The sequence below is a fragment of the Xenopus laevis genome, chromosome 7S, assembly GCF_017654675.1.
Source record: "Xenopus laevis strain J_2021 chromosome 7S, Xenopus_laevis_v10.1, whole genome shotgun sequence".
Taxonomy (NCBI): Eukaryota; Metazoa; Chordata; class Amphibia; order Anura; family Pipidae; genus Xenopus; species Xenopus laevis.
The window spans coordinates 101,870,944-101,990,481 of NC_054384.1; the positions used below are offsets into that span (position 1 = coordinate 101,870,944).

At 40.8% G+C, this 119,538-nt stretch overlaps 1 protein-coding gene across 1 annotated transcript; it reads left to right on the forward strand.

Moving 5' to 3' along the window:
- Positions 1-2,639: 2,639 nt before the first annotated feature.
- On the forward strand, positions 2,640-59,641 carry cacng7.S (calcium channel, voltage-dependent, gamma subunit 7 S homeolog). Its single transcript, XM_018228259.2, has 6 exons — positions 2,640-3,386; positions 36,412-36,651; positions 45,533-45,619; positions 53,189-53,329; positions 53,964-54,109; positions 56,618-59,641. Exons 2-6 carry the CDS (start codon positions 36,456-36,458, stop codon positions 56,873-56,875), a joined length of 828 nt encoding a protein of 275 aa, XP_018083748.1. The 5' UTR covers positions 2,640-3,386; positions 36,412-36,455; the 3' UTR covers positions 56,876-59,641.
- Positions 59,642-119,538: the final 59,897 nt, after the last annotated feature.

Sequence of the window (119,538 nt, forward strand, 5' to 3'; positions counted from 1 at the left end):
GGCCCCGGCCCTCATGGCCTCTTGCCGGCCCAGACCTGGTCCCTGATCTGCTGGCCCGGCTGCGTCTGGATGGATCAGGCAAATGCGAGCGGCACATCTTATGCGTGTTTGCACAATCACGCGACGTCTTGTGTGTGTGAGCATGCACGCTGCGTGTCTATCCTACGTTTGCGTTTCGGGGGAGGGAGTTCGGAGATCAATAGGGGGCCCCTGGTGATTGTTAGGAGGCAGTCCTAGTGGGCCCCCAATGCACCAGTCTAACCCTGACAGAGGGAGCACTTTACTTTAGTTATTTGGTCAGAAGATAATTATCCCAAGACATGCTACAATGCAAGGAGGTGCCAGCCAATGAAAAATGGCCAGAGGTAAATCATTAGGACAACCATATGGGGTTTATCTTGATGGGGTATGGTGGCTTGTCAAGTTTATAATCATAACAGGAGACCAGGGAATGAGCAAATTCCCTTATGCCTAGTCAATGACAACTACTGGGATCCCTAATGCCTGTGTGTTCTGCACATAGTCGCTGATACTTCATCATTCATTAATATTCATAATCAGTGAAACCAATGGAAAGCAATCCTGGTCCAACCACTATGCATATTAGAATGTTTCTGTGCACAAACATACCAAATAAGACAAATACAATTTATAAAATCCATGTGCACCTAAAATAAATGTCCAGAAAATTCATATACTTCCTATATACACCCATCATTGCCAGGGTTCCTCTGTGTAGCCTATGCCTCAATGATGGAGTTGCTATTTATGGCCTGGGGGGAGCTAGTCAGCTAACTCGGTTTTTCATCGGGGTAAAAAAAGTTCAACAATAGACAACTTAAATGCAAGAACCATCAAAAATTTCAATCAGGCAGTAGTGAAAATCATTTATTAGGAAAAAAGGCAACCTTACGCATTTTGTGCACTCATAGTTCAAGACTATTTTCAAGAAATGCATTTCACAACTATGAAGTGATATCCATTTCCTTTTCTGTAGGAGAAAAGTAAAAACAGAGCGGGAAGAATAACTCTTCAGACATTTTACCTTGTCTCCATATATAGGAAGCCAGCTAGAGCAAACTCAAAGGGCTTCTATCCTCATAGCATGCATGTTTTACAGCATATTCCTTTAATTCTACTAACCAAGTAGGAGGCCAAGAATGCTGATCCAACTGTTTGGACTCAGGGTCAATAATTGGTTCAATACTGATTGGAAGAGGATCACGTCCATGGCCTGGGAAGGGATTTTGCAACCTTACCTATAAATATCTGATCAACCCCAATCAGGCATCCATTGTAGAGTCCTGTGCAGAACCAATTTATAAGACCTGGACCCAACCCGAACCCGCAGCCTGCGACCCGAGCGCAACCCGCATATTTACCTAATTTGATCCGCTACCGGACCCACAACTGCCTTATCCGCAACCCGCCGACCACCATCAAACAGGAAGTGATGTTGCTGCAAACCGGAAGTGACATCATCAAAAGTGGGAGGGGCAGAAACTAGTTTTGTAAAACTTTAAAAGGAGTAAAATATAGACAAAATAACATAAGATAAGAAATTTAGATGAGACCCGCAAAAGGGAACGGCGTGTTCTTCATTTGTCTTTATCATATTGCGCATGAAAGCAATTGTGTATTTAAATGTGTATTTAATTTTATTAAATAAAAAAAATAAAAAAAATGTAATTATTTTTCTGAACTGCTTTAGAAAAAGGGTGGGTTAGCCAGTACATTAATAGGAATGACTAATAGCGGAATGTCGATTAGTTATTGTAATACCTTTGACTGGCAAGGGGTGTTGGTTAACATATTTTTTTATTCCAATTAGATTGCAAGCTCTACAGGGCAGGAACCTCCCTCCTACTGTGTCTCTTATCACATGGCAATTAATCCTTTGTATAATTGTACTTATCCAGGTATGGGATCCGTTATCCAGAAACGCGTTATCCAGAAAGTTCAGAATTTCAGAAAGGCTGTGTCCCATAGACTCCATTCTAAAAATGATTTCGTTTTTCTCTGTAATAATAAAACAGTACTTTATACTTGATCTCGGCTAAGACATAATTAATCCTTATTGGAAGCAGAACCAGTCCACTGGGTTTATTTAATATTTACATGATTTTCTAGTAGGTTTAAGGTATGAAGATCCAAATTATGGAAAGATTCATTATCTGGAAAATCCCAAGTCCCAAGCTTTCTGGATAACAGGTCCCACACCTATACTTATATTTATTATAATACTTGTGTGTGCTTTTCTATAATATACAATTGAACAGCGCTGTTTATCCTAGTTGTACTTTATAATTACATTTATCCCTACATACATACAGTACACTCTAAAAAATATTCTGGAAATCACGCTAAAAAAAAATATTCTGGAAATCACCCAGAGCATCAAAATGTGTATTTCTGATCCTTCAGCGAGGGAAATCCCCAATCAGTTTACTGCTCTACACTGCTGTTGTCATGGGTAGCAGGTAGCAGCCAAGAAAACCCTAATGTCGATGCACTGAATGTTTGAAGGAATAAAGAATGCATCTGTCTCTTTAAGAGAGCTCCCTCTGACATCATACTGATAAAGAAAAAAGAGGGAGGTGGGGGGAGAGGAGAATTGTGAATTCTTGGCCATTCAGAGGAGAGAGTGTTCTCCTGAAAAGCTATGTAGAGGAAAGACAATGGGAATCTCAGGATAGACTAAGAATAGGAGCCCAACTGAGCTTTTCATGGCCGTGGCTGATTTTCCCACCACTGCGGTCTGCATTTATCATTTTTAATTGGTAAAGAAACTCTCTGAAATAGAAGATTTAGGGGTTTTATTTTCAATTGCTGAAAAACTGATATTGATATTTACCCAGAAATTCTATAGATGATATATTTTTGACCACCTCCCCTTCTTCTTCTTCTTCTTCTTCTTGTATTTTGATTGCCTACAAAATGAGGAGTTCCCTCCCCTTGCCAGAGACAGGTTTCCTTCAGTCCAATTCTGGCACCAATGACTTTACAGGACCAGGACTCTAGCAAGCAGCATTATCCAGACCCCCGTCCCCTCCCCCCTCCCCACCATCCTGGATACAGATCTATACCTACAGTAATAGGAGCACATGTATTTGTGATGGGAGTACCACTCAGATCTAATATAGATTTATTCTAACCCGGGAACGAGACTGCAGATAAAACAGACTTTTCTCTCCTGCGGGCAGCTCCTTGTCGGAAGGAAAACTCATCTGGAAATATCTGTCTGCAGAAAAAAAAAAAGGAGACATAGAAGCTTATTTTTTTAAATAATTTTTCAAAAAATTAATTTCTAGAAGAAAATGAATTCCTTGAAGCATGCGGACTCTTAGCCAAGGCTGCAGAATCAGATCGCAAGCCCACGGCAGAAGGTAAGCATTCTGATTTGACGATGTCCTATATAATAATAATATTGCACCTTGTCGTGTTCAGCTGTTTAACTCTGCGGGTGCTGGAGCGCATCCAGTAAAAGCACGGCAGCGCATAATGCTTCATCTTTTTCCTTTCTGATTTTATTCTCCTAGTTTTTGCATTTTGAGTCTGCATAATACTGCACCGCATCCCCTGCATAATGTGTGTTTATTCCACCAAGACATGGGAATGTGTGGTTGCAGCGATGAAAGCATGCCTCTTGTACCAAAGCACAGTATGGGGTGGCGTGTAGAGTAGTGTAAATGCCGGGTAACCCAACAGTGATTTATTGGGGGATGGATCTATGCGTAACATGTAATTAAACTCTAGCAGCCAATGTTTGCCTCTGTTTAATATCTGTTTTACATCTCTTCATAGGTCCCATGTTTATTTATATTTGACTAATTTGATATATTTAACCCAGCAAAGTCAACATAAAGAAAGTTGCTCATGTGCAGACCTCACTGGACATAGTAGTCTGTCTGTGTGTTGCCTATAAATGCAATCCCATTTATACATGTCTCTTACTGCATGCTGCAAAATCCTATGACAAATTAGTCTGCCTCCTGCACAGAGAAAGTTGTGGCAGTTGGACTGTGGAATTCTATAGACCAAGACCCTTAAGATTTATACATATACATATGTATACATATCTATCTATCTATCTATCTATCTATCTATCTATCTATCTATCTATCTATCTATCTATCTATATATATATATTACCATTAACATTAAACACCCATTCTTCAATATTAATATATTTGGAATAGGGCTTTAGTAGGTGTGTTTTGAGACGGTATTCATGACTTGGTGGCAACCCTGGGGTATAGAAAAATGCTAATTACAGAGGAACACTTGAGTGTTTCACTTCACATTTTAGTGTTGATTATTGTGATGATGGTTTGTGTATATGGGGGGTGGCATATACAGTTCGGCTTTGCCAATGAATGTTTTTTTAGGGGAGGAGCACATATAAAAAAGTGTGGGAACTAACAGGGAATTTATATGGCAGCTGTATTATTTGGCCAGAAATTTGGCTGAGGATAAATCACCCCAGGAAAATGAGAGCCGCTGTTTTAAGATGAGAATACCAATAAGGGGCAAATGAGTGGAGACTAAAGAGCTTGTTATTTGGGGGGAGAAGTAGGTGCAACACCCTCTTGGCAATAAATAAATAAATATATATATATATATATATATATATATATATATATATTGGCGACCCCCCTGGGGCCAAGGTTGTACCATCTTACCAATTACCAATGCAGGTCCTGAGCCCCCTTTGCAAGGTGAAAGGGTACTGGGAAGTTCTTCTCTTGGCAGTGCCTCAAACCTAATGGGATCTGGGAATACACCTGCGGGTGGTCCCATTAGGAAAACAGTAATACACATACAGTGCTGTATAACGATATCAACTTTATTCAAAATTAAAGGCAAAGTAAACATTCAGTTTAATCATATGCATTCACATAGCATGACCACTGCCCTGGTGAACCTTGACAGTCCCATCCTGGCACCTCCCTGCCAGGCAAAGTCCTGCACTACTCCTTTGGCTGACAAAGAGTCTCAGTGCCTTTTCCCCAAAGAGCACAATTGGTCCCAGGTGGCGTTACCTGCCCAAACACCTTTCCCACTGGACAAGTTATTTGCTCCCACAAGGCAGGCACACACAAAGCCTGTATCACAACAGGAGACACGCTGGATTCTTTCCTTTTCTCTACCCTCCCACAGGCAGACTCACCGGGGGCTTACACAGAGCTGGCAGGTAGTGATGGGCGAATAAATTCACCAGGCACGAATTCTTGGCGAATTTCCAAGTTTTGGTTGTGGCGAATAAACCCGTGAAAAATCCACTGCGTCAAAAAAAATTGGGCACGCGTCAGAATAGTCATGCACATAAAAATTGTCGCTGGTCAAAATTATTCAGAGGCCAAGTGACTTTAATGCATTTGGATAAAATAGGCGTGCGTATAAAAAATTCACAGGTGTCGAAGTTGACGTACGTCAAAATAATTCTTACGTCCATTGACTTCACTGCGATTCACCCATCACTACTGTCAGGCTCACATAGAGCGGGAACAGGCATCCACGTGATCCTCAAAGGCCTCAAAGCTCTCCTAGCCAAGCACATAACTTGCTTTATCCTCTGCAGCTGAACTATAGCTCCCAGCACTGTCCATAGTGCAAGCACACAAAGTCCAGGTTTTGTATTTAGGAGCTTTAGACCCTCCTGGTCTAGCTCCCAGGCTCGAGGCTGCCACATCCCAGTCATCCAGGGGCTCCTGCCTCTACATCTTTGCAGTAGTCTCTGTCTACCCTCTCACAGTGAAAGTGAAAGCAGGAATGGCTGTGAGCACATGGCTCTCCTATATATCCAAGGTGGTACAGCAGCGACACCTTGTAGTATCTGCCAGACATGCTGCACATGGACAAGGGCTCCAGCCCCTCCCAAGACTCTAGGAGACCCTGTAGTTGCACAGGCAGGAAATTTCTACCATGTGGTCCAGACTGTAGGGGAATTAACCATACGGGTTCCTACATAGGTACAAGGAGAGGAACTGCAGCAAAGGAATCAGGGGGAAAAAAGCTGATTAAATTTGGAGTCAAGGATGTTGGTTTCAAGGTACTATATGTTCTGACATGGGCTGAGTTTGTGCTGTTGGGTATTAGACAGAACCAGGATATATTGATGATGTGTAAGAAGAACATCAGAAGTCTTTCCTCTGACTCCTCTTTCTGTATGATGCCTCCAAGGGTTGCATAGGACAATGGTGCAGTGATGCATGGCCCTGCATGGCGTACAGATCATTAATAATGAATTGTCCCATCATTATTCAATTCTAGTGAACAATAATGCTGGTCTATGCCTTGTGCCATTCTCAGCTGATTTATGCCCCCCTCTTATACTGGTGGCAAGGCTGAAAACACACCGTCCTTTGGGCACATGAAATAAAGAACAGCTGATGCAGAGAAATAAGAAGACGATTTGCTTCCTTGGTTCATGAAGTGCTTGCTCTTATCAAGTAAGTAGGACAGACTCTGTCCCATTCTGCAGCAGATCAGCCTTTACTGCTCTGGTCTCTGCGATGGACATGGGCTTACCAGTGACTGTATAGCTTTGTGAAATGATAAACCTGTCATTTAGGAAAGCCAAGTGTGGATCATGACCTCATTTTGGTTGGCCTGACTAGATTATATCATCTTTCATATCGTACTGACACGTTTATGCAGCTCTTTAAAGACATTATGGACATTAGCCCCTGACTCAATGAAGCTTACATTATTTTGTCGAAGTGAAAATTAGAATTTTTAGGTTTTTTTATGGCCAAAACGGTCAGATTCGACTAGGACTAGAGTTATTAAAATTAGAGATTTTTTAAAGATTCTAATTTCGAGATGTATCATACACTGGCCCTTTAAGAACTAAAATTCAACTATTCGCCACCTTAAACCTTCCGAATAGCTGTTTTAGCCTATGGAAGACATCCTGGGATCAATTTGGAGTTGTTTGCAGCCTTCTTGACATTTAAGTTTTGAAAATTCATATCGAATTTGATTCCAGTTTGTGGATCCTATTCACTCGACTTTCAAAAAAATCTATTTTTTTTAATAAATTTTGATTGGTCGAATTTCGAGTTCATGGGAGTTTATGGGAGTTTTATATAACTCCCATGAACTCGAAATTCGACCCTTGATAAATTTGCCCCTTAAAGTCAGTTTACCTGCCTGTATATTTTTAAAGTTTTGGACAAAACCAGAGTCAACTAAGAAAACCTCTAGAGATATGGAAAGGTCATACAAACCCCATGCAGATAATGCCCTAGTAGGACCCAAACCCCACTGCTGAAAGTCAAAAGCGCAAACCCCAGAGCCATTGGGCCACCGTTGGTACTTCGATTTAAACTATTTCAGGTCAAAACTAGAGGGATACCCAACCTTATGACCTCAAGTGCACTACAACTCCCATAACTCCAGTTGAGAGTTATATTTCAGCAGCCACTGAAAGCTTCAAACTGGTCACCTCTGATCTGTGGAGCTGATACCTTTGATCTGCATCCCTTTAATAAAGGGCTGAATTACCCATAGTAAATGTATTGCCGGCAGGCACTCATGAAAAGCAGCATGTTGCTTTGTGTGCAATTATGGCCATGCTAGCGGAATTACACTGCTCCAATAAACTGCTCTATAAACAGCACTTTGCATTAAGGCAGCCATGGATTTCACATTATTTGACCTCAGATAAGCGATGTATGTTGCACTGAATGTTATGTGTGAGTTCCACCTGCTTGCCATAATGTCTGCATCTTTATTCAAAACTATACAGAAAATACCCCCAAACACTGCACTTTTAAACAGAAACTTGTACTCTAAAAAATGTTGTAAGCATAAATAAATGACCCAGCCTTGCAACTGGAAATATTACACACAATCCCAGGAGTTCAAGCAACCACTTCCCCTATAATGTCAGTGAGAAATACTGTATGGCAGTCCATCCATTCTGTTCCAATATGTTTCTAAACCAATGTAGATATCATACCATGGGTGCACGTTCTGCACTGGAAAAAGTTTAATTTGCATGAGCTGAACCCTTCTCCATAGATTTTTAAAACATTTTTTTTTTTTGTATAGGTTATATCTCCAAAACCCTATCATTGTTTCACCTTGACTCAGGGCTTGTTGTAGGCAAAATGCTGAATAAAAGTTGGACTGTAAAGTAACCTCTACCACTTCTCTCCATACCAGCAGTGCCCAGTTATTTGCTTTATACAAGAACAGGGCATTGTGTTAGAGATTCCCCAAAAGGAGACACTTTTCTGGCCACTTTAGCATTATTACTAAGATACTAAAATTGCCTATTGACTATACTTCCCGCTCCAAAGACATCAATGACTCCCACACTCAAGCCAAGTATTTGCAGTTACAGTCTGCTGCCACTAACTATAGACAAGGGATTCAATTGGGCAGTTTAATCTAGTTGAAGAAAATGCATAGTGAGAAATTTTGCCTCAAATAGTAAGTACTTTGGGTTTTCTGGTTTTGGGGTAGAGAAGTAGGGGGTATATATGATTGCTAACTTCAGCAGGGCTTAAAAGCACATGCCCATTGAGATTAATATTTATCTCAAATAATTCCTACCTCAATGTAATGACTCTAGAGGTTCAGTTGCTGCAGAAGGAAAAATAAAAATGATTCCTGATTCAGAAAAATGTCAGTGTTCTCTCTTCATTGGTTGCACAGCAATGTGCCTGGGGTCTAGCATTTGAGACAGCTGACAGTTAGGATGGGACTCCCATAGACTGGGTGCCACAATACCTAATAGTCATGGGCAGCACCATTGACCACTTTATTATGGGCGAGTTACAGTACTTTCCTGTATGTTTTTGGAGCGTGGAGGAAACTAGAATGCCTGGAGCAAACCCACACCGACACTGGGAAAATATTAGAGTGGTCAATTAAGAATTACTCAACTCTCCATGTTTTCCTTATAATGCATTTTTTTCTTTTAAATAAGCTCAGGATAAACCTGTAGAAAAATAAGGTAGGCCAAGGTCAGAGGCAGCATGCAGAGATCTTGAAGTACTATGTTTGGAGATAAAAAATTAGATATATGAAAAGGTCTTTATGTCTGAAATCTGAAATGCAGAATAAAAAATTTCCAATTTCATTTGAGAATAAATTATCTGAGGAATGTGCATCCATAGGGCTGCTTAAGTGCAGTTGCCCATACAGCCATCTACATCCCTACATGCCTTTTCTGACCTGAAGTAGACTGATCAAAACAAACTGCTGACTGTTTTTTTTTTTTTATTGACATTGTCATGGGGCAATTTGGCAGTTAATGAACCTCATGGAACACTGGGATGGAGGGTCCATGTTGGTGATGTGACACCTCACCCTGGTGGTCTAGTGGTGTGGCGGAGACGCCCGCCGCACCACTCCTCTTCTTCCACTCTGCTGGTAACTTAGGGCACGCACAGTGCGCATTCTGCTTATTTATAGGCGCATGTACGCTGGCGTAATAACTCCAGCGCGCAATGGCGTGGTATTTAAATTGACAATATGTAATTTCTCATTGCCCATAATAGGATCATTATTAGTGAGTTCTTGGTGCTTCTGTGCTGTATCCTGTCTGATATCTGATACCTGTTGTGACCCCTGCCTGTTTTGATGATTCTGACTTCTGTATCCTGACCCCTGCTTGGTAACCGACTCTTCTGTATCCGTATCCCTTCTGATTGATCTCCTGGTTTGACCCTTGCCTGTCTGACTCCGCTTGTACCCTGCCTGCCCCGACCTGGCCTGATTTGACTATGCCTTCTGTTTACTCTTTGTACTGTGACCTTCTGCTCAAAAGACTTTGCTTTACCGTCGTGCCCCTTTGCTCGTCCAGAACCTCTCTAAGACCTGATGGCATCCGATTAGCCAAGGGCTCCCTCCCGATGTGAAATGCGGCTGTTTTAGGCAGAAGCAAGAGCCGTGAACAGGGTGCTTAGCATTGTTTCTGGATTTAGGGTGCCAACCGTGACAGGTGAAAGGTCTTTAGGAGAAAGAGTTGGCTGAAGAAGAATGGATATATAGTAAGCAAAGACTGAGCGTAGATCTAAGAGGTTTTCCACTTACGCCTGTGGACTAATATGCTTTTTGCCAACCCATTGTTGGGTTCATGTTGTCAGGCTTTTTTCTGTACTTCTTGTGTTCTGGTCACAGCATAGTCCTGGCAAAGAGAAACCACATCTTAGCTCTACAATAATACTCAGAGGTTTAATCACCACTTTGCCACAGGGGGTCTATCTGAGTACTTGTGTAGTACACCTGTCTCAGTACTTGGACAAGTCTATTAATCTCCCCGTACCCTAGGCAAATTTTTTTTTATTCTGTACAGGGTAGGACTTACTATGCTTGAAAAAAAAGTACTTATACAGACCTTAATATAATTAGTTGTGCTAAATAACCGAAGTTAATAATAAAACGTTTCTATATTTTTTTTTCCGTGTTTGTAAGAACTGGTTATGGAAAAGAGCCACTGCTTGTACTATACTGAGGTTTCAGGGAAGTTTGAAAATAGAAGAATAATATGCTATTTGAAATGCACTTTAATCCCTAAAGATTGTCGGCACTGAAAATAAATCAGTGAATAAGGTTTATGTACATTAATGTAGACCTAAACAATAAGCGTTTGAAAGTGCCTTGGTTGTAGCAACACTTACTCCACTGTAATTATCCCAAATCCTAACTAGAGAAGGTCACAGATGAAACTGAATGAAAAGGTATAACCTCAATCTAATTCCCGGAAACTGTGATGCAGTTGAAATGAATTCTGCATTAACCGCTGACCTACAAGAAAATACCATCCCCTGGTCATGAACGAGTGCAGATTATCTTAAACCAAAGAGGATTTGTTGAGGGACTCTTGATCAACCGTTCAATAGATTGCAGTATTTTGGTCCCCCTATAGAAAATATTGAGATAATAATGAGGTGTTAGAGCCAGAAGGAGCAATCGAGACAGTAATAACATGCTGTATCAGTTCATTAAAGAAACATTTCACCTTGGAGCCCTGCACATTGGGATGTGTGACATATCCCTGCCCAAAATATCAAGGTGATGCACATTCACAAGTCCATAATGTTTGTTCTGAAATTATGTTCCTGAAATAATACGAGCGGATCTGCCTCATTTGAGACTGTAAAGGTGACCATAGACTTTACAATTACAGTCTTTCCAAGAAAGATTATTTGTTTCAATAAACAAGTTTAAAGCTGAATCAATAGAAACAATATGATTCTACCTGTATCTTATAATTCAGCACTAACAATGTCTAAGGTTCGGGTGGTTTCAATTAAAATTTTTCGGGCATTTTCCTGATCAACGAGCCGACCGATATCCAAGTCTACTGCCGAAATCGGTCATCTCATTTCCCACCATACACACACTGAATATCGTATGAAAATTTGTTTCGTACGATATTATTGGTGCGTCTATGGCCACTTGTGGGGGCAAATTTACTAAGTGGTGAAAATTTGCCAGTGACAGCTTTGCAGGCAGCGCAACACTTCGCCAGGCGAAAATTCGCTCAGACAACGCTAATTCATTAACATGCAAAGTAGCCTCCAGGGCGCTGAACGTTGGCAAAGTCGCGCTAGTGTTAATTCGGCAAGCAGAGCGAAGTTGCGCTAGCATTTCTGCGGCCAGCAAAGCAAGGTTGCGCTAGCGTTGGCTAATTTGCATATGGTGGGAAGTTAAACTTGAATGAACGTATATGTTGCAGCAAATACATTACATTACACAAGCCCAGGGAAGCTTAAAGGGCATGTAAAGTCTAAAATAGAATAAGGCTAGAAATGCTGTATTTTGTATACTAAATATAAACATGAACTTACTGCACCACAAGCCTAATCAAACAAATAATTTATGCTTTCAAAGTTGGCTAAAGGGGGTCATCGTCTTGTAACGTTGTTAAACATCTTTGCAAGACTAAGACTGTGCACATGCTCAGTGTGGTCTGGGCTGCTTAGGGATCATCATAAACAAAGCTGCTTGAGTTCTGCATGGCTGGGAAGTAAGGCGGGGGCTCCCCCTGCTGTTCATAAATATGATTGTTTCCCTGCTCAGCAGTTAGGGACCGTCTGACAATTCCTATCCACAGCAGTAAATGAAGGGAGAATTTCACTGCATACAGTCAGGTTTCTTATAAAAGTGGTACACATTTTTTAATTAAAGTATATTGGAGATAGGCTTCTTTTCCATTAAAGAAAGTAAAAATAGGATTTAATTTTTTTGCCTTTACATACCCTTTAATAAAATAAAATAGAGATGTTATATTGCCCTACATATGGTCCCAGTGTATAGTTTATGTGCCATATGTTAGGAAATGTAGGGGGGGAAGCCGGTTACCCCAAAAAAAGTTTACCCTCTTTTGCAGCCTATCACCCTGAAAAAAGGAAAAGAAGCTAGCGTTTTTTGGGACTTAGAAAAATTTTCAGTTAATTTTGAAGAAGTCCTATCTACTCTATTGCACTTTGCCTGGTCTGAGGGGGGGCGAAGGCAAGTCTGGCACAAGAGGTAACGTTCATTAAAATCCGCATCTTAGTGAATTTGCGCAGTTACGTCCCTTCGCCAGAGTGCAACTTCGCCTGTTGATTGAGTGCGAATGAGCGCCAGCGTCAGTCTCTTTCCCTAGTGAAGTTTCGCCTGCACCAGTTAGTCAATCGCCAAAGTACTGAAATTACATCATGTGGTGAATTTTGACCAGCGTTAGCCACTTCGCCCTTTAGTAAATTTGCCCCTAAGACTTCAAAAGTTGCATTGGGCTCAGAACGAGCAGTTTTGCTCTTGAAAATTTAGCAAATGTTTTGAACAGTGCCATATAGCAATTATGCTTCTAAAATCATTACAATTGGCATTTTATATCAGTAAAATGCAGGGTTTTTTCCCTCCAGAATTTGATGTCCAATAAATACATTACTAGTGCAAAATATTTGTTCTTTGTAGAATTTGTTTAAATTGCACTGGTGCCATTATGGGCACTATGTGAGTGTGGCGTAGGCATTTCTCTTGCACACAGTTCATTTGGGATTCAAAACGGAATCAACTTATTCTTACTTGGCACCAGGGTCGGACTGGAGCCTTGGGGGACCACGGGGCTGCAAAATGTAGGGCCCTTCAGGCAGTCCCCGGGGGCCACCTCCAGACCTCCAAACTCCCGGGTCCATCGCACATACATATAAGACGTGCAGATTGCGTGTGCAATAGACACTCCTCACGCATGCACGAAGGCCGCCGCCCACCATGGCGCAACAACACGTCTTTATGGGGCAACAGGGGGAGCAGGTCTGGGCCTGCGGGGGTCCATTCGCTTTTACTGCAGTCTTGGACTCTTTGGACACTTGGAGCAGTTTTATTAACATTCGAATTTCAATTTTAAAGCATATTATTAATGCAGTGAAAATTACAAATTCAAATTTGAGATTCTATAATAAGTTCATCTAGAAGAGAGCGGGAGTCATATTTTCAAATGCCAAGCTAATTTTGAATTTGATTCATTTAAAATTTGGCAAACTTAAAATGGAAAATGAAGGATAGGATGTGATTTCACTGTGTTGCAGTTGTTTTTTCATGTTTTAAGTGCCAGCAGAATTTCACATTTTGGTTACGCGAAATGCCAGCCATTTTTTAAGCATTTTGTGCTCTCTCACTTTAGGGGCATTTTCTGAAGGGGAAACCTATAGTTTACCTAGGAAAACTATACATTGTTTTTTTCGGGAGAAACTAAGCTTTCTAAATCTATTTTTCATAGTATATGAATTTATACCCGAAAAAGATTTCATTTTACGCATGAAAATCCAACTGATTTGTCAAGCCTTATGTCTCTCGAATGTGCCAATACCAGATATGTATAGTTTTAGGGAGATTTAGGACTTCTGTACAGCAAAAACTCCCTGCAGTATATTACCGAATATACCGCACTAAGTCAGAAAACAGCATACTTTAGAATCCAAGGCGAAAAATCCTGAAACAATAGGTTTACCCCAGAAAACCATATATTTTTGAAAAGTACACATTCTGCTGATTCCAAAATGGGTAAATATGTCTCTCTACTCCCAACTACCAAACATCACTTCAAAGGTTTTATTTTGCTGCTCCGCATATCCCACACTTAGTGATGGGCGAATTTGCGCAGTTTCGCTTCGCCGAAAAATTCGCGAATTTCGCGAAACGGCGAAAAATTCATGGAAATCGCGCCGGCGTCTCGTTTTTGACGCCGGCGCCCGTTTTTCTACGCCGGCACCCGTTTTTGACGCCAGCGCCCGTTTTTTGTGCCTGCGTCTGTTTTTTCGGAAAAAACATTTTTGACCCCGGCAAATTTTTGCCGCGAATTTTCTCGGGCGTTTCGCGAATTTATTCGCTGGCGGCGAATCGCGCAAATTCGCCGCGAATTCGCGCCTGGCGAATAAATTCGCCCATCACTACCCACACTGTATTAGGTACCAAGAAAAAGCACCTGAAATATGATTGCCAGGGGTCCACTGAACAGTTTGATGCCCATTGTGCAGAGGTTTACCAAAGTATCTGGCATTTAGAGACACCAATATGAAGTAAGCGCATCCAAATTGTTCAGGACTTTACTTCAGCTACTGAAAAATCAACACATTTACTACCGAATCTAAAATGGGTAACCATGCCTTGCTGCTACACACTACAGAGAAGCAAAGCTTTCTCAAAATTGTCAGTTTTGGTGAAATATCTAAAAATTGCCTCAAAGCTTCAACTTTCCAGCATCATATTGCCCATGTATCATTAAGTACCAAGAAAAAGCATTACCAGCTTAAAGCATCCTAAATATGAACACGGGGGTCTACTAAACAGTTTGATGCCCAATATGCATAGATTTACCAATATAGGTGGCGCACAGAGAACCCCAAGTCCAAATAGTGCATATGAATTTTAACGTATGAGCTCCTGGTATGTGTATTATGCACCATAAGACCTCCTAAAAGCATGGAGACCCTAGTAAACCATATATTTTCAAAAAGTACACATTCTGGCGAATCCAATATGGGTAAATATGTGTTTCTACTGCAAACTGCCAAACTGTAAAGCAATGCTGAACGTAACGGTTTTTATCACATTTATGAAAATCGTCACAAAGCTTGAATTTTACCCCATTATATGCCCCAGATTTCGCAGCGTATCAGCATAAAATATCCTAAATATGAACAACAGTGGTCTACTGAACACTTTGATGCCCAATATGCATAGATATACCAAACTATGTGGCGCACAGAGACCCCCAAATGACAAGAGTGTAAATAAATTTTCACGGCTGACGCGCTGGCTGCTGCAATATAAACACCCGGTATGTGTATTATATGACATAAGACCCCCTAACAGTACAGAGACCCTAGAAAACCATATATTTTCAGAAAGTACACATTCAATGAATCCAATATGGGTAAATATGTGTTGCTACTGCAAACTGTAAAGCAATGCTGAATGTAACGGTTTTTAGCAAATTTCTGAAAATCTTCTCAAAGCTTGAATTTTACCCCATTATATGCCCCACATTTCGTAATGTATCAGCATAAAACATCCTAAATATGAACGACAGGGGTCTACACACTTCATAGATTTATCAAACTATGTGGTGCACAGAGACGCCCAATTGGATATATAGTGGATAAAATGTACAAGGCATAACAAAATAATACTGAAAAGTGCGAAATTCAAATAAATTACTAAAATCCAATAAAACCACAAAAATCTATGCTTTTTTTTCCAGACTAGTATAATCAGACATCAGAATTACAGTTTGAATGTTTTAGCTTGGCAAAATGGGTTTTACGGACAGAATAAAGCAAGCAACACTTATAAAGAGCTGAAAATGCAATAAAATGGCTAACAATACACCAAAATTCCCAAAATTTCAAAATAATCACCGAAATAACATACAAAAGGTATTGCACAGTACGGTTAGAGAATACGCTATACGCAAAAGCAATACAAAAAAATTTCAGCCAAAAACACAACAATGCAATAATAAAAAAAAAAAAAGCCACATAACAGCGTATGTGTGTATGCATGTGTGTGTGAGTGTGTGTGACCCCCCCAAGTGTGTGTGACCCCCCTGATCCCCCAAAAATGTATGAGAGTGTGTGTAAGTATAGATCTAAGCATGTATTAGTGTAAAAAGTGTATGTAAGTGTATTTTGTGTGTGTGTTACACTAACCTGGGGTTTGTAGCTGCAGGAGGAGTGGAGAAGCAGGAGGGAGTCGCTAGATCCGTTGGGTGTGGGCGTCGCTGGAGGAATTCGGAAGTAAGTGTAGCAGCAGCAGCGCACAGACACTTGTGTCTGTTGCGCCCCATGGGGGCCCCTTTCTCACCCGCTCCGCTTGTTGCCTAGGGGCTTCTGATCGAGCGGGGAAGGAGCGAGCAGCGTTTAAAGCTAGAATCTACGTTCTGCGGCATTTCAAGATACTTTTCCACAGAACGTAGATTCTACGTTCTGTAGGGTTAAAGGGGTTGTTTGCCTTGAAATTAACTGTTAGTATGACGTAGAGAGTGATATTCTGAGACAATTTGCAATTGGTTTTCGTTTTTTATTATTTGTGGTTTTTGAATTATTTAGCTTTCGATTCAGCAGTTCTCCGGTTTGTGATTTCAGCTGTCTGGTTGCTAGGGTCGAAACTACCCTAGCAACCATGCATTGATCTGAATAAGAGACTGGAATATGAATAGGAGAGGCCTGATTAGAAAGATGAGTAATAAAAAGTAGAGATAAGAATAAATGTGTAGCCTTACAGAGCATTTGTTTTTTAGATGGGGTCAGAAAAAGAAGGCATATAATTCAAAAACTAAAATAAATAAATAATGAAGACCAATTGAAAAGTTGCTTAGCTTTGTCCATTCTATTACATACTAAAAATTAACTGAAAGGTGAACCACCCCTTTAAAGGGGTGGTTCAGCTTTACATTAACTTTTAGTATGTTATAGAATGGCTGATTCTAAGCAACTTTATAATTGGAATTTATTTGTTTTTTATAGTTTTTGATCTATTTGCCTTTTCCTTTTGACTTTTCCAACTTACAATTGAGGGTCACCTACCCCATCAAAAAAACAAATGCTCTCTAAGGCTACACATTTCTTCTTATCTCTACTTTTTATTACTCATCTTTCTAATCAGGCCTCTCCTATTCATATTCCAGTCTCTTATTCAGATCAATGCATGGTTGCTAGGGTAGTTTGGACCCTAGCAACCAGACAGCTGAACTCACAAACAGGTAGAACTTCCGAATAAACAGCTAATTAACTCAAAAACAATAAATAATAAAAAATGAAGTCACTTTCACCAATGCCGCGTTACTATAAGTACTTGTGTTACCGTACAGCTCTACCTCCAGATTTAGAAAGCAAGTTCCAGCGGTAGATGGGGAGGTTTTTTTCTTGAATTTTTTTTTATTATATAGGCACAGAGGGCTGCCCCCTAAAACTGTTGCCCTAGGCAAGGGACCTTGGGTGCTTATATATAATAAATACAGCCCTTACAATATGTGATGAGGAGTAGAGCGGCAGTGCTGATGCCAGTACAGGTATGGGATACGTTATCCGGAAACCCGTTATCCAGAATGCTCTGAATTATGGAAAGGCTGTCTCCCATAGACTCCATTATAATTAAATAATCCAAATTTTAAAGAATGATTTCCTTTTTCTGTGTAATAATAAAACAGTAGCTTGTACTTGATCCCAACTAAGATATAATTAATCCTTATTGGAGGCAAAACCAGCCTATTGGGTTTATTTAATGTTTACATGATTTTCTAGTAGACTTAAGGTATGAAGATCCAAATTACGGAAAGATTCATTATCCGGAAGACCCCAGGTCCCGAGCATTCTGGATAACAGGTCCCATACATGTATATTAATATTACAGAAACATCCACATTGGTTATATGAATTCAGTAAATCCCACTGATTTTAACTGAATAATGTAACGAAAGCCAAAACACATTCAGTTCTTCAGTGGGGATTTAATATATAGGAAGGATGAACCCCGTTTTGACTGTAGAATCAAATGTCTAAAGTAGAAAATCAGTCAGGTTCACACTGTGCTTCGCTGCACTGCTGTAAAGTTTTACTAGAAATTCTTACAACTGTATCTCAGTAGCTTTCCGGATTGTCTTTTGTAATGGAAAATAAACGTTTCTTAAAGTAGATGTGATCTATGAAAAGAAATAAAAAAGAAATATCCGTCAGTACAGTAAATCGTCTTCATTAGGTTGTTTACTTTAACATCTGTATAGAAGTGAATTATGCTGCGCCCTACGTAAGATACAACAGCCAATACCGGCAGTTTATGGAATGGTAAATTATATATAATCAGAGCTGATCCATGGAGAAATATTGAAATATTGCTTTAACAGCCCGTGGAGAGAACGATTAATGGCGCTTTATACGGTTTCATCGCCTTTTATACTTTTTATACAGAAGTAGAAATGTGATACTGTATTTTAATTAGGCACAAGTGCTGAATGTAGAAGCAAAAAGGAAATCTCGAAATAAAAGCTGAACAGAAGCAGAACTGCTCACCGGTAAACACAGATTCACTAACCTCTGAAAATTCGCCAGCGACGGCTTCGCTCACATCACAACACTTCGCCAGGCTTAGATTCGCCAGGAAAACGCTTCACGCAACTTCACTAAAATCCGAAGTTGCGTCCAGGGAGCCGAACGCTGGTGAGCTTGCGCTAGCGTTACTGCGGCAAGTGAAGCAAAGTTGCGCTAGCGTTGGCTAATTTGCATAAGGTGGTTAAAGTTGAATGGACGTTTATGTTGCAGCAAATACATTACACTACACAAGGTCATGGAAACCTTAATAAAATTAAATAGAGGTGTTATATTGCCCTACACATGAGCCCAGTGAATAGTTTATGTGCCATATGTTAGGAAATGTAGGGGGGAAGCCGGTTACCCCAATAAAAATTTACGCTCTTTTTCAGCCTATCACCCTGAAAAAGGAAAAGATGCCAGCCTTTTTTGGGACTTAGAAAAATTTTCAACTATTTTTTTTGGAACTCCGATCTACTCTCGCCTGGTCTGAGGTGGCGAAGGCAAGTCTGGCGCAAGAGGTAACGTTCAGTAAAATCCGCATCTTAGTGAATTTGCGTAGTTACGTCCATTCGCCAGAACGAAAATTCGCCAGGCATTAGGGAGCGAAGTACTGCTAGAGTCTATCTCCTTCGCTAGCGAAGTTACGCCAGCGACCTTTAGCGAAGTACCAAAATGACGCCCGCGTTTAGTCACTTCGCCCTTTAGTAAATTTGCCCCATGGGGTCTGGCCATCCCAAACTTCCAGCCAGGGAACAGGTTCCTGTATACAGCTACAGTATGTGTTGAAAGAGGCAGCAATCTATATACAGGTGCAAATGAGACTATATAATGCACATACTGCTAAATAATACAGAAGAAATAAGGTTCAACATAAAATAAAGGAAATTTGTTTTTACTTGGGGTGCCAAGAGTTAGGCACCCCCAAGTGATTGAATCTACTTACCTGACACCCCGAGCTGGTGCATGGTTTGTACTGGAATGTCCCGATTTTCTCTGCAAAAAACAGCAAAAAAAAAAAAAGATACAATGTTTCTAACTTAATTGGCTTTTGGCAGAGAGTCCAAAACAGCCACAGCAGCAGATAAGATACTTTTGTAACAATTTAAGATAAGCAAATAAGTAATTGTAACAATATAAGATAACAGGTCTCTTGGCAGATGTTAGACTCACAGGTTAAAGGGCAATTCACCTTCATTAGCAAAACTGTAATAACTGGAAAAAAAAACCCCACAGAACTATGTTCAAACTTTCCTAACCTGCCAAACTTTGTAAAATGAACATGGTAATTAGGGGGTGTGACCAAAAAAAATGGTCGTGGTCAAAAATCTTGCGGCAATTTTTTTGTCCCTCTATTTATTTCCGAAATGTTGGGAGGTATGCTGGTGCTCCTATCTCGAAAAAACTGCACCAGCCCGGGGTTATTCCAGCAAACACTACGGAGTGATCGCCTACAATGAAATATCTGGCATTTTAATTAAAGTTTGGCTTTTTGCTCTACTGCTTATGCGCAGCCACGAGAAGAAAGAAGAAACCGGAAGACAATCGATCCATGGTGCTCACTGAAAAAAACACTGGCTCGGTTCAGTTTTCTGCTGATAGGAGCCCAGGGTATCAAGTAATTCCCATACTTTTGGCACCCCCAAGTAAAATTGCCTTTCCTTCTCCTTTAGGGGCAAATTCACTAAGCGCCGAAGCGCCTAACGCTAGCGTCAATTCACTAGTGTTGGGCATTTTCGTTACTTCGCAAATTCACTAACGAACGCTGGCATAGATTCGCTAGTGTTACTTCGCACCCTTACGCCTGGCGAATTTTCGCTACGGACGTAACTACGCAAATTCACTAATGCGCGCATTGTACTGAACGCTACCTTTTACGCTAGACTTCCTTCGCCACCTCAGACCAGGCGAAGCGCAATAGAGTAGATAGGGATTGCTTCAAAAAAAGTTGAAATTTTTTCTAAGTCCCAAAAAACGCTGGCGTTTTTTCTATATTATGGGTGATAGGCTGAAAAAGATCGAAAACATTTTTGGGGCTCCCCTCCTTCCCCCCTACATTTCCTAACTCATGGCAACTTAACTATACAGTGGGCACATGTGTAGGGCAAAATAAAATTTTATTTGATGTTTTGAAGGTTTCCCAGGCATTTGTAGGGATTCTACGTATTCCTCCATTGAAATTTGAATTTGGCGCCGTATGCAAATTAACCATCGCTAGCGTAACTTTGCTTCGCTTAGCGAATCAATGCTAGCGCAACTTCGCAACCTTACGATACCCCTGTTGCAACTTCGCAACTTCGGATTTTAGTGAATTTGCGGAGCGCTGGCGAAACTACGCCTGGCGAAGTGTGGCGAAGTGCAGTGAAGTGCGGCGAAGTTACGCCTGGCGCAACTACGAATCTTAGTGAATTTGCCCCTTAGCCTCAAGTATATTATATGCAAAAGTAGCAAAAAAGCACTGCCAAAGCCAGAACCTCGTTCTTTAATTTGGGTAGAATGCAACTTACACCTCCCCTGGGTATAGGGGAAAGTGCTCAATGTATGGACCCAAAAGGATCCATGTTTTTCTCCCTGTATTGCTCCAGAACTTGCTAGTGTAGCCATTATAAATAAAAAGGACATTAAAAATGTAGAGGAGTTCAGCTGCAAAACAGACGCTTCTTAACTTACTCATTTTGACAATACAGGTATGGGAGCCATTATCTGGAAACCCGTTATCCAGAAAGCTCCGAAGGCTGTCTCTAATTTTATCCGAATCAATCCAAAGGTTTAAAAATGATTTTCCTTTTTCTCTGTAATAATACAACAATCCAAACTAAGTTATAATTGATCATTATTGGAGGCAAAAACTAACCTATTTAATGTTTTCATGATTTTCTAGTAGACTTAGGGGCACATTTAATAAGGGTCGAAGTGAATTTTCGCATTAAAAACCTTGAATTTCGAAGTATTTTTTGGGTACTTCGACTATCGAATTGGCCAAATTCGACTTCGATTCGAATTGAAAATACTGCAAATATTCGACCATTCGAAAATCGAAGTAATGTCTCTTTAAAAAACTTCGACTTCGCCACTTCGCCACTTTAAACCTGCCGAATTGCTATGTTAGCCTATGGGGACCTCCTAGAACCTAGAGCCAGGTGTTAAAATTGACGCTGGCGTCAAAATTCGTGAATTTTCTTCGAAACAAAACGGGACAAATTCGCCCATCACTAATACAGAACACAGCTATGCCTCAGATGCAAGTGCTCTATTGCTTTGCATTAAGGGGTATGAATTTGGGGGGATTTTCACCCCCAGCATACCAGAAATGAAGGGAGGTTATTTATTAAAGTCCGAATGCTCAAAGCTCGAAAAATTTCAGTTTTTTTACTATAAAATCCAAATTTTTAGTGGAAAAAAACCTAGAATTTTTTAGATTTATTACACCCCAAGGATGGAAAAAGTCTGAATATGAAAATCTGCCATCTCAGACCTGCCCAGGTTGCATATAAATCAATGGGAGATGTCTCTACCCTATTTAGTAGTTTCTGTGTTATAATAATCCAACTATTTTGGATTTATCAGACAAAAATTCGAAAAAATCTAGCGATTCACGAAAAAAATTTACGATTAAATCGTGCTTTTTTAAAAATAAGGTCAAATCGTAGATTTTAGTTTGGTCAGATTAATTTTGATTTTGATAAATAAAAAAAGTGTTGCCTCAAAGAGATTTCATACATTACCCTGTGTCCTAATCCTCAGTGTCCATATAGTAATAGCCTTGGGAACAACCTCATTTTAGAATCTCTTCAGTGGAGCACACAACTGCTCTTACTAGCTCACACTGTCCATCTCACACTTCTAGAGTAAGCGCTATAATAGGAACCACCCCTGCAAGAAATTCTTATTCATGGGGGTCCCTTTCCCCCGAATTTAGCTAAGGGTTCTGGTTTCTCCTTCACTGAAGCCTCTGAGGCGTCTGTAGAGTGGAGTCCCAAGAGGAAGAACATGGCAGTTCCTCCCTTTTTATACCAAGGATTATTCATATCACCTTAGGGCCAATTAGAATATCCGTTCCCACAGGGCATAGGTTGAACTTAATACTGTAGGAAAAATTAACTCTTTCACATTTCACAATGGGGGCCTACAAGGGCCAGGGCCCAGTGTGGTTTCTCCTGGTTCCCTGCTGGCCAAGTCTGGTTCTGTTATTTTTCATGGTGGAATTTCTAGCTCTCAAGCTGCTAGATCTCAAGCTCTTAAGTTTTTTCCGGTTTGACCTGGTTCTGTTATTTTGCATGCTGCAAATTCAAGCTCTCACGCTGCATTCAGGCCATTGCGGCCCCATTGGAAACCATACTTTTCATTGCTGTTTTATTTTGAGCTGGTAACAGGTTTTATTAGAATGATTTGAGAATTTGAGATCCTGAAGTCAAAGGAAAGAACTTTATTTTGGGCCGCTGGTAGATTACAGAACAAACATGTTGCACTATTCATTTTATAATTTGTTTGTGAAGAGTCTCATTCATCCAGGTCATGGTACATCTGTAGAAGCAAGTCAAATCAATTGGACTTGCTGTGTTTTACTTCAAGACGTTTCACCAGTCATCCGACTGGCTTTCTCAATTCAGAATTTTTATACATTTTTGTAGCCAAATTATAAATCTATTATCCAGAATTCTTACCCATCACTGAGACACCCAAAGCAACATTTTATCCATGCCTCTATGTGTAAATGTTGCACCTTGCGTTGTTTTGTTCTACACAGTCACCAGGCAAATCTCCAAGCATGCAAAGGAAGAATTTCCTAGAATAATGAATTATTTATGTACAATTTATGCAGTGCTCTAGAAAACATCAACTGCTACGGTAACGCCACTATCCAATGAGCTACTGATATCTCAATAAACCATGCTAATGTCAGCTTGTATCTTTTCCCCAAAGCACACTCCTGAATATGATCTCTCAACAATATAGAGATGTTTTGCTGTCTCCATTTATACTAGGGGTCTATTTTAGCAGGTAATTTCTTTTATTGTAGGGCAAGGAAAAAGTGGAAATTCCTAGATTTCATAATAATCTTGTAGACTTTTATAGTAATCTTGTAGACTTTCATAGTAGTTTTGTAGACTTGAATATTGGTAAGATTACTCATTTCTCTTGTAGGTTGGAGTCTACAGGTGATTTTAGAGATTTGGGGGGGTCTTTGCAAATCAGTACAGTTTTATGAATAGTTGAATACAATGTGTCTCAAGAGCTAGAAAATACATCAAACAACAGAGCTTGAAGAAATGGCTTGATCTCTCAGCTTTGTCACTGCAATCCAGAGAGAGCGCCTGAGGGACTCGGAATCACACCGAGTGGCCAGATTTCAGCAATAAAGTGCGCAGTCCATGCAAGGCTAGCAGAAATAATACAGAATTGTGCAGGGATTGTAAAAAAATGAATTGCAAGCAGTCACGCTTTTGACTCGAAAGGGAAGAAATACTGTATGAGTCACAAAACTGCTAGACCCGTACAAGAGTTCATCTAATTAGCTGTCATATATAACCCTGCAATACTAGTTATGCCGCCTAATGCTCGTTCTGAAAGTGTAAAAATAATAGATAAAATATAGTTTTTTATTTAACAAAACATCATTTTTTCACTTGCCAATTCAGTTTCTGGGTTTTAATTAGAAGTCTGTAATGTATATATAAATGACCTATGATGGCATCTCTTAACATGTATGTTCCTCTGGCACATCCTTTCAGTGTCATGCTGCCGACTGTTGGATGTGGCACTGTAGGCCAATAGCCCATGTAGCCAACACATAGTCATGCCATAAGCAGGGGATGGAAGAATGAAACTGTGGACTCATTCTCAGGTGCACTTGTATTGGCAGATACAATAAATTTAAGAAAGGGATAGATACTTGCCTGGTGCAACATTAAGCCCCCCTGTAAAACTCTACACCCTGATTATTCTTACCCCTTCCCTTTTGCAACCCCTTAAATAAATGTAGCGCTATAGTAAATCGTGTGTTATTTACACCACTATTGAGCTCCACTCCCAATAAATGTGCTCCGGATGAGACCTGTAATCTTAGGGAGTGAGCCCTTGCAACGGTGTGGAGGCAGGGTATAGAGCAACTGTAACTGGATTCAGGGTATAATAATTGGGCGCCAGCGGTTCTTATAACTTAAACATGAACTGGTTTATTGAACATACACAATCCTCAGTGGAGTATACAAAAAAGCATGACAGGATTTGGCATCACATTGAATAGGCAATACTCACAGCACCATATGGTCAGTATTAGTCCCCACAGGTAAGAGGACGTGCTCAGCAGCAATAGAGGTACACCCAGCTTTCAGCCTTTTCCCTAAGTGGAACCTGAGGGGAATCTATCTACCCTGTTCCTATACACTTAGTCCCTACTTCTGGGCTATTAGTACCCGGGATCTTAATCCCTCTGACTCTCCTCATCGGAGCCTTGAGCTGCTCAGCTAAATAACCTGTCTGTCTGTTACTCCTAGAGTAACCTATAATGGTGAGTAGCCTATTCTTATTAGACCTGACCTTTCTAGGTTCCACAGAGCTCTACCTGCCTGTTCAGGTCAGAGCCAGCACAAAATGGACACTGAAAGCATGGCTTCATAACTTTTTATATCCTAGCACAGTGCCACCTGCTGGTCACTGTCAGAAGTAGCAAGGGGCATAGCTTAGAGCAGAAAGAGCAAACAGTACCCCTGAGGTGTCCATAACATTGAGGGACTGCCTGCACATAATACTAGGGGTGGCTATTTTACACATCCCTACATAAACATTCAGGCTTTGTTGGGATTAGTGATGGGCGAAATGGGAAAAATTCACGAAACTCGTTGAACTCAATGGGTGTCAAAATAATTTTGACGCTCAACAATTTTGTCACGAGCGATAAATTTTATACTTTTTTTATATTATTTTGTCCAAATGCATTAAAGTCAATGGGCGTCCAAATAAATTTGATGCGTGACAATTTTTATTCATGTGCCAATTTTGACGTGCAACAAAATTTTTTTGGCCCGTTGAATTTTCACCGCAGCTTCGCAAATTTATTCGTGGGCAGTGAAACGCAGAAATTCGCCACAAATTCATGCCTGCTGAATTTATTCGCCCATCACTAGTTGGGATGGAAAGGCCACATCTTTATTACAAATAAAGTAATGTTAACACAAATGAGCCATTTATATTGGATATAACTCACCATTATAACTAACATAACTAAAACCCTCATGAATGCTTGCCACAATAACATCATGAATAGATGAACCTACAGTGCCAGCCATCTTCAGCCCCCTTCTCAGAGGGGCACTTGTTAGCGGACACCTTAACTCCACTCATCCCCTGGGATCTCCCCCTGGAAAGTTCCAATGACCATCACCACTGGCTTGCAGACACCTTATCACTGGGCCCTGGGCCGTCCTTTAGAATCATTCCTCCACCAAGCTGTGACACAAAAGCAGTATCTAAAATAGAAACAAATTAAATAAACCAATGAAAATTGGGGAGGGTGAGGGGGTGCTTCCTCACACGCAAAGGCTTCTCCCACAAGTGCCCAGGTAAGGAGTGTCCTTTTTAGCAAATAATTTAATTCACAGCTTCTGGTCTCCATACTCATAAGGGCAGGGGCGATCCATAGGCTACTACCAACTGTTTCAGGGCTTCCTTTGCACCAAGATAGACGACACACCATACTTGTGCCTGAAGAATTCTGCGAGGACATCACTCTCACTACGAACACCAGAAATGACGCCAGATGGACATCCATGCAATTGTGTTCAATTTGTGATGAAATGTGGGTGCAGTTGTGGTGCTTCAGTTCATTGAGTCAGGTACAACCGTGCCCTTTTGCGACTGCAACAACACTGAAATTCTGCAAAAATAAAACACTGTATTATGGGAAATAAAAACATGATGATTGTGCACAAAATTGCACTTTGCTCATTGCACTTGCAGACACTTGCAGTGCCCTAGACAATCGATATCATTTTTTGTTATCTCATAAAAGGGGACCTAGAAAACATGTAGTGATGGACGAATTTCTCCCGTTTTGCTTCGCCGTAAAATACGTGAATTTCCAGCAAAATTCGGGAAACAGTAAAAAATTAGTGGAAAAATCGTGAAACCTGAAAGTTTCACGAAAAAAATTTGAAAATCAGAAATTTTCATGAAAAATTGTGAAAATTAGTAATTGACGCATGCGTCCAAGCGGACGCTGGCGTTAAAGTCAATGGGCGTCCAAATAATGTTGACACGCGCCGATTTTGAGGCAAGCGACTTTTCAGATGCCCAACCAACAAATTTTGACGCCGGTGAAATGCGGAAATTCACTGCAAATTTGTGCCGGGCGAATTCATTTTCCCATCACTCATCCTGACCAACTGTTTGCAAAAAAATTTCCCTCTTTCTTTTTTCCATATAAGGTACATAAAATAAATAGGAAACCTTCAAACCTCTGCTCTGCATTTCTGTTTGCATTGCCCTTTATATAAACCTAAGATACAGTATGGTGCATGGAAGCCAAGTCAAACGGTGCAGCTCATCATTTTTCATTTGTTACATTTTTATTTTCACTTATTATAATGAATAATATTTCTAGAGTGAAAGGACATGGAGCCGTGCATAGTTGGGATGCTATCATGCTAAACGTATCGCAAGCTCTTAGCTGAGTGTTGCAAAGGGAATAAGTGTCCTTCACTTTCACATTGTCCTTCTCTTCTCCTTTGCAAAGCATTAGCTCATTTCTTGTAACTTATTTGGCTTGTGCACGTAATGGACTCGTGATCTGAGAAACCCCTCTGCAATTTGTGCACATTTTTTTTACATTCATCCGCTCTAGACTTGAAATTAGAAATCCTGATTCAGGATTCATAGGCCCGGGCCTAGGGTGGCATATTTTTCGGGGGGGGCCTGCCACCCAGCCGCTCTATGGGGAACACTGGGGACTCTCTACTCCCCAGTGCTCCGGCTCTTGCACGCCAGCTCTCTTGCGCCTGCTTGAGGTAGTGTGGACAGGCCTAGGGGCTCTCGCTCAGCAAATTTGTATGTATCTCCTTCGGAACATTGTCAATGACTGTGTTTAAAATATAGGACAGGAGCAAGAAGAGTAATAAATGTACCTTCTTGGCATATTATTTTCCAGAGATCTACTGTATTTTCTGTAGCAGTTTTGTACTGCTATATAATGTTCTCAGATGTTCTCAAATTGCCCCTGGCCTGGTCCAAAGAATTAGACTGTCAGCTTATGGCCAGACCAGGGATGACATATTTGGCAGGCTTGAATATATTGCAATATATGAACAGACAATTTCTGTTTAAAGGAGAGGGCAATTTCAAGAAGCTGAATGCATAACATATTTTAATGTCCTACAGTATATATATATATTGATATTGGGTGAGTGCAGAAGGCCTCTTGTCATTGCCTGTATGAATTAAGGTGTCAAATGTGAATAGATACTAAGGAATTCTCCTTTTCATTGGTGAAATTTCATCTGCACTAAATTCGCCCCCCTAGGTATCTGCAGAGCCGCTCCTTTGCAATATTAATGGCCCCATTTGGCGTAATTCTCCTTAGTTTTCTTCAAAAGGTTGTAATTTAAATTAGACATGAACTGATGGTTCAGAAATCTGTGAATTTCTTTATTTCTTCCCTTAATTAAATCTCATGGAGATCTGCCGAGTAAAGCAAATTCGGATTCTGGGCATATTATTTACATTTTCTCTCGTTCACTTTCATGTTGGGAAGTGCATTTAGTTAGTGGTCCCCAACCTTTTCTTACCTATGAGCCACATTCATATGAAAAAAGAGTTGGGGAGCAACACCAGTATGAAAAAAGTCCTGTGGTGTCAAATAAGGGATATGATTGACTGTTAAAGGGATAGTGTCATGGGAAAAATTCAAAATGAATTAATTAATAGTGCTGCTCCAGCAGAATTCTGCATTGAAATCCATTTCTCAAAAGAGCAAACAGATTTTTTTATATTCAATTTTGAAATTTGACATGAGGCTAGACATATTGTCAATTTCCCAGCTGCCCCAAGTCATGTGACTTGTACTCTGATAAACTTCAATCACTCTTTACTGCTGTACTGCAAGTTAGAGTGATATCACCCACCTCCCTTTCCTCCCCAGCAGCCAAACAAAAGAACAATGGGAATGTAACCAGATAACAGCTCCCTAACACAAGATAACAGCTGCCTGGTAGATCTAAGAACAACACTCAATAGTAAAAACCCATGTCCCACTGAGACACATTCAGTTACATTGAGAAGGAAAAACAGCAGCCTGCCAGAAAGCATTTCTCTCCTAAAGTTCAGGCACAAGTCACATGACTGGGGGCAGCTGGGAAATTGACAAAATGTCTAGCCCCATGTCAGATTTCAAAATTGAATATAAAAAAATCTGTTTGCTCTTTTGAGAAATGGATTTCAGTGCAGAATTCTGCTGGAGTAGCACTATTAACTGCGTTTTGAAATAAACATGTTTTCCGATGACAGGATCCCTTTAAGTAGTCTCTACATCCATGGTCATAACTACACCAAGCAAATCAGACACTAATTCTATTACATGCATTGGCACAGGGTGGAGTGGGACCGCAGGGCCCAGACCCGATCTACACAGCCAGAAGTTCTTTTTTTAAAGAACTCTAGCGTCTCACCTATGATGTTCTCCTTGTTCCCAGCACCCTGATGGGGGATTCAAAAACATCTAATGATATGTACATATCCTACTGTAAGTGTATATCATATGTGCATTTTGTTTGAAGAATCATTTTAGATTTGGAATTCTTGCATCCTTAGTGACTATACCAATTAAAGCATAATGACCTCTTCTTTGTGCCTACCCTGAGTAAAACCTAGAGATGTGGGGCACCCATGAGCTCTTGGTCATCCTGCTTGCGTGATTGCCAGCGCATTTGTACTTACAGCCCTATTTGGAAGTTGAAGGTATAGATAAATATCCCTATACTGAAAACTTTTATTTAGACAAGGCACTATTTGTAGGGTGTTATTGATAAATGCTTAAATCTAATTTGTTTTTCATGTTATACCCAATACAATTTGGAGGGTAAATATAAGAGCTTGTGATGAATTAGCAATAAGAGACAACTGACCAGTTTGTCAGAATGTCATGCAAGTAAAGTTTGATGATTCAGCCAAAAAGGCAAAGGTTTGTCTGTTTATTAAGCTTGTCAAACAAGCAGATCTTTACAGTATGTGTATGGACAGTTTAGCATGAACTACCCATGTGATGGTTTGAACCTAATAAAGTGTCAGGACCTAAAGGTTCTATTTGGTTGGAGTTGGGATCAAGGAGAAAGCTGCTGTACAGAATGACAGGTAAAAGTTCAGTTCTCAGTACACAAGGGGTTAAGCAGATCAAGGTTGATATTCAGGTAAGAACAGGCAGTGATCAGCGTAGTCAATGTAGTCAAAGCAAGAAGATCAGGATCCAGGAATCGGTCAATAAAGAATTATAGTGCACCAAGGAGTAGAACTTATATTCGGGCATTGAACCCAGGTCCTTGGCGCAGTTTCGGTGAGATGACATCACATGTCACCTCAGTACGGAGCAGCTTGATGGTATCACAGAGCGGCCATGGGCCCTGGCATCTTGGATGCGGAGCGATCATCAATGGAGCACTCCTGACACACAGTTGCATTATGGCTCTATCAGTACCTTTAAGCTGGCCATAAAGATGCACTCAATTCAGTGCCGGGCCTAGCCAGAGGTTGCCTAGGCAACAACGCTGGTCCCCTTGCACTCCTAACTCAGGGCAAGAGTAGGGATAGTAATGTGCCTAACACTACCCTGCACCCTAGGCAAATGCCTCCTCTGCCTACCCTTAGTTCTGACCCTGGCTCTTTTGGCCAATAATCAGATCATAACAGAGGCCTATAAAGCCCTATCGGGAAAGGAATCAACCTCCCAATGAAGGATTTACAAACCTGCCTGATAAATATTTGGTTGATTTTCAGGCCAGATATCTGTTGAGGAACCAGTCAGGAAGGACCCATACACAGGCAAATGAGCCAACTGAGTCTGAAGGGGCTGAATCGGCACCTTAAGTCTCCCCATGTATGTAGCTTTAGAGTAGGGTAGAATGGCAATACTCTGGTTCCTTATTTTACATGGCTATAATTATCACACAGGTCTGTCTGCTCTTGGGTCATTAGGTACCACATGGAGCTTGTCTGACCACATTGACTACTTCCTTGTTTGTTAAAGTGGACCTGTCACCCAGACACAAAAATCTGTATAATAAAAGTCCTTTTCAAATTAAAAATCAAATCCAATTTCTTTTTTTTATTAATGCATTCATAGCTGTTGTAAGCTCATTTAAAAAATTTCAGCTGTCAATCAAATATTGTCTGCCCCTCCTCTATGCCATGGGCATAGAGGCGGGGCAGACAATTACTTTCACTTTCCATTTAGCACTTCCTAGATGTCACTGCTCTCCCTACATTCCCCCATTCTCTTCATCATTTAATTGTATAACCAGGACATGGGGATGGACATTGTGTCCCCCATTCTCGTGCACAAACAAGATTCTGAGATGATACAAGACTTGTCTTAATAACAGTGTCCACAAAATGGCTCCTGCCTGCTTGCTATCATTATGAATTCCCAGACTGAAGGAAACAAGATTCAAATAATTTATATAGTGTAATTAAAGTTCATTTTGCTTGACCAATGTGATAATAGGAAATAGATAATAGGATTTTGAATAAATTTTTTGGGTGACGGGTCCCCTTTAATGGTTTTCATTTATTGAAACTGTTGGGTGTAATATCTTGCTGTTTTTGATATAAGTTTAGCTTGAGTTTATGTCAGTCTGTCTCTGGTTATTCCTTGGTTGACTGACTATCATGTTCCCAAATATACCCACACTTGGCACTCGGTTCATGCCTTAGTGGGCAGTGACCTGTTCCAATCTTGGATCCTCTCTACCAGTTTTGAGATGGATTTGAGTCTCAGTGGTTTATTGCCTTTTGTCTGCCCTTGTTCTTGCCCTCAAAACTATGCAGTATGGCAGTAGATAAGAATTGTAAAGTCACTAGTCAAAGTCAGATAACTATAAGTAGTAAATAACACTTGAAAATGAGGCTCATTGAGGTCTATGTTCTGGACTGTATTTAGTTCTGATGCTGCTCTATGCATCGGACTAAACATGCCCATACATTGTGCGCATGATATCAGCTCGTCATGCACATGATGTCAGCGCGTCGTGTGCATGACATCAGCAAGTCGTGCGTGTGACATCACAAGATGTATTCAGCGGAAGTGACATAAGCAAGCCGTGCATGTGGCATCACTTCCACATGCTTCCTCTGCCCCCTACCCCTCACCCTCTCAGCTATATCACAGGGGGCCACCTCCAAATCTGTGCCGCCCGAGGCTCTCGGGACCTTGATAAAAATCCAGCCCTGTATATGTTCATTGAATGTTCTTCATATCTATAGCAGAGCGATCTCTATCTTGAAGTGTCAACAAAATCTTTCATTTTATGATGAAAGACAAGCCCGTAAGTCATAAAATATTCCGAATAATCCTCTACTAGATCAATACAATATCAAGGTTAAGTCTCCATAACACTTTGACATTGTTTCATGCCTTAGAATGTTCTGGTCCATTTATGTCCACACACACAATCATATAGTTTGACTGGAATTGGGTGAATTGCATAAAGTGTGACACCATAATCCGTATCATGTAGTGATAAATGTATTACACTACAACATCAGTATAAATCTTCAGCATATGAACGGCCTTTCTAAAGTGTAACCTTTAGCTGTTAAGAGTACTTGAGGAGATGCAGATAGTGTTGAGTAGCAACAGTGAACTAACGAAAGCCTTTCATTAATGTTGACTGAATGGGGACATGCCAGTGAGTATCAAATTTACAAGCAGGTTAATTGGCCCCTAATGAAACTGATCATATGTCAATTAACCCCAACTATTTACAATGTACCTTGTATGGCAGGATCATAACCCTACTCTTTAAATACTACTCTCCTAACGAATTAAGTGTCTCCTATTAAAGTAGAAGAACAATCAATTTAGTCTATTCATTTCCGTACCAGACAATAAGGCAGGGCAATTATCAAATCCTGGTCTGTTCATGTCTAGGCCCTGGTTTGGTTTAGGTTTTCCTATTTAGGCATCAAAGATCAGAACATGTTAGGTTCTATGTACAGTATTTCATGCTATATTATATAGGTGGCTATATCCTTTATTTACTGGAAGATGGACATGATAATAATGATATTTTTATTAAAGGCTAAGAGGAGATCTGTCCTCAGTAACGAACAAATATGATCAAAGGCAGGCAAGCCATAATAACATAGAGAATCGACTTGCACCGTGACAAATGTATATGCATACCCACAAATTCACTTTTCTTCCCACTCTATTAGCCCAAGTAGAAAACGTTTCATCCCACGCATATGCACATTAGGTTATTGTAATATATCTATTACTGGGGAGTTAGAACTTGGCAGATACCAAGGCTTTAATATCTTTTTAATAGGAAGAAATATCAAGCAGCCACATTTGTTTGCTACATACAGTAGTTAGTTATAGCAGACTTAATATGCTCCAGTTTTGAATATTCATATTAATGGTGATAGTGCACCCCAAAATCAAATGATTGGTGTTCACGGCAGGGATATCCCATCGTTCATTTGTGAAAAAAGTTTGTCATATTAAGACATAACCTTATATCCATATGCCTCCCTGTGAGTAGCATGGCAACCCCCAGTACATGATTAAATACCTTGGGGACCCCCTAATAAGTATTTCCAAATGCTAATAAACCCATCAGGTTCAACTCCCACAGGCAGAGTAGGGAAGACAGAGTATGGCACACAGGCGGCATAGGGCAGGCAGCGTATGGCACACACAGGTAGGATAGGGCTGGAAGAGTATGGTACACTCAGGCAGAGTAGGGCAGGCAGAGAATGGCACACACCGGCAGAGTAGGGCAGGCACAGGATGGCACACACAGGGAGCATAGGGCAGGCAGAGTATGGCACACACAGGGAACATAGGGACAAATTCACTAACCTCCGAAAATTCGGCAGTGACGGCTTCACTCACAGCACAACATTTACCAGGCGTAGATTCGCCAGGACAACGCTAATTCACTATAATCCGAAGTTGCGCCCAGGGCGCCGAATGCTGGCAAAATTGTGCTAGCTTTACTGTGCCAAACGTTGCAAAATTGTGCTATCGTTGTCTAATTTACATAGGGCAGGAAGGTAAAGTTGAGTGGACGTAGATGTTGCAGCAAATACATTACACTACACAAGCCCGGGAAACCTTAATAAAATAAAATAAATTTGTTATATTGCCCTATACATGAGCCCAGTGTATAGTTTATGTGCCATATGTTAGGAAATGTAGGGGGGAAGCCAGTTACCCCCAAAAAAATGTACGCACTTTTTCAGCCTATCACCATGAAAAAGGAAAAGACGCCAGCGAGACTTTTGTGAAAAATGTTCAACTATTTTTTGAGATAGTCCTATCTTCTCTATTGCACTTCGCCTGGTCTGAGATGGCGAAGGCAAGTCTGGCGCAAGAGGTAACGTTCTGTAAAATCCCCATCTTAGTGAATTTGTATAGTTACGCCCATTCGCCAAAGCGAAAAATCACCAGGCGTTAGGGAGCGAAGTAACGTTAGAGTCTACCTCCTTTGCTAGTGAAGTTACGCCAGCATCCGTTAGTAAATCGGCAAAGTACCGAAATTGTGTCATGCTGGTGAATTTTCGCCCGTGTTAGTCACTTCACTCCCTTTAGTAAATTTGCCCCTAAGGGTAGGCAGGGTATGGCACACACAGCCAGCGTAGGGTAGGCAGAGTATGGCACACATAGGGAACATAGAACAGACAAAGTATGGAACACATTGGGAACATAGAGCAGACAAAGTATGGAACACATAGGGAACATAGAGCAGACAAAGTATGGAACACATAGGGAACATAGAGCAGACAAAGTATGGAACACATAGGGAACATAGAGCAGACAGAGTATAGCACATATGGCCTGACTTTTATAGAGAAACACACAAGGTGTTGCCAGTTGAAAGCACTGTTCTAGAATATCATTTTGGACTCCCCCACTGGTTCCAGTCTCCTCTCCCTTTTATCTGTCTGCCTTCTTGGAATCTTGTGGAGAAAAAACCATAGTGTGTAGAGAATGCTACTTTAGTTTTATACTGGAATCTTCCAATTTTAAATGGAAGCTCAGAAATTAACATATGCGACAGAATGTAACAGTCTCTGAATCTGGACTGTGCGCATTTTATGAGGTCGTTTATCACCCTGTTTGTTTGTGGGTGCAGTTAGAACAGATTAATAGAGGTGTAATAACTGTGAGTTGCTTTTGTTTGTGGTGGAAGATTTAGAAACATCGGTTGTATTTTGGTTACGCATGAAACACTGTGTTAAGAACAAAATGTTCTCTTAAATAGTCTTGTGCAGACATTTTTTTTTTTTACAACAAAATGACTGTTGCATCAAAAGCCTTATAAGGGTCTCACAAGGAAACTTCGGGTGACTTCAGAAAGCCGAAGTGATCGATCCCGCCGGCGATTCACATTCTATCCGGCGGGAAGGCATTTCGGGAAGATTATCCACCCCAAGAAAAAGAGATTTGTCGGTGGGCGACTAATCTCCCAGAATGGCAGTGTGTGCCACTGCCCTTAGAATAGTCAAGCCATTTAACCCAGTAAATCAACATTTTTCTCCCCTCCCTGACAAATGTTTAAAGGAATATTGGAAACGTATTTGCAATTGTTATGATGCTTGTAAGAAATCAAAACATGCTCTGTCCTGGAGGGAATATAGTCTATATTTGTTTTACTGCAGTAAAGCTTTCATGTTGGCCCTGACTTTGAGTGTTTTTTTGCCAGGGTCTGTGGCCTCACCCTCTCTGGGCCCCCCATCCCAGCCTCAATCCCCCTCTGTACCCACCTTATTACATCTTGTTGCACCCACGGTTGGGGCCGCAAGGGAGATAAGTGTGCAGCGCTATTGGGTGAATAAATTCGGCAAAATTTCCACGTTTCGCCATCGGCGAATACATTCATGAAACTCCTTCGAAAATTCGCCACCATCAAAAATTTTTGGATGCAAGTCAGATAAGTTGCTCATGTCAAAGCCATTGCGCATCAACACTATTCTGACACCCATTGACTTTAACGCAGGCGACAATTTTCGAGTTTTGCAAATTTTTCACCATTTTGCGGATTTCGCCGAATCGAAATGGGAGAAATTCGCCCATCACTATGCAGCACCTATGGTGGGGAGCAGCTCTGGCTTGGAGGGGCCCACCAGGTTTTTTTCCAGGGTCAGGCCATCCCACTCCAAACCCTGGGGGTATTAAGTAAGCATCATAAATGAAAAGGTCTTGAATTGAATATCTAATGAAAAAAAAATGTTTTCATTGCTTTATCAGTCTTTTATCTTTAAAAAAGAGAGGACGGTGGTTAATTTTATGAGCCTTCAGGCAAAGCACACTCCAGGAATCCTGGATCTATTGCCAGATCTAAGGTAACGGTATTTCCAGAGTTCTCCAGCATCAGTCAGTGCACTGTTCATTAGAAGAAGAATGATGGAGACATTGGCAGCCATGTTTGGATGCAAGTACATTTAATGAATATTTGGCCTTCAGATGTGGTTCTCTGCAGCCACTAGATGTTTCAGTATCTTAATTTTGAGGTGATAGAGGTTGGTGGCTGAGTTTCAGGCTTTATGTCATTTCCTTGTGCTTCTTCCTCCCCAGTATTTAAGGATATAGTAAGAAATGTTTGAATACTTTCATTACGTATTGCCGCATATAAAGTCAAGCCCTTTCTCTTCTCTTTCCCTGTAGGTAACTGTGCAGCATTATCGAGTGGGCTCTCCCTGCTTCTTAGAATGAGTAATTGCAGCAGCCGGGCATTGACCCTACTCAGTAGTGTCTTTGGGGCATGTGGTCTCCTTCTAGTAGGGATAGCTGTAAGCACTGATTACTGGCTCTACATGGAAGAGGGGATCGTTCTGCAGCAGAACCAGACAACAGAAGTGAAGATGGCTCTTCACGCAGGACTTTGGAGGGTGTGCTTTGTAGCTGGTAAGATTACATTATTTTGATTTTCCTCTTTAGACAATATAAATTCATAGGCAAAATCTAAGGTTCGGTTCGTGATCATGAAGATCTTTATTGCTTGTCAAATCTGGAATGCCCACCTGTTTTATGTCTTAAAAACCAGTTTAAACAATATTGAGGTTTTGCTATATCTGCAATATTCTATAGATAGATTGAGTGAGAGTTAGGGGACAGGTAGGGAGTGGGAGGGGATATGCCCTTTAGCCTCCCCCTCCAAAAACTCATGAATACAGCACAGCCAAAAGCAGGCAACTCTGTGTTCATGGGGTGGACATGGATCCCTGTGCTTTAAAAGAAAGCCTACAGCAATTAAAAAAAGGCAATGTGCACAGTATATATTTTTTTTTGCATATTACACATTGTCTTCTACTGTGTCAATGACCCCTACTGTCTACATTTGATTTGCAGGAATCTATAAAGTAAAAAAAACAAATTCAATGGCAGCAATACTCAAGTCACTGATCATTGCATAGATTTTATGATTTATGGCAGTTTTATAATGTAGGGCTCATTTTAAATTATCACTAATAGGTACAAGAGCAAGAACTTCCCCCTATCTGGCTGTGGTTTGCACCTTATGGAGAATGAAACAAATTTATGGTGAGAGACGCAGACTACATCAGGTGGAACAACACAGCTCTGTCCTTATGGGCTGCCTCAGGGCACCAAATGGAATGGCAATTTGCAAAGTGCAAAAGAAAAACTAAAATTGTTCATTGCACTTTATACACTGCCCTTCTTAAAGGGCACGTAAAGGCAAAAGAATAAAATCCAATTTTAACCTACTTTAATGAAAAAGAAACCTATCTCCAATATACTTTAATTAAAAAATGTCTACCATTTTTATAAGAAACCTGACAGTATGCAGTGAAATTCTCCCTTCATTTACTGCTGTGGATAGGAATTGTCAGACGGTCCCTAACTGCTCTGCAGGGAAACAATCTTACTTATGAACAGCAGGGGGAGCCCCCGCCTTACTTCCCAGCCATGCAGAACTCAAGCAGCTTTGTTTATGACAATCCCTAAGCAGCCCAGACCCCACTGAGCATGTGCACAGTCTTAGTCTTGCAAAGATGTTTAACAAACAGATGGTGACCCCTGTAACCAACTTTGAAACGATAAATTATTTGTTTGAGTAGGCTTGTGGTGCAGTAAGTTCATGTTTATATTAGTATACAAAATACAGCATTTCTAGCCTTATTCTATTTTAGACTTTACATGCCCTTTAAAGTATATAAGCCTGCCTAGCTTTGGTCAGATACTGTCAGGCATCCAGGAGGCACCCACAAAATAAACATGGATTAAGGTTTATACCAAATAAGAAAAATATTTGAGACTAATGGGATCACTGCTGAGGTTTTGATAGGGCAGCATGGAGGACAAGATTAGACAGTATGGGAAGGATGCTGAGGTTTTCACAGGACTGGATGGTGCTGAGAATTGAGTATGAAGGAGTCTAAAGAGCAATAGGGTAGAGATGAAGGTTGGAGATACCTAGAGAAGTCTCCTATTTCTGTAGGCCAAACACTGTAATAAATTAGTATTAACACCCTTGAAAGAGACTATTATTTGCTGATCTGCAGTTCGTGAGTACAGCATGAGACACTGAGTCGAATGAAGAGCAGGGAATGGATTTGAATCTAGAAATAAAGGAATCTTGCCAAATAAACACAGTAGCACTGGATTGTGGTAGTGTTAATCTTGAGTACGATAAGTTACGTCTTGGTGCAAAGGTAAATTTGTCTTTAAAAAAAAGTCTTGTCGATGTATAACCACACTTCTCACCAATCCTACAAATGTGACAAATGAAATGTTCTTTAAAACTTTAAATAGAAATTGTATCAGTATCAGTGCTTTCCATGTAACAAGCAATGGTGGACTGGGGTATTCAGGGTCCTACGGGTACCCAAGTTAAGGGCCAAAAATACAGCCACTGCAGCACTGAAATCCCCCACCCCTGCTCCCACAATTTCAGTCTCCTTTCTGTCCCACCACTCCACCGCATCATTACTTACTCTCCAATCTGGTTCAGGCCACATCTCCAGGGAAAAAAAAAATTAAAGATGGCTGTGCGTTTCACAATGGAACTCACAGCCATCTTTGATTTTGTTTGAATATTTCCAAAGTTGGCTGGATTGCAGGAAGGAGGTAGGGCCCAGTAACATTGGGCAGACTGGATGGCCAGGGTGGGTGACGTAGGGGGCAGGACAGATGACATGGGGGTGGGACTAATGATCATGTCATTTACTTCAATGTCCTAATTTGGAAATCCGGACAGACGGCAACCCTACTAGGCAGGCCCGGATTTGTGGCAAGGCCCTATGATGCAAGCAATGCAAAAAGTCATGTAAAAAATAGCAACCCACTACATAGTAACATAGTAACATAGTAAGTAAGTTTGAAAAAAGACACACATCGAGTTCAACCTTTTTTTTTTTTTTTTTTTTTTTATTAACTACCTATCTGCCAGTTGATCCAGAGGAAGGCAAAAAAACCCATTTGAAGCCTCTCCAATTTGCCTTAGAGGGGGAAAAACTCCTTCCTGACTCCAAAATGGCAATGGGACCAGTCCCTGGATCAACTTGGACTATGAGCTATCTCCCATATCCCTGTATTCCCTCACTTGCTAAACACCATCCAACCCCTTCTTATACCTATCTAATGTATCAGCCTGTACCACTGATTCAGGGAGACAATTCCACATCTTCACAGCTCTCACTGTAACAAACCCCTTCCGAATATTTAGGCGGAACCTCTTTTCTTCTAATCGGAATGGGTGACCTTGTGTCAGCTGGAAAGACCTACTGGTAAATAAAGCATTAGAGAGATTATTATACGATCCCCTTATATATTTATACATAGTTATCATATCACCCCTTAAGCGCCTCTTCTCCAGCGTGAAAATTCCCAATTTGGCCAGTCTTTCCTCATAGCTAAGATTTTCCCTTTACCAGCTTAGTTGCCCTTCTCTGTACCCTCTCTAATACAATAATGTCCTGTTTGAGTGATGGAGACCAAAACTGTACGGCATATTCTAGATGGGGCCTTACCAGTGCTCTATACAGTGGAAGAATGACCCCTCCTCCCTTGACTCTATGCCCCTTTTAATACAGCTCAAGACCTTATTTGCCCTTGATGCTGCTGACTGGCATTGCTTGCTACAGACAAGTTTATCATCTAAAAGGATTTCAAGGTCCTTTTCCATAATGGATTTGCCTATTGCAGTCCCATTAAGGGTATAAGTGGATATTTTTACATCCCAGGTGCATGACTTTACATTTATCAACATTGAATCTCATTTGCCACTTAGCTGCCCAGATTGCCAGTTTGTCAAGATCATGTTGCAAGTGCCACATCCTGGATGGAATTAATTGGGCTGGATAATTTTGTGTCATCTGCAAACACTGATACATTACTTACAACACCCTCCCCTAAGTCATTAATGAACAAGTTAAATAAAAGTGGACCCAATACTGAACCCTGAGGGACCCCACTAAGAACCTTACTCCAAGTAGAGAATGTCCCATTAACAACCACCCTCTGTACCTGATCCTGTAGCCAGTTTCCTATCCATGTGCAAACGACTTCATTAAGCCCAACAGACCTTAGTTTAGAAAGCAGTCGTTTGTGGGGCACAGAATCAAACGCTTTGGCAAAATCCAAATAGATCACATCTACTGCCCCCCACTATCCAGAATCTTACTTACCACATCATAAAATGCAATCAAATTTGTCTGACATGACCTATCCTTCACAAAGCCATGCTGATTGCTGCTCATAATGCCATTCATTAGGACAAAATTTTGAATGTGATCCCTCAACAAGCCTTCAAATAATTTGCCCACCACATTCAGGCGGCGGCCAGTTACCAGGAGCAGCAAAAAAGCCTCTGGTAACTTTAAAAGCAAATTTCTGTTTTTTGACATAGAAATTCAGCTCTGCTAGTGCACTAGTGATGCAGTCCCCCGGACCCGCAGCTGGTATATATTATTTATTATTTATTATACCCTGAGGCTGCTAAAAGTCAGAATCCAGCAGACTTCTGCACTGAAATCCATTTTTAAAAAGAGCAAACTGATTTTTTTATATTTCATTTTGAAACCTGACATGGGGCTAGACATATTGTCATTTTTCCAGGTGCCCCCAATCATGTGACTTGTGCTCTGATAAACTTCAGTCACTCTTTACTGCTGTACTGCAAGTATCACCCCCTCCCTTCCCCCCGCCAGCAGCCCATTAGCAGGAAGGTTATCAGATAGCAGCTCCCAAACACAAGATAACAGCTGCCTGGTAGATATAAGAACAGCACTCAATAGTAAAATCCAGGTCCCATTGAGACACATTCAGTTACATTGAGTAGGAGAAACAGTAGCCTCTCAGAAAGCAGTTCCATAGTCAGGCCTGGACTTGTGGCGAGGCCACAAAGGCCTGGGTCTAGGGCGGCAAAATTTTAGGGGCGGCATATCACCCAGCCACATCCTATAATGTATGGGGAACGCAACAAGGGGGAATGGTGCGGGCCGATAGCGGGCGCTGGGTCCCTGAGGCTAGCAACAATAGACGCAGTTTCACGCCATTCATCAGCAGAGGCAACATCTCCACTCATCTCTGATAAAAATTAATGCTTTTATGGATTAGAAATTGATTTTTTCTCAAGTATTGCTACTAATGCATCTGCGCCATAAACAATCCTTTATTATATAGAGGGTGGGGAATGCATATAATGCAGACTGTATTCAACATTTTCTACTGCAGGTTTAAATGAAGTCGGCTGTGGCTTATATGATTGATCTCTATGAATAGATCTAGACACTATATCCTGAGGTTTCAAAAGAAGTGAATTTTAGATGTAATTAGTTGGAACCAAGGCTGCTTTTACAGTCCGTAAGATTCTCTGCCTCTGACCTCAAAATCAATGACACAACAGTATTAGTGACACAAAACAACCTCTCTTTTATGTAACAGAGAATAAGAGCAGACGATAAAGAGCAAGAGAAGAATATTCCTCTGATAGAGAAGACAATGCTATACATAAGGCTTACATGTGGTGCTTTATTATATTTGCGAACTATGTTTTTTTTTATTGGTTACCCAATGAGTTTCCTTAGAAGCATCCAGAAGGGATCAGGAATGAGCTGGTGTCCCACTGGGAAGCTGAAGCGGCTTTTTACTAAACCAATTGAAGGACAATTTGAATATTTTGTTCCAGTTGTTGTTTTTTTGCAGTCACAGCTGAAGTTGCACAAAAATCACTGGATTGAGACAAATCGTGTCACTAACAGTGGATCCGGGCCGGAGGGGCCCACTGGGTTTTTTCCCGGTGTCCCGCCAGCCCGGTCTGACACTGAGTGCTAGTAAAAGACTGATAAATTAGTAAATAAAACGTTCTTTTCTGTGGTTTCCTCTGCAGCAAGGATCTGGTTATTATTGGTTACTAGACCTAAAGCAAACATTGTTATTACATTACTAATTTCTGTCTTATTCCAATGTTTGATTTTGTTTCTTCCATTTTATTTATGTGGAGGTTCCTCCTCAATAATGTTGTCAACTTATCCCACACTTTCCAAATAATGGGGTCAAGCTCTCCTACATCTTATCCCACAGTTACCCAAAAATGGGGAAAAGCTCTTTTACAGCTTATCCCACAGTTACCCAAAAATAGGATCAAGCTCTAATATAGCTTATCCCACAGTTACCCAATAATGGGGTCCAGCTCTCCTACATCTTATCCCACAGTTACCCAAAAATGGGGAAAAGCTCTTTTACAGCTTATCCCACAGTTACCCAAAAATAGGATCAAGCTCTAATACAGCTTATCCCATAGTTACCCAATAATGGGGTCCAGCTCTCCTACAGCTTATCTCACAGTTACTCAATAATGGGGTCAAGCTTTCCTACAGCTTATCCCATAGTTACCCAATAATGGGGTCAAGCTCTCCTACAGCTTATCTCACAGTTACCCAATAATGGGGTCAAGCTCTCCTACAGCTTATCCCACAGTTACCCAATAATGGGGTCAAGCTCTCCTACAGCTTATCCCATAGTTACCCAATAATGGGGTCAAGCTCTCCTACAGCTTATCTCACAGTTACCCAAAAATGGGGTCAAGCTCTCCTACAGCTTATCCCACAGTTACCCAATAATGGGGTCAAGCTCTCCTACAGCTTATCCCATAGTTACCCAATAATGGGGTCAAGCTCTCCTACAGCTTATCCCACAGTTACCCAAAAATGGGGTCAAGCTCTCCTACATCTTATCCCACAGTTACCCAATAATGGGGTCAAGCTCTCCTACAGCTTATCCCACAGTTACCCAATAATGAGGTCAAGCTCTCCTACAGCTTACATCAAAAGGTTACCCAAAAACGTTCTCAAGCTTATCACAAGGTTAAAGAGATATGAAAACTGTTTTAGCCCTGCTAAAGTCCTAAAAATATCTAGTTCAGGCTCAGACCCTCAGCTTATAACACGTTTATAGAAATGAAAACATGTCATAGTCATCCTGACTCAAAAAGTACTCCCCAAATTATACCCTTGCTGATCATTAGATTTGGCCTCTGGGAGAACAGTTTACACTGAGGAACCCTAGAGCTGCCACAGCTTCAAAGGTGGTTGTAGCATCAGGGTTCCCGCTGGGAAGTGGGTCACAACACACAGCAAAATTGTACCGAAACAGATGCAGATGTCATTTTGACAGCAACCACCAGAAATTACATCATCCAGGCTTAGAAAATGTTCATGGTGCAAGTGTTTTTCACATCAAAGTTCCAAAGCAAGTAGACCTATTTTGATTTTGACCTATTTTGATTTATTGGATGCAATTGTATCAATTCCCCCTTATTGATGCAATAAAGCCAAAATAATAGGGAAAATGCTGTGCTGCCGGTAAGATATTGCATCCTATAGTCCACTTTAATAAGTAAATGAGCCCAATACTGGACATGAATAGCAAAATGGCCACACCAGTTATATTGACCCTAGCGTCCAAGGACCATTTAATGAGTTGCATATAAAAAAGTTTCTGTTCATGGGATGAATTCTGTCATTTGGTGTTTACCTCCCCTACACATTGTTCAATTGCCTCCTCTTATTATTGTCCTCATCTTCACCTTCTCGTTCTTTCTTTCTTGATTCCTGATTGTCCTACAACATGATGAAAACATAGAGGTTTTTTTTATCAAAATCCGAGATTTATCTCACTATTTTTGGAAAGCCACTCTGACCATCTGCATGAACTTTTCCCCATTATTTATCATTACATTTTCCCGAAATTTTTTTTGTGTTTCAGATTTGACACCCAAATATCGAGAATTTTTCGGATTTGACGTTCAAATACCGCAACTTTTTCAGAAACCCAGGGAAAATCAGGATATCTTTGTGACATCTGCCATTGACTTTTACATGAACTTGGCAGGTCTGAGTTAGCGTAATTTTTTATTCTCACTTTTAACACCATCGGGGTTTAGTAAATCACAAAAAAAATTCTAGTTTTTTTTTCTACAAAAAAATGGTGGTTTTGCCCTTTAAAATTCCAACCGGAAAAAAACCGGACTTTGATAAATAACCCCATTAATGTGCAAAGTTGCAATTGTGTTTTGGGTTATTTATATATGTAATTGCCACTGGGCCATCCTTGCCACACAGACATCAGTGCTTATAAGTAAAAAAAAACAAAACTGTGGTGCCAGGCCCCCCCATAAAAGTTTTTTTTAAAAAATGGTGGTTAGGGCCCCCTACAAGTTAATAAAAAATAATTGGAGACCAGGGCCTCCCTATAAGTTAAAAAAAAACTTTGGCGCCAGGTCCACCATAAAAGTTTTTTTTACAAAAACATTGGTGCCAGGGTTCCCCTTACAAGTTTGGGGCCCAAAAGAATAATTTTAAAAAAACCTTGGTGCCAGGGCTCCCTTACAATTTACAAAAATTGGGGCTGCAAGAAATTTTTTTTTAAAAAAAACCTTGGCGCCAGGGCCCCCTTTCAAGTTAAAAAAATTGGGGCCCCAAGAATTTTTTTTAAAAAAAACCTTGGCACCAGGGCCCCCTTACAAGTTAAAAAAAAAATAGGGGCCCCGTAAAATATTTTTTTTTTAAAAAAAAAATTGGTGGCAGGGGAAAAAACAAAAAAAAACCCACATTGGTGTCAGTAGAATTGAACTTGTGGCTTCAGGAATTATATCTGTTTTTGTGACATCGGGTTTTTTCGCCACTTCAGGACTTCAGTGTCGGCTCCTTTCGTGACTTTGTTTCTTTTCGCCGCTTCAGGACTTCGTCTGTTCAGCACTTTCGCATTTGGCTGTTCAGGACTTCGATCGGGCAGCACAGCTTCGGAGCTGTCAAGGGGGGCCGGCTCTTCGAAAAGTGCAGCACTGCCGGGCCCCCCTTCAGGCCCGGGACACTTGTCCCCCCTGTCCCCCCCTGATGGCAGCCCTGTATACAAGAATACCATATAGAGTGAAACTTCAATTTTACTTTTATCCCTAGGCTTATTTCACATTGTATCTAATGGGTTGTTTAGTTGTACCTTGTCATAAAAGTAACTGAGAAGTAATATCTGGCCCACCACTAAAGATGTTTACAGACTGTCCCTGCTGCCATAATTTTTTATCACTGTGGTATGCACCACATTATGCACCAGATTATGCACCAGATTATGCACCAGATTATGCACCAGATTATGCACCAGATTATGCACCAGATTATTTACACAATACTTTTACAGTGTTATAAAAAATGTGTGTTATAAAAATAAAACTGTAGTTGTACAGCACTTTGCCCTAAAAAACTGTACCAGGTTCAGTCCTTAAAAATAACTTTTCAAATTCAATTCTATGACTTTTGTTTTGCAGGTCGGGAGAAAGGTCGCTGCGTCGCATCGGAATTTTTCCATGGGCCAGATACTGACATTGTAACGGAAAATACAGCAAACATACTCAGTGAGTTCTGAATTATCACACATTATTGCAGTCTTTGCCTGTTGGTCACACATCTCAATAAGGTTTCATTGGAAATCATTGTTCACTCATTAAAACATGTGAATATTCTGTGTTCCTTCAAAAAAGTGGCACCTGCTCTGGTCACTTGACCAATATTGTGCCCCACTCAGGGGCGTAACTATAGAGGAAGCAGACCCTGCGGTTGCAGGGGGGCCCAGGAGTGTAGGGGGCCCAGTGAGACCCTAATTAATTAGCAATTTTAATATATCTTGGTAAAATAGGCCAACTTATAAATATTTTGGGGCCCTAAATTGAATTTGCTATGGGGCCCAGTAACAACTAGTTACGCCACTGGCCCCACTCAAAGCATAGCTACTGACACACTTGGCAGTTAGTGGATCCATGACAGTTTAGGCTGATGGCACAGGGACCCATGTGCTGCTTCAATCTTCCAAAGTCGCCTAAAGCTGCCTCAAGAGGAAACTTCAAGTGACTTTGGAATACCGAAGTGATCGGGGTTGGACTGGAGCATCATTGCCCACCAGGGCCCTCCTCACAGTCACAAATCCCCCTCCTGACTTCCTCGACCATGAACCCCCCGCAGTGTGCACACGCAAATTGCGTTGAGCCATACACATGCACGCATCGGCCAGCCAATCAGGGGAGCCGGCCCAGTCCGACCCTGGAAGTGACACATGGGGGCAGATTTACTAAAGGGCGAAGTTAGTAATGCTGGCGACGATTCACCAATTTACGAACAGGCGCAGAGCTTAACCGCAAATTCACTAAGATGCGGATTTTACTGAACGTTAGCTTTTTCACCAGACTTGACTTCGCCAGCACAGACCAGGTGAAGAGTACTGGAGATCTTCCTCAATCTTCAGTTACTTACATCATATTTTTAGTGGAAAAAGTTTCTCTCCCAAAAAAACGCTGGCGTCTTTACCTTTTTTCAGAGTGATAGCCTACAAAAGTCCTTACATTTTTTTGGGGAGTAACCGGGTTCCCCCATATATTTTCTAACATATGGAACATTAACTATACAGTGGGCTCATGTGTAGGGCATTATAACAACTCTATTGTCTTTATTAAGGTTCCCTGGACTTGTGTAATCTGTAATGTATTTGCTGCAACATATACGTCCACTCAACTTTATAATTTCCCGCCGTATGCAAATTAGCCTGAGCGAAGACCTCTAATGAAGTTGCGTTAGGCATAATTGAACGCTAGCACATTTTCGCTTTGATTGCCGAAGTAACGGTAGTGAAAGTTTGCCAGCATTCGGCACCCTGGACGCATCTTCGCATTTTAGTAGATTAGCGTTGTCTGACCGAATTTTCGTCTGGCAAAGTGTAGCGATGAGTGCGAAGCCAGAGCGAATTTCCATAGGTTAGTAAATTTACCCCATGGGTTTTACCACCGGCAATTTATTCTATTGTTGGTGGGAAAGCATTTACAGAAGATTAGTCACCTGCAGAAGAGATTCATCGCTGGTGATTATTCTCCTTGTGGACCATAGGACTTATGGTGCAGAAATAATATGCATCTTTTTGGCGCAGCACCAATATCAAGAAATTATTGATACAGACATGCAGTCCTAGTTGTCCTAAACCATTATATGCCAATATATCATGCAGTTCTTTTCCTTGACTGTATTATCATCCAAGCCACTCTCTGCCCAGTGGAGCTGATATCATCATCAACCTATAGGAAATCCACCCAAAGAGGCATATAACATGCCAACACCAGGCAGATAAGGTTCTGGCCGGAATCAGACATCTCTGCAGTGTCCACATCTAACCTATAAGGTCTTTGCTTGAGGATGGAATGCAGTAATGCAGGCTGTCTCTGAATCTGCTTGCCAAGCATTGCAGGTTAACCTTCTAAGTGCCAGAGCTGCAATATCACAAAGCTCCTATAATGTGCCGTTTATTGTTTATGGGTATTTAATTACAGGGTTGTACTGTTTCTGTGTTCCCATCAATAGCATACCATTATTACTGTGCCACTATGCAGTCAAAAGCTTGGCGTTTAAATACAGATTGAGGAAAATATGTTTATTCAAGCACATTTATGATTAATTGAATTCAATGACTAGCCCTAAAATAGCCTTAAAGGAGAAGGAAAGGCTAAAATTAAGTAAGCTTTATTAGAAAGGTCTATATAAATACACTAGTAAACCCTCAAAGTAATGCTGCTCTGAGTCCTCTGTCAAAAGAAACATTTCTTTCCTTCTATTGTGTACTCATGGGCTTCTGTATCAGACTTCCTGTTTTCAGTTTAAACCTCCAGGGCTAGGGCTTGAGCATGCTCAGTTTGCTCCTCTAACCCTCCCTCCTCCCATCCCTGCTGTAATCTAAGCTCAGAGCTATGAGTGAGCAGGGAGAGACTCAGGCAGGAAGTGATGTCACACGAAGTTTATATGGCAGCTTCTATCCTAAACAAAAAGAGACAGTGTCTACAGCTGTTTACTCAGGTATGGTAAAGCATTCTGCAGAAAAATATAGCATTCTATTTGCACTATTGTGGCTAATCTGTTGCCAATAAACTGTCTTGGAGCTTTCCTTCTCCTTTAAAGGGGACTCATCACCCTACAAAATTATTCCCAATCCTATTTTATCACATTAGTCAAGCAAAATGAACTTTAATTGCACTATAAAAATTATTTCAACCTTGTTTCCTTTGGTCTGGGAATTCATAATTATAGCAAGCAGGCAGGAGCCATTTTGTGGACACTATTATAAAGACAAGCCTTGTATCATCTCAGAATCTTATTTTTGCACCAGAAGGGGGGACCTAATGTCCATCCCCAATGCACGGGCTACACAATAAATGGTTAAGAGAACCGGTGGAATGTGTGGAGTGAATGGAAAGTGAAAGTAATTGTCTAAGGCATAGAGAAGGGCCAGGCAATATTTGAACAGCTGAGATTCTTAAATGAGTTTACAACAGCTATGAATGCTTTAATAAAAAAAAGAATTTGTATTTCATGTTTAATTTGAAAAGGACTTTTATTATACAGATTTTTATGTCTGGGTGACAGGTCCCCTTTAACCTATATTTTTGGGGTTTTTTTTCTTGGTAATATTATCAAACAAGTAAATACATTCAGGCATCTTAAATATGTAAGATAAAAGGGCAGATGTGGGATTGAAGTCATGTTATGAAAATCAACTGCTGCATTTTTACTGGCAGTTTGGTTTTTTGGGTGAAGAAAACTGTATTTTCATTTTCTTGGCACAAGCAATTGAGCAGCACAACCCTGCCTGTTTAATAGATATTGTTGTGCCAGATATAAGGAACTTCCAACTAGCATAAGTTCATAGGCTGCCACAGAAACCCCATATTATTAGTTATGGGTAGGGATGGGTGAATTTTTTCGCCTTGTTTCGCTGCGGAAATCACGTCCTTAGACTTTAATGGGCGTCTGCAAATTTTTGGCGACGTGAAAAGGGTCAAATTCGCCCATCCCTAGTTATGGGCTCCCACTCTCTTCACTCACTGTCTGGAGCCATTGCCCTTGGATTTGAAGTCTCTCTCTTTTCCAGAGAATCTGTTCACTGCCCTCCATGGAAAGTAAAGGGACTTCAAGTTCCAGAATCCATTGCTTCAACATGAAACAATGTGACCAGCCTAAATGGTCCCTGTGAGTCAAAGACAGACTATCATTGTTTCTACTTAATCTTGTCTATGTAATAAAAATACACACATATAGCCTTCCTATAATTTAGCAATTTCTTGATAATGGATCTCTGGATAATTGAGCTCATACCTGGGTATTTATTTTTATAAATTCAGGTAGTGTTTATGCATAAGCCCCACTGAATGACCTTGTGCCAAAAAAAGGGGGTTTATTATCCCTTGAGCTGAGTATAGTGCAGGTCTTTCCTTGGTGGTGGGTTTGGTCCTCTACATCTCAAGCATCAATGACAAACTCATGAACTGGTCCGGTAGCTCAGAACAGTATTTTCATTAATGCTATGGATGGTCTTTTGCTTTTGCAGCTTCATCCTTTCTCCTAATAGAGGTTTGTAGCTCGAAAGGCACAGATATTTCCAATTTTTACAAGAAAATAGCAACAGAAAATGATAATTTGAATGAATAAGCATGCACATACATGATGTTGCCTAGGTTAAGGATGGTGACCAATCAAGTTGATCCATCACTCACAAGACAAGCACAGCAGGAAAAATCAAGGTGAAAAATATGTGATTTTGAATTTTTCCAAATTTTAGTTTTCTGGCTCGAAAGTACAAATTACAAAAATTTTCGAGGTTGAATTTGTAAAAATGAATGGAACAATTGCGATTTCCTTTAAATGTGACATGTAAAAGAAGCCAAGTGGCCTTAAGATTGTGTTATCTGATAGAAGTGCTATTTTTTGGGCAAGAATATATATTTTAATTTACAACACGTGAGATGATCAGCTGTCTACCAGTGCAGCCTTTTTGTTTGGGTGTAATTGAGTATTAGATTGGAAGGATCCAAGATATTAAAGACAGGTTGAGTGTGTTATACAAGATATAGAGAAGCGGCGAAAAATTCATGAAACTCTCGTTTTTTCTAGACAATTTTTTTTTGCCGCTTCAAATTCGCGCCTGGAGAATAAATTTGCCCATAACTATAAATGAAATTTTTTGTTTGTAAAAAGTGGCTTTTTGTGCTGGTTATGAATTAGTTTGTTACAAATCCATCATCGTATCTATTGTTACATTGTAACGATGGTACATATATCTATCGTATACATTGTTCTATTAACGGATTAGGCCTAGCTCTGTACCTTTTCAAGAAAGGTGTCTGACATGTTCTTTCTCTCACAACAGAAATGGACTCAGTGGAGCTCCAGAGTAGTGTCCAACGTTAGCCCCACTGGACACTACCAATCTCTTCTCTGGTGAACAGCCAGGTATAGAGAGGTTGAACCGCCAGAAGTTTTTAGTGTTAGTGATGTATTTGCTGTACATCTTGCTGTGTTGTCAGTATGTACTAGTGTTCTGCATGGTCACAGGATACTCTGTGTGTAATGTAATTGTATATATGACAGGTGGCTGTTATCCTCTACTACTTTATCCTAATATTGTATCTAAAAGATTTGCTAAAAGGCAAACAATCAAGTAGGGTTGTTATTCCTTTGCTTAATGGAATCAGTACCTACTAGTGATGGGCGAATTTGCGCCGTTTCGCTTCGCCGAAAAATATAAGCTTCAGCATACTGAAATAAGAAGTTTTTTTTAAAATATAATCAATTAAAAATTCTGCACTGTTTCTTAAATAATCAAGTTTATCTTGACTATTCCTCACTCAGCATCTGTTTCTTTTCATTCTGTCTTCATGCAGCAGTTGGGTGTCAGATATTCATTGACAGTTACATCCAATTTATCTTATACGGGGGCTTATTTTGCCTAGAAGATGTATAAGAGCTCACTCTATTAAAATCACCAGACATCATGTCTCTCTACATGCAGAATTTGTGCAAAAGGCAGTTATTTTGTTAGATTGTGTTTGTACTGGAATCAGTTATCTGAGTGAGCTCTAATACATCTGCTAGAAAAGGAAGCCCCCCTATAAGATATATTGGATCTAACTGTCAATGACTATCTGACACCCAACTGCTGCATGAAGACAGAATGAAGAGAAATAGATTCTGAGAGCGAGTGAAGATAAACTTGATTATTTCAGAAATGATATTTAGATATTTAATGGATCGTATTTAGAAAGATTCTTATTTCAGTTTGATGAAGCTTATATTACATTGTCATTTATGCAATAGTTACCCGTTAAGGTAAAATTTGGAGCATTTGCTGTTATGATACAAAAAAAGTTACTTGCCCTACTAGACCAAAGGTTGGATCAGTTAGATCAGGCAATCAAATCACTGTGGAAGGTCCAGTAGATGACCTTTTGTACTGGTACAACAACAGGAAATAGTTATCTTTAGGGATGTAGCGAACTGCCGATTTGGTGTTCGCGAACGCCGTTCGCGAACACCGGCAAAAAATGCGAACGTTCGCGGACAGTTCGCGAACTTCGAACACCCGCTAAAATCGTTCGATTCGAACGATCGAAGGATTTTAATCATTCGATCGAAGGATTTTCATTCGAATCGAACGATCGAAGCCATTCGATCGAATGCTTTTCATTCGATCGAATGCTTACAATCGTTCGAACGAATGGAAATCGTTCGATTTTTAGCGGTCGAAGGAATTCGAATGGTCGAATGGTCGAACGACTTGTATTCGAATCGAACGCGAACTCAAAATGCGAACGTTCCCAAACGTTCGCGAACATTCGGCGGACGCGAACGGTCGAAGTTCGCGCGAACTAGTTCGCAGCAGAACAGTTCGCTACATCCCTAGTTATCTTCACATTTAGTTGGACTTCAGAGATAATTGTAGACTGAATGCAGCCAGTTTGACAGTGGCTCAGGGACATTGGGGTCACCGTGGTTGCGTTTCTGTTAAAATTTTATTATTTCTTTCTAGCCTTTTCCAACAAACCATTTTTGACATCACTTCAAATCCTTCTGGGCTATAATTCCCTGCTTTTTCAATCAAAGGAGAAGGGTAACTAAAGCTAGACAAGGATATGGCTATAAATGTCGTACCTTGTTACTATGCGAGGGGTAGTGATGGGCAAATTTATTCGCCAGGCGCGCATTCGCAGCGAATTCCTGCCGGCAACTAAGTTCACAAAACTGCAGCGAAAATTCGGCAGCAATTTGCGCCGGCCTAAAAAAAAAACGGACGCCGGCATTAAAAACGGAACGCTAGCGTCAAAAACGAGATGCCAGATTGCAAATTTTTCGCCAAAGTGAAATGCCCAAAAATCGCCCATCACTAGCCAAGGGTACTCAGTCTTTATGTCAGTGAAGACTGATGCCCCCAAATTTGGAAATGCCTTTTGGTTATCTTACAGCAGTTAAATATTGTGGTTATATACTTTAGACCTTGGAATGTAAAGTAGATCAAACAGAAGAAACCTCTACCTGCTGGTTTCCTCTTCATCAATTTAGATGCAAGAAGAAGAAAAGAAAACAAGTAGAAAGGGGTCTTTCTTTGTCTGATCAAACATGCAAATTTCTTTAAGAAATTAAACCGTTCCGGTTTCCTTTTTTGGGTTAATAGTAAAATGTATCTGACAGATATAAACTCGCTTTCTGACAGTGGCATAAATAGATATTACTGTGTCCCAAAGCAAATAATTCTTGGTCCCCCCAAAATGTCTAGAGGTTGAGCTGTTTTGCCGATATTTATTGAAATTGGATATTAATGAGGGCCTTATGGGGCCACTATACCTCCTGGGTCCCCCTGTGTCTGCTTCTTCTATAGTTATACCCCTGCTTTCTGACACAAGTTATTGCTCTCCAAGATACTGAGCACAAACTACATAAAAACGGTGGTGTGCTTGAGGAACAGTTTTGAAAGCATGGACATTTGCTTTTAGAAGGTACAAAATCCTTGGTTGGGCTACTGTTTTCTTTATAAGACTGCAGAATGTACACAACACATTGTCACAATGTTACAGAGAAATAAATCTAAGAAAAAGTTTTCTTTGTTTTTTTGTTTTCAGAGACAATCCGCAGTGCCACCCCGTTTCCGATGGTCAGCCTTTTTCTTGTGTTCACTGCCTTTGTTATAAGTAACATTGGGCATATTCGGCCCCAGAGAACCATTCTTGCTTTTGTTTCTGGAATCTTCTTTATACTATCTGGTAAGTTTCCTTTCAGAAAGAAGTCATTTGTGCACAGTTTTACACCTTCTGGATCTACATTTGCTTTGCCTTGACTATATCTTGTACGTATGTTGCTAATGTTTTCCTCTGTAGGGCTCCACTATGTGCAGAACCCATCTTTTAAAGACTTTGTGGAAAAATTGTAAATTATGAAAAAAAAATCTAATTACCTTATATACTCGAGTATAAGCCGTCCCGAGTATAAGCCGAGGTACCTAATTTTACCTCCAAAAACTGGGAAAGCTTATTGACTCGAGTATAAGCCGAGGGTGAGAAATGCAGCAGCTTCTGGTAAGTTTCCATCAAACAATTGAGGGTTTCTGCTCCCATTGGAGGTGCCGGCGTCTCGTTTTTGGATGCCGGCGACCATTCTTGGACGCCAGCGAATATTCTTGGAGACTATTCTTGGACGCCGGCGACTATTCTTAGACGCCGGCGACCGTTTTTGCGCTTGACCCGTGTATAAGCCGAGGTAGAGTTTTTCAGCATATTTTGGGGGCTAAAACACTCGGCTTATACTCGAGTATATACGGTAATCACATATAACAAAGCAATAATGGCCAAATCAGCTATTAATTGCAATGATTTATGCTCTTTATTGAATATATTGCAGGTCTTTCCTTGGTGGTGGGGGTGGTCCTCTACATCTCAAGCATCAATGACGAAGTCATGAACCGGCCCAGTAGCTCAGAACAGTATTTTCATTATCGCTATGGATGGTCTTTTGCTTTTGCAGCTTCATCATTTCTCCTGAAAGAGGTTTGTAGCTTAAAAGGCACAGATATTTCCCATTTTTACAAGAAAATAGCATCAGAAATGTATGATAATTTGAATGAAATATTCCTTGTGTTGATTGGTGGAAATATTATATTCATTTGGCCATTTCTGTAGAAATCATTAGGACACCAAGGACTGTAATTTACTTTGATAAAAATTCACTATAATCTTGGAGGATTTAAAAAAGCCGGTGTCCAAGTTCACTTTGCTTTTGATCACAATTCCCTGGGCACTTGGTTCCCAGTTCCCTGTTCTCGCTGATCTCTTTTCAACATTTCCAGTTGCCTATTTTTATAGAATGTGGATGAGATATAAAAAGAATTGAAATGCTATGCACACAGCAGGGTTATTTACATGAAGAAAGCAGAGATAGAGTTAAATAATGGCAAAAAACTAACATTAAGGCTAATGGCACATGAACCCAAAGCTGCCCGTGATGCTTCCCTTTCTCTTTAATGAAAACTGCCTGACACAGCAGGTACAGATGGTTAAACTGTTCTAGTCCACGTTTCTTTGCCTAAATCTGGTTAGGGTCAGGTGAATTGCATTAAAGGCAGTTGGGAGTAGCACAGGTTATGCAAACCTTTGAATGAGACAGCAAGCCTGTGAGACTCCTGGTGCAACTGTTTTAGGGCTCTTACTCACGAGCTGCATTCCCCTGCGTTCCGTTTTTCTGCGTTCAGTCGCAGGGGAGCGCAGGAATAGACGCATTACATTTTTTCCAATGGGGCTGTACTCACACAGGCGCGTGTAGGTGCCGAACGCAGGTTGAGACACAACATGCTGCATTTTTCCTGTGTTTGGCGCCTACACGCGCCTGTGTGAGTACAGCCCCATTGGAAAAAATGTAATGCGTCTATTCCTGCGCTCCCCTGCGGCTGAACGCAGAAAAACGGAACGCAGGGGAGTGCAGCTACAACCGCTCGTGGGTAAGAGCCCTTATTGTACAGGTATGGGACCTGTTATCCAGAATGCTCAAGATTTGGGGTTTTCCGGATAAGGTATATTTCTTTAATTTCATTCATATCTTAAGTCTAATAGAAAATCACGAAACCATTAAATAAACCCAATAGGCTGGTTTTGCTTCCAATAAGGATTAATTATATTGGGCTCAAGTACAAGCTACTGTTTTATTATTACAGAGAAAAAGCAAATCATTTAAAAAAAAAATCTGGATTATTTGACTATAATGGAGACTATGGGAGATGGCCTTTCCGTGATTCAGGGCTTTCTGGATAAAAGGTTTATGAATAACGAATCCCATACCTGTAGTTGGCTTAGGACAACCATCTTGACATGTGGCCTCATACCTATACAGATACAGCAGACGGATACATTTTTATAGTAAATTGACAGACTAGTAGGGATGTGGAAAGAGTTGTCAAAGTAGTGATGGGAATACCATTAAAGGAAAAGGAAAGGCCCAAAAGTTAGGCACCCCCAAGTGATTATATATACTTACCTCACACCCGGGGCCGGTGCTCCTATCAGGAGAAAACTGCACAAATCCAGGGGTTCTTTTTAGCAAGCACCATGGAGCAATCGGCTTCCTGCTTCTTCTTTCATCAAATTTCACAGGGTGGATGCATGCGCAGTAGAATGAAATAGCCGACTTCTTATTAAAGTTCGGCTTTTTGCGCTACTGCGCATGCACACCCGCGAGAAGAAAAAAGAAGCTAGAGGCCGATTGCTCCGTGATGCTCATTGGAAGAACCGGGGGCTGGTGCAGTTTTCTGCTGATAGGAGCACCTGGCCGGGGTGTGAGGTAAGTATTGGTGATAGGCGAATTTATGTGCCAAGCACGAATTTGTGGCAAATTTGCGCAATTCGCCGCCGGCAAATAAATTCACGAAACCGCAGTGAAAATTCACCAGCGAATTTGCGCCAGCATGAAAAAATGGATGCCGGCATAAAAAACGCACGCCGGTGTCAAAAACGAGACACCGGCGACGTTTCACACATTTTTTGCCGTTTCGCAGGAAATTCACAAATTTTCCGGCGAAACACCCCAAATTTGCCCATCACTAGTAAGTATATACAATCACTTAGGGATGCCTAACTTTTGCCACCACCCCCAAATAAAGAGCACCTTTCCTACTCCTTTAAAGGTGTACAATGTCGCGATGGAAAGAAGCCCCACACAATGATGCTACCATTCTTTACATTAAGTATGGGTCAGCTCTAACTTTGCTCTGTATCGCAGCACAACACAAAAGAAGCCATTTCTTTTAAAAAAACATGGAAAATCATATCTGTAGTTTGCCAAAAAGCTATAATGTAGGGGGCTTGGAGGTCAGATTATCCCAATATATTGTAGATCTCTTCATCCAAAGTTCTATGTGTTACATGGAAACCATTATATATAATTACTGTATAATGTATATGTTCAAGGGTCTACCTACAAGGTACTGTATATATAAATGGTACATAACTTCCACTTAATGTCTGTACTATATATTATGTTGTGTTCTATACTTTCATTGTCTGCAGGGTGCTGGTGTAATGTCAGTCTACCTTTTCACCAAACGCTATGCTGAAGAGGAAATGTACCGTCCCCACCCTGCCTTGTACCGACCCCGGCTCAGCGACTGCTCTGACTACTCAGGTCAGTTTCTTCACCCTGAGGTATGGCATCGTGGCCGCAGTCCTTCAGACATCTCCAGTGATGTGTCAATCCAGATGACTCAAAACTATCCACCAGCCATCAAGTATCCAGACCACATACACATATCTACGTCACCCTGCTAGAGTCGCAAACAACTGGAAAATATTTGGAAGTTGCTATGTATCTCCATAGGTTCAACTTCTCCAGGCAGACGTCAGAGTTTGTCCTGTTTAATCAGAGACAGTGTTCTGTGGAGCTCAACAGTAAACATTTACTTCCAAGTGTCTGAATTGCTACAGTTTCTCATCTCAATCCATGTTTTCTTATGTATGCTCTTGTTTTACGGCCAGTCAGTCTTCCCAACAAGGATTTCTTTGTTATGCTCTTGCTTCATGAAATTGGAGCATTTTTGGTGGCCACAACACTCTACCATACCAATTTGTTATTTTTTTTTTAATCATTAATTCCAGCCATTCTGGCCTCTTGGAGAGCCTTTTCTTAACTCAACCAAGGGATTCTTGACATAAAGAAAACCTGCACTACAAGCCATGTGAACATTTTTTTTTCCTGATTTTAGAATGGGGAATCATAAACTGGAACAAAAGAGAATTTGAGAAAAATAATTTTCTTCTACTTTATTTGAATGAGCCATTTAGAAAACTCTTAATATATAGTTATTGGGCAAAGCACCTTGACACAAATGTAAAAGAATATATGTCCCCCAGAAATAACTTTTTACTCATGACTTACTCAAGACTCTACATCCTGAGCAAATGTCTATTCTTTTTAATACCATGATATGTGTCACCCAAGACTATCAACGTATAGGGATACAAAAAACTGGTTTCTTTCATTTTTTCTAGAGGTCTCCAATACTAAACCATGTTGCTAATAAAAGAGGATGCAGCTCATAAAGACCTTGTTAGGACCTGCTGTATGTGATACAGTATTTCAGGGACAGGCAGCCTGGTTGAGGTGGGCAGGGATTGGGCTACTTGAGGGATGAAGGCAGTTGTATGAGTGATGCAGATTATCAAGGTAATTGCATGGCTAAGGGGTACAGGGAGCTGTAGTTCTGCAAATGCTGAAGCACTTCAGATTACTAACTGGCTGTTCTCAATGCTAAAGGATTGCATATTATGTGGAAACAATTATTGGGCACTTATATCCACTTATTACAGGGCTAAAATTTTAATTTTTCTGTTCTAAATAATGATTTCATTAAAAACTACTGAATTTTTTGAGTTTAAGAAAGGGATTAGAAAACAGAAAATGTAATTATTTCACCCTAACCCTGCAGAAAACAAGTGCATGAAATGTAACAGGTGTATGTCTCTTTGAAAGGGAAATCACATCTGCAAAAAAAAAATAGTTTTTTCTTAAGAAACGTATTGGCAGCCATTGAGCCCAAATGTACCAGTTCAGTAGACCCAGTCAGTGCCTTATGTAGGCTGCCAGCCATGGATCCACCAGGTCATATTTTGCACAGCTTCAATGTGACTTTCAGGATAATCTTAGTCATTGGCCTCAAATATAATATTTCGTCTGAAATGTTCCTTCTATCCAGACTGATGAAGTACATCAGTCACTGAATGGTCTAACAAATAGGTTTCCAAACTGATACCCTGACCTGTACCCCAGATGAATAGAAAGCAGTTGAATGGCTTGGTAAGCTTGAAGGACACTTAGGGGGAGATTTAGGATGATTTCTTTAATTACTAGATATTCTTGGGAGCCTATTCTAAAGGACAATTTGGTTTAAATTTAGGACATTTACTGTATTTGCTGTCCTACTGGATGAGACGGGTGCTATAACAGTAGTAGTACTATATTCAGAGCAGACCCAATTGCTAAGGACTAAAATCCAGAAGTTCCCTCATCAGGATCTTGTAACCTGTGATCCTTTCCATCCGTCCTCTATGTGCCAAGCTTTTATGTTTTATTGTCTTTCTTTCCTCCTCGTTTGCTAAAGCAGCACATCTTTCACCAGTCTGGAACATTTCAGCTACTGTAGCTCTGAAAAATGGAAGTTTCTGAATCTGTGTTTTCATTTCTGGCAAACGCTCTGCAATGACAATAAAGATGGCTCTGAAATCCACGCAGACTTTTGTTCTGCAGCAGAGAAGACTGCATTTTTCAAGAAGCTTGGCATTCTGCATGCTAATCAGTAGTGTGGTTAAATACTGCTGGCACAAATGACACTAAAACATCTTTATGATTGAGACAACATAAAGACTGGCAATACAAGGAACGTCCAATTAGGCCGACAAATGTTGTGCCTGAAGAATATTTTTTTCTCCTCCTCTTTTCCATGTTGCACTAATGTTACAACACATACAGAAGTGTTGGTTCAATAAGTATAGCAAAAACATACAGACTGATGAATTGCTTTCAATCTGCTGCTGTGGTCCTCACCGTAACACGGGAAAGACTCGGCTAACATTCACCCATCTCTTGTTCTTTCATCCAAGGAAGACATATTGTTTCTGCAATGAGCAGAATATGATGGTCTCTCTTAAGCACTGAAATGTATGTAGACAGTTGATATATATATCAATGCAATGTAAGAAATGTAACGAGATATTATAATGAAATAATGGAGCCTCTGGATGTCTTTACTAGTCCCAAGAGACCCTTTTTATTAAATGTAGGCTCTGCAAGGTCAGTAAAGATCTCTAGACATGTCATTATTGGTAAGATTATTTCCTTACTAATTAAGGATAATTATTCTATTTTTGCAATAGTTTAGATTTAAGCTGTGTTTTCATATAGTTATGTTTGTTAGATTGAATTTAAGTGGGACTGGAAGAAATGGTATTCAAACTATGACAGAGTTGTTCTAGACCAGTGATCCCCAACCAGTGGCTCAGGGGCAACATGTTGCTCACCAACCGCTTGGATGTTACTCCCAGTGGCCTCAAAGCAGGTGCTTATTTTTGAGTTCCAGGCTTGGAGGCAAGTTTTGGTTGCATAAAACCCAGGTGTGCTGCCAAACAGAGTCTCCTGTAGGCTGCTAGTCCTCAAAGAGGCTACAAATAGTCAATCATAGCCCATATTTGGACATTTTTGCATGCTTATGTTGCTCTCCAACCTTTTTTGCATCTAAGTGTTACTCAAGGGTGAAAAAGGTAGGACACCCCTGTACTAGACAATACATACCTGCAGACTTCTTGATCTACATTCATCCATATAACCCCACACACCTTACCCTTCTTGTTTTTTAATGCTTTTGATTCTTTATTGCAGGAAGTTATTGGGGTGTGGAACCCAGGGGCGCTTAATTAACCAACCTGCAATGTACCAATTGTTACTGAACTGTAACTACCAGCAACCGTGACAGCCTCTGCTATTGTGCAAAGTAGGAAATCCTGGAAAGGAGCTGTACAAACGGTTGCAGGCAGTATACCTTGTGGGACACTGCAGCATATGTACCTATGTCAGGAACCTTCACCAAGTGCATTGGGAGTCCTCTTTGCTCAATGTCACATATTCTGGTAGATTTTCAGAAGAGCACTATGTGGTCTGCTGTAAATCTCCAGCGATCTCTCATCTAAATGGTGAAGGTACAGATGCATTATGCATTCCGGGTTAGTTTCCCCTCTGTAACCCTAGTAAAAGTTGCATATATCCCCTTAAGTTCAACAGCAGCCAGAGGGTTTCATGATATCAATGGTATGCCTGGAGAATAATTCACTCAATGTAATTTCCAGGGCAGAGGTTTGCTAGAATAGGATAAATGAAATGCAAGTAATATTGCATGCATACTGTATGTTCCATTCAAGGTATTGTGTGGGCATATTTATGGATTCAATCATAAATAACAATTTTCATTTATTATTACTTGTTTTGAGTCTGTGTGATTGGCTGGTTGTCGACCCCTTAAAAGTAACAATGTAAGGTACCAAACTGATCAAATCTGAAAAACCAAGGAGCGAAAGTGTGAGCTTACAGGTTTTAGTGACCTGAATTATACTGTACTTAAAAGAATAAATCAAAAACAGGTAACTCCTTAGTTGCTAATGATGAGTAGGACTACCCTGGATTGCTAATTAGTCTCATACCCCATTGGAATCTGATAGTGGTGGAGATACACTGCCTCCTATGTGACATGTACCCAGTTGTGCCACCATTGAATGCTATCATCAGTCTGCTCATAAAAAAACACTATCCTGGTGCCAACATGTTGCTCACCTACCTCTTGGTTGATGCTCTCAGTGGCCTCAAAGCAGGTGCTTATTTTTAAATTCCTGGCTTGGAGGCAATTTTTTACTGGATAAAACCAGGTATACTCCCAAACAGAGCTGCTAGTAGACTGCTAGTCCACATAGGGGCTACCAAATGGCCAATTACAGCACTTATTTGGCACTACGCAGGAACATTTTTGATGCTTGCATTGCTCCACAGCTCTTTTTACATCTGAATATTGCTCATGCGTAGACACCCGCTATAAATGCAAGACCACCTTCAATATAAACAAAAATGTCATATGGTCGTCCCTCACTTTTTATATAGGACAATCACATTTATGCAGTGGTGTGCATAAATTGTTCATCACTCCTGTTCCAGTTGAGTTTACAGTCTAAGGTCCCTATGGCATAGACACAATTCACTAGGGTAACAAGCAAATGAGCCTAGAGTTGAGTTTTTAGAGGGTACAAGGAAACTGGAGTACTCCGTGGAAAACAACAGGGAAAGCATCAGTCACCTTGCAGATTGTGGTCAAGAAGGAGTCATCTTGATGAGTAAAATAGGGTGAGGGCTCAAAACCTTTCCCTTTCTATTTGAATCTAGATCCTGAGTTTGTTCAGATGATCCCTTTAAGAATCAGTCCATTTCAAGCTTTGAAATCATTGCTTGTTTGAGATCAGCCCTTGTTTGAGATTAGCCCTTAGCCCAAACTACTACCATGAACATGAGCGTTTAATTCCATGAGAGCTGAGTTCAGAAACAACAAGTAGGATATCTTCCGTGCCCAATATCTCTGCACTGGTGCATTACAATACATATACAGGTATGGGACCTGTTATCCAGAACGCTCAGGACCTGGGGATTTCCAGATAACCAGTCTACTAGAAAATCATGTAAACATTAAATAAACCCAATAGGCTGGTTATGCTTCCATATAATAAGGATTACTTATATTATAGTTTGGATGAAGTAAAAGGTACTGTATTATTGTTACAGAGAAAAATTAAATACTTTTTAAAAATGTGGATTATTTGGATAAAATGGGAGACGGCCTTTCTATAATTCAGAGCTTTCTGGATAACGGGTTTTCAGATAAGGGATCCCATACCTGCAGTATAAAAAAATATATATCTTAAAGCTGAAGGTCATAACGAGCCATTGACATTGCTTTTGTGTCTTTTAAAGGGGACCTGTCACTCTAAAAAGTTATTCCAAATCTGTTTTTATCACATTTGTAAAGCAAAATAAACTTTAATTACACTATATAAATTATTTGAATTTTGTTTCCCTCTGTCTGGGAATTCATAATGATAGCAAGCAGGCAGGAGCCATTTTGTGGACACTATTATTAAGACAAATCTTGTGTCATCTCAGAATCTTGTTTGTGCACCAGAATGTGGGACCTGATGTCCATCCCCATGCCCTGGCTACACAATTAAATGGTGAAGAAAACTGGGGGAATGTGGGGAGAGCAGTGACATCTAGAAAGTGCTGAATGGAAAGTGAAAGTAACTGTCTGCCCCGCCTCTCTGCCTAAGGCATAGAGGAGGGGCAGGCAATATTTGATTGACAGCTGAGATTTTTAAATGAGTTAACAACAGCTATGAATGCTTTAATAAAAAAAGAATTTGCATTTCAAGTTTAATTTGAAAAGGACTTTTATTATACAGCTTTTTATGTCTCAGTGACAGGTCCGCTTTAAAACCTGTGATTAAAACCTGTATGAAATTCTATATATCTCTAAATAAGTGCTTTTTTTGTGAGATACTATCCCAACTCCCAGATTATTAGTGTTACAGTAACTTCAGACAACCCCACAATGGGACATAGTTATTTGATTCCATTGGACAGTAACAGCTATGATATGTTGTGAAAACAAAACAGTGAAATAAATGGGAAACCAGATGTAAAAATAAAAGCATTAAATAAAAACCTCCTGTGTTCCCAACATCATAAAATAATGTTACATTACAGACAGGTGTGATCAAGCGACCTCTCAGTTTGACATGCCATTCAACACGACCAATACATTTGTCTGAAGCTTATATCATGGTGGTGCAAGCAGACACTCTTTCATACCAAGCAGTTAATGTGCTACTGTGTGTTAAGCTTGGACACAGTGTTCCCGAGTGATTTATATCCTTTGCAAGACTTGACTACATCCTGGACTTGGCTTTCTGTGATTTGTCATTCTGTCTCTGAAAGCTGTAAGAGTTTTGCCTTTATATATTTCACACAATGGCATCAGTTCCAGTAAACCTTAAGTGTGGGTGAACATGTTAAGCTAAATTTATCTTCGATGATCTGCCCTCTGTGTGCACAAGGATACTCAGAGCTGGAGAATATTTTATCATATGCCAAGCACCCTATCCATTGGAACCATCCTGGCAGTGTCGGACTGCCCCTCTGGGTTACCAGGAAAACTCCCGGTGGGCCAAGGTGTCAGTGGGCCCTCATGCTGCTAAACATTTGGCCTATTTCATGGTCATTCCTGATTTCTATGAGAAAAAGAGGCTTAATAGATGGAATAATGGATTATAGTATGTAAAGGAAAGATACTAGGAGAATAGGGGTTGAGTGAGGAAAGGAAGAATAATAGTACTTAGAGTGGGCCCCTGGTCTAAGGTTTTCTGGTGGGCCACTGGTCTAAGGTTTTTGGGTGGGCCCCTGGTGTCCCAGTCCGACACTGCATCCTGGTCTTGACTGTCTCAGATATGTTATATGTATTACATTCTAGGTTTATAAATATAGCACACTACTACAGTCACAAGATGATGGTGGCTCATAACTGTGAATTTAATAAAATTACACCCCCCCTATTTAGACCCCACCTATTTTCTCTCTATTTCTTAATTCCTTATTCCGCTAAAGAGTCGCCATCAGAATTCATATTAACAGCTATAGGACAACCTACTAACCTCACTTACACAACTCAGTTGAACTTGGGCTGCTCACCTAGACTATCCTGTGCTTCTTGAGCATCTCAGTTTGGGATCTAGAAACACCAACTGCTAATCTTCACTAGATCTTTTGTCTCAACTCATGTTTCACTTTGGATTTACTGTATTCACCTGATTTCCAGACCTACATCCACCCTTCTTCTCGAAGCTGATCCAAGAGGCTGAGCATACCATATTCCTTGTTTCCTTGTCAACTTGTTTATTAATGACCTGGAGGTGGGCATTGAAATTTATGTTTCTATTTTTGCAGATGATACTAAATTGTGCAGAACTATAGGTTCCATGCAGGATAATGCCACTTTGCACAGTGATTTGTCTAAGTTGGGAAACTGGGCAGCAAACTGGAAAATGAGGTTCAATGTTGATAAATGCAGGTTATGCACTTTGGCAAAAATAATATAAATGCAAGTTATACACTAAATGGCAGTGTGTTGGAAGTTTCCTTAAATGAGAAGGATCTTGGGGTCTTTGTAGATAACAAGTTGTCTAATTCTAGGCAGTGTCATTCTGTGGCTACTAAAGCAAATAAAGTTCTGTCTTGTATAAAAAAGGGCATTAACTCAAGGGATGAAAACATAATTCTGCCTCTTTATAGGTCCCTGGTGAGGCCTCATCTGGAGTATGGGGGCAGTTTTGGACTCCAGTCCTTAAGAGGGATATAACTGAGCTGGAGAGTGTGCAGAGACTAAGTGCAACTAAACTGGTTAGAGGGAGGGAAGACTTAAATTATGAGGGGAGACTGTCAAGGTTGGGGTTGTTTTCTCTGGAAAAAAGGCGAGGGGACATGATTATAATTTACAGGTACATTAGAGGACAATATATATATATATATATATATATATATATATATATATATATATATATATATATATATATATATATATATTTATGAGCAGGGGACCTTTTTACCCATAAAGAGGATCAACATAGGACAGTGAGGTTGGGGAATGCACTGCCGGGTGATGTTGTGATGCTGATTCAGTTAGTGACTATAAGAGGGACTTGGATGATTTCGTGGACAGACATAATATCAAAGGCTATTGTGATACTAAACTCTATAGTTAGTATAGATATGGGTATATAGAATTTAATTAAAAGTAGGCAGGGTGTGTGTATGGATGCTTGGTTTTCATTTGGAGTGGTTGAACTTGATGGACTTTGTCTTTTTTCAACCCAATTTAACTATATAACTATGTAACTATGTATTATATAACAATACATCAAATCACAAGAAGGGCTACTGCAGTTCTCCAACTAATGTACCCCAGAGAAACACCCAATGGAAAGGTTAGTTTTATGTCCTATGCTTTGCAAAGGGTGCTAATGTATAGACGCAGGCTTTCTAGGGTTGTGTATCCCACAACCTCATATAAATATGGGAACTTTAACCCAGAATGATGGACCATGGATGGATAAAGTATGGATGAAGTACAAAGTACTGTTTCATTATTACAGAAAAAAGAAAAGTATCTTTAAAAATTTGAATTAGACTGCTAAAATGGAGATGGCCTTTCTAATAGAGGTTTCTGGATAACGGATGTCTGTAGTATTCTTCTAGCACACAAAATGATTAACCTGCAATAAATAAATACATACATACATAAATACATATATATATATACACACATACATACATATACCCACACACACACACACACACACACACACAGGTATGGGATCCATTATCCGGAAACCAGTTATCCAGAAAGCTCAGAATTATGGGAAGGCCATCTCCCATAGACTCCATTCTATCCAAATAATTCAAATGTTTAAACACTATTTCCTGTTTCTGTGTGATAATAAAACAGTCGCTTGTACTTGATCCCAACTAAGATATAATTAATCCTTATTGGAAGCAAAACCAGTCACTTCGGGTTATTAAATGTTTAAATGATTTTTTAGTAGACTTAAGGTATGAAGACCGAAAATACAGAAAGATCCATAATCCAGAAAATCCCTGGTTCTGAGCATTCAGGATAACAGGTCCATACCTGTACAAACTTCCCAGTCTTAGCCGCTATCATTTCAAAAAACCCAGGATAGGCACTAAAATATTATAATATTTCTGATATTTATTTATTGATGCCTAATTAATTTTATAATGTCACATGAAATCCTTTATTTTCACTTCTTGGCTTTCAAGGACTCTTAGAGTAACAGGGTAGCTCTTGATAACATTTTCAAGTATTCATGACAAATTTTGTCATGATTCCCTAGCGGCACAGGCTTGTATGGAGATTTATGAACTAATGTTAGAACTTAACTGAATCAGAAATAGAATTCCTATAAAGAATGTTAATTACAATACTTTAGATGTCCCCAAAGCACGTGCTTAATACCCTTAGGGAAGGTGGAGTTGTGTTGTGGTGACACTGCATATTGTAACCCAAAATATTTTCTTGCAAGAATACAAAGGAAGGTTCAACCAGCAATCAATCAGCTTGTCTCCAGGTTCAATGACTTTAATACAGGATGGAAAGAGACTCCGGGTATTTAGCCCCCTAGAGTGCCATTAACTTCCTTTAGTCAGTGGAGACAATATTCTGAAGTTGGTCCAGGCCACAAAATTTCTTAAAACTTCAGCATCCTATAAACAATCCTATGAGCTATGATGTTAAAGGAGAACTAAACCCTAAAAATGAATGTGCCTAAAAATGCCATATTTTACATATTGAACTTATTGTACGAGGCTAAAGTTTCAGCTTGTCAATAGCAGCAATGATCCAGGACTTCAAACTTGTCACAGGGGGTCACCATCTTGGAAAGTGTCTGTGACACTCACATGCTCAGTGGGCTCTGATTGGCTGTTGAGAAGCTAAGCTTAGGGCTCGTCACTAATTATCCAGCAGAAAATGAGCTTCCCCTGTAATATAAGCTGATGCTACAGGTTTGCTGATTATTAAATTCTGATGCTAATTGCACTGGTTTCTGTGCTGCCATGTAGTAATTATGTGTATTAATTACTAATCAGCCTTATATTGTGACATTTCTATTCTATGTGTACTGTATATTGTGAGTGGGTCCCTAAGCTCAGTAAGTGACAGCAGCACAGAGCATGTGCAGTGAATCAGCAGAAAAGAAGATGGGGAGCTACTGGGGCATCTTTGGAGACACAGATCTTTACTGCTGAAGGGCTGTGGTTGCCTTGGGCTGGTACAGAAGCACAAAACATCATGTACATCATTTCTAACTACTTCTTTTGTTAAGCTTTAGTTCTCCTTTAATATACAGTATTTCTTGGAATATTTGCTCTTCACACTGATTCATATAGACTCAATTACAGCCAGGGTCAGAGTGAGCTGTCGGGACACTGGGAAAAAACCTGGTGGGCCCAGTCCTCATTGGCCCACTCCAAAACCTGCTCCCCCGGCTTCCTGCAGTGCGTACTCTGTGCTTCTGTGCCGGGGCCAGGAATTTGGGAGGGGACCCCCAGGACTGCCAGGAGGGCCATTCATTTTGCAGGACTGGTGGGCCCTCAAAGCTCCAGTCTGACCCTGTATACAGCCGCACCTGTTCATAAATGGGCACACTCAACTAGAGTCCTGCAGTGGGTCGGGTACCCACAGCAGTGTTGGACTGGCTAACTGGGATACCAGGAAAACTCCCTGTGGGCCCAGCAAGGCCCTCATGCTGCTAAATATTTGGCCTATTTCATGGCCATTCCTTATTTCTATGAGAACATAGAGGCTAAATAGATGGAATAATAGATTATAGTATGTAAAGAAAAGAGACTAGAGACTAGGAGAATAGAGGTTGAGTGAGGAAAGAAGAATAATAGTACTGAGCAGTGCTGGGCCTACATCGCCCTTTTCTGAAGTGCGCGCACACTGGCGATCAAGCACACAAGCCGATCATGCGCATGCACAGAAGAATGCGCGTTTAGGAAGAGTGCGCGTCTGTGCGCGCCTAGGAAGACGGAGATTGCTGCTACAGGTGGGGAAAGAAGCGGCCGAACTAGGGGCTAGGCAAAGAAGAGGTACGGTGCCTGGCGCCCCTCCACATTTGCGCCCTAGGCACATGCCTCTTCTGCCTACCCCTAGTTCCGGCCCTGGTACTGAGAGTGGGTCCCTGGTCTAAGGTTATTGGGTGGTCCCAGTCCAACACTGACCCACAGAATACCCACAAATCATGCAGAATTCAGGCAGAAAAGACTGCATGTCCTGAGTGTGCGGGGGGATTGTAGATATCCATCTAGAAAGTTGCAGACCGCTTTAAAACCTAAAAAAAAACCTGAGCTCCCCCACGTTCTTGCCAATATTTGAAGTCATTTCTGGTCCCAAGTGTGTTCTATCCCAAAATACTGATGTCACTTCTGGTTTACAGGTACATTTGGTGTGGAGTGGGGCGGGTTTAGGAAGGGACTCCTTTGGGTTGGTTCAGGTAGGAAGAGATACCAAAGACAGTGCAGGTGTGTGGGTTCGGGTCAAATGGCAATAGTGATGGTCTGGGCCAGGTGCAGGTCTGGAAAAACAGAGCCAACAAAAAATAGACAGTGAAGATCCTATTAGCTCTATTTTCCTGGTGGGGTAAAACATTTTTCAATGATAGGTTGTATCCACAGCTATAGTTGCGCACTTCCACATAGGTGTACTTGCACCAATGCATCGGTCCCACCTCCTCTTCTGAATTCTATATAAGTGCACCTCTATATAAGTGCACCTCTATATAATTGCACCTCTATATAAGTGCACCTCCATATAAGTGCACCTCTATATAAGTGCACATATTGATGCAGGGGACACACACCCATTTTGCTTCATACAAAAATGCTCAAATGTGTAGAAAAAAATATGTTATGTTACATTTTCTCTTGCACTAAATGCTCTGGTCAGTCGGTGTTTTTTCCTCATGCCAAATGCATTGGAATCAATAGACGTTTTTCTCGCCCCAGATACAGAGGCGTTAGTAGAAGTGATGACATACAAATATGGCCGATGATATATGAATAATAAAATAATATATTACATGTATGGGACCTGATACCCAGAATTCTTGGGACCTGGGGATTTCTGGATAATGGATCTTTCTGTAATTTGGATTTTCATCTACTAGAAAATCATATAAACATAACATTAACCCAATAGACTGGTTTTGCCTCCAATAAGGATTAATTATATCTTAGATGGGATCAAGTACAAGGTACAGGTATGGGACCTGTTATCCAGAATGCTCGGGACCTGGGGTTTTCCGGATAAAGGATCTTTCTGTAATTTGGGTCTTCATGCCTTAAGTCTACTAGAAATTAATTAAAACATTAAATAAACCCAATAGGCTGGTTTTGCTTCCAATAAGGAATAATTATATCTCAGTTGGGATCAAGTACAAGCTACTGTTTTTTTATTACAGAGAAAAAGGAAATCATTTTTAAAAATTTGGATTATTTGGATAAAATGGAGTCTATGGGAGACAGCCATTACGTAATTCGGAACTTTCTGGATATCGGGTTTCCGGATAAGGGATCCTATACCTGTACTGTTTTATTACTATAGAGAAAAAGGAAATTGCTTTTAAAAATGGGATCTGTTATCCGGAAATCTCTGAATTACAGAAAGGCTATCTCCAGTGGACTCCATTTTACCCAAATAATCCATTTTTTTTAAAAATGATTTACTTTTCTCTGTAATAATAAAACAGTCGCTTGTACTTGATCCCAACTAAGATATAATTAATCCTTATTGGAAGCAAAACCAGCCTATTGGGTTTATTTAATGTTTACATGATTTTCTAGTAGACTTAAGGTATGAAGATGCAAAAAATCCGTTATCTGGCAAACCCAAGCTCCCCAACATTCTGGATAACAGATCCCATACCTGTATTTGATTAAAATGGAATCTATAGGAGACGGCCTTCCAATAATTCAGTAATTCTGGATAATGGGTTTCCAGATAACAGATCCCATACCTGTATGATCTTTATAATAAAAATAATACACGTAATAAGTAACACAACTGCCGGTTAGCCCTTTCTGGCGTAGCCTTTCTACAGGAAGAATTAAGGATAATGCGTGTGACAGTAACTTATGCGCGATTTATAGAAGAAAGAAAAATTGCAAAGCGTTAAGAATTTCAAAATGAAATATTCAAATAGGTAAATTATTTAAAACTCCCGAAGGCCCTAACACTCTTCAGAAAAATTGTAGAGCACTCTGTGACATTGCAAAATACCATTTGGCAGAAAAATATATTATTTAGGCCTTGATGCATGGCGACAGTGTGTAAGTTGTACATTTATACAACTGTGTAAAAAATGACTTCTGCCAGAAAAACAGAGTAAAAAACAATGTTAAATAATTGACATATTACAAAAAAAATTGTTTATTTCTTCTTAAGCGTGATCGGCTATTTAAAAGAACTGGTCGTCCTATCGCTAAAGGTATGTTTGTTTGTTTTTACGTCGCTCAGATAGAGTCATTTATGGCAATATTATACACAGCCTCAGATCTTTCGCAACTTATTCAAATCAATGGGGAGTGTTCAAGCAGCAAGATAATCCAGGCATGAAAAAGGCATAAAATGCGCTGATAAAGAATTCCATTTCTCTCCCCACAGAATTCCTTGACTACTTGGTGGTCAGAATGGTCAGAAACTGACCAGCAGGTGGCGCTGTTGGAACAAAATTCATTCATATTAAAGGGATACTGTCATGGGAAAAACATTTTTTTTCAAAATGAATCAGTTAATAGTGCTGCTCCAGCAGAATTCTGTACTGAAATCCATTTCTCAAAAGAGCAAACAGATTTTTTTATATTCAATTTTGAAATCTGACATGGGGCTAGACATATTGTCAATATCCCAGCTGCCCCAAGTCATGTGACTTGTGCTCTGATAAACTTCAATCACTCTTTACTGCTGTACTGCAAGTTGGAGTGATATCACCCCCTCCCTTTTCCCCCCAGCAGCCAAACAAAAGAACAATGGGAAGGTAACCAGATAGCAGCTCCCTAACACAAGATAACAGCTGCCTGGTATATCTAAGAACAACACTCAATAGGAAAAACCCATGTCCCACTGAGACACATTCAGTTACATTGAGAAGGAAAAACAGCAGCCTGCCAGAAAGTATTTCTCTCTTAAAGTGCAGGCACAAGTCACATGACCTTGGGCAGCTGGGAAATTGACAATATGTCTAGCCCCATGTCAGATTTCAAAATTGAATATAAAAAAATCTGTTTGCTCTTTTCAGAAATGGATTTCAGTACAGAATTCTGCTGGAGTAGCACTATTTACTGATTCATTTTGAAAAAAAAGTTTTTCATTTTTTCCATTAAAAAAAATCTGTTTTCCGATGACAGGATCCCTTTAACGTACATGTATCCCTTAATATCTTGGAATAAAAAGAAAATGAATAATGAATGTAAATGGCAAAAGTGCTTAGAATAGCAATTTCATCAATTTTACATTCACTTATTTTAAAGGTTTACTTTTCCTTTAAACTAATGTTACCATAGGGAATGTACTGCCCCTTGAACCTGATTCTAACTTTGTGGGATCAAGGTTCTTTTCAATTAATAATTCCATGTATTGAACTCAATGAGCTCCTTCAAAGTAACTGGACCCCAGTGCATGTGGACCTGCTGTACACAAAGTCCTTATGTTAATTATACAGCAGAGCATAATTGTAGCAGTCTCATCACTATGGTTCCAGGACAGCAAATCAGTTTTGGATCTCATATTTCTCCATAACAGTTTCATTCAATAGATTGGGTTTAACCATGGAAGAGGCAGTTTTATAGCTCCAGGTGTATCAAAATAGATATTCAGCATTGAATCTCAAATTTCCCAACGTGCCCTTGTTAATAGTTGCGCGACTACTGTAACTCCGTTTAGGCGAGGTTAGACCTTGTCCGGTTAGGAAACAGCTAGATCACCAATTACATTTGAACCTCTGTCCACATGATGGGCTTTTGTTATGTGAAAGAATGAAGGGGAGATGTAGTGGTACTACAACTTACTTATGCAATGTGACTAAATAAAAGAACTGGAAATCAGAAGGTTCTTGAACAAAACGAAAAGCAACAGCCTTCATTCTCTTAAAGCACAATCAGGGATATGTTACCCACAAATCTTTGAGGTATACACACCTATGTCAGGTAACATCACAGCAAATTCAGAGCAAGTACCTTGTGATATGCCTGTGGAGATACACCCTCAGGAGCTCTGGCAATAACCTGGATCCCCTCACTTTGGATCAAGAAAACCACTTAGCCTAAATAGCTGTTCAGCTAAGTGATCCCTAAACTACAGGCCACTCTTGCCTGAGGGGAGAGCTACCCCCTTGCTATCCCTCCTCGTTGGAGCACAGGCTGCTCTTGCTCGCTAGTTCTTTCAGCCTCACTTTCTTAGAAAGAGTTTTTACAGAGAACTATCCTGTCCTACGCCTCATTCACAGGGTCTGTAGAGGGTCGGATTCCGGGGCTGCTCTCAGGGGCCCCCTCTGACCACCACCCATACTAGAAAGCCTCCTCTGGGCCCCTGGCGCACATACAACCCTGCACGCGCACTTGTACCCGCCTCTGGTGTGCATGTACACTCGTAAACTGTGCAAAGTGTGACCAGGGCAGGAGGAGGCATTTTGGGACAGCAAGAACAAGGAGCGAGTCTGGACCAGTCCGATCCTAGGTCTGTGAATCCCCCACTTCACCAAGGGCTTCAGCACTCTTGGGGACTTTCCTTACTGGAGTCCCAGGCTCACAGCACCATCCACTCCCTCATGAAGTGGAAGGCAAAAGAGGAAGATCCACCCTCTGCACAACACTATACTGCAGTTGGACAGGAAGTTTTGATCAACCCCTGGGCCAATGATGCACATTATGCTAATAACTCAAACTGGATACATTCCCTTCAGTCCAGCAACTAGGGAATACAAAAGTGTAAGGATTTTAAGTCATAGGGGAGCATTAACCCTGTGGGTCCCTACAGTGCCATTCAACAGACTCTGCTGTTGAGGGGTGGGGGCAGGGCAAAAATGGGCATGTATTTTATGGTACAATTATGGCATTTCTCCCCTCCACCCCATCCTGAAGCTTTAAACTTTACTGCCCATACGGTCCCTTGTTTGGTATGGGTGGCAGCATGGTAGGGCTGAGAATTGCGTGCCTACCACCACACCTTAAAAATATCCTCGTGTTGAAGGTACACCGCTGCTACTTTAGAATTCCCTTGGTAAGAAACTCTCTGTTATTCTTTCAAACAGCAAATCAGATTTGAAGATGTTTCCTATAAGGAAAAAGGCACAGGGACAGCAAAGTAAAGTTCACCACATAAGGGTTCATTTACAATTGCAAAGAAAAAAAAATGTCTGCAATCACAATCTGCAGTTGAACTTTGCCCACTCTATTTTGGAGTGCAGAGACCCAAAGGCAGGTTTGGTTGCAGTGCAGTAACTATAGTGGAAGCAGACCCCACAGTCAAATGGGGGCTCGAGGAATAGGGGTGCCTGGACCATGGGGTCTGCTCAGGGTCGGACTTGGGGCCCACTGGGGCTACTGTCTCCGGGCCCCCCTCCCGGCCCCTTGCCCCACCTCGGTGCTCTGCGATTTTGCATGCACGCGAGTAGTTAGCCTACTTGGTTTTCTCCACAATTGTGCATATGCGCACATACTTTTTTTTTCATGCCCTGAAGTTAATTTATAAAGGGGAGTGGGTCTGCGCCAGTGGGGCCCCCATGAGCCGGGGCCAAATGGGTTTTTTTCCGGTGTCCCGCCTGCCCAGTCCGGCCCTGGGTCTGCTTCCTCTAAAGTTACTTTCATCCTCCACCGTCCCCAGCCATTTTATTACCTTCAGCCAAGGAAGGGGGATGCAGGCTGCTTGACGGTTTGGTTAGGGGGTGGGGAGTGGTTGGGCGGCACAGATGGGCGGTCGGATTGGGAACTGCAGTGCCCTCCAAAGATTTGTTTGCAGTATTTTTCCCTGTGCCTGAGTGGATTTCCTACAGGTACTCCAGCTTCTTCCCACACTCCAAAAACATGCAGGTTCCTGATAAATCTGACCCTAGTATGTGTAAATATGATAGAGAGCATAGACTGTAAGCTCCACTGGGGCAGGAAACTAATGGGAATAGAGTATAATCTTTGTAAATCACTGCATAAATGGTTCAGCTCTAGATAAATATCTGGAAATAAATAAATAAACCCGGGAACCAATTAGGCCAACAAATAGAGCAAAAAATGTAATTCATCAACAAAGCATCCCCCAAAAAGCCTGATGCGTTTCATGCAGAACTCACTAACCTATGAAGTACACTTTGCATTAAAGGCTTTTTCAAGGGTGCTTTGTTAAAAAATATTCGAATGGTTAGTTCCTGGGTTGAACCCCTTTAGGGCTATTCCACACGGGGAGATAGCGACGCGTTTGCGGTCGCGGCGACAAAGCGCCGCGACAGTCGCCGCGACCGGCGCAGGCGACAGTTTTGTATGGGCGCCTATGTAAAAACGCCTGTGCTAACCACACGAGGCGATGCGCTTTTCAACAGTCGCCTGAAAATGCCTCGCCAGGCTTTTTCAGGCGACTGTTGAAAAGCGCATCGCCTCGTGTGGTTAGCACAGGCGTTTTTACATAGGCGCCCATACAAAACTGTCGCCTGCGCCGGTCGCGGCGACTGTCGCGGCGCTTTGTCGCCGCGACCGCAAACGCGTCGCTATCTCCCCGTGTGGACTAGCCCTAAGTCTTCTATTAGACCTACACGTATTTTGGGCCTACGTTAGTGAGTTATAAGTGCATTTTTACATCTCACTGGGAAACAGATTCAATTTTGTTTCCTAATATGACACTGTTGCTTTAAGAACCTGCTTTACATCAGAGCGGGAGCTTTAGATTTCTAAATTGGTTGATGTCTTTTCAGCTATTCCAAGCATTAAACTGGAAGCTTAAGGCAGTTTAGGTATTTAAATCTCCTAACCTAATTTAAAAACCTGCAGTGACAATGATTTGCTTTTAATCAGAAGCCAGTTGCTCTAATCCTTCCATAAGAACCTGAATGTTTATGGGAATCCTTGGAAACAATTGATAGGATGGATTTTTTTTTATTTAAATCTCAGATGATTAGACAATACCGTAGGAACAAAGTGATGGACTGTGTTAGAATTAATTCCTTTTTTAGCTTTTATTTGTCTACAACAGTATACATGGGAATTTGATATTGAAATTTGTTTGCACGGAAGCCCATATGCCACATTTTTATGTTAAAGATGTACATTCAAAATATTTAAGAATAAATAGGTACTTGCATCCTTGTGCGTTCACATAGTTGCACTCAATCCTTCCTGCCTCCTGATCCAAATCCAGCGCTGTTGCACCTATTGACGCAGAGGAACCCTGAGTTCCCACCACCTATGAACAAGGCGGTAGCCCCAGGGTAGCCACAATGGCCAGGGGTAATTGCTGCAGTGCAGTTGAGCCCAAAATTCGCTCCCGACAAAATGACGCTGACGCCCATTAAAGTCTATGAATATTTTGGACGTGCATCATTTTTTTTTGATGTGCAACGCCATACAAGTCTATGGGTATAATTTTTGCGGCCAAGGTGAAAAAATTCGCCCATCCCTAGCTCCATCACCAAACGAGCAGATCTTTTCCCGATATGCTCACCAACAGCAGGGCTCTATCGTTGTAATCCGAAACATTCGGCCCTAGGGTAGAATGATCGGATTACAATGAGGAGCCAGAAAAATTAAACCTTCCCGATCGATATTGTGGCCAGATATTGATTGGGAAGACCCGTTGGATGCCCCCATATACGGACAGATATGGCCACCTTAACAGTTAGGCAGGTTATATATAGACTTAAAAGGTTGCACTTGACAGGCGTGTGTCTTTTTTCAACCTAACTTACTATGTTACTATGTAATTGGTCACCAGGTAGTGCTGTTGGGTAAGGGAGATTCCCCGGGGAGAAGTTATATACACCTGTATGGGAGCAATCAGGAGATAACTTGGCTGACTGGAAGATCAAAGTGGAAAATCAATGATGTGGAGAGGCTTGCCAACTCAGAAAAAAACTAGGGTGAAGCATTAGGTATTTAGTGGTAGGGTAGGTTGGTGGAGCTTGTTGTAGTCAGTAATAGTCAGATGTAAGTTGTGTAGCCAAGCAGCTGAGCTCCAATGAGTAGAGAGAAAAGGATCAGTGTCTTGGTGGTACCTTGCCCACATTAGGGAAACAGAGGAGAGGCGACTATGGAAGACAAGGTCTAGTACTCAAAGCAACATGGATTCCGGTGCTGAAAGTCTATTAAAGTGTACAGCTTCCCTGATACAGATAGAAGGCAGAGAAGTTAGGCAGATGACGGGATATGGTGACTCAGAGCTTCAACTCGGAGTCATGTGGAATCTTTTGTTTATTGCTTCAGGGGAGTAAAGGTGATGTGAGGGATGGTCAACCAAGATGTACAGAGAACAATTCGACACCAAGTACATGCTGAACTAAGAAAAGAGATACAGGTATAGGACCTGTTATCCAAAAAGTTTGGGATCTGGGGTTTTCTGGATAACAGATCTTTCTGTAATAAACATTAAATAAACCCAATAGGCTGGTTTTGCTTCCAATAAGGATTAATTATATCTTAGTTGGGATCAAGTACAAGCTACTGTTTTATTATTACAGAGAAAAAGGAAATCATTATTAAAAATTTAGATTATTTGGATAAAATGAAGTCTTTGAGAGAACCGACATAAAGGCAATATATGCATTTTGATGTGTTCAAGGAGCTCTTCAATAGATGCTTGGCCCTATGTCTCATTAGATCACTAGAGAGCACCATAATATAAGAACCCAGAGTTGCCTTTTCCAAAATACTTTTATTATATTAACACTACATGTTGTTTTTAAATTTGAGTTTTATTAAAGTGTCCCTTTGAACCAGTGGTTGTCAAAGGTTTCCTGTCCAAGACCCCCTTGAAGGTCCAACCTTTGGTCATGGCCCTCTCTAGCTCCTGTGTACAGACTTACTCCTCTTTCAGTGCAGATCCTCTCATATTCCTATTCCAGTCTCTTATTTAAATCAGGAGATGGTTGCTAGGGTAATTTGGAACCTAGCAACTAGATTGCTGAAATTACAAACAGGAGAGCTGCTGAATAAAAAGCGAAATAACTCAAAAACCACAGTTAATAAAAAATGAAAAGCAATTGCAAATTTTCTCCGACTATCACTCTCAACGTCATACTAAAAGTTAAAGGGATCCTGTCATCGGAAAACGTGTTTTTTTTCAAAACGCATCAGTTAATAGTGCTACTCCAGCAGAATTCTGCACTGAAATCCATTTCTCAAAAGAGCAAACAGATTTTTTAATATTCAATTTTGAAATCTGACATGGAGCTAGACATTTTTCCCAGCTGCCCCTGTTCATGTGACTTGTGCCTGCACTTTGGGAGAGAAATGCTTTCTGGCAGGCTGCTGTTTTTCCTTCTCAATGTGTTTTTACTATTGAGTGTTGTTCTTAGATCTACCAGGCAGCTGTTATCTTGTGTTAGGGTATTTTATTTAAAATATTCATAATACAATAAACATGAATCAGAAATTTTCAAACAAAGGTACAAAAAGAATACGTTTCAATCAATTACATGATTAATCAAAACAAAATATAAAGACAGAGTAATTTATAGATTTTCCCACATTTTCTTTTGAGCATCTGAAAATTCTGATTCTTTAGTTTTTATGAAAACAATGTCTCTGCAAATTGCTTCTGTAACTGTTTTCACTGATACTTGTATCTGCCCAATAGTCAGTCTACATCTCATTTGCCACAAATGATAACGCAGGACTGCAATAATAATGTACAAAGTGGCTTTATTTCTCCTTCCAATTCTCTGTTTCTTTACTATTCCATAAGACAATTCTGAGTAGTCTAGATTTTTTACTAGATTCAGTTTTAGATGCTTTGCAACATTTTCCCTTAGAGAACAAGAGACTGGACAATCTACTAAAAAATGTTGTTGGGTTTCTTCTACTTTGCACCCCCAAGGACATTCTCTGTCTGTAACATTAAGGTGTTTCATGTTTCCTCTTACAAACATCTTGCCTTGTAGGGAAAGCCATGATGTGTCCCAAAACTTTTTTGGCATTCTTCTATCTATCAGATACTTTATACTTTCCTCTAACATTTCCTTGGGACAATCTCTGACACTGATTTCAGAGGAAAAGTAAAGGTCTATTGTTTTCCAATATAGAGATTTCCTATCTAAGGATCTTAAATCTTCTGAACAAATATCCCATTTTTTTAAGATTTTTACTGACTGCCGCAGATAGGTGGGAACAAGGCCTCCTCTTATCCTTACCTCTTTCACTCTACCGCCGAGTAGCCAATCTCTAATAAAAGGCAATGCCCAGTCTCTTACACTGACTTCCCACAAAGACTCTTTCCCCTGCACCACCCCTCCAAAGTTAAACTTCAGAAAAATGGTGCAGAAGAAACCCACTGGACAAGGCATGTCCAACCCTCCCCTTTTCTTCCGCAGGAAGGTGATCCCCCTTTTTACTGGGTTGAGCCTATTCCCCCAAAGCATTTGGAAGAACAGGCTCTGGATCCGGGCATAGAGAGATTCTGGCAATAAAAAGACATACGAAATGAAAAGAAAAAGCGGAATCAAAAAAGTCTTAATAATGTCAACTCTTTCCCTATAGGTCAGCTTCCATGCTTTCCATCGCTGAACTTTTGCCTGACCAGCATTCAGTTTATCTTCCCAATTTACCTTCGCCAGGTCTCCCTTCCCGAATTTCACCCCTAGGATCTTAACTACTTCTGGGGCCACTGGGAATTTCTTGAGTTTAAACCAAGGTTCCCCTTCTAAAGTCCAAAAAGCTTCCGACTTTTCTTGGTTGATCTGAGACCCTGATGCCTCAGAGTAGCTTCTGATACACTCCAAAGCCTTGTCCTCCTCCTCAGGCTTTGATATTACTAGAGTGACATCATCCGCGTAGGCAAGGGACTTAAAGGATTGACCCAGCGGAAATGGAACTCCCTCAAGCCCGCAATTCTGCAGTCTCCCCAGAAAAGGATCCAAAGAGAAAACATACAGGAGCGGACTCAAGGGACATCCCTGTCTCACACCAGCTCTCACCAAAAAGTTCTCACCTTTCCAACCATTAATCAGCGGGAAGCTCTTTGCCCCTTTATACAAAGTCCTAATCCATTCTACAAATTCTTCCGGAATGCCATATCTAAGCAAAACAGCCCATAGGTACTTGTGGTTAACCTTATCAAAGGCTTTTGCTTGGTCTAAAGATAGAAAGTATTTACCCCATTGCCTACCTTTACATCTCTCCAGTGCTTCCCTTAGTGACAAAACAGCTCCAAAGATATTTCGCCCTTCTACTGAAGAGAATTGAGATGCAGAGAGAAGAAAACCTGCCACCGCACCCAACCTCTGTGTAAGAATCCTTGCCAGAATCTTTCTATCACAATTGAGAAGGGCAATTGGCCTCCAATTCTCAATGTGCCTCGAATCCTTCCCCTTCGATATCAGAACTAAAGAGGAGTGCTGCATAGATGGTGAGAGATGTTTTTCTTTTAGGCAGGCATTAAAGACTTGGGCTAACACTGGAACCAGATCTTCTTTAAAGGTGACATAGAATTCTGCTGTTAACCCATCTGGTCCAGGAGCTTTCTTTTTCTGTTGTTTGTCAAATGCCTGCCTTACTTCCTCCTCTGTTATCTCTGATATCAACAGGGAAATGTCCAAATTTGCAGTGTCTGATACTGGGGTTGCCTTTAGAAAAACTTGGATCTTCTCCTTATCCAAAGCTGTTTCTTTGAAAAGGTCAGCATAGTAAGTCTCTACAACCCCCAGGATTCCCTCCCTAGATACTTCTAAATTACCCTGGGAGTCATAAAGGCTCTCAACCTGCTTTCTCTTTACAGTCTCCTTACAATTCTGACAAGGGTCCGGGGAAACCGAGGTTCCGTAGTCCCTCTCCAGAACCAGGGACTTAAGCCGGTTGTACTGATGCTGTCTCAACAAATACTTCAGCCGGTTTACTTTTTCCCCTTCCTCCCCTGCCGAAACACAGATCTCAAGTTTCCTTCTTAAAGACCAACTCTCTTTTTCTTTAGCCCTCCCTTTCTTAAAAGAGGTAGAAGCGAAAAAGGTCCGGAAAGAATCCTTAGCCGAATCCCACCATTCCGAAACAGAATCGAAAAATTCAATTTTTGAAACCTGCAACTTAAAAAATTTCTTAAAGGCAATTTTGACCTCCTCCTCCTCTAGTAATTCTTTGCCTAATCTCCAAAGGCCTTTACCTACTCCCATACCTCCTGTTCCACCATAATGAAAGGCTAATCCCAGATGGTCTGAAAATTCCATTATAATTTCTCTAAACTTGGAGAAGATTTCTCCATTTTTTATGAAGATGAAGTCTATCCTGCTACTCCTTGTGCCGCATCTATATGTATGACAGCTGTTTCTACCATCGTAAGTTGCTAAATCTATTAGTCCAGCATCTTTAATCAAATTTTTGAAAAATAAACTTTCGTATTTATTTATTTTGCCTGTCCTATCCTTTTCATCCAATACTTGGTTAAAATCTCCTGAGAAAATTACTGGAATTGATGTGAAGAGAAAAGGTTTGATATCAGTCAACAAAGACCTTCTTTCTGAAATTGTATGAGCTCCGTAAATATTAATGAGCCTCATTAGTTTCTCTTCTATCATAATGTCCAACATTAAACATCTTCCTAGTGAAATATCTACCACTTTCTTGACAATCACCTTCTTATTTCCTTTAAACAAAATACCAACTCCTTCTGCAGGTTTGGTTGCTAATGACCAGAAAGATAAACCCTCTCTCCATTCCCTTTTTGCCTCCTTAACTTCCCCCAAAGATGAGAGTCTTGTCTCTTGGAGAAATATAATGTCAGCTTCTGTTTGTTTTAAAAAATCATAAGCCAAAAATCTGGTCTTGCTGGTTTTTATACTACATACATTAATGGTCAAAAAATCAACTGACAGATTCATTTTTTTTGTTTTTTTTTCCTTGAGGCCTCACTCTCATCCCCTGTCCTTTTAACTTGTATCCTAGGGTGTAGATTTACCTCCATTTCCTCCTCTTCTAAAGACTCCCACTCTAGGTCTAGGGACACATCATCAGGCTCGTTTTTACTTTTTTTTCGACTGGTGTCTTGAACCTGGTTTTTTCTTTTTTCTCTTTCGTCCTCCTCCCCCTCTATTCGTTCCAACTCTTCTGATTCCTCAACTACTTCCCCCCATGATTTTTTTCCCAAGACCTCATATCTATTTTGGCTTACCACAGTCATTTCACCAGTCACATTTTTCTTTTCTGTCTTCCTTTTCCTAGTTCTCTTTCCCACAGATTTCCATTCATCTTCTTCTCCCTCTTTAACAAGGGGTATCTTTTCTTTTGTCCTAATGCTATTATCTACCTCATTTTTTCCTTGCGTTTGTATTTCAGGAAGATTAGTCACATTGGTCACATCAGTCACCTTGGTCACATCAGTCATATTCTCTCTCGATTGCTCTTCTATATTAGGGCAAGCTTTCTTAATATTTCTCCAAGCTTCTGGACAATTTTTAAAGGCATGGCCTATTTTCAAACACAGGTTGCATTTAATATCTTTTTCACACTCTTTACTGGTATGACCAATCTCTCCGCAGAAGGCACATTTCTTAATGCTACAATTCCCTGCGAGATGTGTTCTTGCCCCACATTTAAAACAAAGTTTGGCCTGTCCCACATAAAAGCAAACACCCCTATCTCTACCAATGAAAAAGGACGTGGGTAAATGTTTTTGTGAATAGCCTTCTGTATTCAATTTGACTTGAACTTTATAGCCCCCTATCCAAAAGCCTTCTTCATCAAAGATTTTTACAAGTGGTGACATCACTGTACACTGTCTTTTAAGCCATACCAAAATATCCTCAGGATGTACAGTTTCATTTTTCATTATGACTGTAATATTTTTAAGTTCAGGTTTAGAAATGGGTATGACTTTAAAATCCTTCCATTCTTTAGCATGTTTTGTCAGGTTGTAACGTCTCCAAAATTCTTCTAATCCTTGTGCCAATTTAAAGCTCAAGTCAAATTCAATATCAGTAAAACTGAGCATAGCATAGATATCATCTACTACGAATCCCAAAACTTGTTTGACCAAAATCTTTGCTACAAATCTCCTACCTGGAAAGTTTTCTCTTTCACCTACCCATTTTATCTTTACAGCATTCTGTCTTTTGCCATATTCATCCTCCTCCTGCCCCTCCCCCTGTGAATTCTCAAACAGTTTCTTTTTCCCCCACACACTGCCTCCTTCTTTATTGTTTGCACCTGGTTCTAGGTAATTTTCTATTGCTCCAGAAAGGGAAGTGCCCTCTACTGGCTGTTCAGAATTTAAAGACTCATCTATCTGATTAAAAGGAGTATTTAACCCTTTCGCTTCTGGTGTGGAGTTACTACCAATTTTTTTAACAGAGGGGATGTTAACACTTTCTTGCACTGATACAACCTCAGATACATCACAAGAAACATTTTCATTTAGTAATTGTGAGATTTTAAGCAGCCTTTCCGTTTCTGCAATCCCTCCCCCACTTTTCATTTCCTCAAATCTTTTTTTATTATAATACAACTCTTTCCACGGTTCAATCACATTCAGAATTGATTTAATTTGTAAGTCCACCGATTCAAAGTCTTTGTTTAAATAAGCCAGTTGTCTAATGGCCTCAGTCCTGCGATCTCCCTTTAACAGCCTTAAGTCTCTGATCAGCACATCTATGCCTTTGGTTAAAACAGACTGTTTGGTCTCCAGGCATTTTAACTCATTAAGTGCTCCAATGATTTTATCATATTCAATTACCAAGCCAACATTCTTTTCAGTGTCTTTTCCTAATGCTGGCTCAGACAAATTAGTTTTTTTTTCTTTTACATGAATATTTTTCCCCAAACTGACATCTCCCTTTTCCAAAACTGACACAGTCTCTGTGCCTCCTTCCCCCACAGTCACAAATGCAGCCACTTCAGTATCAGGCAAGTTAACACTCACCAAGAGCGATCTATCAGTCCCTGCAGCCAGGTTTCCATTCTGTGCAGCATTTGCCTCCAGGACCTGCTCGGCAACTTCCTGAGCAATCGTTCCTGCTGCTTCCTCCATTGCCTCTGCTGAACTCAACTCTTGCGGTAGCTCTCCTCCTCTCACTGCCGGGATATCACTCTGCACCAGGTCGGAAGGCCCTGCAGTCACGCCGCAGCTCCCTGCACTCGTCCCTGCACTTCCTCCCGGACCCGGATGTCTTCCATTGCTCTCCTCGGCTTCTTCCATCGAAGAGGAGTCATATTCAGGTAGTTGCCGCCTAGTTGGTTTGTTCTTTTTCGTACTTCGTGTACGTTCAGCAGGTACTGGGGACTTTTCCTCCATTGCTCTGCGGTTGCTTCCAAGGCGGGTTCGTCCACCCGCAGGGGTTGCATCTCCCTTCTTCCTTAACCCCATTTAGGCAGGGGTGAGGAGGGGGGGAACCCCCAAAAATAACAAAAATGGAGAATTAATTATACTGGGGGGTATAAAGGAGGGGGTCACAGAGGGATAGGGACCGGGACTAACTCCCCCAGGACCCGCAAGGGCCTGGGAGAACACACAGTCCTGCAGCACACTTAAAACACGTCCTCACAGTATGAGGGTATATCTTGTGTTAGGGAGCTGCTATCTGGTTACCTTCCCATTGTTCTTTTGTTTGGCTGCTGGGGGGGGGGGAATGGAGAGGGGTGATATCACTCCAACTTGCAGTACAGCAGTAAAGAGTGATTGAAGTTTATAAGAGCACAAGTCACATGACTTGGGGCAGCTGGGAAATTGACAATATATCTAGCCCCATGTCAGATTTCAAAATTGAATATAAAAAAAATCTGTTTGCTCTTTTGAGAAATGGATTTCAGTGCAGAATTCTGCTGGAGCAGCACTATTAACTGATTCATTTTGAAAAAAATGTTTTTTCCCATGACAGTATCCCTTTAACTCAAAAATGTTATTGCTTAGTAAAGCAAGGCAAGCACCTATCATTTGTTGACCATAATCAGGCCACCAGAGGGTGCTCTGCCTTAATAGAATAAATGACTTATTTATGAACACAGAAGGAGTTGCTTCAATATGCAAAAGACTACCTGCAATAAAAATTCCTTTCCCAATGGCTTATATCCTAATGCTGGCAACACTCAACATTCTGCCATATTTCCTACATATAATCTGATTTTTCTTTTCCAGATTCCAAATTTAAATGTGGGGGCAGAAAATCAGCACATATTTTTGCTCTAGTAAATAAATGCAATTGTGCTCAGGTTTTCAGCCACAAAATATGGTGAAGCAGTGTGAACTTACATGGCGACACATGCTTCATTTTGTCAGTCACAGGTTATTATCCACAATTATGCTGTGATTCTGGGGGAAAAAAGTTGCATAATGTGCAGAAAATATTAGAGTGAACCTAAACACTATTTATAAATAAGGGTATGAACATGAAAAGCATTTTGAGCGAGGAGACCTTCATTTGAATGTAAAGCACAGGTAATCCTGGGAAGAATTCCCAGCTCACCTACTGGGTTTTGAAGCACAACCAAGGTGGGTGTTCATCAGATCCCAATTAAATACGGATATACAACCCTTAAATGATGATAAAGATATGATTTTCATATCTGGAAACCCGAAGCTCCGAATTACAGAAAGGCCGTCTCCCATAGACTCTATTTTATCTAAATAATCCAGATTCTAAAAAATATTTCCTTATTCTCTGTAATAATAAAACAGCACCTTGTACTTGATCCAAACTATGATATAATTATTCCTTATTGGAAACAAAACCAGCCTATTGGGTTTATTTAATGTTTACATGATCTTATTGTAGAAGTAAGGGATGAAGATCCCTTATATGGAAAGATCTGTTCAGATCCAGAGAATCTCAGGTGGAGAACAGGTCCCATACTGTATCAAAGTTACGGAGAATGTGTGTTGGTGGGAGCACTTCAGTGGCAGATGGAGGCACCCACTGATATTGTGCCCAACAGACAAGGGTAACATATTTTGTGCACTGATATTTTATTTAGCTTCTGCTATCTAGGTTAGGGCATAGGGCACTGGCAGTTCAGCATCGCTGTTTCATCCACATAACCTTCTGCCAGTGCCATATTCTTAGTTAATGAGTCTCAGTAGGAGATGTGCAATTACTTTACCTCCCTTGTTGCAGTCAGGGATGATGCTCATTAAAAAACTGCATCTCTCCTAGCGACACAGCTTCATTTTAATTCTCCCTTATTATCAATTATTGATAACGCTTCAGCAGACGTTGCTGCCATGTAAATAGGACTGCAAGTGAATGTGCACATAATTAGTACAATTTTCTGGCCATATTTAATGGATGCTGGTTTCATGCTGGGTGCTTTTTTTTTAACAAACACACATAGATCAATAGTACAGAGGAAGCTATAACATTAAAAGAGCTGGATACAGCATAACAAACAAAAAATGGAATGTCAGCTCTTATTTCATGCAGATTTTAGCCAACCCCATTAGACTGACCCTCTAGGCACCGGTTTCATCCACGAAACATGAAGAGCCTTCCTGTGAAACATCGGGGTTCCATTAAAGTAGTGGTTCCCAATAGTGATGGGCGAATTTGCGCCGGCCCCTCGTTTTTGAAGCCGGCGTCCGTTTTTTAGACGCCGAAGCCCGCTTTTGACTCCGTGTACGTGTTTTTGGACGCCGGCGAAAATTTTTTATTGACGCCGGCGAACTTTTGCCAGTGAATTTATTCGTCCGTGGCAAATCGCGCAAATAAATAAATTCGCCCATCACTAGTTCCCAACCTTTTTTTTTTATACCAGTAAGCAACATTTAGATGTTAAATGTAGTGATCGGTGAATTTGCGGCGTTTCGCTGAAAAATTCCCGAATTTCCAGCGAAATTCGCGAAATGCTGAAAAATTCGCACAAATGGCGCTGGCGTCTCGTTTTTGATGCCGGCGCCCGTTTTTGACGCCAGCGCCCATTTTTCAACGCCGGCGAAATTTTTTTTGGACGCCGTCGAATTTTTGTCTGAAAATTTTCGTGGGCGTTTGGTGAATTTATTCACTGGCGGCGAATCACGCAAATTCACAGCGAATTCGCGCCTGGCCATTAAATTCGCCCATCACTAGTTAAAAGAGTTGAGGAGAAACACAAACATGAAAAATGACCCTGAGTGGTGCAAAATGAGTGCTGTGATTGGCCATTTGGTAGTTCCTATGTGGGCTGGCAACCTACAGGCAGCTCTATTTGGCAGCACACCTGGTTTTATGCAACTGAAACTTGCATCCAAACCAGGAATTCAAAAATAAACACCTGCTTTGAAGCCACTGGGAGCAACATCCAAGGGGTTGGTGACAACATGTTACTCACTGGCCCCAGGTTGGAACACTGGATCACAGAAGTAACACAGAATCACAGAATCAGAAGTAACACTGGACAATATCTCAGTAACCCCAGCTGTGTAGCAGTCTGGCCAACAAATTAATGGAAAGTTTCTTTAATGCAGCTCTGGGCAGTTTGTATTCTGCTGAGAATCATGAGTTGGATGGCCAACCCAAAACTCCAAGCTGCCATATTGAGTTCAGCCACTAGTGATGAGCGAATTTATTCAGCAGTCATGTATTTGCTGAGAATTTCCGCATTTCGACACCTGCAAATTGTTAAGTGAAACTGCTGCAAAAATTCGCTGGTGAGAAAACTTGCGGAGACAAAAACGTTGCACATGTAAAAATTGTCACGTGTCAAAATAATTTTGATGCCCATTGACTTTAATCCATTGGGACAAAAAAAGTTGCACATGTAAAAATTGTCGCGAGCGTAAAAATTGTCGCGCATCAAAACTATTTTGACGCCCATTGACCTCAACGCATTGGGACAAAAAAGTCGCCCTTTTAAAAATTGTCGAACGAGTAAAAATTGTTGCGTGTCAAAATAATTTTGATGCCCATTGACTTTAATGCAGTGGGACAAAAAGTTGCACATGTAAAATCTGTCGCCAGCGCAAAAATTCTCGCACATTAATTCAGGAACAGATAAGAGGGCAAGAAGAGAACGTTGGGACCCTCAGAAGGAGGCTAGAGGTGTACAGTCCACCAGAATACCTGGAGCACCCGAATGTCTCAAGAATGGAGGCTTTGTGGAGAACTCAAACGCTGACATGGGAAAAAATATATATATATATATATACTCTCTGGAATGATGAGCACTAACATGTGTGGGCTTGCTGAGTGCAGACAAAAATCAATTTAGTGGACAATATAGTGGTCATATCTCTTGAATCCCAGTCAAAGGCTAATAACATTTGTTCCTCCACATACCGCAGATTAGTGTGGAAACAATTAAATAAGGACTGAGCAATTAAAATTCTCTACTCTAGATATTATAACACCCTATAGCCTAGATATTTTAGAATAAGTCTTTGTAACATTGTCACTACTAGTTTGTTCATCTCAGTTGTGGCTCCAGGGCCATGGCCACAGATTGGAGGCCAATTTTAATATGTCACTTGGCCTGGCAAGAAAATGTATGTGTTTTTATTTCTGTGACTGAGCGATAGTATCAAAAGGCATATGTGTTCATACCGGTGTAAATATTGCATGTTGCTCACACTTGTGTGACGGCAATGGGCCTTCAATCACAGTAAATACGTTACCAGCTTGTGACATATAAGCAATAAAATGGAGATGTATTGAGCTTTATGGGTATTTACTAAATTGATAAAGTACCTTTCCAATACCTAAAGCAGGCATGTGTAACCTCTTAACATAAAACCAACAGACAAGTGCATTGATTGCCATTTTTAGACTTTCTTCAGAACAAAATTAAAAGAAGAACTATATTTATCCTACTGTGTGTTCTGGGGTATTTTATATGAGACAGTCACTATTTTTAACCTACCCTGTGTTTTGAGATATATATAATTGAGATCGGTGCTATACTGTATTTATCCTACCATGGGGCAGATTTACTAAAGGGCGAAGTGACTAATGCTGGCCAAAATTCGCCAGCGTTACTGTTTTCAGGGACCTTACCGACTTACTAACGGGCGCAGGCGTCACTTCGCTAGCGAAGGATATAGATGCTATTAGTTATTCGCACTCTATCGCCAGGCGAATTTTTGCTCTGGCGAATGGACGTAACTACGCAAATTCATTAAGATGCGGATTTTATTGAACGTTACTTCTTTCGCCAGACTTGCCTTCTGGCGTTAACACGTGCTCTGGAGTTTTGTTAATTATTTTGTCAAATACACTTCGAATGCTCGCAAAAGCCATTTGGTCGCAGACTTTGTGAGGAAATCAACCAAAAAGGATGCAAACATGGTCGCTAGCATTCGCACTGGTCTTTGCGAGCATTTTTTGCTCTACCGAAACATATTACATTCCCCCCATTTGTGTCTTAAATTAGCCACTAAAAAATCACTTACCACCTATGATTATACCAGCCATTTTGTCATTTTAAAATTGTATTGTGGGTGTAAGCAGACCAAAAAAATATATAATAGATATAAACTGATATACAGTAGTTGTGGCAGGAACAACCCCACTATGTTTTATCATTGCCAAGAAAGAGAAGGACTAATCGAAAGTATGCCAATAGTGATGGGCGAATTGGGGGTGTTTCGATTAGTTGAAAAAGTTGCGAATTTCCCCCGAAATTCACAAAACGGTGAAAAATTCGCAAAAAGGCGTCTTGTTTTTGTCGCCGACGTCCATTTATATGGATGAAATTTTTTTTCTGACACTGGCGAATTTTCGCAGCATTTTCGCAAATTTATTTGCCCGCCGCATATAGCAAGAATTCGCCGCAAATTTGCGCCTGCCGAATAAATTCGCCCATCACTATATGCCAGTCAATGCCTTCCCCTGTTATTGTACAATTAAGAAAATAAAATTGTAATATACAGTGTGCTGGGTTTTGATGACTGATATGTATTTATTTCTAATGTACTTTTCTGTGTGCCAAGCTGATTCTAGATGCAATGCCATTTAACTCAAGTACTTTTAGAGAAAACAGTCACAGGTTTTAAGATTGTTTATCTCCTCCTTGCTTTAAATTTGCATTTTGGATTTATTTCTTCATGTCTGCTGCTTGAAGGGTTCTATGGATAAGCATAGTAAGAGCCAGAGCTGAATTGCAGGAGAATGATCTCAAGATACAGAGCAAGAGAGGAGACAAAAGAGACCCCTTATCTAAGGCATAAATAGATAAAAGGAACAGCTGTGAAAGTTACTTCATTTAACAGTTTAATTTCAGTTCAGGCAGAAAAAGTCGCATTTGGGTGTTGAAAATATAAAAGACGCTGTCTATAATTTAGCATGAAATGCGGCAGTGCCTTCTGATTACAATGTGAAGTGATTAGGACATTATCCAGAGGATTGGTAATCATCAATTTTTACTACTTTCAGCAATTCCGTTCCGTGTGTAACGTATCTAAACAAAGTGAAGTCTCCCCCACAAGAAATATGAGCGGAATGTAACCACAATCCAGCTACAGCGAGAGAAGGATCAGAGATGTTGCTTTGATTGAAGACCTGGCAAAGTACCTGAGAGTGGATGATCACTCTTACAGCTTTATAAGCAAGTGACACTGAAGCAATAGAAATTTGCTGAATATAGCCAGTTATACACAGAAAAAATAAGCTTATTTGGTGAAGTCAACAAATGAGTAGACTTTAGCAGAGACACACGGTCAGATTCATGGAGATTAGTCGCCCGGCAACAAATCTCCTCTTCTTCGGGGCAACTAATCTCCCCAAACTGACTTCCCACTGGCTAGAATGTAAATCGCCGGCGGGATGGCACTCGGAACACTTTGTTTCCGAAGTCGCCCAAAGTTGCCTTACGAGAAAATGAAGCGCTCTGAGTGCCATCCCGCCGGCGATTTACATTCTAGCCAGTGGGAAGTCAGTTTGGGGAGATTAGTCGCCCCGAAGAAGAGGAGATTTGTCGTTGAGCGACTAATCTCCCTGTGTGTCTCTGCCCTTACAGCAAACAAGTCAGCCATTATGGTCACATTAAGTAGCCGGAACACCAGGAGATTAAGTGGCTTGTCCAGTGTCACAAGGAGTTGCTACAGGGAAATGAACCAGGGTCTCTAGCATGAAATCCCACATCAAACACTGCCACTGCCAATTGTATTAATATTTTGTTCATGGAAAAGGATTTTCAAACCCCCCATATCTGGTCCATTCAGTTTCCAACTGGGTGTCCAAGGTCCACTGGGGCTGCCATCTTAAAGGTGGTTCACCTTAAAGTTCATTTTCAGTATTTTATAGAATGGCTAATTCTAAACAACTTTTCAATTGACCTTCATTTTTTCTTTTTTTTAAAGTTTTTCAGTTATCTTTTTAAGTCTTCTTCTCCTGACTCTTTCCAGCTTTCAAATTCGGGGTCACTGACCGCATCAAAAAACAAATGCTCTGTAAGGCCACAAATGTATTTTTATTGTTACTTTTTAATATAAATTTTTCTATTCAGATTCTCTCCTATTCATAGGCCAGTCGCTTACTCAAATCAATGCATGGTTACTAATGTGATTTGGACCCTAGCAACCAGATTGCTGAAACTACAAATAGGAGATATGTCGAATAAAAAGCTAAATAACTCAAAAACCACAAATAATAAAAAAATGAAAATCAATTGCAAATTGTCCCAAAATAGCCCTCTCTACATGATTCTAGAACTTAACACAAAGGTGAACAACCCCTTTAAGAGCCCATCACCCTCACTCCTTTATGAACTTCCCCCCACAACCCCAAGTTGTATAACTTGTCTCTACTCCCAGCCCATGGATCTTAGCCAGTTGGGGGGTGTATATCCCAGCCAGCAAGGGGATGTTGGGGCCCATAGAAAGCAATCTGAGAGTGAGGAAGGCAGTGGTCCTGGATCATAAATTCCCACCCCAATTATGTACCTCCTCCACTCTCCTCATATCTCAGCAATCACAGGGGTGGGTCAGCAGTGTGGTGGTGGGACCCGCAGACCATGGGCAGCAGGAGGGAAAAAGGCAGCGGACTTCAGTTGAGCAGGCCCATGAGCCAACCGGGTTTATTCCTGGTGTCCCAACGGCCCAGTCCAGCCCTAGGTCCATTTCCAGCAAGATATCAGTTTGACAGACAGTAATTTTGGCCACATTATCCACATATATGGGCCATTAAGCTGCCTAACTGGTCTGGGGTCAAAGGCAAAGAGTAGTTTAACTGCAGCTAATAAACTCCATGCATTGCTCCATGACCCTTCCTATGTCAGGGAAATCCAGGTGCCAGAGTCCACTTGAGGTGAAAGACAAAGTTTATTTGATACAAACTCAGTGGATTCTGTAGAGTCAGAACCTTAAACAAAGCAATTGTTTAGAAAAAGTAAGTTTTATAGACTTGAGAACGTATGACATGAGAACATATGTGTACGAGAGGAAAAGGGAGTTACCGGTGGGAGAGCACAGAGATATTGCTTCACAGCATAGAAAAACAAAGAACTGCTCTTACAGCCATACAGATGGATCTGCCCCCAAGGCCAGGGTACAAGTTGCCATGGTCAGGTGGGGCGCCCAGGAGAATCTGCACAGAATTTTATTCTCTATCAACTGTTGGGAAATATGAAAATATGTAGATCTATGTTAGATTGTAGGGCCTCCATTCTCTGCATCACTTTTATTGGATCTTGAATAGTGATGGGTGAATTTATTCGCCAGGCGCGAATTTGCGGTGAATTTGCACAAATAAATTCACGAAATGGTGTCAAAAAACAATGGATGGACGCCGGCGCATTTTTTCCAAAAAATGGATACCAGCATCAAAAACGGACGCCGGCGTCAAAAACAAGACGCCGGCTATGTTTCGGAAATTTTTCACCGTTACGTGAATTTTGCGGGAAAGTCACAAATTTTTCGGCGAATCGAAACATCGCAAATTCGCCCATCACTTATCTTGAAAAGAAAAACCTCCAAAGAAACACTATTTTTCCAACTAACTAATGCCTAGTAGGTTTCCATTTTTTAACACTTCTGGGAACATTTTAAAGCTCTCGTTAAAATTTAAGGGCCCGTGGTTGGGCAAAACTGAAGCTGATTTGACATGGTGCAAAACAGCAAAAAAGTTGGAAAATCCATTTTTCCAAGTCTCTAGGATTATTCTAACCAAGCAACAACTCAGAGAACAACATTCCATGAACCAATGGCCACAAGAACTCCTTGTTATCATTGAGATCCTTGTGATCCGGGTTGACGAGAAAGTGATTAGGCTACATTTCAACTTAGCAATTTGCATGTTCACCTTGAGGGCTTAATGATTACTTCTGTAATTTTAGATTAAATTACACTCAATCAAATAGTTTGTTCTTGTGCTGGAGAATTAGATCTCTCAGCCCATCTGCTGCCAGCTGTGCATTGTCTGCCTCTGTTAGAGATTTTGGAAATTGTCACAGTCATACGCATTCAAGGGCATACATTACAAAGTGGCTGTAAGACAGGAATGATGGCAGGTTCCAGAGGAAATTAATATATTGGCCAGCTATAAAGTTTTGACAAAGCTATTTGTCACAGAACCATTATACTGTAACAACCTGCTTTTCCTAAGATAAGACTATTGATTTAAACGCAAGGGAAAATGAATGTGTGTGTAGAAGCTCTCCTCCGATGTCAAGATGGGCTCCCTAAATCCAGAACAAGTGCTAAGCTCCCTGGTTTGGCTCTGCTTCCGCCTGTAGCAGCCGCCTTTGGTCTCAGGAGGAGCCCTCAGCTACTCAGATGCTGCCAGGTCTTAAGAAAAGAGGAGCAAAGTAAGAGTTCTGGACAGGCAAAGGGGCACGGTCGTTACTGAGGTTCTGGATAAAAGGCAACAGTTCAGGGAATGGACGAAAAGCGTAGTCAGGCAGGCGAGGGTCGGTGCAGGCAGAGTACAAGCAGGTATAGAATATATAAGATAAGGGTCTTCATGTAAGTAAATAATAACTCAACACATATGGGAAGTGGCCCAGGTGCACTGCCCTGAGCCCTCAGCATAGGGGGCGGACAACCAGAAATTCTTTGAAGCAGGCACTCCAAAAAGGCAAACTTCCACCAGGCATAGTTTTCAAAGTGAAAAAGTAGATTTATTGTGTCCACAGCCTTACGCGTTTCATGTTAACAAACACTTAATCATAGCTATGATTAAGTGTTTGTTAACACAAAACGCGTAAGGCTATGGACACCACAAAACGATTTTTTCACTTTGAAAACTATGCCTGGTGGAAGTTTGCCTTTTTGGAGTGCCTGCTTCAAAGAATTTCCAGAGTACAAGCAGGGTCAGACAGGCAGTGGTTGGTTCAAGTGGAGTTCAAGCAAGGTCAATCAAGCTGGGGTCGCTACAGGCAGCGTTCAAGGATAGTCAGGCAGGCAAGGGTCAATACCAGTAGAATCAGAATATTCAGGCAGGCGAGGGTCAGAATTGGCAGAGTTCAGAGTAGCTAGTAGTGTCAGACTGGGCCGGCAGCACACCAGGAAAAAACCCGGTGGGCCCCAGACTCTTGTGGGCCCCGTTGGGCCAGATCTGCTGCCCAGTGGCACGTGACCCCTCTTTGTCTGGGTCGGCAAAATTAAAATTTCACGCGTGCGCACTGATGCTCATACACAAACCCGGCACCGAAGTGCCGGATCGGCAGAGGGTGCAGGAGGGGGGCCCGGGGCCAGTAGCCCTGGTGGGCCCCAAGCCCCCAGTCCGACACTGGTTCAGAATAGCCAGGCAGGCAAGGGTCAAAACAGGAAACAAACAAGACAAGAATCACACCCAGGATACTAACAATTTAGACCTAATTATGGCAATGAGCTTGAGCTCAAAGCCCCTTTAAATATTTAAATTTCGCACCACTCTGCGTGATGACCTCACAAAACCCAGAAGTGAGCGTCGCACGCACCCTAGTGATTACCGGCGACCAAAAAGAAGGACCATGCAGCGGGTGTCCCCGTCGGCCCATTAGACCACCCAGGGTATGTTACATCCTTGGTAAGACCATGATAGCAGATCTGTGCCTGTAAGGCAACATATGAACTTAAAACTGTCAGGGAATGCTGGCAGTTATAATTCTGAAGAACACTGCAAGTCTCTTTTCTTAGAATTGGTTTTTGTTTCTACTCAACCCTAGTAGGTTATCTGCTGGAAAATGACTACATTAATATTTTGCCATTGTCTGTAAAATGCTAATTAGATTTGGACTGGCCTGCTGGGACATTGGCCTGGTGGGCCCTAAACTTAGTTGACATACCCTATACTTCTCTTGCAGAACTGTGATTATTCATGGAAAGTATGCAGGTTAAAGGAGAACTAAACCCTAAAAATGAATATGTCTAAAAATGCCATATTTTATATATTGAATTTATTGCACCAGCCTAAAGTTTCTGCTTGTCAATAGCAGCAATGATCCAGGACTTCAAACTTGTCACAGGGGGTCACCATCTTGGAAAGTGTCTGTGACACTCACATGCTCAGTGGGCTCTGATTGGCTGTTGAGAAGCTAAGCTTAGGGCTCGTCACTAATTATCCAGCAGAAAATGAGCTTCCCTTGTAATATAAGATGATGCTACAGGTTTGCTGATTATTAAATTCTGATGCTAATTGCACTGGTTTCTGTGCTGCCATGTAGTAATTATCTGTATTAATTACTAATCAGCCTTATATTGTGACATTTCTATTCTATGTGTACTGTATATTGTGAGTGGGTCCCTAAGCTCAGTAAGTGACAGCAGCACAGAGCATGTGCAGTGAATCAGCAGAAAAGAAGATGGGGAGCTACTGGGGCATCTTTGGAGACACAGAATTTTACTACTAAAGGGCTGTGGTTGCCTTGGGCTGGTACAGAAGCACAAAACATAATGTACAACATTTCTACCCTACTTCTTTAGTTCTCCTTTAAGCATCGTTTGAAGGAATCTTTCAATACGGAGTCTAAAAAGTTCCATTTATGTTCCTGTTCTGTTGACCATGCCCAAAGTGATGTCAATCAGCCTTGGAGATAACAATACAAGACAGTAGGAGGGCTGGCTTTACAGGGAAGATTGTAGCCAGCCAGAGAGACAATGGCAAGGTAAAACTGAAACTGCAAGCAGATTAAATTAAACCTTTATAGATGCTAAGGCGAAAGACATTTGTCTAATACAAATAGTACCAATAGGTCATTATTTTTTTTTATTTTTTTACTCTTCCTCCATTATCACTGTATAAATGATGCCCTCATTGTATGTCTCAGGTTTACAGATGAGATGGATTTTCTTATACATCTGGCTCTACTTGGTAAAGTAATTTGACTGATGACTATCACTCTGCAGGGTGCAGTCTAAACTGAAAGAGCTCTCTGTGTCACTTTTCTGCATTGTTTACAGCAACATATCACAAAACAATACAGTTAGCAGAATGAATGCCCAAGCCCTATTTATTGGACTCATATTGAGGACAGGCATATATTGCTGCTTTAATTATGAATTGTAACTGCTGCTACAGACAGTTGAACATCGCCATAACTGCAGGATTGCCTTCAACTCAAGGACAGCAATTATTTTGTGATGTGGACATTGTGTTTGAAATAGTCTGTGCTACAGGGGTAAGTCTGCCGAGGTCTACAGCAAGTAGAAGAAAGGGGTGATCATTATTTTACGCCTCCCCAACCTCTCTCAGATTCCCCCGCAGCAGGTTACACCCACACTATCATTTAATGGTGTCTAATTGTGCAGGTTTTCTTTGTGTGCTTTTGTGCAGCCGACTGTAAAGGAGCATCCGTGTTTGAGAAGGAGCTTCCAGTGCATTATGACAGTGTCATTTTGTCTGCTCTCTTGTCTTATTCCCAGTGCAATACAATGATTTACTGTTCTGCCCAGTAGCTCCTGTGGGCCGGGGTGCAGCCAAGCATTTTTTGTAGGGATTACACCTCCCTTCTGCCTTCTTCCCAGGATAAGGTCCATGCGGTTTTAATATTTTAACCCAAAATTCCTGCAGTGTCAGCTTGGGCAGCAGACACACAAAGCATCTCCAGAGGCACAGTGTCCCCTAGTGTTCCAAATTTAAACTGTACCCTTTGCTTTCATACATCAATACACCGTGCATTTGCTAAACTCTTCGCTTCAGGCAGGGCTGGATTTACATAGCAGGCGCTTCTAGACCCACTGCCATTCATCTCCCCAGTTCTATCCCCTTGTGCAAATTTTCAGCACCGGGTAGGGTTGCCACCTTTTATTGATCAGGGAAAATGGGCAGGGGCGGGTGGATGACATTGGGGGGCGGGTGGATGACATTCGGGGGTGGGTGGATGATGTCGGGAGGGCGGACGGATGACATTGGGGGCGGATCAGTGACATAAGGGGGCAGATGATGTCAGAGGCGGTACTGATGACGTGGCAATCAGCAATTGGCTGATCACCATGTCATTAACATCAATGGTCTGTCCAGATTTCCTAATTTGGAGGTGCATCGGAAAAGTTGCTTGCGTGCAAAAACCGTCAACATTATTGGGATGCCCATTGACTTGATTGATGCGGGTGTCAACATTAGAGTTTCAAATTTTTTATTTGAAATTCACACATTTTACCGGCGAAACGGGACAAATTTGCCCATTGATACAAATGACCCATACTGTAGCCACATTTTTATAATAAAGGTAGGGTTTATTATTAGAATTATTAGAATTAGTATTAGAATGATGATTTCTCCTGGGTGACTTACCATATTCAGAGGAATTCCCTCTAGCCCGAGGTGTAATTGAACAAATTTATGTTTGTGTAATGTATTCAAGAGACAGTAATTCCAGCCTTACCTTATAAATCATTGCAGGTATACCACTGAGCCCATAGCAGGAGCCTGATACAAACCAGGTCTTTGAGCTCTTATCCTATTTGCTGCAGTGTTAGACTGGATGTGTAACATAACAGCCAGAACACTACTTCCTTCTCTTGGTTTCTACTGATTACCAGGTAGTAACCAATCAGCGACTTGAAGGGGGGCACATGGGTCATATCTGTTGCTTTTGAATCTGAGCTGAATGCTGAGGATCAATTACAAACTCACTGAACAGTTACTGTATGTCCCATGTGGCCCCCCTTCAAGTCACTGACTAACTCAGAGTTAGAGAGCTGAAAATCAGGAAGTTTTGTTCTGGCTATTATATTACACATCCAGTCACTCCAGCCTTTATACATTACATTTTTGCCTAACTAACTATATTAGATACATTTTTTTTATTTTGCACAGCCTATCTATTTACCCAGTTTTTATTTTTACACTGAACTGTTCTTTTAAAGGGGTTATTAGGGCTTATTAAGATTAACTTTTAGTAGGATGTAGAGAGGGATATTCTGAGACAATTTGCAATTGGTTTTCATTTTTTATTATTTGTGGTTTTTATTTAGCTTTTTATTCAGCAGCTCTCCAGTTTGAAATTTCAGCAATCTGGTTGCTAGGGTCCAAATTCCCCTAGCAACCAAGCACTGATTCGAATAAGAGACTGGGATATGAATAGGAGGGGCCTGAATAGAAGTATAAGTAATAAAAAGTAGCAATAACTATTAATGTGTAGCCTTACAGAGCATTTGCTTTTAGATGGGGTCGGTGATCCCCCATTTGAAAGCTGGAAAGAGTCAGAAGAAAAAGGCAAATAATTAAAAAACGATAACAAATAAATAATGAAGAGCAATGGAAAAGTTGCTTAGAATTAGCCATTCAATAACATACTAAAATGCTCTTTGCATGACTTTACTTCCAGGTTCACTGGTGTCACTTTAAGATTCAGCGATTTTTACAGCCAGGGCAGGTTTAACTCGATGGTGGAAAGCGGTGTGCGGTGCGGAGGATTTCACACATGCACACAGGAGTTCTCATCTGCGTTTTTTGCGCATGAGAAAGGAGCTCCCGAGGTTTGATACCCGGTGGGCCCCAAACACGCTAGTCCGACCCTGGGCTCAGCACAGAGATACCTGATCAGTGGATGTTTGGTGGGGCCAGAAGGGAGAGAGGGCTATGGGTCAGGCCAGAAGGGAGAGAGGGCTATGGGTCAGGCCAGAAGGGAGAGAGGGCTATGGGTCAGGCCAGTAGGGAAGTAAGTGGGGCCCAGCAGGATCAGGGCCCAATAGTAGAGACAAGTCTGGGATGAGAATCAGTACAGGCCTTGACATTCTGAGTACAACGAGGCCCAAACAGTCCCCCACCAGCCCACAAAATAGTGACTGTCGATGGCATCTTGCTGCAGCCCCTCTGGCATTTGCCAGAACCCAGCCACAGATGGGTTGAAATGGGTTAGATTCGCCCATCACTCCCCACTAGGATATTTCCCAGTATTCCGGTGTGCCATTCCAATCCTGAGTATAATGTCCCTTTACAGAACTACAATACAAAAATAACGTTATCTGCAGCAGATTAAGAAACACTTTAGATTTTGTCACAGCTCTACGGAGCAACTAGAAGCTGTGCCTGTGATTACTAAGAACTGTAAAAGCAAACAGCTGAAATCAGCGGGGAGTCTCTTTCGGATCTATTGTTCCATACATCAAAACCTCTGAAAGATTATAGGGGACATTTACATCCACTAATGCAGTAACATTTGCCCAAATTTCCCTGAAGACAGTTGAGTGTAAAACCCCATTCATTGAGGTACATGCGCTAGAATGCACTCTATGCACTTGGCACCACTCAGTCCGTCCTGTCTGTCGCTCCAAATCAGGAGCAGTGGCACCAATTGGCACAGAGGAACCCTGGAGCTAACGTCACCACGGGACACACTTGTTTAAAAAAAATTCGGCACATGCATCACCCTTGGGCTAATCACCAGAAACGACACCAACCAGATTTGGAAAAAACATTCGGCACAATTACGTCTGATTAACGGCACAATGCAAACACAGTTGCTTTCATTTTTATGCATCTGCCGTAATTGCATCAGTGCATTAATAGTGCAATCTATAGCACATAAGACATTATGGGATGCCACTGACAGAGTAGAAGTCTCTTTTTACAGTATTAAAGTAATTTGCCTGGGAAACTTGATGTAATTCCATGATATAGAACATAGTGCATTCTGGACCTGCACAAGGCACCGTGAAAATGACTATAGGAAAGGCTCCAGCTCCTCATAAAGGCCTTTAATTGATGCCCTGCAGCTCCTCAATACATTTTCCTCTATTATTAATCCTTCTGATGTTGTTTAGTAATGCCTACTCCTGGGAGATGTTAAATTTCACAGTAATTATCACACTATTTAATGCTTTTATTGCTTAAAATATGGAGAGCTGCTGAATAAAATGCCAAATAACTAGTGATGGGCGAATTTGTCCCTCTGAAAAATTCGAGAATTTCCTGGGAAAATCGCAAATGGCGAAAACTGCACAAAATGTGAGTTTAGACGCCAAAAATCTAAGCCGGCGACTATTTGACGAGCGACTATTTTATCCAATTGCATTAAAGTCAATGGGTGTGCGGAAAATTATCGCTGGCGTCAAATTTTCACTGCAATTTTGTGAATTTATTCGCCAGCAGTGAAACATGGAAATTCGCCGTGAATTTGTGCCTGCCAAATACATTCGCCCTTCACTACAAATAACTTAAAAACCACAAATAATAAAAAATTAAAACAAATCGCAAATAGTGTCAGAATATCCCTCTCTGCACTTTACTAAAAGTTACCTGAAAGTTGAACAACCTCTGGCAAATTATCTCATGTTCCAACAAATGACTATATGCAACATATACTGGTATAATACACAAAAGCCATGAATATCTTGTAAATTATATCCTTTTAATTGTGATTACTGATGTCATCAGTTATAAACGGTGAGTATTGATTTCTGTCACATGACTCATTGAAATGTGTGTATTATAATAAATAAAGTACCACCTGTTACAAAATATGAGGATATTAGAAGTTACCTTGGAGTTCTATGACCTGTATAAGAACAATCGGCCTTCGGACTTGTGTTTTCATATGGTCATGAAACTCCTCAGTAACTTGTAATATCCTTATAATTTACAAGAGGGGGTACTTTATTCACTATATAAGACCACAATGCTCAAGACCTGGGGTTTTCCAGATAATGGATCTTTCCGTAATTTGGATCTTCATACCTTAAGTCTACTAGAAAATCATGTAAACATTAAATAAAGCCCAAAGGCTGGTTTTGCTTCCAATAAGGATTAATTATATCTTAGTTGGGATCAAGTACAAGTTACTGTTTTATTATTACAGAGAAAAAGTACAAGGTACAAGATATGCCATTGTCCTGTAATTTAATTTGCTACTGCTACAGGTATAAGGCTAGGGCCACACGGGAAGATTCAGGGAGATTGGTCGCCGCGTCTTTGAGGCGACTAATCTCCCTGAAATCCGTTATCCAGAAAGCTCTGAATTACAGGAAGGGTGTTTAAGTTATGTGTATGTATTGCTATTAAAAGCAGTGTTTGTCCCTTTCTATTCTCTGCACTGGTGGCTCCGACTGTTGATCCAATGTAAGACAAGGGGCTGATTAATAGACCTGTCTTTGCTAAGACTTCTGCAACATTGTTTAAAAAGTAACAACCAGGAGTTAAGCAAATGTTGCTTTTCAATAGCAATTGTTTTTACAAACAACTTTAAAAGCGCTGAAAATGTTTTATAAATAAAAACGGGAAGTAGCTTTGAATAATGTTTCTTTTATAAGGCAAATTTGTATTTTGTGGTTGACTTATTTAAGGGCCTTATTTATCAAAATTTTATGACTACTTCAATTTAAAAAGTCTGACCAAACTAGAATCCACAAAGTAACATTATGTCTTATTAAAGCCTGATTAAATCAGATTGGGGACAAACGCAATTTTTTTTTACGAAAATCCAAATCGTACGTTTTGTATCCAAATCGCTCTATTTTTCCTGCTTTTACCTGAAAAGCCCACATTTTTCTGATTTTTGCCCGAAAAGGCCGAAATAGTTGAATTTTTAGGCTAATTCCAGAGCAGATAATCCATGTGACCCACAGTTCAGCGCTGACCGAATCATCCAATGGAATTCCGTTGGATGATTCAGTCAGCGCTGAACTGCGGGTCACATGGACTGTTGCAAGTCCCGGATTGAAGTTGCAGACCAACTTCCAATTTCAGCGCAGACCAAAGAAACTTAGGATAGGGACCTCTCCTGTTGTCTCGGTAGGTCTGAGATGCCAGATTTTCAGATTTGGACTTTTCATCCTCAGAGTTTAATAAATCAAAAAAAAAAAAAAGAGTTTTTCTTTTCCACTAAAAATTTGGATTTTATATTAAATAAAAACTGAAATTTTTGGTGTTTTTGGCATTCAGACATAAATAATCCCCTAAAAGTATGGAGATCCAAGTTACAAAATGACCCTTTATCTTGAAACCCCAGGTCCTAAGCATTCTGGATAACATGTCGCATCCCTGTATACAGAATAAAAGAATGGCAGAGACCTGAATTCTTTAATAAAACAGCACTTGGTATATTTGGTGTAACGGCACAAAAGCTACTGCGTAGAATACGGGCAACTGTTTTATTCCTTCCATGACCAATATTTTATTTATCTTGATTAATGCAGTTCAAGAGAAATAAATCCGGAACCGTCTTGAATACGAAGAAGATAATTCTGCGGCATGCACAGTGGAGGAAAACGCAGCTCTTCTAACTTTTATTCAGTCACAGAAAGCCGCAATGCATTTAACAGCCCAAACGATGTTCTACAGCCTAAACATTTCAGTGAATTCACAGTAAACTGTGATCAAAGTGCAGAAAAAGAGAGAGTCTGAAATCCATTTTACTGTGTACTTGTTGGCTGGAACAATTCTCCAACACTGTAATTGGAATGGCAGTGAGATAAAACAATCTTCTGCTCTTGCGTTTTATATTTGGTAGAAACAGAAATATCTGACAAAGGGGGAAAAAAACCTCTAGTTGTAAAATTTGATTTCAGACTACACAGTCTGGGCCTCCAGTACACAACCTTGTGTACAGATTGTTGCTTAGTATGTTACACTGCTACAAAAACCCTTTGTTGTGTATTTCTCTAGCATGGAGTACTGAGTGGGCATATACCCCTGTTGTCAGGGTCGGAAAAAACCCAGTAGGTCCTGACAACCCAGACCTGATCCCTGCCCACCCATACCCCATCCCTGCCCACCCAGACCCGATCCCTGCCCACCCATACCTGATCCCTGCCCACCCATACTTAAACCCTTACCACCCATACCCAATCCCAGCCCACCCTTACCCGATCCCTGCCCACCCATACCCAATCCCTGCCCACCCAGACCCAATCCTTGCCCACCCATACCTGCCCACCCATACCTGCCCACCTTTACCCAATCCCTGCCCACCCATATCCGATGCCTGCCCACCCAGAAGCGATCCCTGTCCACCCAGACCCAATCCCTGCTCACCCAGACACAATCCTTGCCCGCCCATACCCGATACCTGCCCACCTTTACCCAATCCCTGCCCACCCATATCCGATGCCTGCCCACCCAGACCCAATCCCTGCCCACCCAGACCCAATCCTTGCCCACCCATACCCGATACCTGCCCACCTTTACCCAATCCCTGCCCACCCATATCCGATGCCTGCCCACCCAGACCCAATCCCTGCCCACCCAGACCCAATCCTTGCCCACCCATACCCGATACCTGCCCACCTTTACCCAATCCCTGCCCACCCATATCCAATGCCTGCCCACCCAGACTCGATCCCTGCCCACCGATACCCGATCCCTGCCCACCCAGACCCGATCCCTGCCCACCCAGACCAGATCCCTGGCTGCCTTCTGCTGTCGCTGCCCCACCTCCCTCCCTCCCCAGATAACAGCAATAGTAAGAATAAAGTACATGTGTGGGGCTGGCGTTGGTTGAGTGGGTGGTGGGGGCCCCAAAAGAGGTGTGGGGGCCCTGGGGTAGCAGTCCTTGAGGGCCTTGCACACCCCAGTCTGACCCTGTCTGTAGTCAATATCAGCCAAGCACCAATTCAGAAGAAGAAAGGACAATTAGGAATACACGTGCAGTGTGAGAAATGCAATTTTGGACAACAAAGGCATCATTTCCAAAGACCCAATGCGGATGTGCATATGCACTAACAGCTGCAAGAAATCACTTCTGCCTTAGGTCTTAATAGACATGTGATAAGGTAAGCGACAAGAGGGGACAAGAAGAGAATGAGGTACGAGGAGTGAAGACACCTACGGGACTCCCCTTGCCCACTATTAATAAGGTTAGCACTGTATTTATCTGAACTGCCCCGGGGGTAATGGTAATGTGGAAATGCTGGATAGCGATGGGAGAATTTATTCGCCAGGCATGGATTTGCAGTGAATTTCTGGATGCTGCCGATGGCAAATGTTCTTGCTGTGGGAAAATTTGCTGCAGAAGCCCATTGACTTTAAAGGACAAGGAAAGTCTAAAATAGAATAAGGCTAGAAATGCTGTATTTTGTATACTAAATATAAACATGAACTTACTGCACCACAAGCCTAATCAAACAAAACAAACAAATAATTTATGCTTTCAAAGTTGGCCACAGGGGGCTGTCATCTTGTAACTTTGTTATACATCTTTGCAAGACTAAGACTGTGCACATGCTGGGTGTGGTCTGGGCTGCTTAGGGATCGTCATAAACAAAGCTGCATGAGTTCTGCTTGGCTGGGAAGTAAGGCTGGGGCTCCCCCTGCTGTTCATAAGTATGATTGTTTCCCTGCAGAGCAGTTAGGGACCGTCTGACAATTCCTATCCACAGCAGTAAATGAAGGGAGAATTTCACTGCATACAGTCAAGTTTCTTATAAAAACGGTACACATTTTTTAAATAAAGTACAGTATATTGGAGATAGGTTTCTTTTTCATTAAAGAAAGTAAAAATGGGATTTTATTTTTTTGCCTTTCCTTGTCCTTTAATGCATTTGGACAAAAGAGTCGCGCGTATAAGAATTGTCGCTCATGTCAAAATAGTTCTGTGTCAAAATAATTTTGACGCCCCCATGACTTCAATTCGTTTTGCAAATTTTTTCAGAGTTTATAATTTTTCAGCAAAGTTAAACGGGACAGATTCTACCTTCACTAGTTAGGAAAACTCTTCCTTAACTTTTAGATCATGTTACAACATATCATTCATTTGGACACAGAATCCACTTATATTTTTGAAGGACTTTACTTTCATCTGGGAGGAGGTCGATGTCCATTTTCTGTTGACAAAACTTTGGTCCCGTACCTACACCATCCTGCCAAATTACCAAACCGCCCACATCTCAATGTTTCATGGGGTATGAGAAAACGCAGTAAAACATATATCTAGGGGCTACAAAGTTGCTGGGCTTCAGTTTACCATCGGTTCAACCAAAAACTACAAAGCCTCGGAGAAGTTCTCACAATATGTACCCAGGGGTTTTCAAAGGTGCTGAGGTTGGTTAGGAGGTACATTTTCCTCCAAACCGCTGCTGGGTTCCGGCTTATCTCCCTGTCTGACCAATGATTTGCAGCATTCCATAGAAATATAATATTCTGCAGGGCACACAGTGTTGTAATTATGGGAAAAGTGCAGCTTCATTCTAGAGCACCAGGTTGTGCCGCCCCCATTATTCCTAAATGACCCCCAACAGTGTCAGGTGCTGGTTTACAGTACAGGTATAGGATCGGTTTTCTAGAAACCCATTATCCAGAAAGCTCTGAATTAAAGAATGGTCATCTCCCATAGACTCCATTGTATCAAAATAATCCAAATTTATACATTTATTTATACTTTTATCTCTGTAATAATAAAATAGTATCTTGTACTTGACCCCAACTAAAGGTGGCGATGTCGCCAAATGAGCGAATCTCTCTCGGATATGCCCACCTTAAGGTGGGCAATATCGGGCTGATCCGATCGTGGGCCCTAGGGCCCAATGATCGGATCCTACAGTGGCTGTACGGGCTGTCGCATCAACGAACAGATGCGGCCGCGATCCGACGGCATTTTTTGTCCCATCCGATCGAGATCTGGCTGACTTTCGGCCAGATATCTATTGGGGAAGCCCGTCGGGGGGCCCCATACACGGGCCAATAAGCTGCCGACTTGGTCTGTCGGCAGCTTTTATCGGCCCGTATATGGCCACCTTAAAATATAAGTAATCCTTATTGGAAACAAAACCTGCCTATTGGATTAATTTAATGTTTACATGATGTATGGTAGACTTATGGTATGAAGATCCAAATTATAGAAAGATCTGTTATCCAGAAAACCCCAGGTGCCAAGCATTCTTCATAACAGGTCCCGTACCTGTACAAAGGGGGTCCTCATACATATTTAGAAGTGTTAACAATAGTCCATAGTCCAATTTGCTGAGCTAAACTTAATAGTCCATATTAACAACTGACTGCAGTAATTAGTGCAGACTGATGAGGCTAATTAACAACACTGCGTGACATCTTTCAGTAATGAATAGTGCACCCTGTCATGTGATGAATTGTTTAGACAACACCTATCTATGTTCCTGCTGGTCTGTTGCTTTTAGACCTTTCGTGCAACATTGCGCATTGGGAAGGGAAAAACAAACTTGTCAACTTTAAGCCTCTCTCTAAATACTGTACATTAGAGAAGAACAAATATTTTTCCATGTATGACTTTGCCACAAATCTTGAGTTTTTAGAGAAGGGTGCCAAAAAGTTTTGGGGAAGGGTGCCGAAAATTCGCTACGTGGTAAGTATTACATTTTACAAAAACGGTGCATCTGTGACAAAAATTGGAGCATGTTAACAAAAAATGTCGCAGGGTTGAAAAAAAATGTTGTGGTAGACAAAAAAGTTGCTCATAAACTCTAATGTATTTTGCTACAAAAATGTGTAGTCAATGTGCCCCATATCTTATTGATGTGCTCAAATAGGTGGGGCCCAACTCTGCATATAAAAACACACACAGATAGCACTCTTCTGTATAAGTTATTGAAGCTATTAATTAAGTATTTTAGTATATTATAAGTTGATGCAGCCTAGAAGGTTACAAACCAAGATGGAGACAGTAATCAATCTCCCTCGTGTTATTTCAATAATTTTGACTTGCGGAATCTTTGCTTAAAACTGAAACTATGATGGCAATTTTTATTTTCAGCCATAATTAGTGATGGGCGAATTTCTCCACTTTCGCTTCGCTGAAAACTTCTCGGATTTGACTACTCTTGCATTGGAAAAGGGTAATACAGAACATGTTAAGAGAATCATGAATGACTCTATACGTGCCCAGACCACCAGTAGAGTAAACTCTGTGCTCCAGAAGTCATATCTTGTTTATAATAAATGAATTAATAAGCAAATGGACCACCAATGACAGGTAAGAGTCTTATAAAGGGACACATACGATAAAAAAAAATGATAATGTCCTAAGACACAAGACTCACCTAAGGCAGGTGGAGGAGGATTTAATTGTGGCCCTATAATTTCTTATCAAATCATGTTCACATAACACCAAGGCCCTGATACCAGAGGCTAAAGGATTAATATCAGTTAGGAACACGAGATAGAATTGTAGCTATAGAACTGCAAGTACACACCCTGGCTATATTAAAATAGCATTCGCTAGACCACAAAGCTTGCAAACTGTTGGACGCAGGAAACTGTTACTTGTGCAATGTTTTCCAGTAATGCTTGCACCTGCTCACATGTAAGTACTTTATTGACCATGTATGACAATTCCATGTACATCTTCCTTACAGTGAGGGGCCGATTCATCAAGCTCGAGTGAAGGATTCGAAGTAAAAAAACTTCGAATTTCGAAGTGTTTTTTGGGCTACTTCGACCATCGAATGGGCTAGTTCGACCTTCGACTACGACTACGACTTCGAATCGAAGGATTCGAAGTATAAATCGTTCGACTATTCGACCATTCGATAGTCGAAGTACTGTCTCTTTAAAAAAAACTTCGACCCCCTAGTTCGGCAGATAAAAGCTACCGAAGTCAATGTTAGCCTATGGGGAAGGTCCCCATAGGCTTGCCTAAGTTTTTTTGATCGAAGGATATTCCTTCGATCGTTGATTCAAATCCTTCGAATCGTTCGTTTCGAAGGATTTAATCGTTCGATCGAAGGAATAATCCTTCGATCGTACGATCGCAGAATTTGCGCTAAATCCTTCGACTTCGATATTCGAAGTTGAAGGATTTCAATTCCTAGTCGAATATCGAGGGTTAATTAACCCTCGATATTCGACCCTTGATGAATCGGCCCCTGAATGTTATGTAAAATGGATTTAAACTTGGTCAAATAGACGTGACATTTGAAGCTCTCCATGCCATGTCAAGTGTCACATTGTGACAAGCTTCCCGAGATTCTAAAGTTTTGTCTAATAAATAAATATTTTATTCTGAAGAACATTCTTTGCCTTGGTATCTTGTAAATAATAAGGTCCTGGTAAGCAAATTACCAACAATATACATGTTTACTGATTTCTAGAGATGAGGGGGTGTGAGAGTACCTGGAGGTCTAGAGGGGCGGTATAGACGCCTGCCGCTCACTATACAATACAGGGACGCCTGCCGCCTGCTGCTCCTGTGCGCCACCGCTTCTGGGATTGTGTGGTGCTCAGGTCGTTTTCGACCATGTTCGGAGCGCTGTGTGATGTCATCAAATTCAAATATTTAAAGACGCAAAGGTTCCATTTTAATTGCCCAACGTATAGGTCTATTCCTATAGTTCGTGGATGCTCTTCTCTTGTCCAATTCGTGTTCCTGACCCATGCTTGTTCCTGACAAGTGATGGGCGAATTTGCGACATTTCGCTGAAAAATTTCCTGCGAAACGGCGAAAAATTATCGAAACAGCGCCGGCATATAATTTTTGACGCCAGCGTTAGTTTTTGACGCCGACGCCTGTGTTTTTGACACCGACAGAGGTTTTTTTCACCAGCGAATTTGCGCGCCCGTTTCACAAATTCACGCAAATTCGCCCCGATTTTGTGCCTAGCGAATAAATTCGCCAAACACTATTCCTGACCTTGCCATTTTGCCACCTGTACCGACCTCTGCCTGTATATTGACTGTTCTTTGGATTCCGATTTTGTACCATGCTGCTGTTTGGTTTGACCCTGGCCTGTGACCTCGACTACTCTGATTTGGTATGATATGATTTGGTACCGCATTGCCCGTCTGGTATTGACCCTGCCTGCTTCACGTCCCGCTAACTGCTCCCATGTCCTTTCCACGGCTCCCTAGCCTGCTCAGAACTCTCTCCTTGGTCCTGAGTAGCTGTGGGCTCCTCCCGAAGCCAAAGGCGGCTGTTATAGGCGGAAGAGTGAGCCGTGACCGGGTCCTTGGAGTTAGTTCTGAGTTTTGGATACCTTACGTTGCAGGGGGTAATAAACAATATGGTGACAGCTCCACTCTCTTCCAGTTTCAGAAACAATAATCTATAAGAACAGCCCAACTTCCAAAAGGCAGATCATTTTTGTCTATTCCCTCCAAATATGTAATAAGAAATATTATTATTATTCATATGTAATAATCAACAATAATAATGTATTATTAATCATATTAATATTTAATAAGAAACCATTTTTTTTGGACAATATTTAATTTGTAAGTGCAGGGAACTAAGTATTAGCTCGCTACTCCTGTGACTGTACATTGATTTATGGCTTATTGTGCAGCTTGGGGATCTTGAGGATTTATGTTAATGTGTGACCCAACGGGCTGGTTGTCTCTTGCTGTAGCCTAAGCGCTATAGATTTATCAAGGTAAATGATGTGACTGCTCATGCACGAGACACACAGGTATTCCATCTTTGTGTTGCGCCTGACAAGGTGTTTGAATAAACCCTGCTCTGCGTTTTACATTTAGGTTTTATATCAGCCTCCCAGTTGAAAGTCTTGGAAATGGCATTGTTACATAAATCACGTTAAGACCTGGAACAGCTAGTCAACCTTTATTATTTAACTGGAATACATACAATTTTTCTTTAATGTCATCATCATTCCCGTAATGCAGTTGTAGCACTGGAGATACTCCCTATTGACTGTTCCTTCCTATACACTACAGGGGTTATTTATCAAAATCCGACAATTTATGAAAACTACTCCAAACAAATCCGAACTGAATCCCTATTTATCAATACATTTTTCCGAAAATTTCTTGTGCGGGATAAAAACTCTATAAAATTGTGAAAAAATCTGAATTGTACAATTTTTTTCAGATTTATCGACCAAGACTATGATTTTTATCGGATTTGACCCCAAAACCTCCAACTTTCTCGGATTTGACAACCGAAACCACAAAATCTCCAGAAATCCAGCACAGATCCTGATCAATGGGACATCTGCCCTTGACTTCTACATGAACTCAGCAGGAGTACTTTTTTATTTGGACTTTTAACGCCATCGGGATTTAATAAATCACTAAAAAAATTTGATTTTTTATCTCTGAAATTTTTTTTTTTCCCCTTTAGAAGTCCAACCATAAAAAATCGAACTTCAATAAATAACGCCCTAGGTGTCGGTCTGAGCTGCCCTGGGAAATTCTGTGCTCTCATTAACTTTATGGTATTTTATTGTCCGCCTGTCTGTCTATCTGTTTGTCTGCATTTGCTTCTAGCTCTTTTGTTACTCGCATTATTTCAAATTGCATGTAGTGATCTTTTGTGTCTTTCCCTTTAATATTTTTCTCCGAAACATTTTGTTTTGGAGGGAGGTGAGAGAAAGTGTCATATTTGACTTCAAGGAACCATGAAAAGGAGCTTTCAGCACCTTGGACAGTGAGGCAGATCAAAAAGCTTCTTTGTAATTCCCTACAGCCTTGGTGCTTGGTTTATCCAGAGGCTTTTGATTTTTTCCAGCATTGCACCGTTTATCTCTACCTGGGTTGTCTTTACATATTTCTTCTGCAAAGTAAGCAAATGTAAAGAATAGTGGTTGCCATGGGTTACTGCCCATGGGCAAATTTGCCCAGTGTTGATAAATGACCCCCAGTGATGGGTGAATAAATTTGCCTGGCGAGAATTCGCCGCCAGCGGTGGAAAAGTTGCATGTGTCAAATCCGTTGTGCGTCAGCACTATTTGGACGCCCATTGACTTTAACGCCAGCGTCAAAATTGAATTTTTCGATGTTGTGCGAATTTTGCTGGAAATTTGTGCGGTTTTCGGCAAAACAGGAGAAATTTTCCCATCACTAGTAAAGAATATAGCTCTGTATTATGAAACAATAACCGCATGAAATCTTAAGACCCTGTTACAGGTATGGGACCTGTTGTCCAGAATGCTCGGGACCTGGGGTTTTCCGGATAATGGATCTTTCCGTAATTTGGGTCTTCATGCCTTAAGTCTACTTGAAATTAATTTAAACATTAAATAAACCCAATAGGCTGGTTTTGCTTCCAATAAGGATTAATTATAGCTTAGTTGGGATCAAGTACAAGGTACTGTTTTATTATTACAGAGAAAAAGGAAATCATTTTTAAAAATTTGGATTATTTGGATAAAATGGAGTCTATGGGAGACAGCCATTCCGTAATTTGGAGCTTTCTGGATATCGGGTTTCCGGATAAGGGATCCTATACCTGTATTGAAATAAACCATGTATAAATGACTTATTTACTTATAATCTGTAAATACGCTAAAAATCTAATTTTTAACTAATTGGCCCTGGGTTAGTGGAGAGGAGAAGTTCCTACTATTTACTTGTCAGGGCAACCAATATGGCACCTTGGACAAATGAGAAAAACCTTGGCCAGATTCTGATCTTGAACGTGAATGGGTCACATTGACACAGCTAATGCACTCAGTTCAGTATTTCACACATTCCTCCTAGACGATATAAATTGGTGTGGTCCATTTTGCTCTACTTCTCTTTTATAAAGGTTTTTGTTCTTCTTCTTAAGAAAACATTCCCACTTCCAGTACAGGAACTTATACACTAAACAGTCAGGATGCCAGAAGCTCTTCCACTGCCTTTAGGCAGATGATTAAATCCTTTACGATTGCTTTATAAACATTTTGCAGATTTTTGGGAGTAGACATTATTGCCCTCCATTGAAAATGAGGAGGTATTTTCGGGTAAGTGCCTGCTACTGGACTGCACCAGATGTTTGCAGGTGATTCACATTCAAGGAAGAGAGGGAATTCAATGTAAAATGAGCAGAGGAGAGGATACACTGTGGAACTGGAGTTCTGCTTTATTAACAAAAGTGCTAAAAGACTGTACTTATTATGTGCTTAATAAAAGGCATAATGTACCCCCTATTGTAAAATATAAGGATATATGTCACCGAGGAGTTTCATGACTATATAAAGGCACGAGGCTGAACGAGCAGGTGTTTTTTGTGTTACTAAAGCGCTTGACAAAGATTTCCACTCTGAGGTTCAGATTACAGAATTGTGGATGGGGGTTATAATTATATTTGGCATAGATGACTAGTGATGGTAGAATCTATTCACCAGGCATGGATTCGCTGCGAATTTCCGCACTTCGCCACCTGCAATTTTTTTTTTTTTTTTTGCAAAACTGCTGCAAAAATTTGCAGCAGAAGAATTCCCTGCGGCAAAAAAAGTTGCGTGCGGAATAATTGTCCCGCAGAAAAAATTATTTTCACTAAAATTGACTTCAATGCATTTTGCGAATTTTTCACAGTTTCGCACATTTTTTGCTGTTCCGCAAATTTTTCGGCAAAACAGGACAAATTCGCTTATCACTACTGATGACAAACAGGCAAGACCCTTAAGGAGGGAGAGGGAAAAAAAGGCACAGTTAATCTAATTATTTTTTTTTTTTTAAATGTAATATTCTTGAGCAAGTACAGCTATAAATCATCTGACATGACATTGACAGATATCTATCTATATATATATATATATATATATATATATATATATATATATATATATATATATATAAATATATATATATACTGTATATGTGTGCCTGGATTGGGGCCCTTAAGATTATTGTAAATGCTGATTAGAAGACTGAATGCAAATCCCATCTTTAAGACTTATAGCACTCTCATAATCCTTATATCCCTATAGAAAATTGTATTTTTTTTACGTTATCCAGAGCTAGAAGGAAATGAAAAATACATGCGAGCAGAAAGGCAAAGCCAAGGATATCTTCTGGCATTTTGTCACAGCTCTAAAATGCAAGGGCAAGTGGGTTTTTATATCTGCACTGACTTTAAATTCTTCCCATAAATTATTTTCCACGTTTTATTATTATTTTATTATCTTATTATGCAGGTTAAACAGTGCCCTCTGTAGATCCAGGAAGTTTGCTATGAGATGTAATTCCAAAATAGTGATGGGCGAATTTGCGCGATACACGGTGTCTCGTTTTTGACACCGGCGTCCATTTTTTTTGATGCCAGCAAATTTTCAACAGTGAATTTTCACGGGCGTTTCGCAAATTTATTCGCCGACGGTGAATCCCGCAAATTTGCCGTGAATTTGCGCCTGGCGAATGAATTCGCACATCACTATTCCAAAATAGAAAGTGAGGGGACAACCCACAATGTACTACTATATATACTATATAGATTATGCCCCATTCTGAAGAAGGAGCAGCTTGAGTGCCCTTACCTTTCCAGTGCTGTATTTCTTTCACTATGGGAATGACTAAAGGTGGCCATACACGGGCAGATAAAAGCTGCAGACAGACCGAGATCTGGCTGAAAGTTGGCCAGATCTCGATCAGATGGGACTAAAAATCCCGTTGGATCGTGGTTGGATCGCGGCTGTTCATTGATGCGGTCCCGCAATCCGACCGCCCGTTAGGCATCGTTCGGATCCGATCGTTGGGCCCTAGGGCCTAAGATCGGATCAGCCCGATATTGCCCACCTCAAGGTGGGCATATCGGAGGGAGATCCGCTCGTTTGGCAACAATTACATTAGGTAATTGTCTGTTCCTGACAAATTTGTCATTTTTTAGACTGCTGATACCAGACTTTTGGCTCAACAGCCACTCATCCAAGTGAGAGTGTCTGGACTGCATAGTTAACAATAGGGTAGCTGATATTCTGACTCTGGAACAGATAACAGATATGATTAGCCAAAGCCTGGTATTAGTATCTAAAACTGCAAATATCCCAGAAACCACAAACTGTATAAGTGCTCAGAGAAGCACCTTTTGCATTAATGAAATCTTCGTTTGTATCGATTGTAAAATAAAGTTTTGTTACTCTAGAGCAGTGGTCCCCAACCAGTAGCTCGTGAGCAACATGTTGCTCCCTAACCCCTTGGATCTTGCTCTCAGTGGCCTCAGAGCAGGTGCTTATTTTTGAATTCCAGGCTTGGAGGAAAGTTTTGGTTGCATAAAAACCAGGTGTTCTACCAAACAGAGGCTCCTGCAGGCTGCCAGTCCACATAGGGGCTACCAATAGTCAATCACAACCATTACTCGGCACTAGCCAGGAACGTTTTTCATCCTTGCCTTGCTCCCCAACTCTGGTTACATCTGAATGTTGCTCACGGGTGGAAAAAGGTTGGGGACCCCTGCTCTAGAGCGAGGGTCTACAAACTTTTTTTAACATAGAGCCACTTTCATAATTAAAAGTAGTTGGGGAGCAACACAAGCATGAAAAAAAGTTTCTGGGGTGCCAATTATGGGATGTGACTGCCTATTTGGTAGCCCCTGTGTGGACTGGCAGCCTACAGGAGGCTCTGTTTTCAGTGCACCTGGTTTTTATGCAACAAAAACTTGCCTCCAAGCCTGGAATTCAATATAATCCCCTACTTTGAGGCCACTGGGAGCAACATCCAAGGGGTTGGGGAGCAACATGTTACTAGTGATGGGCGAATTTATTCGGCAGGCGCAAATTCGCGGCGAATTTGCGTGATTCGCCGCCAGTGAATACATTCACAAAACGCCCGCAAAAATTCGCCGGCGTCAAATTTTGTTTTTTTCTAAAAAAAATGGACGCCGGCGTCGAAAACGGGCGCCGGCGTAAAAAAAAACGGGCGCCGGCATCAAGAACGGGCGCCGGCGTCAAGAACGAGACGCCGGCACCATTTCGCAAATTTTTCGCCGTTACGCGAATTTCCCGCAAAATTCGCACATTTTTCGGCGAAGCGAAACAGCGCAAATTAGCCCATCACTACATGTTACTCATAAATCACTGGTTGGGGATCACTGCCTTTGAGAATGGCACACTGTCCTGAATTTATTCTTTCAAATGGAACCCAGAAGGGCCCAGTCTTAGCTAAAGTGACTGTGATTTCAGGTGAATCAGTAGGATCATTTGCTGTTCTTTGTATTGTGTCCATGGTCGGACTGGATCTCCCCCGAATTCAGCAAAAGTAGGTATAAGTACAGTGTTCATTGGGGAGGGGCTGTCAATGGGTGAGTGGGCTTGCATCAAGGGTCCAAGAAGGATGTTGTGGCCCCTGGGGTAGAAGCCCCAATGGGTTTTGCACACACCAGTCTGACCCTGATTGTGTCCCTCCATCACCAATATCTTTTTTTCTTCTATCTCAGTAAATCTGATATATATATATAATATATATACTAAATGCTATAAAGAAGGAGGAAATTGAATTTGAGATTTGCACCACCCCACACTCTTACACCTCTTGCAATTAAGCGAGGCTGCATTATGCACCCCGCATTTTCCAAGAAACAATGGCATGTGCCTTCTTGTAAGGGAAAGAGAATGGTGCTGCTCAGTGATGCTACACATTCCTCCTTGACACACTTTCACCTTCTTCCGGCACAATATGCAGCGAGGAGGATGTGTAGGAGGTAGAAGGACTTTTATTCTGTAATGTACATGAATTAAAAGGAATTACCTTTTTTTGTATATTAAGAATTAAAAACAAACAAACCAATATATATCAGCAACAGGTAGCTGGTTAAAGAGTAATGGTGCAACAACTAGTGATTTTTCACCAAATGATGACCATAGACTGCAATGGGTGGAAAAATTTGATGCAAGTCAAAAAAAAAAAATTGCGCCCATGCACTTCATTGCATTTCGTCAAATTTTCGAATTAACCCAACGTGCTGTGCCGCCATGACTTTTAAAGATGTGCCCAACCCACCCATTTGTGTCATCAGAGAAGGGGGGCAGGGAAGGCATGTAGAATTGACCATTCTATAACATACTAAGGGGTATATTTATCAAAGAGTGAAGTTAGAGATCGGCACAGTCCTCTAGAGTGAAATTCCATCACTCTCCATTCATTTCTATGGGCGTTTTAAAAGAGTATTTATTAATGGGTGAATGTGAAATTTCATCCTTTGATAAATACGCCTTTCAAAAAGCCATAGAAATGAATGGAGAGTGATGGAATTTCACTCTAGAGGACGGTGCCGATCTCTAACTTTACATTTTGATAAATATACCCCATTATAAGTTAAAGGGATACTGTCATGGGAAAAACATTTTTTTTCAAAATTAATCAGTTAATAGTGCTGCTCCAGAAGAATTCTGCACTGAAATACATTTCTCAAAAGAGCAAACAGATTTTTTTATATTCAATCTTGAAATCTGACATGGGGCTTGACATATTGTCAATTTCCCAGCTGCCCCAAGTCATGTGACTGGTGCTCTGATAAACTTCAATCACTCTTTACTGCTGTACTGCAAGTTGGAGTGATATCACCCCCTCCCTTCCCCCCCCCAGCAGCCAAACAACAGAACAATGGGAAGGTAACCAGATAGCAGCTCCCTAACACAAGATAACAACTGCCTTGTAGATCTAAGAACAACCCTCAATAGTAAAAACCCATGTCTCATTGAGACACATTCAGTTACATTGAGAAGGAAAAACAGCAGCCTGCCAGAAAGCATTTCTCTCCTAAAACAAGTCACATGACCAGGGGCAGCTGGGAAATTGATAAAATGTCTAGCCCCATGTCAGATTTCAAAATTGAATATAAAAAAAATCTGTTTGCTCGTTTGAGAAATGGATTTCAGTGCAGAATTCTGCTGGAGTAGCACTATTAACTGATGTGTTTTGAAAAAAACATGTTTTCCGATAACAGGATCCCTTTAAATTAAAGATGAGCCACCTTTAATCACAGATGTCAGTGCCTCTTAGACTGTTCACAAGCTTCCGTATGACCTCTAATAGCCTCTCCTACATTGTTCTAATCACTTATCATGGAAAGGTTGTTTCTTTTGATAGGATGGTATGATGTCACTATGATGCTATCCAACAATGGAACCCTCTCTAGCAAGGGCAATTCCCAAGGTATTCTTATAGTCAGAGTAACACCATTGTGCCAGGAGAGCTATTCAATATTACTAAGCACCAGGAAGATTTGAGAGTACTGTGGCCCCTTACCCCCTACTTTATTTAATAAGACTTTTAGAAGTCACCAAAACCATTTTATATCCATATAAATGCGCAATTCCCCGGTCAAGTTCATCTTTAATCATTATTTAAGTTGTGAGTCCATATCAGTAACATTTGTTACTGGAGAACAACACTTATCTGTACCACTCAAAGTGGTCTTGCCCATTATAACACTCTTAGACCATAATGACAAACTACTATTGAAGGGATAACTGTTATTGGTCTGGTTCCTAATCGTATGGTCAAATGCAGTAATTATAATAATAATTATTTAGTGCTACTAATTGTATGTGTTTTTGTACAGGTATGGGGCCTGTTATCCAGAATGCTCGGGACCAATGGATCTTTCTGTAATTTGGATCTTCATACCTTAAGATCAGGAAATTATGTAAACATTAAATAAACCCAATAGGCTGGTTTTGCTTCCAATAAGGATTAATTATATCTTAGTTTTGATCAAGTACAAGGTACAGTTAGTTTTATTATTACAGAGAAAAAGGAATAATTTGACAACATTTGGATTATTTTGGATTATAAAGGAGTGTATGGGTGACAGGCTTTCCTTAATTCTGAGCTTTCTCGATAACGGGTTTTTTCGCCGTTTCGCGAATTACATGGGAAATTTGAGAATTTTTCGGCGAAGCCAAACTAGACAAATTTGCCCATCACTAGTGCTCAGCAGTATCTTTACCAAAATGGGCTCTGCAAGCTTCCCTTGGTTGGAGAACTTATCCAAAACGAGCAATGGATTCAAGTTCTCTAAAACCCTGGATAATACACTATTTATGCATATTTTAGGTGCTTCTTGAAAAAGCCTCATAAACAGAAAAGGGAGTAGAGTAGGCAGCATCAAGGGAAGAGCTCTTTATTTTTCTAATACAGGTATGGGACCTGTTATCAAGAATGCTCAGGACCTGGGCTTTTCCAGATAACAGATATTTCCATAATTTTCACACCATAAGTCAACTGGAAATCATGGAAACCTTAAATTAAACCAATAGGCTGGTTTTGTTTTCAATGAGAATAGATGGTAACTTAGTTGAGATTAAGTACAAGTTACTGTTTTATTATTACAGAGAAAAAAGGAAATCATTTTGAAAAACTTGGACTATTTGGATAAAATGGAGTCTAGGGGAGATGGCCTTTCAATAATTCGAAGCTTTCTGTATAACAGATTTCTGGATAACTGGTCCCATACTTGTATGGGCAGATTTTTTTTTTCTGTACAGAAAACATCATCTATTTTAATTCCACAGCAAACTGTAGAGGTGCCGCTGACCATTGTAGCTGCTTCTATAGGTAGAACAAGCTAATTTCTTACAAAACCACATACTATTAGGTTATTCAGCATCTGTAGGTACCAAACCCTAACTGATCTGAATTTACAATAGACAGACAACCACTTTCACAAGTCTATTTGCCCAAATATTTGCCAAAACACCGAACTGGTTGGTGGTGGAGTTGTTTGTGTTTGGGTATTTCCCATCTTAATGAATATGAACCATTATAGCAGAATAAAATAATGGGGAAACTTAATTATTCATAACGTTTTCTGCTTTTATTTCATGCAAAAGAAGAACAATTGCCCTTGGTATCAAATCATACCACTCACTAGTAATTGTTTATTACAAAGAGGTTTCAGGGCCACCAAAACCTCCTCAATAACAATCAGACCTCTAAACATTGCATGCAGCTGGGTCTAGTTTCGGAAGATGCCTCTCCAGATATTTATCGGGTAGAGCGTTATGGACCCTCAGCTGGGCTGTATATCATGACGAGCACTACCTCCGGAACTCACTTTCTATATTAACAGGGTTCAAAATGCAGTATTCTCTCCAGTGGTTATACCAGCAATTATTGACTTTGATGTTATTATGGCCTTTATAACATATGATTTTACCCTTCATGTGATGTACTACATCTAAGAGAGAAGACTCTGTGCCACTGTTCTTTCAACAATTCAGCACTGGTTCCGTTGGAAGAGCCTCTAACAAAACTAGTTCTGCTGCCCACAATGATAGTTTTGCATTGGCCAAGCACCAGAAGGGATCTTTAAGGCTCCCCATCAATTTTGGATCTGCATGGCAACATTAAATAAGTTTGACAAACATCCTGATTCTTTTTAGCCATGCCTTCAAACCATCAACCGCCATCTTTCTTGAAAATGATATACCCAGGGTCATTGCCAAGGAATAGTGTTCTGATTATAGTCTAAGCAGCTATTTCATAGTCAAAATGTATTGTTACTAATATCCTAACCAGAATAGCCAATCAGCATTATTTGCCCTACCACTGGAAAGAAAATATCTGATTGATATGGGATGACTTTGATGTAGTTGTTCAGCTTAAATATATTGCAATATATGGACAAACAATCCCTGTTTTGTTTAAAGGGTAAGGCATTTTTTAGTAGCAGTATGCACAAAATGTCTCTGTCTTAAATATATTGATAATGGGTTGAGTGCAGAGGACTCTTGTATTTGTCTATATACTGTATATTTTGTGGTCACAGCCTCATTGCATTGGTTTTAAAAATTAGTGGTGAGCACAACTTTTCCTTGTTGGTTATAGTTAAAATATCTGATTGGTTGCTTTGGAAGCAAATTTGCTGCCTGCTAATTTTTGCCCATGAGTTTATTGGACGAAAGATATTAAGTTATTTCCCCAAGGTCACAAGGACTTTACACCTAAGCTTCTATTATTAGGCTAATTGTGCCTAAACCAATAAAAAAGCTTTTTTTCCAACTTTGCAGTGGGAAAGGTTCATCTTGGCTACAGGTTTCACCCACTTAGAGCCCAGCTACATGAACGTATGGCCACACTGACTCACCCTTATGCATGAGGACTATTATTATCCATTCATTTCATTATGTGGTATTGATAACAGCCCCAGTGCAGGTATACACCATGGGGTGAGGGACATGTTGAATGTGGATGGGTGCTTGCGTTTCAGTGGTAACTTGCCTTCTGTGATTAGAAAGAGGTTTGTCAACATAAGAAGGGGAAACACTTAATCCTTTCATCAGAAGACTCCTAGAGATGAGCATCTCATGTTGTCATGGAAACCATAAGAGCCAGAATAATTTAAAACGTCAGAACAAAGCAACATCTTAATATCACAGCAGATCCGATTAAAGCCCTTAAATGTATCTGTCAATGAATAAACATGTGCCCCCCTCACAAACACCGAGCTAGACGTGCAGACTGGGGCTTCTGCAATCTACTGAAACCAGGACACATCAGAGCTGTCACCTACTTCCCTTCTATCCTCATTAGTGCCGGATGGGTGCTATTCCAGCCTTTAACTACACACTAGTATAGGTGCCATTAACCCTTACTTTCCGCCTTCCTCAGGTAGCATTGTCTTCTCCTGCTCCTCCTCACTCTAGACAATATGTCAGGCATTCAGCCTCATTACCTGCTCCAAACGAGCCATTTCCTCGGTGCCTAAGAACCCA

Excerpts from the sequence above, each read along its gene's own strand:
- cacng7.S (XM_018228259.2), top strand. The coding sequence starts at position 36,456 with ATGAGTAATTGCAGCAGCCGGGCATTGACCCTACTCAGTAGTGTCTTT. Across the intron at positions 45,620-53,188 it reads AAATACAGCAAACATACTCA|AGACAATCCGCAGTGCCACC; the intron begins GTGAGTTCTGAA and ends TTTTGTTTTCAG. Across the intron at positions 54,110-56,617 it reads CATCATTTCTCCTGAAAGAG|GGTGCTGGTGTAATGTCAGT; the intron begins GTTTGTAGCTTA and ends CATTGTCTGCAG.